Here is a 144179-nt window from a genome sequence, read left to right as displayed (position 1 = left end):
ATCCTGATAAATGTTTATTATTCATGCTAGAATTGTATTAACCGGAAAGTTAGTACATGCATGAATACATAGACAAACAGAGTGTCACTAGTTTGCCTCTACTTGGCTAGCTCGTTGAATCAATGATGGTTATGTTTCCTAACCATAGACATGAGTTTTCATTTAATTAATGGGATCACATCTATGGCGCCCCGAGACCGTTGCGCCAGGTGTCTTCCAGTTATTCGCTGTCTTTGTCGTGTCATTCCCTTGCGTGTTGCATCTTGTCATGTCATCATGTGCATTGCATCATCATGTTTTCAAAACTTGCATCCGTCCTGGTCGCCTCGTCCTCTCCGTTGTCCGTTCTGAGCCCAACCACACTTGCACGCGCCCGCGGCATGTCCGAAATATTATTTTATAAGTGGGCGAAAAAAATTCTCGGATTAGGTTGAAAGTTGGCGTGTGGTCTTATTATAGTGTAGATAGACCGCCTATCAAGTTTCATCGCATTCGGAGTTCGTTTGATAGCCCAACGGATAACTATATCGACATTATAGTTGGTCAAACGTCGGACGGTTTCGGTCTCCGGAAACAGTCACCAGGTCTCTCTCTCTTCTCAGCCCAAAGCTTTCTGCACAGTTCGCTGTCAACCACCAGACCCAGAAACCCTCTCTGCACAGTGCATCGACCCTCCTCGCGCGCGCGTCCGATAGCTGTCCCGGACCCGACCCGGACTATCGCTACCGTTGGGTCCGGATCATCCCCAAACATCCCTTAATCATCATCGGTTTCTCTTTTGGACTCCCTAGCTATTTTATTCGCGACCATCTGATTACTATCGGAGAGACCTAACCACCCTAAGCTGATCTGACTTACTATTTATAGTCCACCCTTAGTCATTTTGGACAACCCTAAAAATTCTCCACCTTGTCCCATCCATCCCATTCCCCACGCCGCCGCCACTTTCCTTGTATTCAGCGTTGATCCAACCAGCAACCCCCACCTCTCCCTCTCAGATCGACCCCGCGCTCGATCCCGATTGGATCGAGAGCCTCCTCCTCCCTCTTCGATCCAGAGGTGTGGAGGTCCTCCTCGCTCTCCTGAAGCCCCTGCCTCCTGTCTCGTCCACCAGGAACAGTGCCACCCCTATCCTTCCCATGCTTCCTCTCATCTCGCTCATCCCTGACCGCAGGTGCTCCGCTCGCCATGGCCCCGAGCTCCGCCGCACCAAGTCCGTCCCCGCGTCGTCCTGCACCGGTGCCGTCCAAGCACGTTCTCCAACCTCCCTTGCTTTTCCCGCGTCACCGGAGATCGTGCCAAGTACAACAACGCCTCGTCCCTGCGTTGCAGTGAGCCGCCGCCTGCGTTGACCCGCTGCTGCTTGTCTTCATCGAGCTGGCCAAGCCCTAGGAACGCCATGGCTGCCCCTCTTCTCCTCACGGGTCCTGGACCCCTGCGCCCCGTCACCGGCGTCCGGCATCGCCATGGATTCGCGCCAAGGGTTCCTCACCTCCGCCCGGTTCCTCTCGCGCGTCGCCTTGCTTCCCCTGATTCAAACAAGGAGACGAGGGCCTTGCCGCACCCGTTGACCGCATCGCTTCTCTGCTTCCACTTCGCGCCCGTGGCCCACGCCTTCGCCTTGCCTTCATGGGTCGGCCCACTATAGCCTGCCCGTGGCCCAGACCTGCAAGGCCCAGCGCCTGCCTCTGCGTTGCCATCGCCATGGGCCGCCTGATCCACAAGCCTCTCCAGCGAACCGAGCCGAAGCCCAAGGGGTGAGCTGCTCCCCAGCGCCCTCTGTTGGCCCAAGAACAGTTTCGGCCGGATATTTTTTTTTTCTGCTATGAACGAATTTTGCTATTTACAGAAAAACTGCACATTTACAAATTACCCCTTGCTATTCATGCATTTAATAACTAATTAACCTTGCATCGGATTAAAACAATTTATATATGAATAATGCTTAAAATTGTGTCTAGTTTTATAATATGTCACTTTCATCTATGTTAGAAATTATTAAAATGCTGTTTGTGTAATTTTGTCCATATGCCATGCTAAAATGATTTATTTCATTGCTAAATAACCGTTACTCGGAATTTAATAAACTTTATATGTAAATGGGGTAGAAAAATGCCTAGTTTAACATGGTGTATTTGCTTTGCATGTTTAAAAACTCTAAAATTGTGTTTAGGGCAGATCAGTACCAAACCTAAAATATGCACATGAGGAGTTTCTGGACTTGTTGTTTTGTTGTTCCGGCCTCATTTAAACTTGCCTAGATAGATAGTTTCATTATGCTTCACCTCTTGCCATGCTAACAACATTTAATATTGTTGGGTACATAAACAAGTTTGAACTAAATAAGTCACGTGGTGGTTCATCAATATGCAACGGAGTTGCATATTCAGCTCCACTTAACTTGTACTGTTGTTTGTGCACATTACCATATCATGCCTCATTAAACCGGACATGCATCATACTTGTTTGCGCATCGTGCCATGCTTATGTGATGGTTGTTTACTATGTTTTTTGCTTCTTTCCGGGTTACTTCTCGCGTTAGCTTCGGTTTCGTTCCGGAGTTGTGAGGATCCGTACGACTACGTCCTTTTGTCTTCTTCATGGACTCGTTCTTCTTCCTTGCGGGATCTCAGGCAAGATGACCATACCCTCGAAATCACTTCTATCTTTGCTTCCTAGTTGCTCGCTCTTTTGCTATGCCAATGTCGCGATAGCTACCACTTGCTTTATCATGCCTCCCATATTGCCATGTCAAGCCTCTAACCCACCTTGTCCTAGCAAACCGTTGTTTGGCTATGTTATCACTTTGCTCAGCCCCTCTTATAGCATTGCTAGTTGCAGGTGAAGATTGGAGTTGTTCCATGTTGGAACATGGATTGTTGTTGGGATATCACGATATCTCTTATTATATTAATGCATGTATATACTTGGTAAAGGGTGGATGGCTCGGCCTTATGCCTAGTATTTTATTCCACTCTTGCCGCCCTAGTTTCCGTCATACCGGTGTTATGTTCCTTGATTTTGCATTCCTTACACGGCTTGGTTATAATGGGAACCCCTTGACAGTTCGCCTTGAATAAAACTCCTCCAGCAAGGCCCAACATTGGTTTTACCATTTGCCACCTAGCCTTTTCTTTCCCTTGGGTAGGCCCGCCCAAGGGTCATCTTTATTTAAACCCCCCCGGCCCAGTGCTCCTCTGAGTATTGGTCCAAACTAAGCGATGTCCGGAGCTACCAGGGGCAACTCTGGGCTGGCCTACCCGACGTCTGGCTCATCCGGTGTGCCCTGAGAACGAGATATGTGCAGCTCCTATCGGGATTTGTCGGAACATCTGGGTGGCTTTGCTGGTCTTGTAACCGGGACTCCAAGTCTGATCAGATCGTCTTGGGAGAAGGAATATCCTTCGTTGACCGTGAGAGCTTGTGATGTGCTAAGATGGGACACCCCTGCAGGGTTATGAACTTTTGAAAGCCGTGCCCCCGGATATGGGCAGATGGGAATTTGTTAATGTCCAGTTGTAGAGAACCTGAAACTTAACTTAATTAAAATGCATCAACCGCGTGTGTAACCATGATGGTCTTTTCTCGGCGGAGTCCGGGAAGTGAAAACGGTGTTGGAGTAATGCTTGACGTAGGTTGTTCTAGGATCACTTCTTGATCATAGTTGTTCGACCGTGCCTTTGCCTTCTCGTCTCGCTCTCTTTTGTGTATATGTTAGCCACCAAATATGCTAGTCGCTTGCTGCTGCTCCACCTCATACCTTTACCTTACCCATAAGCTTAAATAGTCTTGATCGCGAGGGCGTGAGATTGCTGAGTCCCCGTGACTCACAGATACTTCCAAAACCAGCTTGCAGGTGCCGTTGAACCGTGTAGGTGACGCAACCAAGCTCAAGGAGGAGCTAGATGAAGATCGAGTTTGTTATGTTGTTCTGTTTCCAGTTGATCAGTAGTGGAGCCCAGTTGGGACGGTCGGGGATCTGTGTAGTATTTGGGGTAGTCTTCTTTTATTTTGGTTCCGTAGTCGGACCTTGATTGTGTCTGGATGATGTAATGCTTTATTCATGTATTGTGTGAAGTGGCGATTGTAAGCCAACTATGTATCTCTTTCCCTTATGTATTACATGGGTTGTGTGAAGATTACCTCACTTGCAACATTGCTTACAATGCGGTTATGCCTCTAAGTCGTGCTTCGACACGTGGGAGATATAGCCGCATCGTGGGCGTTACAAGTTGGTAATCAGAGCCTTCCCCGACTTAGGAGCCCCCTGCATGATCAAATCGTTGGCGTTGTTGAGTCTAGAAATATGTTTTGAGTCTTATAAGAATATATATATATATATATATATATATCGAAGAGTAGGATTCTTTTTACTCCTCAGTCCCTTCGTCGCTCTGGTGAGGCATCCTGACGTAGAGTTGTCGTCACAATTTTATTGTCGCAATTCTGGAATACCTGAGCTTTTCGCCGACATCGAAAATCTCTTTTATGAAGTTGTTGGTGAGATAACCTCGATGCCACCCTGTACTGGGGCGGGAGTTCGGGAGTATTGCCATAACTCGTATAACGGATGCTTTTCAAAGGTTGAGGTAAATGATTTCCGAAGGTTTCTTGGTTATGTGTTGAAGGATGGATATACCTGGATGTAGGATTTGTTAGTTTTGGGTGAGATATTATGCTTCCCCTGTATCCCCAACACCTGATTGCATAACCGGAAAGTTTCAGGAGTTTATAAGTGGGAATTCAAGTAGTTCTTAGGATATCTTTCCGACAGATGTATGATATGAAATTGGGGTTCGACATCTAGTGGTCCGCCTATCCACGGTTGGTTTTACAGTGGTCTCGTTGTGTCTTAAAGAGTCCTTGGCTATGCGGACTCGGGGACACATCATATGTCATGTGCACTATCTTGTACATGATGGTGTTGTATGATTGAGCCCGTGTGGGCCCCACCACGAAAACTTCGGACGAAATCTCTATCATATGTTTGTTCCGGCTTATTCTGCAAGCCAATCCTTTGTTTTTGTTTGGAGTTGTGGTATTCGAGTTGCTTGAAAGTCAAATGTGGATTCCAAACCTTTCCTAAGTGGTGTTCTCATACCTCTATGTGAATACTAAGCCCTCTCGATCTTCAAGTTTGTCATTTCAATTCCTTTTCAACCGCTGTGTTTTCTCTTCAAGTGGATCCGATCATCTCAACATCCGCAAGACCAATTATCATTTCTTCTCAACGGTGCTCATTTTATATGTCCCAAGCTGCCTTTGTGTTTCCCGCCCTCCCACCCTTTTCCTTCAAGGATCTAGATTCCTTTATCAAGTATCTATCTTATGATTATGAAGTCTCTCCATTCTTTTCCGTCAATGCTCTTACCCGGTGATTCTCATGAAGATCCTAACGGAACCTCAAGTTCATCATTATTCATTCTCTTTCTTCTCCGGTGAACTCAATTCAAGCTTTTAGTGTTGATCATATTCCTTTCCTCGTTTCAAATGCCTTCTCATGCGGGTGCACCTCTTAATCATTCACCTCCCGCTATACATTTGTTCCGGAGTGCCGAAGATAGCTCAGAAGATTCATGTTTCCACTCTCTTTTCGTTCAAGCTCTTTCGAGGATGTTATCGCATTCAAACCATTTAATTCAACCGGTGCATTCTCCTTTTCAAGTAATCATTTCAACGGTGTATCTTTTGAGTGGGCCCTAACCCACAGGTGTTTTTCCAGGATCTTACCTGACACTTCTAATTTTACCGGAGTTATTCTCAAATTCATTTCAAAGTTGATGTAAGAATGATTTCTCATTATTCAAATGTCTTTCTACAAGATCTTTCAAATTCTTTTCATTGTTTGGCTCATCCTTTAAATTCATCATCCCGGAGTGCCTCAACAATTCTCAGAAGTGGTTCTCGTCATCATTCTCAACATTTGAAGACCGAAGAAGAGTTTTCCTCCATATCTTATCTGTTCTCTCAAGGATCCATGGCTCTAGATTCGTGTCATCCTCTCATTATTGTTTTTGATTGTGAGAATTCTTTTCACCCTTCAGGAGTAATTCTGGAGTATTTTTCAGTGTGATTATCCGGAGCCCATCATCTCAGAATTATTCATTCCAGCTTTCAGCTCTAGTTATCCAAATCTTACCGGTGCATCGTTCAAGTGATCTCTAATCAGTTTGTGATCCCTTCATTCACATGTATCTAGATTCTCTCAAGTATCTTCATTCATTTCATAATTCTTACCGGTGATACATCCCTTTACTTCGTTCATTTTCAATTCTTACGGTGTTTCGTTCAAGATTTCTCTTCCTCCTTTATCATATTTATTTATTCGTTGTTTCAATCCTACCGATGGTTCGTTGAAGACCTTTCCAAGTTGCGCAATATCTATCTTAAACTTTCTACGAGAATAAGTAGTATGGCAAATCCATTGCTTGTCATCATTTAAATTGGTGAAGGATAAGCATAATGTAATTCTTATTCTTGTTTCATCGAGTGTATTCAACTCCTTATTCCGGAGGTTCATAAAAAATTCTAGGTTTCAATTGTTTCATCTTTTCCTTTCCCGGAGTTCCAAGCTCTAACCATCACAAAGATCCATCTAATCATTGCAAGGCTTCACCTTGTGTTTTCATCTTATCTTTCCTCTCGTTTGATCATTCTTTTATTACCGGCATTTTTCATGGAGGCTCTACATGTTGGTTCATAAAGAATTTAATTCCTTCTCGAAGTGTTCATCAAGATTCTTTTCAGAGGAGCTCAAGCATTCTTCATCTTGATATCCGGAGTGCAATTCTTTCTACCGTATCATCGGATGTGGTATTATGCCATTCTTGATAATTTGAGTTCATGTTTCATGATTCACATGTTGTTAAGAATGAGGTATTTTAAATCCATCAATCTCTTCTTGGAGTTATCTTGGGTTATATTTCACCTAAAGCCTTCCCTAAGGATTGTTCTATTTATGGTGCTTATAAATGACCCAAGTTCTTCATTTATCCTCCCGGTGAGATAAGTTTTCTCGTCTCCTTGTTCATACCAATCCAATCTATTGTTTCCGTTAGTGGCAGAATTTCACCTCTTAGTTTTGAGATGTTCTCCATAAGCCCACTACAACCTTGTTTTTTCTTTGTTATCTTCGTTCGACCCTTCTCCTAAAGAGGATTTTTTTCCAAGCTCATTTGAGGTAGAAGATGTGGTTTTCTCCTCCGTTCTTTTGATTGCATTCCTACATTTGTTCCAGAGGCATTGTGATGTTTCTCACTTCTCCATCATCTCGAATGGTGTTCTTTCCTTTGCTTATCCATTTAACCGGAGTATTGCACCTCTCCGCTCAACTTCTTTTCATCTTATCAAGTTTCATATCACTTTTCAACCGGAGTGCTGCCCGAATTTGTTCTCCCTTATTCCTCCTTCCTAACGAAGTGCTCTCAACTTTGTTTATCTCCGTTGTATCCTTTTCTTGAAATGGCTTAACCTCTCAAGGTTCTTTGGTTTCACTCGTTTGTCAAATAAGCAACTTAGTTTTACCTCTTATCTTCCTCTTCTTTTCCCCTCCGGTGCCATTCTAGATCTCGGGACGAGATCCTCTCGTAGTGGTGGAGTGTTGTGACGCACCGAGACCGTTGTGCCAGGTGTCTTCCAGTTATTCGTTGTCTTTGCCGTGTCATTCGCTTGCGTGTTGCATTTTGTCATGTCATCATGTGCATTGCATCATCATGTTTTCAAAACTTGCATCCGTCCCGGTCGCCTCGTCCTCTCCGTTGACCGTTCTGAGCCCAACCACACTTGCACGCGCTCGCGGCATGTTCGAAATATTATTTTATAAGTGGCCGAAAATTGGTCTCGGATTGGGCTAAAAGTTGGCGTGTGGTCTTATCATAGTGTAGATAGACTGCCTATCAAGTTTCATCGCATTCGGAGTTCGTTTGATAGCCAAACGGATAACTATAGCGACATTATAGTCGGTGAAACGTCGGACGGTTTCGGTCTCCGGAAACAGTCGCCGGGTCTCCCTCTTCTTAGCCCAAAGGTTTCTGCACAGTCCGCTATCAACCGCCAGACCCCGAAACCCTCTCTGCATAGTGCATCGACCCTCCTCGCGCGCGCGTCCGATAGTTGTCCCGGACCCGACCCGGACTACCACTACCGTCGGGTCCAGATCATCCCCAAACATCCCTAAATCATCATCGCTTTCTCTTTTGGACTCCCTAGCTATTTTACTCGCGACCGTCTGATTACGATCGGAGAGACCTAACCGGCCTAAGCTGATCTGACTTACTATTTGTAGTCCACTCTTAGTCATTTTGGACAACCCTAAAAATTCTCCACCTTGTCCCATCCATCCCATTCCCCACGCCACTGCCACTTTCCTTGTATTCAGTGTCGATCCAACCAGCAACCCCCACCTCTCCCTCTCAGATCGACCCCGCGCTCGATACCGATTGGATCGAGAGCCTCAACCTCCCTCTTTGATCCAGAGGAGTGGAGATCCTCCTCGCTCTCCCGAAGCCCCTGCCTCCTCTCTCTTCCACCAGGAACAGTGCCGCCCCTCTCCTTCCCGTGCTTCCTCTCCTCTCGCCCGTCCCTGACCTCTCTCTTCCCCTTTGCAGGTGCTCTGCTCGCCATGGCCACGAGCTCCGCCGCACCAAGTCTGTCCCAGCGTCGTCCCTGCACCGGTGCCGTCCAAGCACGTTCTCCGGCCTCCCTCGCTTTTCTCGCGTCACCGGAGATAGCGCCAAGTATAGCGCCGCCTCGTCCCTGCGTTGCAGCGAGCCGCCGCCTGCGTTGACCCGCTGCTTCTCGTCTTCATCGAGCCGGCCAAGCCCCAGGAACGCCATGGCCGCCCCTCTTCTCCTCACGGGTCCTAGACCCCTGCGCCCCATCACCGGCGTCCAGCATCTCCATGGATTCGCGCCAAGGGTTCCTCACCTCCGCCCGGTTCCTCTCGCGCTGTCGCGCGTGCTTCTCCTGATTCGAACGAAGAGACGAGGGCCTCGCCGCACCCGTTGACCGCATCGCTTCCCTGCTTCCTCTTCGCGCTCGTGGCCCACGCCTTCGCCTTGCCTTCATGGGTCGGCCCACTGCAGCCTGCCCGCGGCCCAAACCTGCAAGGCCCAGCGCCCGCCTCTGCATTGCCATCGCCATGGGCCGCCAGATCCACAAGCCTCTCCAGCGAACCGGGCCGAAGCCCAAGGGGTGAGCTGCTCCCCAGCGCCTCTCTGTTGGCCCAAGAACAGATTCGGCCCGATATATATATTTTTCTGCTATGAACAAATTTTGCTATTTACAGAAAACTGCACATTTACAGATTACCTCTTGTTGTTCATGCATTTAATAACTAATTATCCGTGCATCGGATTAAAACAATTTATATATGAAAAATGCTTAAAATTGTGTCTAGTTTCATAATATGTCAGTTTCATCTATGTTTAAAATGTCTAAAATGCTGTTTGTGTAATTTTATCCATATGCCATGCTAAAATGATTTATTTCATAGCTAAATAACCGTTACTCGGAATTTAATAAAATTTATATGTAAATGGGGTAGAGAAATGCCTAGTTTAACATGGTGTATTTGCTTTGCATGTTTAACAACTCTAAAATTGTGTTTAGGGCAGATCAGTACCTATGCTAAAATATGCACATGAGGAGTTTCCGGACTTGTTATTTTGTTGTTCCGGCCTCATTTAAACTTGCCTAGATAGATAGTTTCATTATACTTCACCTCTTGCCATGCTAACAACATTTAATATTGTTGGGTACATAAACAAGTTCGAACTAAATAAGTCATGTGGTGTTTCGTCAATATGCAACGGAGTTGCATATTGAGCTCCACTTAACTTGTAGTGTTGTTTGTGCACTTTGCCATGCCATGCCTCATTAAACCGGACATGCATCATACTTGTTTGCGCATCGTGCCATGCTTATGTGAAGGTTGGTTACTATGTTGTTTGCTTCTTTTCCGGGTTACTTCTCGCGTTAGCTTCGGTTTGTCTTCTTCATGGACTCGTTCTTCTTCCTTGCGGGATCTCAGGCAAGATGACCATACCCTCGAAATCACTTCTATCTTTGCTTGCTTGTTGCTCGCTCTTTTGCTATGCCTATGTCGCGATACCTACCACTTGCTTTATCATGCCTCCCATATTACCATGTCAAGCCTCTAACCCACCTTGTCCTAGCAAACCGTTGTTTGGCTATGTTACCGCTTTGCTCAGCCCCTCTTATAGCGTTGCTAGTTGGAGGTGAAGATTGGAGTTGTTCCATGTTGGAACATGGATTGTTGTTAGGATATCACGATATCTCTTATTATATTAATGCATCTGTATACTTAATAAAGGGTGGAAGGATCGACCTTATGCCTGGTGTTTTGTTCCACTCTTGCCGCCCTAGTTTCCGTCATACCGGTGTTAAGTTCCTTGATTTTGCGTTCCTTACACGGTTGGGTTGTAATGGGAACCCCTTGACAGTTCGCCTTGAATAAAACTCCTCCATCAAGGCCCAACATTGGTTTTACCATTTCCCACCTAGCCTTTTCTTTCCCTTGGGTAGGTCTGCCCAAGGGTCATCTTTATTTAAACCCCCCGGGCCAGTGCTCCTCTGAGTGTTGGTCCAAACTGAGCGATGTCCGGAGCTACCAGGGGCAACTCTGGGCTGGCCTACCCGATGTCTGGCTCATCCGGTGTGCCTTGAGAACGAGATATGTGCAGCTCCTATCGGGATTTGTCGGCACATCTGGGTGGCTTTGCTAGTCTGGTTTTACCAATGTCGAAATGTCTTGTAACCGGGACTCCAAGTCTGATCGGATCGTCTTGGGAGAAGGAATATCCTTCGTTGACCGTGAGAGCTTGTGATGGGCTAAGTTGGGACACCCCTGCAGGGTTATGAACTTTGGAAATCCGTGCCCGTGGTTATGGGCAGATGGGAATTTGTTAATGTCCGGTTGTAGACAACCTGAAACTTAACTTAATTAAAATGCATCAACCGCGTGTGTAACCATGATGGTCTTTTCTCGGCGGAGTCCGGGAAGTGAAAACAGTGTTGGAGTAATGCTTGACGTAGGTTGTTCTAGGATCACTTCTTGATCATAGTTGTTCGACCGTGCCTTTGCCTTCTCGTCTCGCTCTCTTTTGTGTATATGTTAGCCACCAAATATGCTAGTCGCTTGCTGCTGCTCCACCTCATACCTTTACCTTACCCATAAGCTTAAATAGTCTTGATCGCGAGGGCGTGAGATTGCTGAGTCCCCGTGACTCACAGATACTTCCAAAACCAGCTTGCAGGTGCCGTTGAACCGTGCAGGTGACGCAACCAAGCTCAAGGAGGAGCTAGATGAAGATCAAGTTCGTTATGTTGTTCCGTTTCCAGTTGATCAGTAGTGGAGCCCAGTTGGGACGATCGGGGATCTGTGTAGCATTTGGGGTAGTCTTCTTTTATTTTGGTTCCGTAGTCGGACCTTGATTGTATCTGGATGATGTAATGCTTTATTCATGTATTGTGTGAAGTGGCGATTGTAAGCCAACTATGTATCTCTTTCCCTTATGTATTACATGGGTTGTGTGAAGATTACCTCACTTGCAACATTGCTTACAATGCGGTTATGCCTCTAAGTCGTGCTTTGACACGTGTGAGATATAGCCGCATCGTGGGTGTTACAACATCATTAGAGAATGATGTGATTGACTTGACCCATCCATTAGGTTAGCATGATGATCGTTTAGTTTGTTGCTATTGCGTTCTCCATAACTTATACATGTTCCTATGACTATTTGATCATGAAACTCCCGAATACCGGAGGAACACTTTGTCTGCTACCAAAGTCACAACGTAACTGGGTGATTATAAAGGTGCTCTATAGGTGTCTCCAATGGTGTTTGTTGAGTTGGCATAGAACAAGATTAGGATTTGTCACTCCGATTGTCGGAGAGGTATCTCTCGGCCCTCTCGGTAATGTACATCACTATAAGCCTTGCAAGCAATGTAGCTAATAAGTTAGTTATAGGATGTAGCTTTACGGAACGAGTAAAGAGACTTTCCGGTTACAAGATTGAACTAGGTACTGAGATACCGACGATCGAATCTCGGAGAAGTAACATACCGATGACAAAGAGAACAACGTATGTTGTTATGCGGTTTGGCCAATAAAGATCTTCGTAGAATATGTAGGAGCCAATATGAGGATCCAGGTTCCACTATTGGTTATTGACCGGAGACATGTCTCAGTCATGTCTACATAGTTCTCAAACCCGTAGGGTCCGCACGCTTAACGTTTGGTGACAATCGGTATTACGAGTTTATGTGTTTTGATGTACCGAAGATAGTTAGGAGTCCCGGATATGATCATGGACATTACGAGGAGTCTCGAAATGGCCTATAAATAAAGATCGATATATTGGACGGCTCTATTCGGACACCAGAAGTGTTCCGGTTAATTTCGGAGAAAACCAGAGTGCCGGAGGGGTTACCGGAACCCCTCGGGGAAGTATTGGGCCTTAGTGGGCCTTAGGGGAGAGAGAGGGCAGCAGCCCAGGAGGTGGCGCCTCCCAAGGGGAGTCCGAATAGGACTATGGGAGGGGCCGCGACCCCTCTTTCCCTCTCCCTCTCCCTCTCTTTCCTTCCCCCTTCCCCATTCCTAGTAGGACTAGGAAAGGATGAATCCAACTCCTAATAGGAGGAGGATTCCTCCTCTCCTTGGAAGCCACTAGGGCCGGTCGGCCTCCCCCTTGCTCCTTTATATACGGGGGCAGGGGGCACCCTAGAACACACAAGTTAGTTGTTCCAAGCCGTGTGCGGTGCCCCCCTCCACCATATTCCACCTAGGTCATATCGTTGCAGTGTTTAGACGAAGCCATGCGCTGGTAACTTCATCATCACCGTCATCGCGCCATCGTCCTGAGGAAGCTCTCCCTCGAAGCTCTACTGGATTGTGAGTTCGTGGGACATCACCGAGCCGAACGTGTGCAGATCGCGGAGTTGTCGTACATTCGGTACTAGGATCGGTTGATCACGAAGACGTATGACTACATCAACCGCGTTGTCATAACGCTTCCGCTTACGGTCTAGGAGGGTATGTGGAAAGCACTCTCCCCTCTCGTTGCTATGCATTACCATGATCTTGCGTGTGCGTAGGAATTTTTTTGAAATTACTACGTTTTCCAATAGTGGCATCAGAGCCGGGTTTATGCGTAGATGTTATATGCACGAGTAGAACACAAAGGAGTTGGGGGTGTGGGTATATACATATTGCTTTCCATCACTAGTTGATTCTTGATTTGGCGGTATTGTTGGATGAAGCAGCCCATACCGACATTACACGTACGCTTACGCGACACTGGTTGTACCGACGTGCTTCGCACACAGATGGCTGGTGGTTGTCAGTTTCTCCAACTTCAGTTGAATCGGATTCAATGAACAGGGTTCTTTCTGAAGATCAAAAATAAATCACTATACCGCGTTGTGGTTTTTGATGCATAGGTAAGAACGGTTCTTGCTAAGCCCGTAACATCCATGTAAAACTTGCAACAACAAATTAGAGGACGTCTAACTTGTTTTTGCAGGGCATGTTGTGATGTGATATGGTCAAGACATGATGCTAAATTTTATTGTATGAGATGATCATGTTTTGTAACGGTGTTATCGGCATCTGGCAGGAGCCATATGGTTGTGGCTTTATTGTATGAAATGTAATCGCCATGTAATTGCTTTACTTTATCACTAAGCGGTAGCGATAGTCGTAGAAGCAATAGTTGGCGAGATGACAACGATGCTACGATGGAGATCAAGGTGTCGTGCCGGTGATGACTGTGATCATGACGGTGATTTGAAGATGGAGATCAAAGGCACAAGATGATGATGGCCATATCATATCACTTATATTGATTGCATGTGATGTTTATCCTTTATGAATCTTATTTTGCATAGATCAACGGTAGCATTATAAGATGATCTCTCACTAAATTTCAAGATATAAGTGTTGTCCCTGAGTATCACTACAAAAAAATACACTTCCGTGATGATACGAGCTTGTCACAGTAGGTCGCTTTTTTGTCATGCATGTACATCCATGACGATTTTATGACAGAATCAAGATAGTCATACCTGTGCTGTCGTAGAAGTGTTCCATGACATTACCAAAATTATCATCACGGAAGTGTCCACTTCCATGAAGATAAATAGCGCGTCATAGAAGTGCTTTCGTCAAGGGTGACCGACACGTGGCATCCACCGTAACGGAACGACGTTAAGCTATCGGGTCGGATTTTGGATCCGATAACCCGTTAACAGCCCTAACCAATGGGAAATTTCCACGTGTAAAATTCGGATTGGCCAATATTTGGGCCAGATGTCGGCTCGTCAGTGGGCCAGATGTCGCCCGTCCATTGGAGGAGACATGCCTATGATACGTCGACATGTGGCTGGGCCCAACAGAAGCCGATATAGGTTAAAAAGGCTGGCCCAGTCAAAGGCCCGTAGAACTTAATCAGGTACTAGTGGACTAGCCCAATAACGACCTGCTTAATAAAGGCCCATTTATGGCCTGAAGCCAGATCTGGCTCGTTAATTGTTCGCCCAATATTTGGGCCCATTTACGGCCCGAAGCCAGATCTGGCCTGTTAATTGCTTGCCTAATATTTGGGCCCATTTGCGGCCCGAAGCCAGATCTGACCCGTTAATTGTTCGCCGAATATTTGGGCCCAACTATAGCCCAGTTACTTTCGGCCTGTTAGAGGCCTGATGTAGACATGGGCCCATTTCAGCCCGGTGTGACTTTTGGCCTGGGAATGGCCCGTGCTGCCCATGGGCCATATATGGTCCGATAGGACATCGGGCCCACTAACAGCCCGTGCTAAAGGTGGCAACAGTTAAGCCCAACGTGAGTTTGGGCCTGTTAAAGGCCTGTCGCGTAATTCGGCCCGTTGATGCCTATGCTAAGCTTTCGGCCTCTTAATGCCCCATGATATCAGTGGGCCAACTAAGTCCTGAGATATGTTTCGGCCTGGTAACGGCCCATGAGCTAACTGGGCCCAAAACGACCCGGTCTACATTTCGGCCTACTGAAGGCCCAAAACGGCCTAGTGAAAATTGAGGCCCGACATGCATTTTGGCCTGCTAAAGGCCCATGGTTTCATCTCGGCCGTAACAGGCCACTACAATATTCAGCCTGTTAATGGACCGACGCTACCTGGGCCAAACTAAGCGCTGGGTCGACAAAAGGCCCAACTAAAATATAGGCCGGTGTAAGTTTGGGCCTGGCGCAATGTGTGAAGGCCCCAATCATTTGGGCCCAAGAAAGACGCAGGCCGGCCCAATTGTGGCCCGCCACAAACCTTGCTCGTTAGAGTCGAATGTTTCGGTCCGGTCGGCTACATGTGATTTTTTTCAGATAGCGAATGATGGCAATAACCAGTAGGAATTAAGAACAAACCTACTCTATACAATAAAGAAATTACGGCATAGTAACTAAGAATAAACCTACACTATACAATAAAGGATTTAAGGTATATTACATCTAGTGGGCATCGAAGTTCGCCACCAGTGATCATAAAGCGCAACGAAGAAGCATATTACAAAAGCTGGGCACCATTGCAGCGTACCAAAATAATACTGAATCGAGACCACTTCCAAGACAGTTCAAGAAAGGTTAGCCTTGCGGGGGCACTACTACGCAAGCTGCTGAGCAAGGCTGTGAGACCGACCTAGCATGTCGGTCATAGCTTCCAGGTGTAGCTGTTTAGCGATGAGGTTCTCATTGTGTTCTCCGCGACCTTCCATAGAGATAGGACTTTAAGTTGAAGTTGAGTTGTAGAATGCCTTTCTGCTAGAACTTGGGACTGAAGAAGTCGAACTGATTCAGACAATGAATTCTATGCGCTTGTCTGACTGTTAGTCTCAAGTAACTTGAACACTACATCAAGACAAGACTTTGGGGTTGTCTCGCTATCTTCAAGATGTTTTGCCTTCTTTGCTGCAATATATGCTGGGTTTATCTCACAGCCTTCAGCAGACTTGTCCATGCCATCAGGCATATCACCCTGAAACAAAGCAGAGAGATGACAGGTTTTGCACATGTATAAACAAAGATGATAACTGTTCTTTCAATTCTATCCAATTTCAAATTAGAAAATAAAGAGTAAGTTCAAAATATCAATAGCATGATTTGGCATTGTTCATAATGTGGGGAGCTTCACGACACTACTGGATTACCATGTCAACATAACAAGCATAGATGAAGGGCAAAGAAAATCATTGTATCTATTTTGGATAATGTGCATGGCATGTTGTTTATATCATCAGCCACATCAGTAAGATAAAACAGGAGATGACAAGGTGCAAACGTGGGCTGCTTCACCACACACTGGATTATAGATCCACAAAAACAAGCATACATATAGGGAATATTAAGTAATGTGCATGGTATGAATAAGGAATTTGGTTTTACAAGTAAAACTTAGAACTTACGGTTCTTACGAACATGCATTTTGGTAGAAATAGCAAACTAAACAGGAGTAAACGAGAGGGAGTATGAGAAAATTAAACAACAGTTGAGGATAAAGGCTTTAGAAGGACTGACTTACATTAACAGTTAACACCGGCTTTATAATGCCCTTCTCCATGTCAAGGGAAGGATAACTCAAGAATTTCAGCACAGAATCTTCTTCATAAGCATTGCCTGTACTCTATATTTTGTAGAGAGTAATTATAGATATGATAATACTGGAAGGGATAGAGGATAATGAAGATAAGATGCAGATTGATGCTACATAATCAACTACCAATCCCTGGAAGTACAAGCGTTACAGGACAAAATGTGCTGACAAGAGCAATGGGCTACACTTCTGCACTGGCATTGTCTGTGTATTCTACTTGTTGGTAAGATTAAATATAGATCTGATATTTTTTAGTAAATGGTGGGCGAGGGAGATAAGATGCAGAATGCTACAAAATGAACCAATCCCTCTTTCCATAATACAAGAGTGTTTTGAACATTGGTGTACTATACAAAACGTTCTTATATTATGGGACGGAGGGAGTAGCTGTTAATGTAAGTACAATGATAGACCACGTTCAGTCCTTACAAGAGGACTATAGAGCTAAACCTCTTCAAAAGCATTGGGTTGATTCTAAATTTATGTAAGAGTCCATATAGATCTTATAATGTCCACCAAATGGACGATTACGAGGCTAACATGTGCAGTGATGCTACATAATCAAACAACTATGAAAGTAAGTATGGTCATACAGGGCAAGAGGTACTCACAAGAGCAATGCAGTGTGCAGTATAGTTGTGAGATTCTGCGGTCCCTTGAGAACGAATGTTCTTCTGCTAACAGTTTTCGTACAAGTGAGACATTAAGGAAAATGCAGAAATGTAGTCCAAATTGTGATGTGATATCATAGACAGTACCTTATGCTGCAGCCAAGACCAATGTGTAACAAGATTATTCCAGTCACCGTCGGATAAATGTAGCACCAGAGACTTTATAGAAATTTCGTTCAGAGGCTTTCCATCAAAGTGCGCTTGCCTCAGCTAGGAACGATACTTCATCAACGAGTGCTTGAAAAGCACAACCAACCCTTCCTCATCATCACAATCAAGTTTGCTCCTCGCCTATTTAAAAGAATGAAATCTTGTGTCTTCTGTCAGCAGAAACATATGCAGTAATGACCATGAATAACATTAGTAAATTACTTACGCGTAAGTTGCGGAGGAAGACTGGAAATTGTTCTGTGTCTGTGGTATAATATTTCCATGAAGGAAAGATGCACACAAAGTTCCTGACAACAACATAAGCTTCGTCTTCTAAACTAGGAAGAAATGGAATAGGGGTCCTATTTGCTGCAATTGGGGCTCTCTCTGGTTCGAAAAGGGATTTGGCAACTGGATTTGGTGTACTCTTCGCTGGAATGGGGGTTCTGCGGTGTACAACTGGTGCTATGTCAACTGGCATAATCATACTTTTTGCTGCAGTTGGGGTCTGCTAAGTTGGGGCATCAGAAATGACCAGTGTAGTAGGGCTAGAGTCTGCGAGAGTTGGGGTATTTTGTGGGTCAGGTGATATTGCAACTACACCTAATGGGCTATTTGATTTATCAGGTGCCACTACCTTTTCCAAATACTTTGCTTGTGCTCCTCCACGATCAGCAATCGCCCTCTTCCTTTTGAACGTCTGATACACAAGAACAACATTTGAATGGATAAATATGGTATGATGACAGATGGAATATGTACTGAAAATGGATAGGCAGGGCGTATTCACATACACAATGTGTAATCTAAGCTAATGGAAGTTCAACAAAGTAGAAGCAATGCAAAGCATCAGTTGCAATATATGTGCAAGCAATGTAACCTTGGAAAGTTAGAGTAAGTACCTTGATGGGTGAATAAGATAGGGCATCTTCCTATGACTCCTCCACTAGGGAGCTACATTGACTTAGGTCTCCCTCTAGCTCAGAATCACTGTTAGGAACATATTCTAAGCATGAATCTGTAGGTTGAGAGCGTTTGCATTGCATTGCATCCAAACTTGATTTCAGTCTCTTAATGCCAAGTTTGACAACAATGGCATTATTCTGCTTTATTCTTTTCATGTGCGCAAGCTCATAATCATTATGATGCTATTCAGAATCTGAGATTCATGAAAACATAAAAAGTAGGCAGATTATCTATGGAATGCATTGCGGATTCAACTCGGAGAGTGTCTCCCTATAAACCCCTGCATATGCAAAGTTCACCTCCCCAACCGTGCTGACCAGACCACACACAGAAATACAAATCCCTTAAGTCTCTATAATAGGCAGGCACACATTTCAAAACTGAAGTAGGAACATTAGAATCATATGAAATTCGTATTTGAACAAATAAACTAAGCAATTATGAGTGGCGTAATGTTTAGCTTCAAGGGTGGAGTGTTGGTAGTGCGACACAAAGCAAGTAGGCAGATTGTATTCCATGTAAAAGATCGAAACCTATGTAAAAGCTAGAAATGACACTTTCATTCTATACCATGCTGTGTTCGTTACCCGCACATGATGGAAGAGATCACATAGAGATATACTCTTCATTCATGTCTATGGTTCCAGTATTTAGAAACAGGGCGGTCCACCCTAAAAGAATATTGACAACAAATATGACAAGGCAAGCATAGATGTAGTGAATAAATCATTTACTTGTGAGCTTACTAGGACAAGTATGCAGAATTGTAACTGCAGTAAGAGACCGTCCAAAATCTGAACGAAGAAGTTTGTCTAGCACTTATTGTTTGCAACTAATCGACGTAAATAATTGGATATTATATCGAATGAGTAAGAAAGACAAGTAAAATTTTCAACAAACCTGGCTTGCAGTAGTACTCTGGGTCAATGTCACTACGACCAACAATCCAAAATGACTAGTTTCTGTTCCAAGGGCCGGAATTTTAAAAACCCTGTGAACTTTAGAGTTACTAAAGATTACCGAAATACATGTGAACCATTAAGTGTAGGTAGCACTGAGCGCACAACAAACCCTAATGACAGTCCTGCCTAATGTGTAATGAATCAATTAGAAAATGGGTGATGAGGAGTGGCTCCTGAGTGTTCAGGACGTATCTCAGGATAAATCGGGTTGGCTTGGTGGGTGTTGCACACCTGAGCCCTGAACGGACTGGGAAGGTAGGCACGGCGACGCACCTAGGCAGCGGAGACGCTGTTGGGCGAGCGGCTCCTGGCCTCCTGTTAGTCCGGTGTCTCCTCCTAGAGTCATGCCGTCTGGAGATGGCAAGTCGCCGGCGTGGCAGGCGGCTGGGGGTGAGTAGAGATCGGAAGCGTGTAGCAGAACAGAGGGGAATAGGGGCCTAGGACGACCCAAAATCCCAGGGTGGGCCGGCCCACCATGGGCACCCTGTAGAGATACACACCCGAGCGGCGAACATGCATTTTCGAAACTAATTTAGTAACATTTAGCTGACCAATTGAACAACTCTGTTTTGATTATATCAGATTCCTATTTGAACAACTAAGCTTGTTTAGCTTGATGGGTGGAGCAGTGTTATTATGACACGAAGCACGTATTCTGATCGTATAGTGATCATAAAAGGGGGAAACTCTAAGCATATTTTTTTTAGCAAAAGAGGGTTTCCCCTCCGATTTCTATTAATGAAACCACCACGGAACCAACATGACCAATTAAACCCTAAGCATGATTAATTAAACCGTATTATGGCGGTGCCATGGAAGATTTGAAGCTGCAAACCGGAGAAATGATATTTAGCATCCATTGGTTGCTTCGAACAAAGAACTAAATTCTAAGAGCTGAAAAGAAAGTAGAGTAACCAAGTTAAGATCTATTTTCTGGTTGAGATCAAAAAGTTGAGGAGATATGAAGTACCACCTCTGTTGCGGCGCCGTGTAGGCATCGGGGTTGCGATGGCTGTCGGTGGCGTTGAAGCAGATCTGCGACGGTAGATAAGTGCATTGGGGGATAAGTCCCGTTGAAGTGGAAGAGAAGGTCGTGTGAGCGGCCTCGGCAAAGAGGACGACAGCGCCGATGAAGCGAGAGGACACGATGCAAGGCTATTGGTCCGTCGCAGTGGATGAGAAACATCCATCTCTAGCAGTGGACGACGCAGTCTTGGTAGGTGCTCCGGCATGGTGCAGGACGATGGCGATGGATGTGGTGGAGGACGGCGGCGGTGGATGGGGTGGCGGGTGGAGGCTGGTGTGGGGATTGCACTACTAGGAAAAGGGCTATAGATTATATGGACACTAATGGCGCACCAGACATGTGATGCGCCACTACTATATATCAGTGGCGCACCATGTGTGGGTGCGCCACTACTAACATTTGTTTATTTTTCCAAAAATACTAATGGCGCACCAGGGAACAGTGCGCCATTACTAGTTTAGTTAGTAATGGCGCACCACTCACCACGTGCACCATGTCGGTGTCAAAACCGGCGGATCTCGGGTAGGGGGTCCCGAACTGTGCGTCTAGGCCAGATGGTAACAAGAGACAAGGGACACGAAGTTTTACCCAGGTCGGGCCCTCTTGATGGAGGTAAAACCCTATGTCCTGCTTGATTAATATTGATGATATGGGTGTTACAAGAGTAGATCTACCACGAGATCAGAGAGGCTAAACCCTAGAAGCTACCCTATGGTATGATTGTATGTTGTGATTGTTGTCCTACGGACTAAAATCCTTCGGTTTATATAGACACCGGAGAGGATTAGGGTTACACAAGGTCGGTTACAAAGGAGGAAATATCCATACACATATTGCCTAGCTTGCCTTCCATGCCAAGTAGTGTCCCATCCAGACACGAGACGAAGTCTTCAATCTTGTATCTTCATAGTCTAACAGTCCGGCCAATGGAGATAGTCCGGCTATCCGGAGACCCCCTAATCCAGGACTCCCACAGTAGCCCCTGAACCAGGCTTCAATGATGACAAGTCCGGCGCACAGTTGTCTTCGGCATTGCAAGGCGGGTTCCTTCTCCGAATACATCACAGAAGAATTTGAATACGAGGATAGTGTCCGACCCTGCAAAATAAGTTCCACATTCCACCGTAGAGAGAATAATGTTTTCGCAGATCTAATCCGCTAGCTTGTTTTGGCAACATGACGTTATGTCATGGCCCGGTGATTATTCGAACCATTTCTCTTAACCAGCCCTGCACATAACGCGAGGCAGTTTTTTGACACGTCTCATCAAAGCAGAGATCGTGTCCCCTTATTACGGGATTCTCATCAATACGGGCGTGGGTAACCCAACCGCGCCATTAATTATGATGCTCGGGGGATAAGCAAGTTTTACCAGGCAAGTGGGGACGCTTAGTTTTGTCCGCCCATATAAAGGGATAAGGATTCAGCTTTCTATCCATGCCTTCTTCCTCCTCTGCTCATCCGCTCCCGCACACTCAAGCTCTAGCGCCCAAGTCTTCACTTCCATCTCAACCTTCTCCAACCATGTCCAGAGCGGGAGGCAAGTGGATGGTCTCCTCCGTCACAGAGGGAGACATCAAGAAACTGAGGAGAGCGGGATACCTGCCCGACGACATCACGCACCGGCTCCCAGATGAGGGGCAACTCGTCCCCACCCCCAGGCCCCATGAGAGGGTTGTATTCCTCACCCATTTCTTCCCCGCACTGGGATTCCCACTCCATCCCTTTGTCTGGGGGCTCATGTTCTATTACAGCCTGGATTTCCATGACCTAGCCCCAAACTTCATCCTCAACATCTCGGCCTTTATCGTCGTGTGCGAGGCCTTTCTCCGCGTCAAGCCCCACTTCGGCCTATGGCTGAAGACCATCAACGTCAAGCCGAAGGTGGTGGGCGGCCGCCAAGCAGAGTGCGGAGGCGCCAAGGTGGGCAAGATGCCCAACATAACATGGCTCGAGGGCTACTTTGTGGAAACCATAAAGGGGTGGCAATCGGGGTGGTTCTAGATCACCGAGCCGCGCGACCCCGCATGGGTAGCGGCCCCCGAGTTCCGATCTGGCACCCCCATGCGGCTCACCTCCAGGAAGGAGAAGGGCATGTCCTGGGGTAATTCAAAAGAGCTGACCGGACTCCAGTCATGTATTGAAAACATGGTGGACAAGAAGCTCAAGCTCGTCAACATAGTCCAGGTTATGCTCATCCGTCGGATACTCCCGTGCCAACAACAGGAGTTCACCTTGTGGGAGTTCAATCCGGCGCAGCACCGAACTCTGAACAGGCTCTTCGACACGACTCACGAAGATGCCTCGAGGGTGCTGTTCAAGAGCGCTGAGGTCCCTCCCCCCATTACTGAGGATCGCGGATTCAGCACGAAGCGCCAAGCCAACGCGGTAAGTTGTTTTACCTTTCACATGATACTTATTTTTATATAGATCGACTCTATGCGGGATCTAAACTTCCGTAATTTTGACAGGACTGGCAGAAGATGGCCGGACAGATCGACTGTCCGGCTCCCTTGCCCGAAGGCCCCGCAGACGCTCTTCTGATGAAGATGCTGACTCCGGCCCCCTATAAGGTGCCGGAGAAGACCAAGAAGGCCAAGGGAGCTCGAAAGAGTTCCCGACGCCAGGCGTCGTCGGACTCACCGTCCGATGATTCTGCGGCGCACTCTTCCCCCGAAGACGAGGAAGAGGAAGAAGAGGCTCCCCCACCGATTGGGGGAGACAAGAAAAGGAAGGCCGCCCCAACTGGGGATGCCGGAGGGTCCAAGAAGGGAAGGACTCTCCTTCCGGACAGCTCAACCACCGCCGACGAAAGTCAAGACGAGTGGTTTCCCAGGGCCAAGCCCCAGGGGAGATCGTAAGTATTCAGATACCAAAGTAACCCATAGGATTCCTTTGTCACATTGCTTTCCCTAATCGCCGAACACAATTACGCAGGCCGCCCTGAGCCAATATCGAGGTATCATTGGACGGCTCCCTGGGTTCGTCAGACATGGATAGCGATCCAGTCCCGACTGCCACCTCCCCTCATCCCGCCGACGATGCCGAGGTGTTGTCCCAAGAGGCACCGGATCGAGGGGAGACAGTCCCGGAGGTGCCTCAAGGCGACCTTCCGGACTCCGGGAGCAGAGGGGACGGGGCCCCTGAGAACTCCGAGTTCGGTCCTCAACGGAACACCGCGCCGGACCCTCCAGCGGTTCCGGGCTCGGGCAGGCTGTCTCCTTCTAAGAGGGGTGAGACGCCTGTGCCGGTGACCTCTGTCCATCCAGAGGCGCCGGACAATATGTTGGAAGCGCTTCATGAGTGCGGTGATCCAGAAGGTTCAGTCCGCCAAGAGCGGATTGACTGAAGCCTGTACTAGCCTTCTAACAGGCTTTGAGGTAAGTGTTTTAATATGTAGTAGAAATATTACCGCATAGACAGTAGCCCCTGATGCTTTGTTCGGTGTTCACAAAGAAAAGCCGAACAGAGGATCAAATAATATCGCGGGAGTCTAATATAAGTATGTCAATATGCATATGCAGGCTTCGCTGCTGGCGTCCGTCGCACTAACTGCGGAGGTCGCCGTACTGAAGGAGGCCCTCGAGGGGTCCCGGAAAGAGCTCAGCCTTGCTAAGAGGCAGCTCGAGGAGAACAAGGGTAAGTAATACGCCGTCTATAAATGAGAAAAAGGATGCGATTGCTAAATGACAGGATCATTGTATGTTTGCCAGAGGCCACGACCGAGGTGGCGACCCTGAAGCAAGCGCTGTCCCAGGCCGAAGAGAAGGCGGCCAAGGAGCGCACCGAGCGAGAGAGGCACGAGGCTCGGGTTGGCGAGGTGCAGCAAGAGCTCCAGGCTCTCGTGTCGAAGCACGAGGCGTTGGAGCTTGACTTGAAGACGCGAGAGTCTGAGCTTGCCGCGGCCTGTGAGAGCACAAAGGGTGCCATGGCCGAGGCCCAGAAGGCCCTTCAGGAGATCGACACGACGAAGAAGATAGCGGCAGGTAAGGCTTTCTATATGCAAAGCAAGCATGTGAAAGTAAATTATCGATTACTTACCCCGCAGTGTGTCCGATGCCGCACAGTTTTACCAGGCCGAGGACGGGAGCTCGACTGAGAAGCTGTTCTGGTCTCAGTATGCTGAGGCCGAACATTCGGTGCCAATGAGCGACCAGCGGAAGCAGATGGCCGAGCTACATAAGGCGGCCGATCAGGCCATGAAGGGCTTCATAGTCCGGTTGTGGCCTGGCGATGCCCTTCCGAACAGCTTCTTTGGCCTGGTGAGGCGGCTTGTGGATGCATGTCCATGGCTAGAGGTCTTCAAGTGAGCCGTCTGCATTGCAGGTGCACGCCGGGCCTTCGCCCGTGTAAAAACGCAGTGGGTCAAGCTAGACACCGTGAAGCTGATCAAGGAGGGGCCGCCGGAGGGCAAGGAGCACCGCCACCCCGAGATGTACTACGAGGGTGTTCTGCCGGGCGCCCGTCTTATCGCGGATGAGTGTTCACAAATTGTAATATTTGAATGAGACTTGCTCGTTTTATCCTGTATGTATGAAAACTTGTATCGTATTCGCTATGCAACGCCTCTGTTAATTTAAAATATTACCTTCTGTTTGGCTATTTATCCAGTCTGAGAGATGGCTAGTCCTCGGCTTCTACCCCCATGCCACGAGTGCTGGGGTGTTCAGCATAAACCTGAGCACTCTTGTTCCCATGTTTGGGTCCTTCGAGGGAGGTGCTTAGCACAACGAACAAGGCAACCAGACTAATAATGCTTTATCACTCGCACTTAGCCATAGAATTCTATAATTTTAAATTTCGGCGAAGCCCCTGGTATTCGGAAGGCCGAATTAGGGGCGCGATACACGCCTATAAGCCGGACGGAGCCGGCCCCTCGTCCTAAGTGACATAAGTATTTAGGGACTCGAAAAACCACGCCGAATAGCGACCAGTCTCTCGCCTTATCATGACAGTCAGTTTTAGCTTTCTCTACTGAGGTGCTCAGCCCGGCGGAACCGGCGCACAATCGAAGTAGTTCTCCTAGCGCTACCTTAGCCGATAGAGGGGAACGTAAGGTACCAAAACATAGGAGCCAGGAAAACCCAACATTTCACCAAAGACATGATTCAGAGCTGATGCATATAATGCTATAAGTTCGGGGTGCCGCACTTGTGAAAGTGTTCGGACTTTTCACACCATATTGTGGGTATGTAAGCCCCTGGTGCATTGGCCGTACCAGAGTGTACGGTTGCAAGGCGTCATTAATGAACATATAGATATATATATATAATAAAAATGCAATAATAGTCGTAATGTCATGCATTGTATATTAAAAAATTGCATTAAAGTAGAGTGATACAGATAGTGCAATAAGCAAAAGCATAGGACTATGTCCCTTCCAAGGGCGAGCTGAGGAATTATATGAAATCTGTAATCCACCTGGGAATTCCGTAGTTGTCTGCCTCCTTGGTTGCTGTATCATGTGTTTGGCAATAGAGCTGCCGGACAGTGTTTGCAGAGATTAAAGTCCTGAAAGAAAAAGAAGAATAATCAAACGGGAAGCCCCTGGTGCGGTTTAGGCCGCGTTTTGGGGCGTGCCGCAGTTGTGCCCCCCTCCCCACCTGTGCCCATGGTATTTTTAATGCGTAATTATGTACGAACGGCCCGAATAACACCGTTGGGCTAGGATTGGGGTGGCCGCTGTATTGCTACATGAGCTCAGATCGCATCAGGCGGTCTGTTTGCCGATTGCCCCGAGCGCGCTTGAAGGTGTCCGGTCTTTGAAACGCCGAACTGGTAGATTGCCTTGAGAGGCTGCTTTGCGCTTCTGCTGCAAGGGCCGCGGTGTGCTCCTCTGTTCGGAGAGAGCGCTCTGTGTTTCCATTGATTGTAATAACTCCGCGGGGTCTTGGCATCTTGAGCTTGAGGATGCATAATGTGGTACCGCATTGAATCTAGCAAATGCCGTTCGTCCGAGCAGCGTGTGATAACCACTACGGAACGGGACTATATCAAAGATTAACTCTTCGCTTCGGAAGTTATCCGGGGATCCGAAGACCACTTCCAGTGTAATTGAGCCTGTGTAGTGGGCCTCTACGCCTGGAATGACGCCCTTGAAGGTCGTTTTGGTGGGTTTGATCCTTGAGGGGTCTATACCCATTTTGCGCACTGTGTCCTGATAAAGCAGGTTCAGGCTGCTGCCACCGTCCATAAGGACTCGAGTGAGGTGAAATCCGTCAATGATTGGGTCTAGGACCAGTGCGGCGAATCCGCCATGACGGATACTAGTGGGGTGGTGCCTGCGATCGAAGGTGATCGGACAGGAGGACCAAGGGTTGAACTTTGGGGCGACTGGCTCCAACGCGTATACGTCCCTGAGCACACGCTTCCGCTCCCTCTTGGGGATGTGGGTTGCGTATATCATGTTCACCATCCGCACTTGCGGGGGAAACCTCTTCTGTCCTCCATTGTGCGGCTGCCGGGGTTCTTCCTCGTCATCGCTATGCGGCCCCTTGTCCTTGTTTTCGGCAATTAACTTGCCGGCCTGCTTGAACACCCAACAATCCCTGTTGGTGTGATTGGTTGGCTTGTCTGGGGTGCCGTGTATTTGACACGAGCGATCGAGTATATGGTCCAAGCTGGACGGACCCGGCGTACTTTGTTTGAATGGCTTTTTCCGCTGACCGGGTTTAGAGCCTTTGAATCCGGCATTGACTACCGTATCCTCAGTACTTTCACCATTAATGTGGCGCTTATGCTTGTTGCGACGTGACCTGCTATTGCCGTCCTTGGTATCTGAGGTACCATGGTTCTTTGATATGTTATTACTGCGAGCCAACCAACTGTCTTCTCCTGCACAAAAGCGGGTCATGAGCATCGTGAGAGCTGCCATAGATTTCGGCTTTTCCTGACCAAGGTGCCGAGCTAGCCACTCGTATCGGATGTTGCGCTTGAAAGCCGCTAAGGCCTCCGCATCCGGACAGTCGACGATTTGATTTTTCTTTGTAAGGAACCAAGTCCAGAATTGCTTGGCCGACTCTTCTGGCTGCTGAATTATGTGGCTCAAGTCATCGGTGTGTGGTGGTCGCACATAAGTGCCCTGAAAGTTGTCGAGGAATGTGGCCTCCAGATCTTCCCAACAGCTAATGGAGTCTGCTGGCAAGCTATTGAGCCAATGCCGCGCTGGTCCTTTGAGTTTTAGTGGGAGGTACTTGATGGCATGTAAGTCATCACCGCGGGCCATGTGGATGTGGAGGAGGAAGTCCTCAATCCGTATTGCGGGATTTGTTGTGTCGTCGTATGATTCATTGTTTACAGGTTTGAAACCTTCTGGGAATTGATGTTCCATTACTTTGTCTGTGAAGCATAAGGGGTGTGCGGCGCCTCTGTATTGGGCTATATCGCGACGCAGCTCGATTGGGTCCTGCCCGCTTTGTTCGGCCCTGCCGGATTTGCTTTTGCTGTATCCGGCGTGACGTTTATCGTCTCGTAGAGTGGTGCGCCCTCGTGATCCATAGATCGATCTTGAATGCTTTGCTTTTTCCTCCAATATGTCTCCCAGGTCTGGCGTATCTCCCCATGCCTTTTTATTTGGATGGCATTTGGGTGGAGGCTGAGCTTTTGGCTGGAATTCCTCTCTATCGCGGCCACGAGGTGGCCGATCAGCCGTATCATACGCTTCTTCCTCCAGTCGGGGTAGTAACCTGCGCCTTGGATAACTCTTGGAGGGACGCTCGAGTTTATATTCCTCGGCCGTGAGGACTTCAGTCCATTTGTCAGCTAGCAGATCTTGATCAGCTTGAAGCTGCTGCTGCTTTTTCTTCAGGCTATTTGCCGTGGCCATAATCCTGTGCTTGAAGCGCTCTTGTTCGACGGGATCCTCTGGTACGGCGAATTCATCATCGCTGAGGCTTGCCTCATCTTCGGAGGAGGGCATGTAATTGTCATCCTCCTCCTCTCCGCCAGCCGCTCTCTCAGGACAGCTGGCTGCTTCATTCTCCTGCTCTAAATCTTGCTGGAGGCGATTGTTGTTGTCTTCGGCGCTATCCGGAGTGTTATTATCTCCTGTGTCGGTATCACCACTTTTGCTTTGGCGGGACTTAGAGCGGCGCCGCTGACGTCAGCGCTTGGGTTGCTTCTTGGAGGGGTCATCCTCCGCTATCTCGTCGCCATTGCCTTCATTGGGTGTATCCACCATGTATATGGCATACGACGAGGTGGCTGTCCAATGCCCTATAGGTGCTGGTTCATGTTCGTCTCCTACATCGTCGTCCATACCGTCGATGTCTTCGGAGTCGAAGTCGAGCATGTCGGTTAAATCATCGACAGTGGCTACAAAGTGAGTGGTGGGTGGGCGTCGAATTTCTTCGTCGTCCGCATCCCAATCCTGTTGGCCATAATCCGGCCAGGGCTCTCCTGACAAAGAGAGAGACCTTAGTGAATTTAGAATGTCGGCAAGGGGCGAGTGCTGAAAGATATCTGCGGTGGTGGATTCCATGATCGGCGCCCAATCGGATTCGATTGGCGGGGGCGTGGGCGGTTCGGAGTCAGAAAAAGAGTCTGGCACCTTGGAGTCACGGGCTACGCAGAGGATTATGCAGGTGTTCGGCTCGTTCGCCGTTGAGACTGCAGCCCCTGAGGCGGTGTCTAACCATCCATCCTCGATTGGCGCAGTTGGCTCCGAACTAAGGGTTGGAGTTGATGCGGGCGCGGCTTCTGGGGTACTGTTCGGCGGCAGAGCTAGGTCATACCCATCGTGACAGTGAGGCGCGCCCAGCTGTGGCTCGAATTCGTCGAAGATCAAGTCTCCACAGATATCGGCCGTGTAGTTCAAACTTCCGAATCTGACCTGATGGCCAGGGGCATAACTTTCAATTTGCTCCAGATGGCCAAGCGAATTAGCCCGCAGTGCAAAGCCGCCGAATACGAAGATCTGTTCGGGGAGAAAAGTCTCACCCTGGACCGCATCGCTATCAATGATAGTAGGAGCCATCAAGCCTAATGGCGATGACACAAAGGAACTCTCAATGAAAGCACCAATGTCGATGTCAAAACCGGCGGATCTTGGGTAGGGGGTCCCGAACTGTGCGTCTAGGCCGGATGGTAACAGGAGACAAGGGACACAAAGTTTTACCCAGGTTCGGGCCCTCTTGATGGAGGTAAAACCCTACGTCCTGCTTGATTAATATTGATAATATGGGTGTTACAAGAGTAGATCTACCACGAGATCAGAGAGGCTAAACCCTAGAAGCTAGCCTATGGTATGATTGTATGTTGTGATTGTTGTCCTACAGACTAAAACCCTTCGGTTTATATAGACACCGGAGAGGGTTAGGGTTGCACAAGGTCGGTTACAAAGGAGGAGATATCCATACACGTATTGCATAGCTTGCCTTCCACGCCAAGTAGAGTCCCATCCGGACATGAGACGAAGTCTTCAATCTTGTATCTTCATAGTCTAACAGTCCGGCCAATGGAGATAGTCCGGCTATCCGGAGACCCCCTAATCCAGGACTCCCACACACCACTACTATCATTTTTTTTGCAAAACTACTAATGGCGCACCACCAACTGGTGCGCCATTAGTAACCAGGGTTACTAATGTCGCATTTGTAGGTGGTGCGCCATTAGTAACCTGGGACCAGCTATATATTTTGGACAGCCACCTACACACTCACTTTCCCCACTTCATTCTCTCCACGTCCTCCTCCAAGATTGTCTCGGCTGCCTCCTCCTCCTCACCTCATTTGCACCATAGATTCATCCAATTAAGTGGTTAAATTACCTTTTTTTGATTGGTAAGTAAGGGGAAAGCTTTCTTTATGTTGTAGATCTACTTTTTTCTCCCTCCAACAACGTGCACATGCACTTTTTATGGCCTAGCTAGATCTATGTATGTTTGTGGTGTTGCATATGTTTATGGTGTTGCATATATGTTTGTGTTTGCAGTTACCGGTATTTGAAATGCGATAGTTGCCAATATTTTGCCGGAATGTTGTTTCATTTCCGTTTCAGCGAGAATTGTGGCACTATGCATTCTTTTTGGTCCTATTTTTAGGGAAAGTCATGCCAAATTTTTTCTTGGTTCTAAAATATCGTTTTGCTATACCCCACAGGTGACCATGGTCTGCATGATGACCGAAGGTATCATGAATAGGTTTTTCAGCTCCGCAAAAGCCGAGATGCTTCAGAAGAACGAGACGGAGATAAGATGTCCGTGTCGAAGATGCAAGCTGAAGAGCCTTATTGCGGACCCGGATTTCGGGCAGGTGCGGGACCACCTGCTCTTGCATGGTTTCATGGATGGAAATCAGTGGCAAGGTGATGAAGATGACTATGAAGTCGTCCATGGGGGCCGGGCAAGAAATGAGGAAGGGCAGCAAGACAACCACCGCGGCGAGGGCAGGCGAGAAGACAAAGAATCTCCAGGACATGATCACGACGGTGATGTTGTACACAGTCATCATGTAGAAGATGCCAGACATGATGATGAGGAAGATGAAGATGCCGGAGCAGACGACGATGGACCATCAATGGACTGGGTGTAGGACCCTCATTTTCAAGAGCTGCTTCTCAAGCAGATAGATAACGCAAGAGCTCCCGCCCGAGAGAAAGCCAAGCTGGATCAACTAGAGATAGACGTGGTTACTCCATTGTATGAAGGATGCAGGCCCGAGGATACCCGCTTGAAAGTAACGCTCATGGCTCTGGAGATGAAGGTAAAAATCAAAATGACCGACGCATGCTTCGACGAGAACATGTCATTCTGGCACGAACGTCTTCCCAAGGGGAACAAGTGCCCGACTAGTTTCGAGGAGGCGAAGAAAATCATGTGTCCTCTGGATTTACCGCACGTGAAATACCATATGTGCATGAACAACTGCATCATTTATCGGGACGAGCATGCGGAGTCTACCATATGTCCGGTGTGCAGCGTCACTCGATACAAGAAGAGGAAGAAAGCTCCTCGAAAAGTGGTGTGGTACTTTCGGATCACTCCTCGTCTACAGCGGTATTTCACGGACCCTAATCTAGCAAAGCCCCTGCATTGGCACACAGATAGGGAGGAGAAGAAGCGAGAAGATGACGGAAATGATCCGGAGATAAATAAAAAGAGAAGATGTTGAGTCGCCCTAAGGATGCGAGCCAGTGGCAAGCGTTGAACTTCGAACATCTAGAATTTTGGGGTGATCCAAGGAACATCGTGCTGGGCGCGAGAACCGATGGAGTCAATCCGTTTGGCAGCCAGAGAAACACACATAGCACCTGGCCTGTGTTTGTGTGGATGTACAACCTTCCCCCTGGTTATGCATGAAGAGGAAGTACATTCACATGAGTATGCTAATTGAAGGGCCGAAACAACCAGGGAACGACATCAATCTGTATCTGGGGCTGCTGAAAGAGGAGCTAGACATTCTGTGGAAAATGCCAGCCAATACGTGGGACACAGCAGAGAAAGAATATTTTCCTATGAGAGCCGCACTGCTCACGACGGTGCACGACTATCTCAGTTACGGATATCTCGCGGGGCAGGTGGTCCACGGATTTTCTGGATGTGTCTGGTGCATGGATGACACAACGTATCGCCAGCTAGATAGAGATCCCGGGTCTTCGAAAACCGTGTTCATGGGACATCGAAGGTGGCTTCGTGACGATGACCCATGGAGAAAACACAAGGATCTATTCGATGGTGAAACCGAACCCCGAAGACGCCCGCGTACGAGGAGCGGCGAGGAAATAGACGAGCTGTTTAAAAATTGGAAAGATTGCCCACTGCCGGGTGAGAAGAAAAAGGCGCCAGAGCCGGGAAAGAAGCGAAAGGCGCCAGAGCCGCTGCTGAATGTATGGAAAACGAGATCTGTTTTCTGGGACTTGCTGTACTGGAAGATCCACCGTGTGCCTCACAGCCTTGATGTCATGCATGAAGAACGTGTGCGAGAGTCTGCTTGGTACCCTGCTCAACATGCCGAGAGGACCAAAGATGGGCCGAAAGCAAGGGCAGACTTGAAATCAATGGGCATCAGGGAGGAGCTTCACGCTAATGATGATGATGATGATGATAATGATGAGGCAAAGCAGGACACGGAAAGTCGTCGCAAAGGCAAAAAGGCCAAGAAGACCGGAAATGACTACCCTCCCACGTGCTTCTCTCTAAGTCAGGAGGAGATTGAGCAGTTTTTCACCTGCCTCGTAGGAGTAAAACTTTCTTATGGTTAAGCAGGGAAGATAAGCAGATACCGAGACCCAGCGAAGCAGAAGTTCAGTGGGATGAAGTCTCACGACTGTCACGTGCTGATGACGCAGATACTTCCAGTTGCAATCCGTGGGATCATGGACGCGCACGTCCGTGAAACGCTATTTGGCCTATGCAACTTTTTCGACGTCATCTCTCAGAAGTCGGTTGGCGTGAGGCAACTCAGAAGGCTACAGGAAGAGATCGTGGTGATACTATGTGAGCATGAGATGTACTTCCCGCCCGCATCCTTCGACGTTATGGTGCATCTGCTGGTCCATATTGTGGAGGATATCATCCAACTCGGGTCGACGTTCCTGCACAGGATGATGTCGTTCGAAAGGATCAATGGTGTCATCAAAGGATACGTTCGCAACATGTCACGTCCAGAGGGAAGCATAGCTAGGGGCTTTCTGACCGAAGAGTGCATCTCCTACCGCATGAATTATCTAGGCATCGAGAACCCCATTGGTCTGCCTGTCAACAGGCACCTCGGCAGGCTCGCTGGATGGGGTCACCGCGAGGGTCGCCACGAAATGCATGTCGACTTCGAGGATCGACTCGCCGACTTTGAAAGAGCAAACCTATTCGTGCTACAACACATAGACGTGGTCGATCCTTGGGTGGTAGAGCACAAAACCTTTATTGAGAAGACGTACAATGACCGAGGCCAACAGAGGACGGACAAAGATATAATCAAAGAGCACAACTCATGTTTCACGCGTTGGTTCAAGAAGAAGCTTCTGTCGTACCCTTTATATGAGGATTCTTGCATGAAAGAAAAACTCATATTCGCCTTGTCATAGGGCACCGAGCACAACCTGATGACCTATGAGGCATACGATATCAACGGCTACACATTCTACACCGAGGACAAGGACATGATGCACGATGGTTATCAGAACTCCGGGGTAACGATGGAATCCTACACCGGTAACGACAAGGACAGATACTACGGAAGGATCGAGGAGATCTGGGAGCTGAGCTACGCTGGAGAGAAGGTCCCGATGTGCCGTGTTAGATGGGCCAAGAGTGTCCTAAAAGAAGACTGGTATTTCACCACCATGGTTATACTCGAAGCCAAATCCAAGACCGCGGGCGCAAACGTCACCGCGAAAAATGAGCCATGGGTACTGGCTTCCCAAGTGGACCAATGCTTCTTCATTACTAACCCGTCAAAGCCCAGTCGTGTTGTAGTGAGGAGAGGAAAAAGGAAGATCATCTGGATGGATGGAGTCGCTAATGAGCAAGACTTCGACAACTACGGCGACCCGAAGATGGAACATGATGACGACAATGAAGTGCCATACACCACAAGAAGAAGCAGGACCACACTACCTAAAGGACGTCCGTTCCACAGAAGAACTCCATTTGCGAAAAAGAAGGGCAAGAAGATTGGGAACAGATAGCTAGCTAAGATCGATTGTATTTAAATTGTAGCCTTCATTTCTCGATTGTATTTCGACATATTGAAATGATATTTCTTTTGTTCTAGTGTCCTCATGAAAATTTATTTATGTTTATTATGGTATTGAATTTCTAATTCACAAAAAGTATTGAATTTGGTAATATTTTTTGAACTCATGAATATTTTTAAATTTAATTCATGGGCACTTTTTGAATTCATGAATATTTTTTCAAATTTGATGATATTTTTTCATATTCAATATGAAAAAACATTGAATATTCATGAGGACACTCGATCTCGACCCCCCTCCATCTCGATCGCTATCCCCCCTCGCCAGATCCCCCTCGCCGCCGAGCACCCCCCGCACCCTCCACCACCGCCGACGACCCCCCGCACCCTCCCCCGCTCCACTGCCGCCGACGACCCCCCGCACCCTCCCCCGCTCCCACCGCCGCGGACGACCCCCCGCACCCTCCCCGCTCCACCGCCGCCGACGACCACTTTTTGAATGCATGAATATTTTTTCAAATTTTGATGATATTTTCTCATATTCATAAATGTTTTACCAACTCACAAATGAATGCAACTAAAAATCCAAAAAAATATGGATGGTATTTTTAAATAACAAATTTGACGATATTTTCAAATAACAAATTTGATGATGTCTTCAATTAAAAATAAAAAACAAATTTGATGATATCTTCTGTTCTAGTCCTCATGAAAATAACAAATTTGATAAAAAACAAATTATTAGATGCAACAAAAAATAAAGGAAAAAGTTACTAATGGCGCACCAGAGGAGGGTGCGCCATTGCTATCAGAAAAAAAAAGTTACTAATGGCGCACCAGAGAAGGGTGCGCCATTGCTATCAGAAAAAAACTTACTAATGGCGCACCAGTTGGTGGTGCGCCATTGCTATCAATGTTTTTATGGCGCACCCCTGGATGGTGCGCCATTACTATCCTTCCCCCTTGTGTGTGTTGTCCATCTCGCGTTCGTCCTTCTCTCTCCCAATCTCACATCTCTCCGACCCACTGCCCGACCCACCGCGCCGCCGCCCCTACTTCGCCGCCGCCCGTCCTCCTCCTCCCATAAGCCCCCCTCCTCCTCCGCCTGTAAGCCCCCTCCCCCTGGCCTCCGCGCAGTTCACCGTCCCGGATCTCCGACTTCATCGCCTCCCGCGGTGGCAACATCCACAGTGTCGACGTCTTCGTCCCCGACGACGCCCCCGTCTTCTACGCTCGCAGGTACCCCATCTAACTCACCCCCGCCTCCATGTCCCACCTCTCCCTCTCTGCTCCTCCCTCCTTGCCTTCTCCCTCTCTGCTCGATCCCCTCTTCTCTGTCTCCACCTTATGTTCTTGCCTGTGAGGTGTTTGATTGAATGCCAATTCAAACGATTGATGCAGCCGCGTCCACCGGAGCACCACAACCGTGTCTGCGACCTCGACTCTGCTCCGCCGCCGTCTACGACCTCGTCTGCGACCGCGTCCATCGAGGTGAGTTCTAGCCTGAAACTCTCAATGCTCAAGTCTGGAAGCATCATGGATTCATTCTTCTTCAGACCTTGTTTGTTTCTTTCTGCTTGAATGAATGGAGTACAATACAAGTTCAGAAACAAGGGACATTTTTTGCAATTATGAACTCTCAATGCTCAAGTTTGGAAGTGTTTACAAATTCAAAGAGTTCACATTACTACTGGTCAAATACTCTAGTGTATTTACTGTAAATCTAGTCTGAAACTAGTAGAGCTCTTGGTGATTTGAAAATTCAATTTAAATAAAAATTTGGTACATGAATACTCATCATGTATGAAAGATGTTGCTACTGGATGAGCACAAGAACTACTCAATAGATTAAGTTGTAGCTTCTAGCTTAAGTGAGTAGCCAGTACTGTAGTGAGTAGCTTAACTAGTTTAAGTACTGCCAATTAGTAGTACTGCTAGTGAGTAGATGAACTCCATTTAACTAGCTTAATTGAGTTTCAGTTGTGTAGTGAAGTTCTTCTATTTTGTATGATGTGGTTCACGCTTAAATTGTCGTGCTATGTAGTCTGTTGGATCATCTATGTACTATGTATGATGTGGCATGTGGTGTGGTCGATGCTGAGATGTGAACTCTATGTACTATGTATGTTGTGGCATGTGGTGTGGTCCGAGTGATCAGGTTTCAAATGATTCTACTGTAATATTGTGGGGTTCTACACCTGGAACACTTCAGGAATTTTACTTCATAACTGGGGTATTTTGATGATATTGGGGGGTTTTGTCTCCGACCATCGTGTCGTGATGATATTGTGGGGTGTTGTGGGGTTGCAGCTGGGCGGGGGAGGGGTAATGATTTTGCAATTACCCCGAGAGACCCTTGAGTTTGCCGGAATGTCGATTAACTTCCGTTCCAGCAAATTCGGGTACTTCATATGTCCTATTTTCAGCAAAGGTCATGCTAAAATTTTCCGTGAACTTTAGCATGACTTTGCTAAAAATAGGACATATGGGGTACTTGCGACTAATGCATGGGCCGGGGTATCTTAGTACTTAATTAGGATCAACTGCCCCTTTATTCTAAATGATGAAAGCTTAGGCTTTTAGGGTGCCTCGGCGTCGACAAACCCTAAATGATAAAAGCTTAGCTTTTAGGATGCCTATGTGTCGACAGACCCTAAATGATGAGACCATGATCTTGTTCCTTGACAATAACCAACTTTTTGACCAAACTTTTTTCCTATTTAGAGCGAAACATGGCCCACAACGATGAGGCCAGCGGTTCGGGCAAGCAATTCTGGGAGCTGTCCCAGGAGATGGAGGAAGAACCTCACCACTATGAGGACGCCACGGAAGACACCGATCCTGACTACACAACCCTTAGTGGCGTCGGGGATGACACCACTGATGGTGTCGTCGAGGATGCCACCACTGATGATGGCAGCGCACGCACAGATGGCAGCCAATCGAAGAGGCAATGGAAGGACCGGCGCCCGAACGTGCTCCGCACCGTCAAGGAGGAATTTACTAAAGTGAACTCCGACGGGCATCCAACGGCGCCCAAAGAATTAGTCAAGGGGAACTCGCTTCAGCTCGGGTGCATTCTCCGGAGCACCGTCTCGATCAACAACGAGAACCTAAGGCATAAGGACCGAGGGAATTTGCGTAGCCTCCTCTTCACAAAGCTGCACGAACGATACAAGTTCCGCGTTGACTTTGCAAAAACACGCCTCCCAGGGAATAAATTAAACAGTGCCGCCCTCACGACGATGAGCACGACCCTGTCTACTTGGAGAAGCGTGGTGAAGAGAATGATTGAAAAAGGTGATAGTTATGAGAAGATCAAGGCGAAAAATCCTTCGATTAGCGAAGATGACTACAAGGAGTTCAAGATCAAGTGCGAGAGCAGCGCAACCTCCGAATCAAGTCAGTGGGGAAAAATAAATGCGGGAGTTGAACTTAGGGGAACACAAACTCGGTCCTGGCGGTTACAGAGTGGCGGAGCCTATATGGGACAAGGAGGACGCGGAGCGTGCCGAGCAAGGCCTACTGCCCCGCTTCGAGAAATATCGTGACAAGCAGACCAGGAACTATGTCAGGGCCCGGTACAAGGAGGACCTGGTAACAAAGGAGCTTACCACGGATCCAAAGACCAGGGCGCTTGAGCATGTTCTGGTAAGGAATACACCCCCGCGTAATTAGCTCCATATGGTTGCATTCTAATTAATAAAGCCAAATTTCTAAATGGTTGAAATTCCTTCCGCAGGAGACTGAAAGCAGTAGTGCGGGGTAGTCTCAGAGCACCCCTTGGGACAGCACTCTAAATAGGGTGTTGAACATAATGAAAAATAGGGATAAGCTCAGTAAGCCATCGTCAGCTAGTCATGTGGCCGACAAAGGCTTGTCCACAAAATGGTCATCATACTATAACGCTGGTGGGCAAAAGGAGAGAAAGACCAGATCAGAAAGCCAGTCGCGCGAGGTTCAAGAACTCAAGGCACAAGTGGCGTGGATTCCGGAGATTGTCCAAGAACAAGTGCAACAACAACTGGGATCGACGCTCACCGCCATTATGCCTACCTTGATTCAGGGGCTGACGACGTGGATTGCGGGCGCCCAACAGGGGCCGCTCCCGGTTCCCAGCTTCACGGCCAGCAACTCGCACAATGCGCAGGCGGCGCCATTGGTGTCTCCGGTGGAGTCGGTATTGTTGTCTCCGACGCCGGCACAGGCATTGGAGCTTAATGCACCCGGGTGTACGCCGGCCGGCACCTCGGCAACAAGCGGCCCCTCCGTCAGTTGCACGCCCGCCGTTGGCGGTGCCTCGACATCAGCCGAGCTCGACGCCATCACAGTAACTAATTAAGCCTCTCGGCTGATGACTTCATCTCCTTGCCTTTGACTGGTCATCCCTGACGCCCTACATGTTTTCGCAGGGCACCGCCGACGTTCCATGCACTCTCCTGCACTTCGTGGGCGTCGCGTTGATCGATGTCGCCAAGGGCAGAATCGTTCAACCGGGCAACCCCGTGTTCCATGGTAATCCGATGCCACCCACCGTGTATAGGGTTGAACTGGTTCGGGTGCTACCAGGCTGCGATGAGTTGTTACCTCTGATTCGACCCGCTGGGGCAGACGAAGATGATGTGATGACCCTCAGCGTCTGCGTAAGCTGGCCCCTGCTTTGGCCGAAGAGCCAAATTCGTTTGGAGGCGGGGGACACCAGCCCGCAGACAACACACCTAGTCGTGCCAGCACCAAGCCATGGCAAGACTGCCGCAATGCTACCGGACATGCCGGACATCCATATGGCACAGGATCTGAACATGCATATGGCACAGGATCCGGACGACGACGACAACGACGATGGTACATTTACCAACATTGATAAGTACTTTGCCGAACATGGGTAGGGTGACGAATTCTTCGGGCCTCCTTCTCAAGAACCCAACCCTGAAAAAGACGACCGCGATCATGCTGGTACTGTGGAGAAACCAAATTGCAACAGGCGTCGTCTTCAGCTGCCACCTTCACCAAGCCTCATATAGCCCCGGTGCCAAATATTATCAGCCCCAACACACTCAAGAAGGCGGTCTATGAGCAGAACTCGATCCCATTACAGAAGAAGAAGAAGGGACGGAAAAGAAAGAATAACAAGGGTGCCAGACAGCCGGCACTGAGTATGATCCGTGCTCAGGACGGTCCACCTTCACCTAAGGATATCTCGAGGAGGGTGCATGTGGCGGGTAGGCCGATGCTACCGACTAATCTGCTCAATGCTGCAACCGGTGCTATGCGGAGTCTGCATGACAGTGTTCTTTCTTTGGAGAAGCGGCGTCTCTCCGAGAATGATGTGGCATACCCAGTTTTTGTGGCCAAGGTGCCAGAGGGCAAGGGCATTGTGGATAACGCCATCGGGGGTACGATCGTCCTATGGTTTGATGACATCTTCGCTATGCTTAACCTTCATCCACTGCACTACACCTTCGTTCGGCTATCTTCGCTGAGTATGGAGATGCGGATCATTAGAGACAAGACCCCGGACATCATGATAGTCGACCCCTTCTACATGCGTGCCAACATCTTGGGCAGCACTGGGGACCAGCAAGTCACGAGTTCTTACCTCGAAGGCATCATTCTGGCAAACCCATATAAGGATAACTTCTTCGTGCCTTGGTTTCCGGAGTAAGTCATCCCCTCACCGCCCCGTAACATATGATTTCTTAGATTTCGACCATTCTTTTTTTCCTAACATTCCGTGTTTTGCGCAGTGACACACATTGCACACTCATCCTCTTAAGCCCGAAGTATTCCATGGCCACGTATTTCGACTCGGACCGTCAGTTCTTGATGATGTTCTCCCCGGCTACGCCAGATCTGGAAGCATCTTCATCAGGCCAGTTCGTAGGTATGGCACGCACGTGTTCGCCCACACTATGACGTTGCCCTGCGTCAAGCAGCCGCCTGGCGGTATTAAGGATGCCTACTACGCCCTCCATCACATGCGGGCGATCGTACGGGACCATAATCACCTTCTGCTACCAAATAATCTCAAAGATTGGGCCGCAAGCTTGTCGGCAATCCAGGATGCGGACATCAGACAAGAATTCTTTCGCATCTAGTCGGAGTATGCGGAAATCATCCATCAAGATGTCCTTCGTACCTCGGGGCAGTTCTACCTCAGATATCAACCGTCCAACAGTGAGATAGACACAACGCTACAAATGCAGGCTGACAACGCCCGTGATTTCATGACCATCACGAGAGACGGCGGCTTCATCCATGCTCCAGTCCCTGAGTCGAGTCGAAAGTAGTGATGCTCATGTTGTAATTAAACTTTAATGAACTTATATGTCTCTTAGGTTTGGACATTAGTTCAACTTAGATGTAACCGATGCTATTTATTAGTAGGACCATGAATCGTGCTATTAATGTCTTGCTTTTCCCTTCCGATCCTTTTGTTGCATACTTATATATTGCTTATGTATTGTCTATGAATTGCTAATAACATTTTGTTTGGCTAGTGCATAGAGATGCCGTCGTATGTCGTGTACATGGGTAAGGTTCCCGGAGTCTACGACGACTGCGAGGAGTGTCGGAGACAGGTTCACCGTTTTAGTGGTAAAAGTTACAAAGGGTACACCACTAGGGCGGAGGCAGAATCTAGATACGCGCGCTATCTAGCGGGAGAGAGGAGGGAGCGGAGGAGGAACCGGATGAAAACCAGTTTCACTGTGTTGATGCTCATCGTGATGACCGCAGCTCTCTTCTATGTGATGGTAGTTTAGATGATCGATATCGACTTGTAATGTGAATACAAACTCGCTACTCGCGGTCTCGAGACTTGTAATGTTCTATCTTTGTTTGGTCTTTTGAATTCGGAGACTAATATGATGAATTGTATTTGGAGACTAATCTTCTATTGTATTCGATGAATGTGTTGTTGCTGTGTGGTGCTATCTATATTCTGTCTAGTAATATATTATGTAACCTGTGCAAATATCAGAAAAGAAAAAAAATCCCTAATATACATACTAGTGGCGCACCACCAACTAGAGCGCCATTAGTAAGCCAGAGCACACTAATGGCGCATCATCAACCAGTGCGCCATTAGTAAGCCAGAGCACATGGGGAAATATGGCCCCTGGGAGGCATACTAATGGCGCGCCATGGGACATACTAATGGCACACCACGTAGTGCGCCATTAGTAAAAAATACTAATGGCGTGATGCTTGTGGCGCACCTGTAGTGCGCCATTAGTAGGCAAAACAGGTGCGCCACTAGTAGGCCTTTTCCTAGTAGTGTGGGGTGTTGTAGCACGGACAGTGTATGAATGGGAAAATGGAGGGAGAGGTACGGGGAACCCTGTTTTTGGGACGGGCCTGTCTGAAATATGGGAAAGTTACGAACTTAGCTCCCATTTAAAATTTGGGCATCTCGTCGGTTGGGGATAGGACGGTAATCTCGCATCTCGCCAATATTTACCCAGAGCGATTTCGGGTGAGGAGAGGGTGGTTGGCGCCCATGGTTGGCGCCCATGGTGTATGAACGGGGCTGACAGGTAGGGCGGTTGTGTCACGTCTGAGTGAAGTTACAAACCTGCCCCTATTGAAAATATTTGCCTACATCGATTTCGGCCGAGTCGAGTTTGTTTTGCCGCCTACCATGTATGAATGGGGAATGGAGGGAGAAACAGAGGTCTTTCAGACGAGCTTTAATCAAATGAGTGTTGCCGCCCATGTTTGACGCCCACCGTGTCGGAATGGGCTCAGAGGCGGTCGTGTCACGTCTAATTGAAGTTACTAACCTACCCCTATTTAGAGCAGTGGAAATCGGGCCGATGGATTGTCTGTGTAATGGGTAGACAGTAATTTCCATCTCCCAAACACTTGGCTTCGGGCAGCCGATGTGGGAGTGGACATTTTGCTGCTTCTTTCGAATTTTGGGACAATAAGCATCCACGTTTACCCTCGCAACTAAATTCAAATCCATTTTGTATTCCTATATGAATATTTATATATCATTCTATGTGTTTTTATATATCTTCAAAAGGACGACAAAGATGTATTCCACTGTCATATATGAATATGGTTTACAAATGCCGATACTCAAATTCAAAAACTAGAATCCAGTTTAAGGTGAATTCGAGTATTTGGAACACTTCATGTCCAACTCAAATGTCACGCGCAACATAATTAATGTGTAATCCCATTTAGATATGTACACAAGCGATGTATCAAGATTCAAATACCGAGTAAATCAACCAAGAATTTACAGAACTAACAGACATATAAACAATTATAGAGTATATGGATCAATAATAGCAACTAACATACATAAGTCAGGCCGGTGTACTTTTTTTGGCTACAACAGCATCCTTTTTTAGCCAGCATCTTGGCCCTTTCCGATTCGTGCCACTTATGGTGCATCTATACTACTACTATTGTTGAATGCACATTCAGCCCGATTGGCATATTTGTAGGTCTGGCACATCAATCCAAATGAAATGTCTCCGAGTCTTATCAATTAATACAGACTTGTGCTCAAATAAAATTATAAACCAAAAAAAAACAATTATTACTTGATCTCTAAAACAAATGGTTTGATTGATTACATGAACAGACAACACAAAGGTTATTCAACTATGGAAAGAACATTTCACCTATGATTTACCAAGTAGGAATTTAATTTCCTTTTTTCCTTCAGGACCTTAACAATCTGGTCAGCCTCAGTTTGCTTCGTTTTGAAATCCACTAAATATTTAATGGTTGTCTTGAGTACTGCTTGTGATTGTGTTGTTTGCTTCCTCAACATGTCAACTTCATCTCTAAGTGTATCTCTTTCTACCACTAGTTTAGCCTCTAGAGCATCAGCAATTGGCAATTCATAATGCATGATTGGGCTGGTGCCACTGCTGTGGGATGATGCAACGTCCATGGGGACCTTGCTCTTTGATCTTGGGCTAACCTGCTTTGCCATTAAAGTTCCGATTGCATTCAGAAAAGTTGAAGTTAGCAAAACATCTCAACTGGGAGTTATAACAGCAAACTAGTTAAACAAACAAGAAAAGTAGTTATTAACATCATTGTAACCCTTTTTTGCAGCAGCAAAGTAGTTAAACAAACAAGTAGATATTTAAGTTAAGGCAAACAGGTAATTCTTAATAGTAAGTGTCAAACACATAGATATTTATGTAATCAGTAGCAAACTAAATTAAGGCAAGCAACGTAATCGAACAATTTTGCAATAAGTGGCTAACTAAAATTTCGAGAAGCAGGTAACTGAACTTACGCTAGTTCTTTTTACAGGCACGCTGCAACTTCTTTTTCGCTTACAAGGTTGTACTAAGGAGTCCATGGCATCAATTGCTTGGATACGCAGTCCCAATACTTCTTTCTTCCCACGCTGCATGGGTAAGTCGAATGGTTAATCTGGTAAGATGGTGCGTCCTTTATATGTTATATGAGGACATGTAGTCAGACTAGTTGTAGCCAAACACATCACACTGGCTTTTACTGTTTATTTCATGCGATTACTTTTGGCATATCGAGATCTAAGCAATCTACAATAGGATGAAAAGACTGGCATCCTTCACATTATTGGCGAACTCAGTTCATAGAAACAAGCAATTCAACCATTCTGTGGGTAAATCAAAAGTGCCACTGGAATATTTTTCACTATCCAATCATACACGCAAAAAGGGGTGATGCCACCATAGGGGCTGGTATGGGCGGCCGCCTCAGGTGGCTCGAAAGAGTGCACCTAGTTTGAGTCGTCCAGGTTGGCCCACGCTAGTTTTGTTCGTCCCAACGCACGAGCGGGCAACGTAAAAAATGAAGAAAAATGTTTCAATTTGGATGGGCCAATAACATAAGTGCAAGGCAGGCCCTATAGCAGGCTCGCGGCCCAAACTGGCGCCTCCCATATCGATCGACAGCAGGAAAAATCCCAATTCATTTTCTCCAGCCTCCAGTCTGGTTCGCTCCTAACCTAGCCGCCGCTGGACAGACCGACACAACACTTCCTCGCGCCCTCGTTGGAGGGCGGTCGCCGGGCTTCAAGCGAACGGAAGGACAAGAAGATGAAGATCCAACCCTGGGTGTAGCCTGTGTGGGAGGCAGCGGCGGCAGCACGGGCATGGCTTCGGGCTTGCGCAAACGGACAGTCGCAGCTTGCAAGAGTAGCATGCGCAACGAGCACGTACATCACATCCCTGACTATATCTAATTCAAATCTTCAATTTCTGGCCAATAGTTAAACCTGACGGTGTTCTAAAACTGCTTGTATGTAGGGAATCTATGAGAAAATGAAACCAATTTCTACTTATTTTATAACTCCCCCAATCAATATTGAACTGACTGAATCTGATGTATCTAATCAAGTTTTCGGTGAAAACATACAAGCTCATGTTGTTCTTGAGCCTGAAGTGTCGAATGAACAGACTGCTAATGAAGGATTTGATGCAAACATTTTACATGCTCCTGGTGATGAACATATAGTGTCTAATGAGGGATCTAATGCAAGCATTTTGCAAGCTCATTGAAGGATTTAGTGTCTAATGATGGTCTACTATGTTGAGAGAGACAGAGATTTGCGGGCATTGATGACAAGCAAATTATAGTGCATTTTCATAGCTTGAGGAAACATCGAGGCCATCTACCAGAAAGTCCCCGTATCATGACAACATAGCATAAATAATTTTCTAATCTGTTGTTTGAAACTATTGGCATACTTGTGCAGGATAGATATATTGATATGCAGTCTGCGCACTGGTTATACGAGCAATTACACTTCGATATTTTCAGCCATAGAACGGATAATTCAAGCAGGTACACACCATGTCTGTAGTCCTTGTACACCATGTTGCATTTTGTGTTTTTTGGTGCTTGCATCATTTAGTGTTTATAATCTGAAATACTTTGGATCATTAGCTGGTTTTCAAAGTGCATGTAGCTTCACATTTCTCAAGTTATGTTGATTTCCGAAGTGCAAGTGCCTTCGTATTTTTTAAGTTATATGTTTGCCCCTGGTAACTTGAATTCGTGGATCAGCCACTACACACAAATCATACACGAATGCCAGTACGAATTAAATGAAATGCAGGGACTTACGCTAGCTCTTTGTACAGGCTCACTTCAGCTCTGCTTGCGCTTGGGATGTTCCATGTACAAGTCCATGTTACCACTTGCTTGGATGTGCAGGCCTTGTGCTCCTTGCATCCCCCTCTGCATTTTTGACACGGCGAATGGTTGATCAAATAAGAGGAATCGACCTTGATGTTGTATCGAAGGACAGATACTTACAAGGTTATACAAGTGTGCAGGATGTGTACCAGATCCCGTAGCGCTGTCATGCTTCACTAAAAAATGGATTTGCTTGTTTCAAATGATATCTCCAGAAGAAATAAGAGTTAAAGTGAGAGTTGCATAGGCGTGTAACCTAAGAGAGCAGTGAAAGGATATCCAAACATCGTCGGAACAGTGCACAAGGGAGTGATGTGTCGATACCTAGTTCGGGCTGGTGTTTGGGAATGCTCGCCTAGCTAGAGTGCGGGTCACTTCAGAGCCGTTGAGGGTGATGCGCTGTCGTTGGCTGGGCGCGCATGGATACAAATCTTGAGTGGCAGCGGAGCGCTACGATGCGGTGGATGAGACCGTTGGTGAAGCCCCAACATCCTCGGGGGGCGGAGGTGCGATGATGTGCTCGGTGAAGTAGCCCCGGTGAGCTGGGAGATGGCGTCGGGGAAGCGCACCTGATGCAGTGGAACTCGGTGTATGTGAGGCACGTCGGTTGCGGCGGCCGACGTTGTCGGTGGACCACCCGGTGTGGTGGACGAGGGCGTAGATGAGGTAGCTCCGGTGCGGTGGTGAAGCGCGACCATCGTCTTCGTCATCGTCGTCCGGCACAGAGGTGGGGAACGGTGGGGAAAGAGACAAGATGAGGGGCGATTCGAGGGTTGGCGGCGAATTAGGGATTTGAGCAAAATCTGGGCGCGGAAGGGGACGGTGGAGAAGAGAGATTTTGCAGGGCTGGAATTGGGTCCGCCAGAAATTTCAATCCGAAACATGGAAGCGCGAACTTATATTGTCGTCGTCCTTTTTTTGGGGGGAGGGGGGCTGGGTGGTTGGGTGCTACGCGTCCGTCCGACACACGCGACCACCCCGACAGGACTATGCTTTGGTGCCTTAAGGCACCTGCCTTTGTGTCCATGACATGTGGGCCCAATAGGTGGCTGGCCCACATGTCAGTGACCCAAAGGCAGTTGCCTTTAAGGCACCGAAGCAGCGTCCACCCCGACACGACGCTGGTCTTCCTGGTGCGCCTACATTTGACAACGCAAACGAATCTTCTTTCATTTGCAAACGAATCTGTATGTATTACCATGCACGTGTTTTCCTTGCAATAATTAGTCATTCGAAACAAGATACTCCATCCGTTCACTTTTGTAAGTCATTTCAGACAACTTAAAATGAACTGTTTTGCACATTGTCTGAAATGTCTTCAAGGTCTTATAAAAGTGAACAGAGGGAGTACTATAAATTAATTAATGAGGAGTTATTTGAAAAAAATCAAAACGGTACCCACGCTAACGTGGATTAGAGTGTGTGTCACATAAATAGTTATTTGAATTAGAGTGTGTGTCACATGGTTAGTTATTTGAATTAGAGTGTGTGTCACGTAGCGATCTCCAATTCTAACGTGGATTTCGCATTTCACTGTATCCACGCTACTTTTTTAATACAAATTCATATGTATATGATGAACACCATGGTAGTGAGAAAACTTTTGGATGGATTCAAACATATGACCTTAAAAATAGCACAACAAACTGAGTTAATGTCAACTTTTCGAAACTTAGTATGGCACAAATTCAAAATAATTACCCGTATGCCTGGTCCTTGGTTCAAATCTTATAATGTACACCGAATTGAAACATCAATATTAAGTCTCGTACTATGTACATTCAAATGTTGTTTTTAGCCACCCCCACCCCCTGCACAAACGGTACATACTTCCTGTATCGGTCAATCTTCCTCTCCTAACCACCTTAGGAAGCTATCGGTTTCCAACACACGTTCATTCTTTCTCTCCATGTTTTGATCTCTAAGTCTCTCAACTACACAACCCCTTTTTCCACTCTGTTACCAAATGTATTTACCTCACACACCCACCATTGCACCCCATGCCGAGCTCTCTCTCTCCCCCCTCTCCCTCTCACCCTCTCGCGCTAAATACATGCATTGCCTATCTAGCCCCCCAACCTCTCGTGCGCACGCACACACGTTGTATATCTAGGTCACTCCCTCGAGACTATCTCAGTCGTTCTTCCACACGGCGGGCCACACTCGCTCAATCTCGCTCTCTTTATCCGAGTCTCGTTTAACCTCATTTTCTTTCACACACAAATGATATATCTCCCTGTTCGGGCCTCGACTGACACACTCTATACTATCTCATGCAGATTATCTATCTAGGTCAGTCCATCCAAGCCGCCGCCACTCTTTCGACCTCATGGTGGGCCATGCTCACCAATCTCTCTCTCTCTCTCTCCATATGTCTCATTGACCTCGCTCTTTGTCGGACAAAAATGATATATCGCCATGTTTGAGCCCAGTTCGACCTATTCACATTGTATACTCTCTCACGCACATCGTCTATCTAGGTCACTCTCTCCAACCCGTCTCACTCTTTCGATCGCACGGCAACCCTATGTGATCGGTTGACCTTGCTTCCTCCCATGCACAAAATATATCAGCACGTCTGTGACTGGATCACCTCTCAAGCTCTATCTTACGGCCCTCACCCTTGCCAAAAAGCTCAATCAGACAATATCTCTTCAGAGTAGATATATTTGTTCAATGAATGTCGGACCACACTCACTTTCTCTATCTATCTATATGTCTCTCGAATTGACCTCGCTTTCTCACACCGTATCTTCCACGGGTTGAAGCTACTACCTCTCCATCCCTCGCAAAGCCGGAGCTATTTACATTGCGAGGGGCACTCCAACCTTGGATTAATTTGTGTAGGCATTTATTTGGGTCGGTTTAGATTATATTTTCATAGCATTTGGCCCACAACTACTCCAAACACCGTTGCAACCCACGCAACTCCCCTAGTTGATTTCCCTCTAGATCGGTCATCACTCTCTCGCACGTCCTTTCTCGCCTTCAACGTTACACCATGGTATTATTGAAAAAACTATGTTGTTCTCTTTAATTATTATAAATAAGCTACAAAACTACACACCAGTAGTCCACTTGGAATGGAACAAATTTTGACCCACAAATTAAAGTGCTACAAACTACACACCGAGGGGCCCACATGTCATGAAACAAATTTGGACCCATATACAAATTAAAAAATAAAGGACGAGGATCGAATTTGCGACCGGGCCTTCAAGCCGCGCGTCAATAGGCAACATACGTAGAATAGCAATGTTGGTTGTACCCCCTTTGTTCACGTAATGTTTTTATATTACCACAACCTAATTAATGGATAATATGTAATATTATTTTGAGTACTATTCGCCTTCACTTACTGGTGGGTTCCATGTGTGCTCTCTCTCTCCTCCCCTTCTGCGTTTAGAAGCACGGGCAAACAGGAAGAACTCACGGGCGATGTTGCCATTGACCATATCTAGACGCGTTCACAAGTCACGGCCCCAGTTTCACGTCTTAGCAGCACTAGTCGGTGTGTACGTGCAATGCATGTAAATTTGGAAGTATATTAAGTGCATGCGGACATTAACTACTAGGAAATTATTTGCGTGTTGTCATCTGATTAGCACTATTTTTGGCATGAAATTAACTGCACGCTAAACATGTTGAGCGCTCGACATTGAAGCAGTCTAGGTCGTTGGATGACAAGGAATACATGTGGCTTGTTGACATTTTGCATTTAATTTGATACGGCTCTAGGAGAACATTCAATCGATCAAACCATACATTTTGTTCAGTCTGACTCCGACATTAAATTATACGATGATCGATATAAAATAAACGGAAATGATAAATGTTCAGATTTTAAGCATGGCAATCCGAACGTTTTTCATGGCAAATTTAGATTACGCGGCGACGGCGGGGGCGTCTCGCGGTGGGAAGTGGCTCCTTTGCCGTGCTCTGTGTGTCGTCGGGCCACTGACCGACGGCGACGGTGGCGTCTTGCGCCGTTGTTGGCGTACTCCTGGACGTTGGCCTATCTTCAAGGAAGGCCAAAATGTTCTGGACTTCGGAGCGAGTCAACTGGCGGGAGAAGGCGACTAGCGTTGGTGCAAGGAAGCGGTCGATGGCGGCCATCCATGCCGCTGAGGGGGGCACTGGCACCCGCGTGGGGACAGGCGCTGTCAACGGCGCGGCGGAGACATTCGTGTGCATGGGCACCGACACGGGCGCGCACGTCAGTGCATGTGCAGGCGCATGTGCTGGCAGGTGCACGGGCAACGGCACGGGCATGCACGTCAGTGCATGCGCTGGCAGGTGCACGGGCGCGTGAAAGTCGGCGGGGACCTCATGGAACCTTGTGGGATCAAGCTCGGCGACAATTTGTGGCTCCGAGCCCATCAATGCCACAGGGATGGGCACTGGCGCAGTCGGGGCGACCGGAGCCGGAACGGGAGCGGGGACAAGCGCGCCGTCTTCCCGCAAAGCCAGTTCAAGCTCGTCCCAAAGCGCCTTATGTTCTTGAGACTCCGGCTGGGTGTCTTCCTCAGGAAACTGGAACACTAAGGGTAGACCATCGTGATGCGGCATGGCATACATTTAGGTCAAGCTAGTTAGAGGTAGACGATAGGAGAATTGGAGAGGAAGAGAGAGGATTGTAGCAATACCGGGTAGTGCGGGGTTGATTTTAAACTTCAGCGCCGGCGACATTAAAAGTGGGAGCAGTTGGGACAACGGTGGGAGGAGGAGCCTGGTCAAAGGGCTCGCTTCCCGGTGAGCCTGCACAGCGGTCTGCTCGCACGCCTCCCTGACAGCCGGCGAAGCGGTCTGCTCGCACACGTCCCGTCGACTCACGCACTTGCTTGGATGGCACCTGCCAATGAGAAGCTGGGACTCTTGCCGGCACGTAAACACCAACGGTTTCAATAGTGAAAGTGTTCGCCTTAACGTGACAGGTCTTTGTTCCAAAATACCTTGGATCTTCATTTGTGGAACTTGTCATAAGCAGCTTGTCTCAAATTGAAGAAAAAACTTACGAAGTAATATTTGTGCCATATCACGTGACCATGTTTAGTTTCAAGAATTTATGCTCACTTTTGGATTTTCTGAAATTTAAGATCCAGGATTCGAAACAATATCATAACCTGTATCATGCAATAAATTTTCAAGCCGTACATCTGTCATGTTGTATTTCTTAAGAAAGGATTTGGTCAAACATTTTTCTTAGTTAGACTTCAGACAAGTTATATATGCAGAGTAAAAGGATAATCCCTCCGTACCAGTGCATTGCCTGATATATTAACTCAAGTACTAGGCACGAACAAAAGGGCTCAATTCTGTGCTCATCCTGGTGTAGTAGTAGTAGTACCAGGCAATGCAGTTGATGGGTGACCTTGACGAGCGGCAACCGAGGGAATTGAACCGTGCTCGGTACGGTAGGTAACGTTGTCTAGTTACTAAAGCATCCCTCTGTTATTCATCGGTAGTCATTATGGACGGAGGACATGAGGGGAATTTTCTATGGCTAGAATTCTGGCCGCCAGATATTTCAACTTGAAACGCTGAGGCTCGACTGGTTGGGATTTCCTAATGTGCGTACCACGCACGTGACCAAAGGACCCGAGCCTGGTTTTTTTAGGATCAACATGGGCCAAGGTCTGGCTGGTATGCCGTTGGGTCCTACCATTCAAGAATACGAAAGGAACCTTTTAAATTTCCGAACAAATCTATGTGTATTACAATACCCGTATTTTCCTTGCAAATACTAATCTCAACGTGGTAATTGATTTATGACGAGTTGTTGAATTAGAGTGAGTTTGTGATATAGTGATCTCAACGTGGATTTCACATTTCATGGTATCCCTAGTAAGTTTTCCAATGCAAATTCAAATTTAAAAGATGAACAATATGGAGGTGAGAAAACTTTGTATGTATCAAGCATATGACCACACACACACACAGAGACACACACGCACGAACACAACAACAATCCAATAAGTATAGTCCCTCTATTTTTCCAAACCATGCATGTATGACATGAATTCAAAAATACTCCTTCTATTCCTAAATATTAGTCTTTTAGAGAGTTCAATAAGTGACTACATGTGGAGCAAAATGAGTGAATCTAGACTCTAATATTTCTATATACATCTATATGTGCCAGTCCATTTGAAGCCTCTGAAAAGACTAATATTTAGGAATGAAGGGAGTAAAATGTAAGACATCCATGGTCCTCAGTTCAATATTTAAAATGAACATTAAGCTGAAACATGAATATTAAGTCTAGTACTACAGTACATGCAAATGTTGTGTTTAGGCGGAGCTATGATTGTCGGGGGTCAACCCCTCGACCTTAGATAAAATTGTGGAGCTCTGTTTAGGGTTGTTTAGATTATATTTGTCCCCACCCTCCCAACCACCGATTGGTTGTGCACCCCCACCCCTCCTCCCCGGGAGAATATCATGTGCCCCCATACCTTAGATGCTATATGCCGATACAAATTGCTTGGAGCTTGTAGATCTGAGATATAGCAGCTCAGATGATGTGTCTTAATATTTTTGCAGGAAACCTTGATGAGTTTGAAATTGCACACAATTTGTACAAAAACTACTTAGATGCCCTTTGATCCCATATCCAATGACCTCGAAGCTCGTATCACCGTAGCATGTAAGATGAAGGAGGACATCATATTCTCCTGTATGTAAGAATATCATGTGCTACCATACCCTAGATGCTTTGGTGATACAGGCTCTTCGGAGGCATTGGATTTGTGACCCAACACCTCCTCTGTGGTTTGAATGGTTTTTTTTAGAAAAGCCCCAAAAGAGTCCGGCCACTGCTTACAAGCACAATGACTGCTCAGATGCCATTGCATCTCAGAGCAAACGACCTCCAAGATGGTATCACCATAGCATCCAAGCTGTGATAACACCTTATGTATTCTCGCACGGGAGAGTATGAGGTTCTCCCGCACCATAGATTCTATGGTGATACGAGTTCACTGAGATCTAACGGCCCACAGTAGGAGGTTTGAATGATTTTGCAATATACGACTGATAGAGTTTGGGAAATGTGCAGAAAGTACAAGTACTACGCATGTGCCATCTGATCACTGAGCATATGACCTAGATGCTCATATCACCGCAGCCGGTAATTAAGCTACCGGGAGTGTCGGTGTCAAAACTGGTGGATCTCGGATAGGGGGTCCCGAACTGTGCGTCTAGGCGGATGATAACAGGAGGCAGGGGCCACAATGTTTTACCCAGGTTCGGGCCCTCTTGATGGAGGTAAAACCCTACGTCCTGCATGATTAATATTGATGATGTGGGTAGTACAAGAGTAGATCTACCGCGAGATAAGAGAGGCTAAACCCTAGAAGCTAGCCTATGGTATGATTGTTGTTCCTCCTACGTACTAAAACCCTCCGGTTTATATAGACACCGGAGAGGGCTAGGGTTACACAGAGTCGGTTTCAATGGTAGGAGATCTACATATCCGTATCGCCAAGCTTGCCTTCCACGCCAAGGAAAGTCCCTTCCGGACACGGGACGAAGTCTTCAATCTCGTATCTTCATAGTCCAGGAGTCCGGCCGCGGTATAGTCCGGCTATCCGAACACCCCCTAATCCAAGACTCCCTCAGTAGCCCCTGAACCAGGCTTCAATGAAGACGAGTCCGGCGCGCAGATTGTCTTCGGCATTGCAAGGCGGGTTCCTCCTCCAACTACTTCATAGAAGATTTTGAACAAAAAGGTAGTGTCCGGCACTGCAAAATAAGTTTCCACATATTGCCATAGAGAGAATAATATTTACACAAATCTAATCTGCTGACGTATTCCGTAGCGTGACATCACACCACGGCCAAGTCTTTATTCGAATCGTTTTACTGTTCTACCTCGGCGCGTTTAGCGAGGCGGTTTCCTTGGCACGCCTTGTCAAAGCAGAGATCGTGTCCCCTTATTCTGGGATTCTCATCAATACAGGCGTGGGTAACCCAACCGCGCCATTGATTACGGCGCTTGGGAGGTAAGCGAGTTTTACCAAGCTGATGGGGACGCATAGTCGCGTCCACCCATATAAGGGGATAAGGATCCACCTTTTCATCCACGCCTTCTTCCTCCTTTGCCTATCCATTTGCACGCGCTCGAGCTCCAGCGCCCAAGTGCGCACACCCCACCTCAACCTTCTCCAGCCATGTTCGGAGTGGGAGGCAAGTGGATGGTCTCCTCCGTTACGGAGGGACACATCAAAAAACTGAGGAAGGCCGGATACTTGTCTAACGACATTGCACACCGGCTTCCCGAAGAGGGGCAGCTCATCCCCACCCGTAGGCCCCATGAGAGGGTGGTGTTCCTCCCCCATTTCCTCCGCGGACTAGGCTTCCCTCTCCACCCATTTGTCCGGGGGATCATGTTCTACTATGGCCTGGATTTCCATGATCTGGCCCCGAACTTTGTCCTCAACATCTCGGCGTTTATCGTCGTGTGCGAGGCTCTCTTCCGCATCCGCCCCCATTTCGGCCTATGGCTCAATACTTTCAATGTCAAGCCGAAGGTGGTGCACGGCACCCAAGCGGAGTGCGGAGGCGCCATGGTGGGCAAGATGCCCAACGTCCTATGGCTCGAGAGTGTAACACCCCGGATATGATTTACCTAATATGTAATCCAACTCTTGCCGTTTCCGGCGTTAAGTTATTTTATTTTCTCGGGTTCGGGTTTTTGTCTGCGTGTGTTGTTGTTGTTGTCTGGCATCTCATATCATGTCATCATGTGCATTGCATTTGCATAAGTGTTCGTCTCATGCATCCGAGCATTTTCCCCGTTGTCCGTTTTGCATTCTGGCGCTTCGTTCTCCTCCGGTGGTCATTTCTACCTTTCTTTCGTGTGTGGGGATTAAACATTTCCGGATTGGACCGATACTTGCCAAGCGGCCTTGGTTTACTACCAGTAGACCGCCTATCAAGTTTTGTACCTTTTGGACTTCATTTGATGCTCCAACGGTTAACCGAGGGACTGAAAAGGCCTCGTGTGTGTTGCAGCCCAACACCCCTCCAATTTGGCCCAAAACCCACCTAAACCCTCTCCATCATCTAGAGCGTTCGATCACGATCGCGTGGCCGAAAACCGCACCTCATTTGGACTCTCCTAGCTCCTCCTATGCCTATAAATAGCCCCCCTCCGAAATTCACGTCTCCTTCCCCGAAACCCTAATTTTTCCCCGCTCCTCGCCGCACCGGACACGTCTGGCCCGGCCGGACAGCATCCGCCGCCGCCTTCGGCCAACCGGGGCGCGCCACGTGGCAGCGGCGCCCCACATCTCCGCCACTCCCGCTGAGGCCCGCGAGGGCCCAAGGCAGGCCCTCCGCCGCTCTCGCCCGGGCCAGAGGCCCTGACTGCCCCGCCGCCGTCTTCCTCGGGGACGGCCGCCGCCGCCCGCGCGCCGCCTCTCCGCCGGCGGAGCCCCGCCGTGCCGCACGGCCCGGCGACCGCCGCCCGATCCGCCGTCGACGGCCGCCGGCACCCCGCCGCGCCCGGCGACCGCAGCCACCTCCCTCACCGGCCGGCCTCGTCCCCCTCCTCTTCCGCGGCAAGTTCTCCGGTGAGGTCGTCAAGTCCGGCCGGCAATCCTCGAAAAACATGCAGCTATAGGAACCCTAGATCCTGATCCAGATTTGAAATCGGGTTGACTTTCTCGTCCCTAACCCTAATTATTTTGCATACTTTGACCTGCTATATCCCCTCATCCGTAGATCCGTTTTGGGCATGTAGCATATCAAAATGTTCGTCTTAGAGAGCTCATCATTTCATCTCATTGCATCATTTTCATTTGAGTTCATCTTGATGCCAGAAATGCTGTTGGAAGAGTGCTATTTGAGATAATTGTTTGATCTGCTGCTCCAAATAGCTATTTGTCATTTTTGCCATGATTAATGTGTGCATGATATGCCCATGAGCTCTACATGTGTTTTGTCATATGCTTTGCCATCTTTCCAGAGGTGCCATAAATTTATTTTTGTGATGTTTGTGGTGACCTGCACAAGCTTGCCAAGTGGAGCATTCGTTAATGCTGATTTCAGGGACTTAGCAATTCCACTAAGTCCTTGAGCTGTTCTTATCAATATGCCATATGTTCATGTTGTTTCCTAGTGATCCGTGCCTCTTTTGAGTTTGATCAGTAAGGATGATTTGTTAATCTTGTAGTGCTCTATCAATCCATGTCTTTGTTTGCAATTATGGAGCACCCTATCTTGAGTCAATCGAGCTCTACTTTTGCTATTTCGTGAATCTGGGCAGATTGTCTACTTGTTAGCGATTTTGCCGAGGATGTTGTAGTTGATCCGTGCATGCTATGTTGTTGTTCTTGCCATGTCTAGCTTGTATAATGTGTATTCTTGCTGGGTGTATGCTTAGATTGTCATGACATGCTCTGTAGTGAGTGTATCGAGCTCGTAAACATGCCTACTTGATATCTGATTTGCATGCTCCAGTTTTTCACTAAGTCTGAGATCTGATTATGTTTTTGCCATGTTCACATGCTTGCAATTGTATTTTCTGATCCCTTTTGGCTCAAGGTCACTAAGGGACTTTTGTTAAGCTCTTTGAGTAGCTCCATGCCATGCTTTACTTTGCCATGTTAAGTTCCCGTAGCATCTGGTTTACATGCTCCAAAGTGTGCTACCTGATCTGAAATTCCAGGCAAGTGTTAATTTCACGAAGTCTGAAATCTGTTTACCAATTGCACTTTTGCCATGCTTGTTTGAACTTGTTAATGGATCAATTGGCCGTAGCTCAGTGTTCATATTTTGTTAAGCTTTATGAATGGATCCCTGCCATGTATTTTTTTGCCATGTTTGAGTGTTGTAGCATGTTCGTCTTGTTGCATTTATATGGCTACTTGCTGTTTATCGCAGACCGGTGCCATTTTTGAATTGCTTGCCATTTCCAAACCGTGTCTCCGATTCCGGTGTTCTTTATATCGATTTCAACCGAAATCACCTCACCTTTCCAGTGGCACACTAGGATTTCCAAGTTGAGGCCAGGTTCATTCATTCCTTGTCAAATCTTGCATATGCATCACATATCGCATCTCGCATAGCATACCATGTTTGCATCATGTTGCTTGAGTTTGTGCACGTGGTTGATTGAGTTCCTTTTGCTTGTTTGTCTTGTTTGGGTAGAGCCTGGAGACGAGTTCGCTAACGAGAAGCCCGTTGAGTTTGCTTTCGAGGATCCAGTCAACTCTGACAACTTTGCAGGCAAGATGATCATACCCTCAAAATCACTTCTATCTTTGCTTTGCTAGATGCTCTCTCTTTTGCTATGCCTATGCTACGATGCCTACCACTTGCTTATCATGCCTCCCAAATTGCCATGTCAAACCTCTAACCCACCATGTCCTAGCAAACCGTTGATTGGCTATGTTACCGCTTTGCTCAACTCCTCTTATAGCGTTGCTAGTTGCAGGTGAAGATTGGAGATCGTTCCTTGTTGGAACATTATTTACTTGTTGGGATATCACTATATTATCTTGTTATCTCAATGCATCTATATACTTGGTAAAGGTTGGAAGGCTCGGCCTCTTGCGTAGTGTTTTGTTCCACTCTTGCCGCCCTAGTTTCCGTCATATCAGTGTTATGTTCCCGGATTTTGTGTTCCTTACGCGGTTGGGTGATAATGGGAACCCCTTGACAGTTCGCCTTGAATAAAGTTTTTCCAGCAATGCCCAACCTTGGTTTTACCATTTGCCACCTAGCCTCTTTTTCCCTTGGGTTTCCGGAGCCCGAGGGTCATCTTATTTAACCCCCCCGGGCCAGTGCTCCTCTGAGTGTTGGTCCGAACCGGGCAGCCTGCGGGGCCACCTCGGGGAAACTCGAGGGTTGGTTTTACTCGTAGCTTGACCTATCTGAGTGTGCCCTGAGAACGAGATATGTGCAGCTCCTATTGGGATTTGTCGGCACATTCGGGCGGTGTTGCTGGATTTGTTTTAACTTGTCGTAGTGTCTTGTAGAACCGGGATACCGAGTCTGATCGGAATGTCTCGCGAGAAGGTATATCCTTCGTTGACCGTGAGAGCTTGTCATGGGCTAAGTTGGGACTCCCCTGCAGGGATTTGAACTTTCAAAAGCCGTGCCCGCGGTTATGGGCAGATGGTAATTTGTTAATATCCGGTTGTAGATAACTTGAACCTTAACTTAATTAAAATGAGTCAACTGTGTGAGTTACCGTGATGGTCTCTTCTCGGCGAAGTCCGGGAAGTGAACACGGTGTTGGAGTAATTCTTGCCGCAGGTTGTTCTCTAGTTATGCGTTCGCACTTTGCCTTCTCTTCTCGCTCTCATTTGCGAATAGGTTAGCCACCATATCTTGGTAGTCGCTTGCTCCAGCTCCACATATTTTTACCTTGCCTTACCTATAAGCTTAAATAGTCTTGATCACGAGGGTGCGAGATTGCTTCCAAACCAGATGCAGGGCCTGATGACTCTGTTCCAGATGACGCGCTTGAGCTCAAGTGGGAGTTCGACGAGGACTCACGCCGTTACTATGTGTCTTTCCCTGATGATCAGTAGTGGTGCCCAGTTGGGGCGATCGGGACCGTGTCGCATGTTGGGTTGGTCTTTTATTTTGGCACCGTAGTCGGGCCATGAGTGATTGGATGATGTAATGCTATTTATGTACTTTGTTTGACGTGGCGAGTGTAAGCCAACTATGAACCTCCCCCTTTTATTATTTATATTAAATGGGATGTTGTGAAGATTGCCTAACTTGCGACATTGCTTTCAATGCGGTTATGCCTCTAAGTCGTGCTTCGACACGTAGGAGATATAGCCGCATTGAGGGCGTTACAGAGGGCTCCTTCGTGGAATCGCTAAAGGGGTGGCAGTCGGGGTGGTTTTACATCACCGAGTCACGCGACACTGAATGGGTCGCAGCCCTCGAGTTCCGATCCGGACCCCCTACGCGGCTCGCCTCCTGGAAAGAGACGGGCCTGTCGTGGGGTAAAAAAGGAGAGCTGACCGGACTCCAAACATGCATCCAAACCCTGGTGGACAAGAAGCTCAAACTTGTCAACATAGTCCAGGTTATGCTCATCCGCCGGATCCTCCCATGTCAACAACGAGCTTTCAACCTGTGGGAGTTCGACCCGGCGCGGCACCGAACTCTGAGCAGGCTCTTCGACACGACGTACGAAGATGCCTGGAAGGTGCTTTTGAAGGGCGCCGAGGCCCCCGCATCCGCTATCGAGGATCGTGGATTCAGCATGCAGCGTCACGCTCGTGTGGTAAGCTGTTTTTACCTTTTATAGGGTATTAGGTTTTCATAGTTTGACTCCATGCAGGATCTAAGCTCCCTTACCTTTGACAGGATTGGCAGGAGATGCCCGGACAGATCAACTGTCCGGCTCCTTTGCCTAAAGGCCCAGCGGACGCTCGCTTGGCGAAGCTGCTGTTTCCGGCACCCTACGTGGTGCCGGAGAAGAAGGCCAAGAAGAAGGCCACCGGGAATCGAAAGAGTGCCCGGCGCCAGGAGGTGTCGGATTCATCATCCGACGACTCCAAGGCGCACTCCTCCCATGAAGACGAGGAGGATGAAGAAGAGACCTCTCCCCCTCCAGCGGGGGGAGGGAAGAAAAGGAAGGCCGCCCCAACTGGGGAGGCCGAAGGGTCCAAGAGGGGGAAGACCCCTCCTCCGGACTACTCCACCAACGCCGATGACGGCGAAGAGGAGTGGCCGCACAGGGCCAAGCCCCTGGCGAGATCATAAGTATCCGGATACCAGAGTGATTCGTAGTATTCCCCCATTGCACAACTTTTCCTTACGTCGAACATGTCTATGCAGTCCGCCCAAGGCCAGGCTCGACGATTCGTCGATAGGCTCCCTGGATTCGTTGGATGTGAATTCGCTTCCGGCGGCTATCTCCCCCAACCTACGGACGATGCTGAGGTGGTGTCCCAACAGGTTCCAAGCCAGGAGGAGGTGGTCCTGGAAGCGCCGCAAGGTGACCTCCCGGACTCCAGGCGTGAAGGGGATAGAACCCCCAAGGGCTCTAAGTCCGGCTTTGAGCCGGACACCACGCCGGAACCTTCAACGGTTCCGAACTCCGGTAGGAAGCCTCCTTCGAAGAGGAGCAAGCCTACCGAGCTGGTGACCTCCGTCCAACAGGAGGCACCGGACAATTTGCTGGAGGTGCTTAACGGCGCCTCCATCGACGAGGAGCACCGCACTATTATGAGTGCGGTGATCCAGAAGGTTCAGTCCGCCAAGAGCGGACTGACCGAAGCCTGTGCCAGCCTTCTAACAGGCTTTGAGGTAAGTAAGGAATATGTAAAAATATTACCGCATAGACAGTAGCCCCTGATGCTCTGTTCGGCGTTCGGAAAGAAAAGCCAAATAGAGGATCTAATAACATTCGCAGGAGTTTAACAAAAGTAAGTCAATACGCGTATGCAGGCTTCACTGCTAGCATCCGCCGCACTGACAGCGGAGGTGGGCACGCTGAAGCAGAACCTCGAGCGGTTCGAGCAAAAGCTCAGCCTAGCCAAGCAGCAGCTCGAGGAGAAGGAAGGTAAGAAATACCTTATTGAAATATGTGAAATTTGCAATTTCAAAAATTGACAGGATTAACGCGGCTATTGTAGGGGCCACAACTGAGGTGGCGACCCTTAAGCAAGCGCTGTCCGAGGCCGAGAAGAGGGCAGCCATGGAGCGCACCGAGCGGGAGAAGCATGAGACGCAGGTTGGTGAGGTGCGGCAAGAGCTCCAGGCTCGCATGAAAAAACATGAGAGTTTGGAGCTTGACTTGAAGACGCGAGAGTCTGAGCTCGTGGCGGCCATTGAAGATGCCTAGTCTGCCAAGGTCGAAGCCCAGAAGGCCCTCCAGGAGGTTGAGGAAATAAAAAAGATAGCGGCGGGTAAGGCATTCTTTATGCAAAGCAAGCACGTAAAAGTGAATTACTTGTTACTTACCCGAATCCGTAGCTCTGCAGGAGAATTCGCAGACTTGCCCCGTAGCGTGTCGGATGCCGCCACCTTCTACCGAGCCGAGGAGGGAAGCTCCATGGAGAACGTGTTCTGGTCTCAGTATGATGAGGCCGAACACCCGGTGCCCTTAAGCGACCAGCTGAAACAGCTGGTCGAGCTCCATAAGGTGGCCGAATAGGCCATGAAGGGCCTCATAGTCCGGCTGTGGCCTGGAGAGGCCATGCCTGGGAGCTACTTTGGGCTGGTGAGGCGGCTGGTGGAGGCCTGTCCAAGGCTCGAAGTCATCAAGCGCTCCGTATGCATCGAGGGTGCCCGTAGGGCGCTTGCCCGTGCGAAGGTTCACTGGGGCAAGCTGGATGCTGAGAAGCTTGTGAAGGACGGGCCACTGCCGGGCAAGGAGCATCGCAAGCCCGAGATGTATTATGAGGGCATTCTGAAGGGTGCCCGCCTTGTGGCGGATGAATGTTCCATGGATGTAATTTTTTAGTAAACTCGCTCGTTTTGTCCTGTGCGCTGAAAACTTGTTCATGTGCGCTAGGTAATGCTTTTTGAATTTAAAATATTACCTTCTATCCGGCCGTTTATCAAATTTGAGAGATGGCGAGTCGTCGGCTTCTGCCCCCATGGCATGAGTGCTGGGGTGTTCGGGATAAACATGAGCGCTCTTTTCCCATTCTTGGGTCCTTCGAGGGAGGCGCTCAACACAACGAACAAGGCAATTGGACTATAATGCTTGAACACTCTCACTTAGCCATAGAATTCTATAATTTTAAATTTCGGCGAAGCCCCTAGTGTTCGGAAGACCGAGTTCGGGGCGCTATCCACGCCTAGGCCGGACAAAGCCGACTCCTCGCTCTAAGCGGTATAAGTCTTTAGGGACTCGAAAACCTCTCGAACAGTGACCAGCTCTCGCCTCATCATGACGGTTAGTTTTGGCTTTCTCTACTGAGGTGCTTAGCCCAGCTCAACTGGGGCACAATCGCAGTAGTTCTCCTGGTGCTACCTTAGCCGATATAACGGAACGTAAGGTACCAAAACATAGGAGCCGGGAAAACCCAACTATTGACCCAAGACATGATTCGGAGCCGATGCATATAAATCTATAAGTTCGAGGTGCCGCACTTGTGAAAGTGTTCAGACTTCTCACACTGTATTGTGGGGTACTTAAGCCCCTGGCGTATTGGCCGTACCAAAGTGTACGGGTGCAACATGTCATTAATGAACATATATTTGTAAAAAAGAGTAATGCAATAATAGACGGAAGCTATGCATTGTTTATTTAAAAAGGCTACGATCAAAGCAGGACGATACAAATAGTGCGATAAGAAAAAGATGGGACTATCAAATATGTCCTTTCTAGGGGCGAGCTGCGGAATGTTATGCGAAACAGGTATATTGCTCGTTATAGAGACCACCTTAGAGTTCCATAGTGCGGCATAGCTTTCTGCTCCCCTGGTTGTTGTATCGTTTGTGCGGCAATTGTACTACCGGACAGGCCTTCCGAAGAGTGGAGTCCTGAAAGTAAGAGAAAATGAAAAGGTCGGCAGCCCCTAGTGCGGTTTAAGCCGTGTTTCGGGCGTGCCGTGATTGTGCCCCTCCCCTTTTGCCCATGGTATTTCCAGAGCATAGTTATGTACGCGCAACACTGGTTTCGCAAGTTCGCGAAGGCTGGGGTTGGGGCCGCATTGCTACGCTTGCTCGGAACGTGCCCGGCGGTCTTGTTGTAGGTTACTCCGGGCGCGCTTGACAGTGTCTAGACGTTTAATGGCCGGACTGGAGAATTGCCTTGAGAGGCTGCTTTGTACTTCGGCTGCGATAGCCGCCATATGCTCCTCCGTTCGGAGATAGCGTTCGGTGTTTCCATTGACCATGATGACTCCTCGAGGGCCTGGCATTTTGAGCTTGAGGTATGCGTAGTGCGGCACCGCATTGAACTTGGCAAATGCGGTTCGCCCGAGCAATGCGTGATAGCCACTGCGGAACGGAACTATGTCGAAGATTAACTCCTCGCTTCGGAAATTATCCGGAGATCCGAAGACCACTTCAAGTGTAACTGAGCCTGTACAGTTGGCCTCTACACCTGGTATGACGCCTTTAAAAGTCGTTTATTGGGTTTAATCCTCGAGGGATCGATGCCCATTTTCCGCACTGTATCCTGGTAAAGCAGGTTCAGGCTGCTGCCGCCGTTCATAAGGACTCTAGTGAGGTAAAATCCGTCAATAATTGGGTCTAGAACCAATGCGGCGAATCCGCCATGACGGGTGCTAGTGGGGTGGTGCCTTCGATCAAAAGTGATCGGGCAGGAAGACCATGGGTTGAACTTTGGGGCGACTAGCTCCATCGCGTATACGTCCCTTAGCGCACGCTTCCGCTCCCTCTTGGGGACGTGGGTTGCGTATATCATGTTCACCGTCCGCACTTGTGGGGGAAAACCTTTCTGTCCACTGTTGTTTGGCGGCCGGGGCTCCTCCTCATTATCGCTATGCAGCCCCTTGTCTCTGCTTTCAGCATTTAACTTGCCTGCCTGCTTGAACACCCAACAATCCCTGTTGGTGCGATTGGCTGATTTTTCGGGGGTGCCATGTATCTAGCATGAGCGGTCGAGTATTCGGTCCAAACTGGACGGGCCCGGAGTATTACTTTTGAATGCCTTTTTCCGCTGACCGGGTTTAGAGCCTCTGAATACGACATTAACTGCTGTATCCTCATCATTGTAGCCGTTAGTGCGGCGCTTTTGCTTGTTGCGACGCGACCTGCCACTGCTGTCCTTGGTATCTGAATTACCAGGGCTCTTGGTCATGTTATTGCTGCGAGCTAGCCAGCTGTCTTCTCCCGCGCAAAAGCGGGTCATAAGTGTCATGAGGGCTGCCATAGATTTCGGCTTTTCCTGTCTTAGGTGCCGTGCAAGCCACTCGTCGCGAATGTTATGCTTGAAGGATGCTAGGGCCTCTGCGTCTGGACAGTCAACGAATTGATTTTTCTTGGTTAGGAACCGTGTCCAGAATTGTCTGGCCGATTCTTCTGGCTGCTGAATTATGTGGCTAAGGTCATCGGCGTCTGGTGGTCGCACATAAGTGCCCTGGTAATTGTCAAGGAATGCGGCTTCCAGGTCCTCCCAACAACCAATTGATTCTGCTGGCAAGCTGTTAAGCCAATGCCGAGCTGGTCCTTTAAGCTTGAGTGGGAGGTACTTGATGGCGTGTAGGTCATCACCGCGGGCCATGTGGATATGAAGGAGATAGTCCTCGATCCATACCGCAGGATCTGTTGTGCCATCATATGATTAGATGTTCACGGGTTTGAAACCCTCAGGGATTTGATGATCCATTACTTCATCTGTGAAGCATAGTGGGTGTGCGGCGCCTCTGTATTGGGCTATATCACGACGCAGCTCAAAACGAGCTTTGTCTACAGTGTTCGGCCCGGCTGGATTGACTATATCCGGAGTGACGATTACCGTCTCATGCCGTGGGGTGCCCACGCGATCCGTAGATCGATCTTGTTTGCCTTGCCTTGTCCTCCAATATACCTCGCAGGTCTGGCGCATTTTCCCGTGCCTTGGTATTTTTTGAGCGGTGCCGGGGTGCGGCTTGAGTGGAGGGCCAAGAGGCCTCTCTGTCACGGCCACGGGGTGGCCGGTCGGCCGCATCATGCGCTGGTGATGTAGGTTTAGGTGCTTCCTCCTCTAATCGGGGTAGCAGCCTGCGCTTTGGGTAGCTCTTGGAGGGGCGTTCGAGTTCATACTCTTCGGCCGCAAGGACCTCAGCCATCTGTCGGCTAGCAAATCTTGATCAGCTCTAAGCTGTTGCTGTTTTTTCTTGAGGCTGCTCGCCGTGGCCATAAGCCTGCGTTTGAAACGCTCTTATTCGACGGGATCCTCCGGCACGACAAATTCATCATCATCGAGGCTTGCCTCGTCTTCGGAGGGAGGCATATAATTATCGTCCTCGACCTCTCTGTCTGCCGCTCTCTCATGAGGGCTGGCATCTCCATCCTCCTATGATGAATCTTGCTGGAGGTGGTTGTCTTCGGCACTGTCTGGGGTGTTATTATCTCCCGTGCCGGAATCACCGTTTTGCTTTGGCAGGATTTAGAGCGGTGCCGCTGACGCCGGCACTTAGGCTGCTTCTTGGAGGGGTCATTTTCGCTGTTCCATCGCCATTGCCTTCTTTTGGGGTGTCCACCATGTATATATCATACAACGAGGTGGCTTTCCAGTGCCCTATAGGCACTGGTTCTTGATCGTCTCCTGCATCGGCGTCCATACCGTCGATGTCTTCGGATTCGAAGTCGAGCATGCCGGTTAAATCGTCGACAGTGGCTACGAAGTGGGTGGTGGGTGGGCTTTGAATTTCTTCATTATCCGCATCCCAACCTTGTTGACCATAGTCCGGCCCGGGCTCTCCTAATAAAGAGAGAGACTTTAGTGAATTCAGAATATCGCCGAAGGGCGAGTGACGAAAGATGTCCGCGGTGGTGAACTCCATGATCGACGCCCAATCAGGTTCGATCGGTAGGGGCACGGAGGGGTCGGAGTCTGGAGAGGAGTCCGGCTCCTTGGAGTCACGGGCTTCGCAGAGAATAGGGCTGGTGTTCGGCTCGATCGCCGCAGAGATTGCAGCCCCCGAGGCGGTGTCCAACCACCCATCCTCGCTTGGCGCAGTTGGCTCCGAATTAAGGGTCAGAGCTGATGCGAGTGCGGCCTCCAGGGCACTGTTCGGCGGCAGAGCTAGATCATGCCCATCTTGACAGTGCGGCGCGCTTGGCTGCGGCTCGAATCCATCGAAGATCAAGTCTCCGCGGAGGTCCGCTGTGTAGTTTAAACTTCCAAATCTGACCTGACGGCCAGGGGCGTAGCTTTCGATCTGCTCCAGATGGCCAAGCGAATTGGCCCGCAATGCAAAGCCGCCGAATACGAAGATCTGTCTGGGGAGAAAAGTCTCACCCTGGATCGCATCATCGTTGATGATCGGAGGAGCCATAGGGCCTAAAAGTGACGACACAGAGGAACTCTCAATGAAAGCACCAATGTCGGTGTCAAAACCGGCGGATCTCGGGTAGGGGGTCCCGAACTGTGCGTCTAGGCGGATGGTAACAGGAGGCAGGGGACACAATGTTTTACCCAGGTTCGGGCCCTCTTGATGGAGGTAAAACCCTACGTCCTGCTTGATTAATATTGATGATATGGGTAGTATAAGAGTAGATCTACCACAAGATCAGAGAGGCTAAACCCTAGAAGCTATCCTATGGTATTATTATTGTTCCTCCTACGAACTAAAACCCTCCGGTTTATATAGACACTGGAGAGGGCTAGGGTTACACAGAGTCGGTTACAATGGTAGGAGATCTACATATCCGTATCGCCAAGCTTGCCTTCCACGCCAAGGAAAGTCCCTTCCGGACACGGGACGAAGTCTTCAATCTTGTATCTTCATAGTCCAGGAGTTCGGCCGAACGTATAGTCCAGCTATCCGGACACCCCCTAATCCAGGACTTCCTTAGGGAGCACCCAATATGAGCACCGGGGAGCCGTTGGATCGAAGATGCAGTGGCACACATGAGGCCTGAATGTTTTATTTGCAAAAAAACCTTTGGAGAGTTTGGAAATTGCGCATAATTACAAAGACTACTCCCAAGCCATTGGATCTCACTTCCAACGGTGTAAAAACTCGTATCACCATAGTATCTAAGCTGCAGGGTGGATGTGATATTCTATGCCGCTGTCATTTTTGTTTGTAAACTTGCAAAAAATGTGTAACTTGTGTCGTTGCTTGTCTAACCGCGCAAAGTGTTTGTTCAAAAAAACCATCCTACACTGAAATATCGAAACAACACACGGGGGTCCCACTTGTCATAAATTAAATTTGGACCTAAAACTAACAAATCTGAAAGACGAGATTCAAACTAGCAACCTGGACTACAAAGCGTAAGTCGATAGCCTCAAAAAACGAACGGTTGCAAGCTTTGTCCCATAACTTGATTTTATACAGTACTTGCGTTGAGTAGAGTAGAGGTAGTGCCTCGTCAACACATGCATGACCGTTGTCTCGCTTACTGGTGGGTCCCAGATCTGCGATCTCAATCTCTCTAGCTTGCTGTGGTGTTATTACAAATAAAAAAAAGCGGGCACACACGAAGAGCGGCGCTAGATTTCCGTGGTGTTATTACAACTAAAAAAAGCTTGGAAAATAGAAGAATCGCCTAGAACAAGAGACATTGTGGCTGGTCGAGATGGAGCTAACCACATCTATCATTTGTGCCATGTTTGCATGATGAAGCTCTGTGGCTAGTGGGGTGTTTTCGACCGACTGGCTTGGTCCTGAAGTCAAACCATAGGAACTACGTCTGATACAGTATATTTTTACACGCACATTTTTCCTTCGTGTCGAGACGTGGCACACCCTACCGTGTGGTTTCGGGGTCCTCCTGGGTCGTGCACGCATATATTCTTCCTGGCGTGGGACGCCCTACCGCATGTTTTCTGGGTCCTCCTCGGTCGTAGCACCGAAGCAAGTAAATGAGTCATCAAATCACGAAAGACCACCTTTCCCGCCGAGTACGTCAGTGAAGCACGGTGGCTAGGTAGTTGGGCTAGTTTGACCGATTAGCTAGGCTGCCGCCACATTTGTTTTTTCACCCCTTTTTTTATCTACTTGCCGGTAGGTAAATTTAAATATCCACCGCGGCATTGCTATGGTGTTTGGGTGCGGCAGGATTTCTAATTTTTTGATTAACGGGAGCAGGCGCAGCAGGATTTTTAATTTTTTGATTGACGGGAGCAGGCGCGGCAGCAATTAGTCACGATGACTCTGCCTATAAAAACCCACTGCTTCCTGATGTGAGAACTTGTCGACTGGTGTTTTACCGTGGTGAAAACCAAAAGATTCCCCGCTCCATCCGCCTTCCCGTAGATTGCATTGCCTTTCAGCCGTTTCGCCCCCTTTGCTTCCTCTCCCCATTGCTTCTACCTAGTGCCATGGCGGCGCAGCAGATCATGGAGTCCGAGGTGAGGCGCTTGACACTGGCTCTCGTCGACCGGGAGCGGGCTCTGCGGGCGGTTGCACCCTGCATCACCAACGTCGTGCGCCTTGACAAGCAGAGGGACTTCGGTGGTGTTTAGGCGCCCTCTGCATGGGCATGTCCATCTCTCGGCGCAACATGACCGTTGGATCAAACTCAGATGGTGCAGATCAATCACTTTAGCACAAAGCGTGTGGGTTTGTTTGGTTGCATTCTCATCTCAATATAGTTGTTTCCTCTTCGTGTATTTTTGTTAACCTACTAGTGTGGACTCATGCACCCTTCATGCACTCTGTCAAACACCCAAAAGTGGGGCACGAAGGGAACTTTTGCTCCCATCCCGTGCACTCTGTCAACTACTCATACACCCTGCCAAACACTATTCGTGCTTCATATGGTTCATGTTTCATGGAGTACTGTAGCACCGTACTCTCCGTGCACTGTGGAACTAGTTCTGTTAACATTGATCTCACCGTTCATTCTCGACCGGACAGTCGAAAAAGTGGTACTATGTTACATATAGGAGTAGTTGACATGCGCACAACATCATTTGTTATCGTCACATCTTACTACACTAGCAACAAGATTGTGCAGTACAGACGTATGAACCACTGCACATGCCTAGTAGTAGGAGCACTGTGTATGTTCAAGTGGCTGCCGTGTTTCGCACTCCTCCGTCGTAAGAGTGGAAACGCTTGCTGTAATCATTTTTTTCTTCAGAAAAACAGTGGACATGCTCTATCGTTCGGATCCTTCTCCAACCATGCACTAAATTACTCACTTTCGCCGACGTGTGGGACAGCCAGCACCTAGGTCCACCAGCCATGCACTAAATTACTCCGTAGTAGAGTGATGGTAGACTACCTCGATCGAACCGCCGGAGTAATGCCTAATGAGCCGTCAAATCACAAAACCCCCTCCATTCCAGCAGTAAGTTGGACGGACGAAGCAACCATCATTTCACTCTTCTCTCTCAGCTTCCTCTCTTGAAGAAAACCCCCACTCACTTCGCTTCTCCCTCATCTCGTTCCTCCTTTCACTCTTCTCTTTCAGCTTCCTCTCTTGGATGGACGCCGGAGCACCGGCCGATGGCTCTAGCCAAAACCGTCGAGGCTCATGGTACGAAGAAGCACAAGCACCCCGCCGAGACTACCGCAGACAAGCTCAAAGCCATCGCCCTGTCCAAGCCCCCCTCTCCGGGATCCCTCATTAAGCAACTCCAGGTAATGTCTCTTGTTGACGATCTTTTTCTCGATCTTGATCGTGTTTTTTCATCTAACACGCAGTACTAGTACTGGTAGTACAACTTTCTGGGTGATCTTGCATGTGATTTTCGTGTGCCAAATGACGGTTCTAAATTCCTCTTTTGACCAAAACATGCGAGAGGTTGACACTGATTTCTTATAGATTACTTTCAACTACTCCCTCTGTCCCAAATTTCTTGTCTTAGATTTGTCTAGATACGGGTGTATCTAATACTAAAATGTGACTTGATACATCCGTATCTAGAAAAATCTAAGACAAGAATTTTGGGATGGAGGGAGAACTTTATGAACATCAATGCTACCTTTTAAGAGGGTATATTTGCCTCAGTAACTTGTGTTATGGATATTGCATGTAATCCCTCTGCTCTCATGCCTTTGAAGACATGTTCTAGTGTCTTTGTTCACTCATTTCTGTGCGTATATGTAGTCATATATGGAGTATAATATCGAAAATCATCTTAAATTTCTGAACGGAAGTAGTAATAAAATATGGTTTCTGTTTGAATTAGAACCAGGTCCGCGGTGGAGATGAAGTTCTCAAAGTCATACCGTGTGTCGTGGTTTTTTCACGGCAGATGTCCTAGAGAAAGGACTTAGTCATGGAGCCATCGCGATGGTTTAGCTTGAAGGGGTTAAAGCGGACACAAGGATGCCAGAGAGTTTATACTAGTTCGGCCCCTTCGATGAAGGTAAAAGCCTACGTCTAGTTGTGATGGAATTGATGGGGTTTCGATGACTAGGGAGCAAACAAGCTTCGCCTATGTCTCGACTTGTTGTCTATTGTCCTTGAACCGCCGCCGGGTCGTCCCCTTATATACACGGGTGACTCCCGTCGGCTTACGGAGTCCCAATACCGGCTCATAGATGTGTCCGGTTTGGTCTCTACTTATTCCTACCTTCAATACAAGTTAATTACTAACGCCGGTTTACGGCTACAGGCCTTGAACCGACCATGGGCCTTGAGCCCTCCTCTGTCTTCTTGGGCTTTAACATACTTAACTACTGACAAAGTAACCCGGCCCAGATAGGCCGGTTTACGCCCAGTAGTAATATCCCCAACATTAGGCCCCAGATTGATTTGAACGGGTTCATGTCAATCCTTTAACAAAAGCTTCATCTTCAAAATCTTCTCGTAAATTGGTAAACCGCCATGATGTCATTTTCTCTAATTGTTGTAAACCAGAGTGACGTCACCTGTCATAACGAAGCTATCCATTATGCTTCTTTGTTTAATAGATCGGCGAAAATCGAGGCGACAGCTTCGTTTCGTGGCTCCTTGATTGTCGTGCCTAACACATGTAATTTCGCCTTATAAATAGGACCGAAGGGTCATTTCCTTTCTCCTTCCGTGCCTTCTTCGTCTTCCTCGCGTCGCCAGCCTCGGAGCTCCACCGCCGCCGTCGACCTCTGCCTCAACCTTGGCCGCTGCATCAACCTGAGTGCACCAGAGCATCGCGGCAACCTTCCACATCTTCCTCAGCTCCGGTAAATCTTCCATCCTTCCCCCTACAGATCTGACCTAGGGTTTCGCAGTTCTTCAGTGTTCATCGCCTGCCTCTTGCTCATACGGTAGATCTTTAGATGGCTCTGCAGATCTTTATTCTGTGGTAGCTGTTTATCCTTCGCCTTCGCTTGCACATCTCAAAACCATAGATCTGTATGTATGTCTTGTTCATAGATTCGGTACTGCTCCGTTTGGACCTCTGAATATTTATCTTTTTTCTGAACTTGCTTCAGATCCATCGCTGTAAAGAAATCTTACGAAACTTGTTTCTGTAAACTTACTCCTCTGCTTCAATGTTTAAAGCCGGCGGTTTAACCTTGTAGGAAAAAATTGCCAAACCGGTTTATACCATTAGTCCCCTTGTTGAACCGCCAGATGTTGTTGCTTCATAAAACTCCGGTTCAGATATATCTGTCTCCGGTTTAACATTGCACATACCAATATACCTTGATCCAATGTATTTTTGAACCGAGATCTTCTACCTTGTAGATTCCATCATGGCCAAGCAAGTATATGAATGCAATTGGGTTCCTTCTCGCGTCACAGAGGCTCAGCTGGACGATCTAGTCTTGATCGGCGCTTTAGGCAGCAAAGATACCATTCATTGGAGGGCTCCTGGCAAAGAATGCCCTCCCACTCCTCAAGAAGGAGAAGTTGTTGTTTTTGTAGATCACTTAGCTCGGGGCTTTAAACCACCCGGTTCTAAATTTTACCAAGATGTTTTGGCCGATTTCCAACTCCATCCACAAGATACTGGCCCCAATTCTGTTACAAATATGTGTCACTTCCAAGTTCTCTGTGAAGCATTCTTTCAAGAGGAACCCACAGTGGAATTGTTCCGAGACCTTTTCCATCTAAACCGCCGTACTGAGATTACTGACGACTCCAATACAGAGTTGGATGGCGTGGTGATCCAGAAAAGGAAAGAAGTCACATACCCTCATGCCAAACTGCACAGCCACCCCAAAGAGTGGAATCAAACATGGTTCTACTGCAAAGATACTTCCCCTGCTGGTGATAATCCCTTGCCCGGCTTTCGTCCGGAGCGGCTCTGCAATACACACCCTTTTCCACAAAGATTGACTGCCTAGGAGAGAAGCAAATATGCTCCTCAACTGTCGAAGCTTAGAGCCTTTATGGCCAACGGTTTAACAGGGGTTGATCTCGCTCGCTGCAGGATACCATGGAGCATACTGCCCCTTAGTCAGCGCTCCGGTTTGATGTGTGAATATACCGGCAGTGTTGATGACCCACTGCGACATTCCAGAATCTAGCTCACCGATGAAGAAATCACAGAAGCTGTGAATAAGATGCTGAATGAACCGGAACATATCTGTGCTAAAAACGGCCTGCTTCCCTTCTGTGCCACCAACAAACCGCCAGCTGTAAGACCTTGATTTTTCCTTTTGCTGAATCTATTGTTGATATATCTGGTCATCGTTTAATATCAGTATCTGTGTAATCAGGGCAATGATCCGTTTTGGAGCAAGAAGTTGCCGCAGGAGAAACCGGAAAAACCAGACAAACCGGAACGAGCAACCCGGCAAAAGACTAAAGTTGTAAAGAAGACTGCCCACAGGAAAAGAACTACTGCATCTTCTAATCCGGCCCCTGATGATGATGTGGATAATCCGGACCTTGAGGTAGATCTTGACTCACTTGGCTTATTTTTCATGCGTCTTATTGATGATGATATTTGTCAGGATGATGCCGAAGCCAGCCACGCTGATGCTGCAGAGGTAATTAATCTCTCTTCCGATTCAGAACCTTTGCCTTCGCTAAAAATCCGTCAGGAAAACCGGAAAGTTAAATTTTCTCATCCTCTTGCTTATTTGGATCCCAAATTTATTATGAAGACCCAACAGCACGAGGCTCGTCGCACAACCCGGCACAGCGGCCAGGTAGTTACCTCTGCCGGTTTACCGAATAGTCCGGTTCGGAAACGCCGTTCAGAGGTCTCTAATTTGCTTGTCAGTGATTGTCCTAAAGCGGGCTGCTTTTGCCAACCTCTTAATCCATCTGACTCCGATTACCAGGTTACTTCCCACTCATCCTCTGGCGAGTCATCGGCTACTCAGCTGCCACCGCTCAAAACAGTGCTTGGGTAAGCTATACTTATTATGATACTTACAGTACATTGCCTTAGAACATATGCTGTATTTGATTTTGTTATTCTTTCCAGGGCCAAACCTAGACCAAGCAAGAAGGCCCGCCTGGACAAAGCGGCCGAAGAAGATGCCGATCTTGAAGCGGCTATTCCTGAGGATATACCCAACGATCCACCGCAGCAAGACGACGATCTTATTGCTGAAGAGAGACCTACTGATGCCTCAGGTCCTGTCAATCAGCCCACAGGCTCCATCCGGATTGAGAGATCCACCGGTCCAGCAAAACCTACTGACAAGCCAATAGCTCCAGTGCAAACCGGTGATAATCAGGAGGATGAGGTTGTCATTACTAGCACTGGCCATACCGAGCCAAGCAATCCTGTTGCTTTGTCCAAACATTCTGCCAAGGAATAATTTGCTGCCTTTGGTAAAGGCAAGTGGAATGCTGATCTGGCAACTTATGCTGCTCTGAACGCCCAAGATATCCATTCCGGCTACCTGAACCGGCTGTATGCCAGCCGTGACTATGAAGCCAGTCTGATTAATATGATGAAGGATAAATACGAGGTAACTCCCATACGCTCTTTCTTGCTTGTACGCTTCAATATTCACTGACTCTCCTTAGCCCCCAAGGGCCGGTTTGTAATCTTTTTTCAAACCGGAACTTACTAACATGAATCTTAATACTTTGAACTTTTGCCGATGTAGCCCCCAAGGGCCAGTTCAACTTAGCGTAGTTAAACCGGTACTTTAAGTAATTGAGATTGCCGCATCAGAATATACATACGAGCAAATAGCCATTAGCCCCCAAGTGCCAAGTTGAATACTTGTATTGATCTTCGGACTTTGCAAGCAATTGAAAGATGAAGATCGAATATGCATTAGCCCCCAAGTGCTAAGTGCATAACTTGTTATGTGATTGGTACTTGAATCCTTATACCGATTTGTTGAAGCATATATCTGTATGCATGCAGGCGGAGCTGAAGACGAAAGAAAACCAAGTCACCGATCTCCAAGAAAACCTGCAAACCCAACAAGCTGAAACCTCCAAAGCAAAAGCGGAATTGGCCAGCGCTTTAAGCGCCATGGAACAGCTTAAGGAGAGCTTCAAGAAGAAGCGGGCGGACTGGGCCACTGAAAAGTCCGCTTTGATCAAACGAGCAGAGGATGCCGAGGCTGCACTTAAACCAGTAGCGGATGAACTGACCAGCATAAAGCAGCACGTGCATGCCATGACTACTGCTATCTTTGGTAAGCCAGTTTGCCTTCTGAATTGGCTCTGCCTTCTTACAAAGTCGCCGGTTTATTAACCCTTTATGGTATTTCAGGGACACGCATTGGTCACTTGGGATCAGATGTGCGGAAGAAACTGAAGGCCGCCTATACATTGGTTGAACAATTGTATACTGGTGCCCAGCGGATCATCTGTACTGCATCTCATAACAAACCGGCGCCCACTTTGATTCAAGATACTCTGATGAAACTGTCAGTGCTTCTTGCCCGGGTTGAAGAGCTGAAGAAATCTGCTGCTCGAACTGGTGCAATCAATGCCTTAATCCGGGCAAAAGCCTGGGTGCCGGATTTTGATCCTATTGAAGCGGCTCAGGGCTATCCCAGCTTGAAGGAAGATGGGTCAGAATTTGGTGAAGCGGATCTGTGACCAATAAACCGGGAGGTACGTCCGCTAGCCTGTCAATTGGCTGAAGAAGCAGACTTGTCTAATTATCAAGCCCAATATGACAGTCAGAACAAGCGAATAGCCGCACCAATCCATGAATCGGAAAATTTGATCCCTCCAATCCGTAAGCATACTTACGCTCCCGATATTGACCCGTCATTGCTAATCCATGATGAAGCTGTTTTTCAAGCATTAATGGGAATCGACTGGACAACTGTGGATTTCCAGCCACTGGGTAGAGAAACGGAGGCTGAAGCGGCGCAGGATGACCCACAACCATCAGGTCGGGCTGGTGACCAAGCTTGAACCGGAAGCCGGTTTTAAAACTGCCTCTCCTTTGCGAACAACAATTATATTATTATGGGAACCATGTTGCCTTGTAATAGGCTAGCTGATACTTTTGATGTTGATATGCCTTCGTGCATAATTTGTTCTTCCTGTGGTGATGAACTTTCCAAAGCACCTTCTGCAATAAAAAAACTCTTCAAGTGCCACCGCGGTTGTACCGTCCGGCAGAATATGATGTCTGCATATATGAAGTCAAAACATCCAAAAAAAATTCTTAAGTATATGACCAAATGTTTGTGATACATAATACCTGCCCTCGTTGAACATAAAGTTGGCTTGGCCAATCTTGAAGCGGAGTTTTGCAAACCCACACTGTTGGAGGAGATAACAGCTCCTGTACATATATGACGCTGGTTTACCAGGTAAACCGTGCCGGGTTATAATAAACACCATGTTACTCCATAAGAGGATGTTAACAACAAGGATCAAACCGGGCAAATAGTCTCCAGATTGACATGAATTGTGTTCCGTCAATTGATTGGTTAAAAAACTTTGTCGGTTTAAAAAACGCAATAAAAAACAAAAAAACCCGTTCAAAGAAAAGTGTAAATCAAGTGCAATGACAAAACTGTTGCAAAAAAAGGTTTTATTTGAGCTGATCAGATGGTGTTACCATGGCCGAACACGACCAAGCTCCCGTTAGGTGTAACTATGGTTCTAGTCAGCCAGGTCCCCAAATGAAACCGTGGCATTTATGCAGATCAAGTGGCATGGTCATGGTTCGGGTTCGACCAAGCCCCCAAGTGATTCTGTGGCCTTAGGCCGATCAAGAGGCATGACTGGTTCAGACATGACCAAGTCCCCAAATGATCTGGTGGCTCTCGCCTATCAAGAGGCATGGTATTGGTTCGGACACGACCAAACACCCAAGTGATATGATGCTTTTAAAAAGCGAACTCAAGGGGTAAACCGGAGGCCGCTTTAGAGCAACTCCGTGTAACCTCACATGATGTAAAAGAACAGATACCCCGCTTTAGCTGAGGTTCCGGTTTATTATATTTAATCATACTATATACATTGTCATAATATGTACACAAGTATAGCCAATGGCTCAGGTATACTAAGGTCGAAGATGAGCTATGTTCCATGGCCTGTTGGTCTCCTCCTCTGATGTGTGTGAGTCTTTATGCTCTCGAATATCGATCATATAGTACGACCCGTTGTGCAGATTCTTGCTGACCACGAAAGGCCCCTCCCAAGGTGGGGATAGCTTATGCATATCAGTCTGATCTTGGATGAGCCGAAGCACCAAATCTCCTTCCTGAAAGGTTCTGGTTCTGACTAGGCGACTGTGATAACGACGAAGATCCTGCTGGTAAATCGCCGATCGGGTGGCTGCGATGTCACGCTCTTCATCCAACCGGTCCAAAGCATCTTGTCGTGCTGTCTCGTTGTCCGCTTCAATGTAAGCCGTCACACGAGGTGAATCATGACGGATATCACTGGGGAGAACCGCCTCCGCACCATAAACCATGAAGAACGGTGTATATCCTGTTGATCTGTTGGGTGTTGTATTGATGCTCCATAACACAGATGGTAATTCTTCTACCCAACAACCCGGCGTTCTCTGCAAAGGAACCATGAGCCGGGGCTTGATGCCTCTAAAGATCTCTTGATTAGCTCTTTCTGCTTGACCATTGGACTGTGGATGTGCCACTGATGAAACGTCGAGACGGATGTGCTCCCGTTTGCAGAACTCCTTCATAGCACCTTTGGACAAATTGGTACCATTATCTGTGATAATACTATGCGGAAAGCCAAACCGGAAAATCACCTTTTTGATGAACTGGACCGCCGTGGCTGCATCACACTTGCTAACAGGTTCTGCCTCCACCCACTTTGTAAACTTGTCAACCGCCACTAGGAGGTGGGTCTTCTTATCTTTGGACCTTTTGAAAGGCCCAACCATATCCAGCCCCCAAGTCGCAAAGGGCCAAGTAATTGGAATCATTCTCAATTCTTGAGCCGTTACATGAGCACGTCTTGAAAACCTTTGGCAACCATCACATCGTCTGACCAGATGTTCCGCATCAACATGAGCAGTTAACCAATAGAAGCCATGGCGAAACGCTTTAGCCACCAGAGACTTTGAACCGGCATGGTGACCACAATCTCCTTCGTGGATCTCATGCAAAATTTCACGGCCTTCTTCAGGAGACACGCAGCGTTGAAAAGCTCCTGATACACTGCAATGATGCAACTCGCCGTTGATGATAGCCATGGACTTGGATCGCCGAATTATTTGCCGGGCCAGAATCTCATCCTCTAGCAACTCGCCCCGGTTCTTGTACGCCAGATAAGGAAGCGTCCAATCCGGAGTAACATGAAGAGCTGCCACCAATTGAGCCTCTGGATCAGGAATAGCCAAATCCTCTTCACCAGGGATCTTGATCGACGGGTTGTGCAGCACATCCAGAAAAACATTGGGCGGGACCGGTTTGCGCTGAGAGCCCAGCCGGCTTAAAGCGTCCGCCGCTTCATTTTTCCGCCGGTCCACATGGTCCACCTAATAGCCTTTGAAATAACCTGCAACAGTATCCACCTCCCGACGATATGCTGCCATGAGTGGGTCCTTGGAGTCCCAAGTGCCAGACACTCGCTGAGCCACAAGGTCCGAGTCACCGAAGCACTTAACTCGACTTAGATTCATCTCCTTAGCCATCCAGAGACCATGGAGAAAGGCTTCATACTCGGTTGCATTGTTAGTACAAGGGAACATTACGCAGAGAACATAACAAAACTTATCACCTCATGGGGAAGTTAATACGACTCCAGCCCCCGAGCCTTCCAACTCCCTGGATCCGTCAAAATGGATGGTCCAATACGTGTGATCCGACTTTTCTTCAGGTGCTTGCATTTCCATCCAATCATTGATGAAATAAACAAGTGCTTGAGACTTAACCGCTGTCCGAGGCACATACTTCAAACCGTACGGCCCCAGCTCTAAGGCCCACTTTGCAATCCAGCCAGTTGCTTCCCGGTTCTGGATGATATCTCCCAAAGGAGCAGAACTGACCACCGTAATTGGGTGCCCTTGGAAATACTGTTTAAGCTTCCGGCTTGCCATAAAAACTCCATACACCAGCTTCTGCCAATGCGGATACCTTTGCTTGGACTCGATTAGCACCTCGCTGATATAATAGACCGGTCATTGAACCGGATGCTCCTTGCCTGCCTCCTTTCGCTCCACCACAATAGCCACGCTGACCGCCCGAGCATTGGCAGCAACATATAGCTGCAATGGCTCCTTGTCAATGGGAGCGGAGAGCACCGGCGGATTGGCCAATTGTCGCTTTAAGTCCTCAAACGCTTCATCAGCGGCGGAACTCCAGGCAAACTAATCCATATTTTTCAACATCTGATACAAAGGGATTGCCTTCTCACCAAGACGACTGATAAACCGGCTTAATGCTGCAATCCGGCCGGCCAGCCGTTGAACATCATTGATACACTTTGGCTTAGCCAGGGAGGTGATGGCCGTGATCTTCTCCGGATTAGCCTCAATTCCCCTGTTGGACACCAGAAAACCCAATAGCTTGCCCGCCGGTACACCAAAGACACACTTGTCCGGAATAAGCATCATCTTGTATGTCCTCAGGTTATCAAAGGTTTCCTTCAAATCAGCAATCAAAGTCTCCTTCTCCCTAGACTTAACCATGATATCATCCACATAAGCATGTACATTACGGCCGATTTGCTTGTGAAGACAATTTTGTACACACCGTTGATAAGTTGCCTGGGCACTCTTGAGCCCGAAGGGCATAGACACATAGCAGAAGGCTCCAAAGGGAGTTATAAATGCTGTCTTCTCCTGGTCCTTAACTGCCATTTTGATCTGATGATAGCCAGAATACGCATCCAAAAAACTTAAACGCTCACAACCCGCCGTAGCATCAATAATTTGATCAATACGGGGGAGGGCAAAAGGATCTGCTGGACAAGCCTTATTAAGATCTGTATAATCCACACACATGCGCCAGGTGCCGTTTTTCTTGAGGACCAGCACCGGATTGGCAAGCCACTCAGGGTGAAAAACTTCAACAATAAAGCCAGTTGCTAAGAGCCTGGCTACCTCTTCTCCAATCGCCTTGCGTCTTTCTTCGTTAAACCGGCGGAGGAACTGTTTCACCGGTTTATACTTAGGATCCACATTAAGTGTGTGCTTAGCGAGTTGCCTCGGTACACCTGGCATGTCAGAGGGCTTCCATGAAAAATGTCCCGATTCTCATGGATGAACTCGATGAGCGCCCTTTCATATTTCGGATCCAAGTTGGCACTGATGCTGAACTGCTTGGACGAATCGCCAGATACGAAGTCAACAAGCTTAGTTTCTGGTGCCGATTTGAACTTCAGGGCCGGATCATGCTCCGTGGCACAAACCGACTCTGCATAAGCCGCATCTCCTTCCTCGCATTCCAAAGTGATTTTGCGGCTTCCGTGAACCGTTATTGTCCCCTTGTGACCCGGCATCTTGAGCTACAAATATACATAACAGGGCCGAGCCATAAACTTGGCGTAGGCCGGTCGCCCAAATAGGGCATGATATGGACTTTGGATTTTCACCACTTCAAACGTCAATGTCTCCAACCTGGAATCATGATCATCCCCAAAGGACACTTCCAGAGCTATCTTACCAACGGGATATGCTGATCTGCCAGGCACTACCCGTGGAATACTGTATTAGACGGTTTGAGATTCTTATCTGTTAGTCCCATACGACGAAAGGTCTCATAGTACAGGATGTTAATGCTGCTCCCTCCATCCATGAGCACCTTGGTGAACTTGTAACCTCCCACCTGAGGCACCACCACCAGAGCCAACTGACCCAGATTATCGACCTGGGGAGGGTGATCTTCTTTGCTCCATATGATTGGCTGTTCAGACCAACATAGATAACGGGGTATGGCCGGTTCAACAGAGTTGACCGCCCGCCTCTGAATCTTCTGGTCTCGCTTGTCCAAGCTAGTGGTGAAGACATGGTACTGCCCACTACTCAACTTCTTTGGGTTGCTCTGGTAACCTAACTATTGCTGCTGTTGGTTGTAACTACCCTGGTTGTTCTGACTATTTTGACCATTATGTCCGCCCGGATTACCATTGAATCCTGAATCGGAACTTCCTCCACCGTAACCCGGCCCGGATCTTGAGCCACCAGCAGATTCGTGATCATACCGGAAATTATTAGAATTCTTGAACTCCTGCATAATAAAGCAATCCTTCCAAAGGTGGTTTGCTGGCGCCTCCTTCGTCCCATGTCTTGGACAGGGCTGGCTTAGCAGATAGTTTACGCGGTTTGGGTTAGGGTTGGGCACCCCATTACGATTTTTCGGTCTACCCTTGCGTTGCTGGCCATTGTCCTGTGCGTTGGTATCAGCCACAAATTCCATGTTACCATCCGCTTTACGCTTGCCTCCACCACCATTGCCTGCCTAGTGATGCTTCTAACCTTTGGAGCTGTTGTTCTTCTTCCCTTTCCCTGTCTTATCATCATCAGATTCGGGATCCTTGGTACTATCAGAATCAGCATATTTCACCAAAGCGGCCATGAGGGTCCCCATGTCGGTGCAATGACGCTTCATCCGTCCCAACTTCAGCTTCAGGGGCCCAAACCGGCAATTGCCTTCTAGGGTTAATACTGCGGTGTCAGTATTGATGCGGTCTGAGGAGTGCAACACTTGTGAAACCCGGTGCACCCAATGAGTCGTTGATTCTCCTTCCTCCTGGACGCATGCAGCTAAGTCCACTATCGACATAGGCTGTTTACAGGTATCCTTGAAATTGTTGATAAACCGGGCTCATAATTGGGCCCATGAACAGATAGAATTAGCCGGCAAGCTTTTTAACCAAGTACGGGCCGTTCCTTCAAGCATCATGGTGAAGTATTTTGCACACGCTGCGTCATCCACATCAAGCATCTCCATGGCCATCTCATAGCTCTCCACCCATGTCTCTAGAGGTTGATCCGCCGTGTAATTCGGTACCTTGCGCGGGCCTTTGAAATCCTTGGGCAGGCGCACTTTGCGTAAAGCGGTGATAAGGCAAGGCACCCCCAAAGAACTAGAAGTAACACCAAGTTCAGTCAAGGTGGTCGGACGAACCGGCGTGAGCTGCCGAGCCTGATGCTGTGTGGCTAACTCGGCCTCCCTGCGCGCACGGGCCTGGTCCACCACTTCCTGAGCGTTATCAGCACCACCCGCCGGGTTGTTGTCACGGGGTGCCCACGTCGTTCATTACTCGACACTCCTGGTTCATCCATATGTCTGCTATAACTCCGGCTTGGACGGGGGGTCAAGTGGATCCGGTCGCAGCTGTACGAGTTTGCTTCCTGTTGGGCCAAAGCTGTCCTCAGAAGTTCCTTAACCCGTCGCGTCTCTACTGCCTGCGGCGAGTCACCTTCAATTGGAATGGCCTCCAGCCGTGCAGCAGCGGCAACAAGATTGTCCATTAGGTTGGAATAGTGACCCGGAGGTGTTAAAGCAGCCTGAGGTATAACGGTGTTTTGACGAGGCGGGTCCATCTGACGAGGCTGAACCGGTGCACCGGTCCCAGGGGCTTCTGCCCGGTTTCCCTCCAGCGGATTGCTGGCTCATGGTCCTGGAGTGTTGAAAAGGTCTCTGGCCTCGAAAACCAGAGGTAAGCGGGATCGGTGCTTCCTCCTCATGACTTCAAGCGACGCGCTCTTGTCCAACATAAGCATGTAGGCCTGTGCATCTAAAGCGGCCCGCTCTATGGCCATCCTGGTGTCCTCAGCCGCCAGATCCGCCTTGGCCTGGGTGATCTATTCCTTTACCTTTGCAATCTCCGCGTTGTGAACCTCCTGATCCGGCGGATTAACTTCCGCCATAAGCACAGCCAACGCATCAAATAGTTCTGATAAAACCTGAGCCGGCGGGCGCACAGGGCCTCCTGCCCCGGCAGCCGTCGCCGCTGCTAAACCGGAGACCGTTGCTGCAGCTATCGAAGAATGAAGCACTGCTTGTGTTCCGGCCATGAATATTCCAACCCGGTTGGGCAGATCAGAAGGGTCCGGAATACTGTCGCCGTCGGAACCACTCCCAATCCGGCCATCTTGTAGCTGATAAAGAAATTCGGTTTCTCCGGTCGAAGATTCATCACCGGAACAAACGACGGTCGCACCGCGAAATTCCGATCCATCCTCATAACTCCCTCCATGGATGACTCCCACGAAGGCACGCTTCATGGCCGGTTTAACCCGGGCGGATCGCGCACGCTCAGCCGTCTCGACGAGGTCGGTGTAGATGTCCGGCTCAGGGCCCAGTTCACCGATCTTGCCAATGAAAACGTGAATGCTACCAAAGGGGACCCAGTACCCGTACTCAATTGAGCCGGCCTCGGGGCCCCAGCCTACGTCGTCGATGTAGAGCTTTCGGCGACGATTCTTAGTCATCCGGCCTACAACGTAGCCCTCGAGTCCTTCAAAGCGGCCCTCCAAGAACCGGAAACCATTCGTGCGATGGCCCCACAGTGGGTGCCAACTGTCATGGTTTTGTCACGGCAGATGTCCTAGAGATAGGACTTAGTCGTGGAGCCATCGCGACGGGTTAGCTTGAAGGGGTTAAAGCGGACACAAGGACGCCAGAGAGTTTATACTAGTTCGGCCCCTTCGATGAAGGTAAAAGCCTACATCTAGTTGTGATGGAATTGATGGGGTTTCGATGACTAGGGAGCATACAAGCTTCGCCTATGTCTCGAGTTGTTGTCTGTTGTCCTTAAACCGCCGCCGGGTCGTCCCCTTATATACACGGGTGACTCCCGTCGGCTTACGGTGTCCCAATACCGGCTCATAGATGTGTCCGGTTTGGTCTCTACTTATTCCTACCTTCAATACAAGTTAATTACTAACACCGGTTTACGGCTACAGGCCTTGAACCGACCATGGGCCTTGAGCCCTCCTCTGTCTTCTTGGGCTTTAACATACTTAACTACTGACAAAGTAACCCGGCCCAGATAGTCCGGTTTACGCCCAGTAGTAATATCCCCAACACCGTGTGAACTGGAAGACCTGATGATGAGTTCTACTGCTAAACTATCCAGCTGATGTGTCCTTGTCGCCACGTGTCCTGAACTAGTGTTTTCCTGTAGCATTGTTGTCAGGCGTGTTCTCGAGGCTATACTTGACCACAACAATTTCCTGGTTGTGCCTTCGATTACGAAGGGTGTGGTTCTTGTAAAGCTTCCCAACAAATCTGATGTGGCCTATCTTCATCATCATGTTTATGAGTGGAAAGACCACTCTGTTAGGTTCTCCAAGGTTGACAAGATGGTGATGGTGCATGTAGACATCTCACCTGAAGTCCATGGCCTAGTCAATTATGCGGGGTTCATCCCGTAGGTCGGTGGCAAGAAATAGTCTGCACAGTTTAGTTAGTGCAACTTTGCCTATCTGTAGTAAGTACTATTGTTCAGTACTTGATTCGTGTTTGTGAACCCTGTATTTTTTATTAGTACTGCCGCTTTTGGTGTGTGGTCAATCCTAAGAACGGTCTATGTTAATGTCTGTCCACTCAATTCAGTCTGTATATTTTGAAGTATCCAGATCATATTTTTTGTGAGGACGGTTTATCAATTATGGTTACTAAGGGAGTCCTGGATTAGGGGGTCTCCGGATAGCCTGACTATGACCTTTGGCCAGACTGTTGCACTATGAAGATACAAAATTGAAGACTTCGTCCCGTGTCCAGATGGGACTCTACTTGGCGTGGAAGGCAAGCTCGGCAATACGGATATGTATATCTCCTCCTTTGTAACCGACCTTGTGTAACCCTAGCCCCCTCCGTTGTCTATATAAACCGGAGGGTTTTAGTCCGTAGGACAACACACAACCATACCATAGGCTAGCTTCTAGGGTTTAGCCTCTCTAATCTCGTGGTAGATCTAATCTTGTACTACCCATATCATCAATATTAATCAAGCAGGACATAGGGTTTTACCTCCATCAAGAGGGCCCGAACCTGGGTAAAACATCGTGTCCCCTGCCTCCTGTTACCCGAGATCCGCCGGTTTTGACACCGACATTTGTGCTTTCATTGAGAGTTCCTCTGTGTCGTCGCCAGAAAGAAGGATGTCTCGTATCGTCTTTAAAGATGGTACTACTGTTGGGGGAGCTTTGGCTGTCGGCCATACTCTCCGGCTAGGCGGGTTCAACATGACCGCCTGTTCGGCCGCTGCACCAACAGCGACTTCTCGGGTCATCGAAAACAGCTTGCACGTCAAATCGGCACTCGCCGAATAGATGGATCCAATGGAGCTCGCCTCCTTAAACGAGCTCTTGGACCGCATCGCCGCCTTGGGAGTCGCTATGGACTATGATCGGATTTGGCTTAAACCCGATCAAAGGGAGATTAACTCTCCACCGGTCACCCATCGTATTGCAGTGGTGGAGGAACAATGCGGAGACCTCTCCTCTATCCTGAGCACCAACTATGTCCGAATTCCCGAGCTCTCCGAGACGGACGCCCATTCGCGGGAGGACAACATCCAATGCCTGAACATAGAGTCAGGCACCGGACCAGGATTAGCGGGTAACACCCCGGAACCGGAACTTCCAAAATTGGAAACTCCTCGGCCCCTGGATCCCAGATCAGATAGGGGTTCGGATTCAATTCCACCACCCACCCAAACACAAGCGATCTTTCCCATATCAGGCAAGAGCCCCAGGAAACAGTACATCATTATTGGGCCAGATTCCTCCTTGCGATGAACAAGGTTAAGGACTATCGCGAGGAAGACGCAATCTTATTTTTCTGCAATAATTGCACGGACAAGGGAATCCTTAACGCCATAAACTGCCTTGAGATAACACGCTTCGCTGACTTGGCGTCCATTGTACGAAAGTACTGTGCGATGGAAAGTGCCTGGAAAACTGAAACAAACTTTTGGGATAATCTTGCCCTAAACACAAGCCTAGTCCGAAATAAAAGGGTGCATTATCACAATACACCCGGGTTAACTACCAAAAAGCAAAAACCATCTAAAGGGCAAGGAACCGTACTGGAGGGATGGCTCAACGGACCCTGCAAAATTCATAGCACAGCAGATATAATACCAACGCACAACCTTAGAGCATGTTGGGTACTCCGGCAGGTGGCCAAAAGTGGTGAGGACCTTCTTATCCCAAATACCATAGAGCACTATCCAGTGGATAACAATACGGTGTTAACAGTGTTCGAGACCTTTGCGTCAAATAATAGGCGCAAGCGAACACCCGCAGCATGGCCGAAATCTGCCACGTAGCAGCAACAAATCCGTGGAGTGACACGGCTATTACCTTCAATGCCAGTGATGAACCTAAATTCCGAACAGCCCGAGCACCAGCCGCACTGGTCCTCAGTCCAATCATGGACGGCTTTCGACTCACCAAAGTACTCATGGACGGCGGCAGCGGACTAAACCTCATCTATGAGGAAACTCTTCAAAAGATGGAAATAGACTGGAACCGCATCTAGCAAAGTAGCACAACCTTTAGAGGAATTATCCACAGTCGGGAAGCACGCTGTGCTGGGAAAATCACACTAGATGTGGTATTCGGCCCGCCGGACAATTATAGGTCCGAAGAAATTACATTCCAAGTGGCCCCGTTCAGCAGTGGCCATCACGCTCTTTTAGGACGGGAGGCGTTCACAATCTTCCAAGACGTGCCCCATTACGGGTACATGAAGCTTAAAATGCCCGGGCCCAACGGAATCATCACTTTCACCAGTGATCCGGACACAGCACTCCGCGCCAAAAAAAAAACAGCCGCATTGGCCCTCGAGGCATTATCCGAAGCCCTCTCCGCCGAGGAATTAACCATACTACGCTCCATAGTGGACAGGGATGATGTGACACTCGACAAGAGATCCAAGTCCACCTCTTTTAAACTAGCGAATGAAATAGTCAAATTCCAAGTCCACCCAACGGACCCTAAAAAAACAGTCTCCATCGGGGCACAATTAAACCCCGCTGTGGACGCCGCACTACGAGAGTTCCTGCGCGAGAATTGGGACATATTCGCCTGGCATCCCTCAGACATGCCAGGAATCCCATGCAGGCTGGCCGAGCATAGCCTCAATATCCTAAAGGGATTCAAGCCGGTCAAGCAAGCTCTTCGGCATTTCTCCGAACCTAAGAGACAGGCCATGGGAGAAGAACTAGCCAAGTTATTGGAGGCCGGATTCATCAGAGAAATAAAACATCCGGACTGGCTGGCAAACTTGGTGATGGTATCAAAGAAGGCAAAATCCTGGCTCCTTTGCGTCGATTTCAAAGACCTCAAATCATCGACGCTACCGCAGGACACGAGTCATTGTGTTTCCTCGACGCATACTCCGGTTACCACCAAATCAAGATGGCGGAGTCCGACCAAGCCGCAACGGCATTCATCACACCATACGGTCCCTTTTGTTTCAACACAATGCCTTTTGGGCTCAAAAACGCCGGCACAACATATCAGCGCATGATTCAGGCATGTCTGGAGAAACAAATTGGCAAAACAGTAGAGGCATACATAGACGATGTGGTTGTCAAAACCAAACACGTCGACTCTTGGATAGATGACTTGAGGCTCACATTCGACAACCTCCGAACATATGACATCAAGCTCAACCCGGAAAAATGCGTTTTTGGCATACCAGCCGGAAAGCTCCTGGGATTCATTTTCTGTAGTAGAGGTATTGAAGCTAATCCGGCAAAAATCCGAGCTTTGTCACAGTTGGCTACCCCAACAGACCTCAAACAAATCCAGAAGTTAACTGGATGCATGGCGGCTCTAAGCCTCTTTATCTCCCACTTAGGAGAAAAGGCTTTGCCCCTTTATAGCCTCCTTCGGTGCAACAAACACTTCGAGTGGACGGACGCGGCCACAGCCGGACTGGAAGAAATAAAGGCCATTTTGGCAACCAACCCGATCCTGGCCGCGCCAAATATCGGCGAACCAATGCTGTTGTACATTGCGGCAACTCATCAAGTTGTAAGCGTGGTGCTCGTTGTCGAATGGGAAGCGGACGGACACAAATTCCCTCTTCAAAAGCTGGTATACTATGTATCCACTGTCCTTACTCCATGCAAATCATGGTACTCGCATTACCAAAAGATAGCATATGCGGTATTCATGGCATCGCGGAAACTGCGACACTACTTTCAAGAGTGTTCGATAACAGTAGCCTCGGAAGTGCCACTGGATGATATTATAAACAACCGTGATGCTACGGGCCGGATTGCCAAATGGGCCATTGAGCTCCTCCCATTCGACATAACATACAAACCTCGCGGAGCCATTAAATCGCAAGTACTGGCCGACTTCGTCGCCGAATGGACGGAGGCCGAACTCCCTAAAGAGTATGGCGCATACTCCAATTGGATCATGCACTTCGACGGTTCTAAAATGCTGGCCGGTCTAGGGGCTGGCATCGTCCTGACGTCCCCAACCGGAGATACCGTTCGGTACATACTGCAAATATTGTATACAGACTCCAACAACGCAGCCGAATACGTAGCTCTGTTGCATGGTCTTCGGATGGCAGTCTCCATGGGCATTCAACGCCTGGAGGTGCATGGGGATTCAAACCTCGCAATATCCCAAATAAACGGAGACTTTGATGCCAAGGATTTGAAAATGGCGGCCTATCGAAACGCCGTCCTAAAAATGTCAGCTCGGTTCGAGGGGCTCGAATTTCACCATGTGGCTCGGGAAAACAATCAGGCGGCGGATATCATCGCCCGCATCGGTGCAAAACGCGATGCGGTCCCCCCCAACATATTTTTGCAAAGGCTGTTCAAGCCATCCGTAGTATGGGAAGGGGACACCGGTAACAACAGTCCGGACCCGGCCAAAATACCCGATACCGAACTCTCTGACATAATCGGAGGCTCCGCCACTGAAATAACACCTTCAGCCCATGAAATAATGGCCATTATTGCCCCGTGGACAGAACCATTCCTGGCCTACCTAATTAGACAGGAACTTCCGGAGGACCAAAATGAGGCACGCTGCATAGTGCGGCGATCCAAGGCCTACAGGGTCCATGAGGGAGAATTGTACAAAAAAAGTACGACTGGAGTCCTTCAAAGGTGCATCTCCGAAGAGGAAGGGCCGAATCTTTTGGCAGAAATTCACGCCGGACTCGGCGGTCATCACACTGCAGCCCGGGCTCTTGTAAGCAAGGCCTTCCGCACAGGATTCTATTGGCCAACTGCCCGGGCAAATGCACATGACTTGGTCCAACGTGGCGCCGGTTGCTAGCTCTTTGCAAATGAAAGCCACATGCCACCCACTGCCCTCCAAACAATCCCCATTACATGGCCCTTCGTAGTCTGGGGGCTTTACATGGTCGGACCCCTTAAAGGGGGAACCCACAAGAAAAAATACTTTTTGCTCATGGTGGATAAATTCACCAAATGGATAGAGCCAAACCAGTTAAAACAACCGAATCCGGACCTGTGATAGATTTCATATCTGGGGTTGTACACCGTTATGGAGTCCCCCACAACATCATCACTGATAATGGCACGAACTTCACGGCCGACGAGGTAAAACTCTGGTGTAGCAAAATGGGCATCAAGCTCGATTATGCCTCAGTCTATCACCCACAAACCAACGGTCATGTTGAGCGAGAAAACGGTCTTATAATGAGCGGCATTAAACCTAGATTAGTGCGTTCCTTAACAGAGTCTAACACGCACTTGGTAGAGGAGCTCGACTCCGTGCTCTAGGGGCTGCGGACCACGCCGAATCGTAGTACTGGATATACACCCTTCTTTATGGTGTACAGCACAGAGGCAGTCCTGCCCTGTGACATAATTCATGACTCACCTAGAGTGCGCATGTATGAAGAAAGAGAAGCCTCGCTCGATCGGCAGGACAATCTGGACACCTTGGAGGAGGATCGCGACGTAGCCAAAGCCCGTTCCGCATTTTATCAGCAACAGGCTCGCAGATACCAAAGCAGAGAAGTACGAGCCAAAACTTATAACATTGGTGAACTAGTTCTACGCCTGCCGGATAAGAAAAAGAACAAGCTCGAGCCCAAATGGGAAGGTCCCTTCATTATTGACCAAGTTCTGACCGGTGGAGCGTACCGACTACGGGATCCATCGACTAGTCGACTCGAGCCGAATCCATGGAACGCGGCCAGGCTCCGAAGATTCTACGCCTAGCACCGGACTCTATGTTAGTCCCCTACCTTTGTCCATTTTTCACAAATACATTATCTGTCTTGTTTTCCTTTCATTCATTCTTTCTTTCTTTTCTTCTTTCTCTAGGCCTTCAAGGGTCACCTTGTGCCTTGTTTGCACATTACAGATGCGCTAGCCGCATTCTTCATACCAGGGGGATTCTTTCAGAGAAGCTTAAACTATTTATCCGGGCTTCATGCCCAACACATGTGTTATACTTTCGCATGTACCTTTTTTCACCATTATATGCATCGATATGACTTATGTTTTCGCCAAGCTGGGTTGCCTGGCTCTTGTATTTATGCCCTACGTTCCCGTTAATTCGGCTAGGGCATAAGGGGAGCACCTTTGCGATTGTTACTGTCGGGTTAGCCGGATGTGTACCTCAGACTGGGTGAAGCCGAAAGCTAGCGTTCTTAAGGGAATGTTCGGTCGGTGAACAAGAGATGACTTTTATTTTTCATATATGCCCCTAGATGTTTTTCCTGCTTTTCCTATCGCAGTCCGGACATGCACTTTAGGGCATGCTTGCTCAGGGAAAGGAACCCTTAACGGAACTATTCTCCCTGGAAGATGTTTCTTACTACCCATGTAATATAATATAAATAGTTGGGCACTTCTCTGATAAAGCACTAATGACCCCTACGCCTAGTCTCCACGCATACCCCGGTTCTTATATAACGGAGCGGGTATTCGGATACACTCCGGACTATTGGGCCCGGAGGCTGAAGCAAAAAGGTCCGCAATGACAAATGATCTACAATCCGGCTAGAAGGCATTATACATGTCACTTCAATTACATAGTCATGCAGACTGACTAAATTCTTCTTCTATACCATCCAACAGGCGGTCTAGCTTACAATCCTCTTGGGAATACTTTGCGGCTAATTCTACTTACCCATAAACTAAGCTAACGGGGATCTCTTTCCCGTCGGGCCCCACAGGTCCGACCTCGTCCATGTGATTTGGGTCTGCTTTGGTATACCGCGTCTTCACCATGGCCCAGGCTTCTCTGGCACCCTGTCGTAGGCTGATATTTTCCATAATCGGAAGCGCCGCCACGCCCCTTTGAGCAACATCCTGCATCACCTGCCGAACTTGTTCGTGCAAATGTGATAGCTCGGACAGAAGATCACCCGCAGACCCGGGCATTTCCTCCGCGGGACGACCCGTCAGCATACCTACAGACATAACGCTGTTAGTCGGCTTCTTCGATGAATAGCTTTAAAGGATTCATTCAAGCACTTACTAAAAATGCTGCATCGAAGCCTCTTATTCTCCTTCTCGGAGTCTACAAGCTGGCCCCGAACGTCTTTTTGTTCCACGTTCAGCTTTATATTGGCATCTTGGAGATTGTTTTTCTCCCACCTAACCTCAGTCAACACGCGTTTTCCAGCTTCTAGCTGCCGCATAACATGTTGGTCCCCCGGATTTTCTCCGGATTCATCTGCAAAATCTATTGTTAGATCTGCAGCCACGCCGCACACTATATGGTAACCATCATTCTTTAAAATGTTACCAGCGGGAGGTTTTTTCTGTTACTGCAATGCGGCAATAGCGGCCCGCAATTGGGTCTTGCATTCCTCCAGCTCCTGGGACAGCCTAGTATTCTTCTCTATAAGAACCTGCACAATAAAGATGATCCTTAAATCAGTTCTGCTAACTATTTAAAGTCTCAGGGGCTACTGATACATATAAATCATCAGGTTCACTCACCCGTACATCCTCTACATACTGATCCATGGCTCTAGCTAGACCATCTTGAGCGGCATAGAGCTACGTGAGGGAGTCCTAGATTAGGGGGTCTCCGGACAGGCAGACTATATCCATTGGCTGGACTCTTGGACTATGAAGATACAAGATTGAAGACTTCGTCCCATGTCCGGATGGGCCTCTACTTGGCATGGAAGGCAAACTAGGCAATACGGATATGTGTATCTCCTCCTTTGTAACCGACCTTGTGTAACCCTAACCCTCTTCGGTGTCTATATAAACCGGAGGGTTTTAGTCCATAGGACAACATACAGTAATCCATAGGCTAGCTTCTAGGGTTTAGCCTCTCTGATCTCGTGGTAGATCTACTCTTGTACTACCCATATCATCAATATTAATCAAGCAGGACGTAGGGTTTTACCTCCATCAAGAGGGCCCGAACCTGGGTAAAACATCATGTCCCCTGCCTCCTGTTACCATCCGCCTTAGACGCACAGTTTGGGACCCCTACCCGAGATCCGCTGGTTTTGACACCGACATTGGTGCTTTCATTGAGAGTTCCACTGTGTCGTCGCCTTTAGGCTTGATGGCTCCTACTATCATCGATGGCGATGCAGTCCACGGTGAGACTTCTCTCCCCGGACAAATCTTTGTGTTGGGCGGCTTTGCACTGCGGGCCAATTTGCTTGGCCATCTGGACCAGATTGAAAGTTACGCCCCTGGCCACCAGGTCAGGTTTGGAAGCTTAAACTACACGGCCGAATCTTTGTGTTCGGCGGCTTTGCACTGCGGGCCAATTTGCTTGGCCATCTGGACAAATCTTTGTGTTCGGCGGCTTTGCACTGCGGGCCAATTTGCTCTACCACGGTGAGACTTTTCTCCCCGGACAAATCTTTGTGTTCGGCGGCTTTGCACTGCGGGCCAATTTGCTTGGCCATCTGGACCAGATTGAAAGTTACGCCCCTGGCCACCAGGTCAGGTTTGGAAGCTTAAACTACACGGCCGATATCCGCGGAGACTTGATCTTCGACGGATTCGAGCCTCTGCCTTGTGCGTCACGCGGTCACGATGAGTATGATTTAGCTCTACCATCAGACAGTGTTAAGGCGATTGCACCGGCAGCCGCTCCGACCTTCAATTCGGAGCCAGTTGCGCCTTCCGCGGACGGGTGGATGGACCCCGCCACGGAGGCCTTACCCTCAGCAGCGATCGAGCCAAACATCGACCTTACCTTGCACGAGAGCCGTGTTGTAAAACTGCCGGATCCCTCTCCGGCCACGGACTCCGAACCGCCTGCGCCCGTTCCTATCGAATCTGGTTGGGCGCCGATCATCGATTTTACCTCTGCGGATATCTTTCAGCACTGGCCATTCAGCGATATACTGAATTCATTAAGGTCTCACTCCTTGTCAGGAGGATCCTGGCTGAACTATGTCCGGCAGGACTGTGATGCAGACGACGAAGAAATTCGCGGCCCACCCACCACCCACTTAGTAGCCACTATCGATGACTTAACCGACATGCTTGACTTCGACTCCGAAGATATCGACGGTATGGACGACGATGCGGGAGACGAAGAGGAACCACTGCCCACAGGGCACTAGACAGCCACCTCATCATACGATATATACATGGTGGATACACCCAAAGAAGACAATGGCAACGAGACAGCGGAGGATGACCCCTCCAAGAAGCAACCCAAGCGCCAACGTCGGCGGCGCCGCTCTAAGTGCCGCCAAAGCAAAAGTGATGATACCGGCATAGGAGGTAATAACACTCCGGATAGTGCCGAAGACAACAACAACCCCCTCCAGCAAGATCTAAAGCAGGAGGATGGAGGAGCCAGCCCTCCTGAGAGAGCGGCAGATGGAGGGGCGGCGGATGATAATTACATGCCCCCTCCGAAGATGGGGCAAGCCTCGGCGATGACGAATTCGCCGTGCCAGAGGATCCTGTCGAACAAGAGCGCTTCAAGCGTTGGCTTCTGGCCACGGCAAATAGCCTGAAGAAAAAGCAGCAGCAGCTTCAAGCTGATCAAGATCTGCTAGCTGACAGATGGACTGAAGTCCTCGCGGCCGAGGAATATAAACTCGAGCGCCCCTCCAAGAGTTATCCAAAATGCAGGTTGCTACCTCGACTGGAGGAAGAAGCATATGACGCAGCTGATCGGCCACCTCGTGGCCATGATAGAGAGGCATTCCAGCCAAAAGCTCAGCCTGCACCCCGACGCCATTCAAATAAAAAAGCATGGGGAAACATGCCAGACCTGCGAGACGTATTGGAGGACAATGCAAAACTCGCAAGATCAATCTACGGATCACGAGGGCGCGCCACTATGCGAGACGATAAACGTCATGCCGGATACAGTAAAAGTAAATCTGGCCGGGCCGAACACAGCGGGCAAGACCCATTCGAGCCGTGTCGCGATATAGCCAATACAGGGGCGCCGCACACCCCTTATGCTTCATAGACAAAGTAATGGATCATCAAATCCCAGAAGGTTTCAAACCTATAAACATCGAATCATACGACGGCACAACAGATCCTGCGGTATGGATCGAGGATTTCCTCCTCCACATCCACATGGCCCGCGATGATGACTTACACGCCATCAAATACCTACCACTAAAGGTCAAAGGACCAGCACGGCATTGGCTTAACAACTTGCCAGAAGATTCCATTAGATGTTGGGAAGATCTGGAAGCCGCATTCCTCGACAACTTTCAGGGCACTTATGTGCGACCACCAGACGCCGATGACTTGAGCCACATAATTCAGCAGCCAAAAGAATCGGCCAGGCAATGCTGGACTCGGTTCCTGACAAAGAAAAATCAAATCGTCGACTGTCCGGATGCAGAGGCCCTAGCAGCTTTCAAACATAACATTCGTGACGAGTGGCTAGCCCAGCACCTTGGTCAGGAAAAGTCGAAGTTTATGGCAGCCCTCACGACACTCATGACCCGCTTTTATGCGGGAGAAGACAGCTGGCTGGCTCACAACAACAACATGTCAAAGAACCATGGTACTTCGGATACCAAGGATGGCAATAGCATGTCATGTCGCAACAAACATAAGCGCCGCATTAACACCGATAATACTGAGGACAAGGCAGTCAATGCCGGATTCAAAGGGTCTAAACCCGGTCAGCGGAAAAAACCATTCAAACAAAGTACGCCAGGCCCATCTAGTTTGGACCGTATACTTGATCACTCGTGTCAAATACATGGCACCCTAGACAAGCCAGCCAATCACACCAACAGGGATTGTTGGGAGTTCAAGCAGGCCGGCAGGTTAATTGCCGAAAACAAGGATAAGGGGCTGCATAGCAATGACGAGGAGGAGCCCCGGCAGCCACACACCGGAGGATAGAAGAGGTTTCCCCCACAAGTGCGGACGGTGAACACGATATACGCAACCCACATCCCCAAGAGGGAGCGGAAGCGCGCGCTCAGGGACGTATATGCGTTGGAGCTAGTCGCCCCAAAGTTCAACCCATGGTCCTCATATCCGATCACTTTCGATCGCAGGGACCACCCCACTAGTATCTGTCATGGCGGATTCGCCGCACTGGTTCTAGACCCAATCATTGATAGATTTCACCTCACTCGAGTCCTTATGGATGGCGGCAGCAGCCTGAACCTGCTTTATCATGACACAGTGTGCAAAATGGGTATAGACCCCTTAAGGAACAAACCCACAAAAACGACCTTTAAAGGTGTTACTCCAGGGGTAGAGGCCCATTGCACAGGCTCAATTACACTGGAAGTGGTCTTCGGATCCCCGGATAACTTCCAAAGCGAAGAGTTAATCTTCGCTATAGTCCCGTTCCGCAGTGGTTATCATGCACTGCTCGGGCGAACCGCATTTGCGAAATTGAATGCGGTACCGAATTATGCATACCTAAAGCTCAACATTCCAGGACCTCATGGGGTTATTACAGTCAATCGAAACACAGAGCGCTCTCTCCGAACCGAGGAACACACTGTAGCCCTCGCAGCAGAAGCGCAAAGCAGCCTCTCAAGGCAATCCACCAGTTCGGCATTTCAAGACCCGGACACCCTCAAGCACGCTCGGAGTAATCGGCAACTAGACCACCTAGCACGATCTGAGCTCGCGTAGCAATGCGGCCCCCACCCCAGTCCCAGCCAAGAGGTGAAACTCGTGCCACGTGTACATAATTACGCATTAAAATACCATGGGCACAGGTGGGGAGGGGGCACAACTGCGGCACGTCCCAAGACGCGGCTTAAACCGCACTAGGGGCTTCCTGCTTCGTTATTTTTCTCTTTTTCAGGACCTTAATCTCTGGAAACCCTGTCCGGCAGGATGATTGCCGAACACATGATGCAGCAACCAAGGAGGCAGAAAGCTACATCACAGAAAGGAATTCCCAGGTGGATTACGATAATGAGTGAAATATTTGCTTTAATACTATTCCTTAGCTTGCCCTTGGATGGGACATAATCCTACTTTTTGCTTATCGCACTATCTGTATCATTTGCTTCAACGCACCTTTTTGAATAAACAATGCATAACATTACGACCATTACTGCATTCTTGTTATATATATATATATGTCTTCATTAATGACGCCTTGCAACCGTACACTTTGGTACGACCAATACACCAGGGGCTTACGTACCCCACAATATGGTGTGAAAAGTCCGAACACTTTCACAAGTGCGGCACCCCGAACTTATAGCATTATATGCATCAGCTCCGAATCATGTCTTTGGTCAAATGTTGGGTTTTCCCGGCTCCTATGTTTTGGTACCTTACGTTCCGCTCTATCGGCTAAGGTAGCGTTAGGAGAACTACTGCGATTGTGCCCCGGTTCTGCTGGGCTTAGCACCTCAGTAGAGAAAACTAAAACTGACTGTCATGATAAGGCGAGATATCGGTCGCTGTTCGGCGAGGTTTATAGTCTCTAAAGACTTATGCCGCTTAGAGCGAGGGGCCGGCCCTGTCCGGCTTAAAGGTGTGTATCGCGCCCCAAATTCGGCCTTCCAAATACTAGGGGCTTCGCCGAAATTTAAAATTATAGAATTCTATGGCTAAGTGAGAGTGATAAAGCATTATTAGTCTGGTTGCCTTGTTCGTTGTGCTAAGCGCCTCCCTCGAAGGACCCAAAAATGGGAACAAGAGTGCTCAGGTTTATCCCGAACACCCCAGCAATCGTGGCATGGGGGCAGAAGCCGAGGACTAGCCATCTCTTAGATTGGATAAACAGCCAAACAGAAGGTAATATTTTAAATTCAAATAAGCGTTGCATAGCGCATATGAACAAGCTTTCATAAATACAGGATCACACGAGCATGTTTCACTCAAATATTAAATCTTTCGTGCACACGTCCGCTATGAGACGGGCACCCGGCAGAACACCCTCGTAGTACATCTCGGGGTGGCGATAATCCTTGCCCTCCAGCGGCCCTTCCTTGATCAGCTTCATGGCGTCTAGCTTGACCCATTGCAACTTCGCATGGGTGAAAGCCCGACGTGCACCTTCAATGCAGACGGATCGCTTGACGACCTCCAACCGCGGGCAGGCATCCACAAGCCGCCTCACCAGGCCGAAGTAGCTATTCGGAAGGGTGTCGCCAGGCTTTAGCTAGTCGCTCACAGACACTGGGTGTTCGGTCCCTGTATACTGGGCCCTGAACAACTTCTCTGTTGAGCTTCCATCCTCGGCCCAGTAAAACTTCACGGCATCCCACACGCTGAGGGGCAAATATGCGAATGGTCCTGGAGAGCTCCGAATTCGGGTAAGTAATCGGTAATTTACTTTTACATGCTTGCTTTGCATATAGAATGCCTTACCCGCCGCTATCTTCTTCATTGCATCGATCTCCTGGAGGGCCTTTTGGGCTTTGGCCTTGGCACTTTTTGCGCTCTCGAGGGCCGCGGCAAGCTCAGACTCTCGCGTCTTCGAGTCAAGCTCCAATGCCCTGTGCTTCGTCACAAGAGCCTGGAGCTCTTGCTGCACCTCGCCCACCCGAGCCTCTTGCCTTTCTCGCTCGGTGCGCTCCTTGGCCGCTTTATCTTCGGTCTCGGACAACGCTTGCTTTAGGGTCGCCACTTCATCCGTGGCCCCTGGCAAATTTATGATGATCCTGTCATTTTGCAATCGCATTCTTTTTATACATCTCCATAGAATAGGTACTACTTACCTTTGTTCTCCTCGAGCTGCCTCTTGGCAAGGCCGAGCTCGTCCTGGGACCCTTTAAGGTCCTGCTTCAGTACGGCGACCTCCGCAGTCAGTGCGGCGGATGCCAGCAGCGAAGCCTGCATATTGTTTCATCCTCTGTTCGGCTTTTCTTTGTGAACACCGAACAGAGCATCAGGGGCTACTGTCTATGCGGTAATATTTCTCCTATATTTTAAACACTTACCTCAAAGCCTGTTAGAAGGCTGGCACAGGCTTTAGTCAATCCGCTCTTGGCGGACTGAACCTTCTGGATCACCGCACTCATAACAGTGCGGTGCTCCTCGTCGATGGAAGCGTTGCGAAGCCCTTCCAGCAGATTGTCCGGTGCCTCTAGATGAACAAAGGTCACCAATACAGGCTCTTGCCCCTCTTAGAAGGAGGCCACCTGCCCGAGTCCGGAACCACTTGAGGTCCTGGCGCGGTGTTCGGCTGAGGGCCGAACTCGGAGCCCTCAGGGGCCTTGTCCCCTATGCTCCCAGAGTTCGGGAGGCCGCCTTGAGGCACCTCCAGGACTGTCTCCCCTTGACCTGGTGCCTCCTGAGACAGCACCTCGGCGAAGTCCGCAGGATGAGGGAAGGTCGCGGTCGGAACTGGATCACTATCCATATCCGACGAGCCCAGGGAGGCGTCTGATGATACGTCGATACAGGCTCGGGGTGGCCTGCATAATCATATTCGGCGTTAGGTGAAGTAGTGCGACAAAGGAATGCTATGAGTTACTCTGGTATCCGAATACTTACAACTTCCCTAGGGGCTTGGCCCTGGGCATCCACTCGTCATCACCGTCGGCGGCAGTGGTAGAGCTGTCCGGAGGGAGATTCCTTCCCTTCTTGGACCCTTCGGCCTCCCAGTTGGGGCGGCCTTCCTTTTCTTGTCTCCCCCGTCTGGAGGGGGAGCATCTTCTTCTGCCTCCTCGTCTTCGGGGGAGGATTGCGCCGTAGAGTCTTCGGACGGTGAGTCCGATGACGCCTGGCGTCGGGAATTCTTTCGGGTTCCCTTGGCCTTCTTGGTCTTCTGTGGCACTGTATAAGGAGCCGAAGTCGGCATCTTCGCCAGAAGAGCGTCTGCTGGGCCTTCGGGAAAAGGAGCCGGACAGTCGATCTGTCCGGCCGTCTCCTGCCAGTCCTGTCAAAGGTACGGGAGTTTAGACCCCACATGGAGTCAAGCTATTAAAAACAAGTATCCTGTAAGAGGTAAAGCAGCTTACCGCGCTGGCTTGGTGCTTCGTGCTGAATCTGCGATCCTCAGTAGTAGGAGGGGGGACCTCAGCGCTCTTGAATAGCACCCTCTAGGCATCTTCGTGAGTTGTGTCGAAGAGCCTGTTCAAAGTTCGGTGCTGCGTCGGGTCGAACTCCCACAAGTTGAAGGCCCGTTGTTGGCACGGGAGGATCCGGCGGTTGAGCATGACCTGGACTACGTTGACGAGCTTGAGCTTCTTGTTCACCATGTTTTGAATACATGTTCGGAGTCCGGTTAGCTCTCCCGAACTACCCCAGGACAGGCCCTTCTCTTGCCATGAGGTGAGCTGTGTGGGGAAGCCAGATCGGAACTCGGGGGCCGCTACCCATTTGGGGTCACGCGGCTCGATGATGTAGAACCACCCCGATTGCGACCCCTTTATGGTCTCCATGAAGGAGCCCTCGAGCCATGTGACGTTGGGCATCTTGCCCACCATGGCGCCTCCGCACTCCGCATGTGTCACACCCTGCATTTTGTAACTCTTCATTTTGCAATAATAAAGCATGAAAATTTGGACCAACAAAAACTTTTGCATTTATTTGGCTTTTAATTTTGAAGTTGGTTTTCTCTCTGTGATTTTCATGTGCTCTGCAAAGTCAACAACTTCACCTCCTATACTTCATCTCCTTGCCCCAAACTTCTGCCCAATGATCATGCCATGTGTATAGTACAATATAGTATTTTCTTACAAAAATAATTTGGCCAAAAAGTATTTTCTAAAATTAGACTTCCAAAAACCCTTGAATTGAGATTTGCACTGCAAGTACTTAATTAAGGCCAGCAAAAATATTTCCAAAAGTATTTTTGGCTCCTATTAGATATAGGATACCCATAAACCCCAAAAATATAATTTTAAAAGTTATTTTCCTATTTTATTTAAAGGCTTTTTCTTAAGGCCAGAAATGGTCTTTAATAGGGAAAAATTATTTTATTGATTCAAAAATATTTGACAAAAATCAGGGAAACTCAGTGGACATATATTTCCCATATATAAGAGTTTCAACATATGGTCATGATCAAAATATTGGACAAAACCTCCCAAAACCATTTCTGCCCATTTCAAGGATTTGAAATATTTCTACAGGAAATATTTTCATACAAATCCAAGAAAAATCCAGCAAGTCACAAATGCATGTTGTGATCACCTTGCAAAGCCTCAAGTCAATTAAAGTCATTTTGGTTCACCAAAATGCCCCAAAACTCTCTCTGAACAGAACCAAATTTGAGCAAGTTTGTACTACCAACTTTCTCTCTTTAACCCCAATTTTTTTGAGATTGATCACATGGCCAAATGAGGCCACTACACCAAGTAGTGCATCAAGGAGAAGTGTTATGCTCAACTAGATCTACACAAGTCCATTTCTGCACATTTCTAGGGTTTACAAAAGTTGCATTGGCAACTTTGCCCAAATAAGCTCCAAATTTGTGGAAGGCCCTAATTATATGTGTCATTTCACCCTGTGGAGTATCATGGCAATTGGAAATCATTTGCTTGCCAAAACCCTTATCAAACACCTTCTGCCATTTTACAAAAACCACTGTTTTGACCCCTTCCACTATTCTTCATGAGCTCAACTTTTTACCAGAGCTTAATCTAGTCACCTTATACCTCCAGTAGCAATGGCAAGTCCTCAGATCAATTACTTGGGAGTGAAACCCTCACTTTCTCTCTCTGGACAGCCCCATTTCCACTCTTCTCGTTCCTCTCTCTTCACCACTGGCCATCCAAAGCATCCAAGGCCAAGATCCCTTCCCTAGCACCCCCCAAACACTACTGGACATGCAAGGGCACGCCCACAAGCATAGAAAATGGCTTGGCATGCCATTTAGGCACTCTGGAGCATGCTACAGTGCGCTCCCGCACTGTAGCCGCCCCCTTCCAACCGCCTCCGGCCACCTCGGGCATCCCCCGCGCGCCTGCCGATGCGCCTCGGTGTCTGCAGCACGCTGTGCGGTCTGCCCCTTCCTCTCTCCTCCTCCCCGCGCCTCCGCGCTAGCAAACAGAGGCCGCCCGAGCGCGCCAATGGAGCGGCTCACACGCGCGCGTCTCTAACCTCTCCCCGCTCTATCCCTTAGCTCCCCTCGGTGTAGTCCACGCCCAGGAACACCCCAGACACGGCGCTAGCTCCTCCCGAGCCCTGCAGCGACGAGCGTGAGCTCGCCGGTGCACGGGTCTACTGGACGTCACCGTTCTCCTATTTAAAGGCCTACCCGAGCCCTTCTCTCCTCACCACTCGCTCTCTGCGCCACCAAACCCTCCCCTTGCAACCCCAGTTCCTCTCCAGAGCCGCCCGAGCTCGAGATCGAGCTCGAGCTCCACCGCTTCGGCTCCCCGGAGTCCGCGAGGTACAGGCCTCCCCCGCTCCTCCTCTGCCCCGATTTGAAACCGCCTCCTCCCACTGATCATTTCCCCTCTCTTCCCCGCCTCGTTTGCAGCCGGAGTCGACCGGAACGACCACCACCCGAAGCCTCTCCGCCGCGAGACCTCGTCGCCGGCAAGCCAGGCAACTCCGGTGACGTCCGCCACCTCCACCCGAACGGCGACACGACGCTGAGCCCAGCCGTGCCCTCGCCCGACCTCGCCGTGCCCTCCATCATCGCCGGTGAGCCCGCCAGCCGCCCGGACTCGGGGTTAGGGATGACAGGCGGGCCCCTCCTGTCAGCCTCTCCCCTCCATCGCCCCCCTCTCTCTCGTTGACGCCTGGGCCCCGCCCGTCAGGTTTAAACCTAGCGCGCGAGCGTGCACCAGTGCGCTGGGCCGCCTCTCTGGCTGGGCCTGCTGCGCTGCAGCTGTTCTGGCCCAGCAGGCACAGTGCTCCTTCCCCTTTTTCTTTTTCTGGATACTTGCAAAAATTCCACAGTATTAAATATTAATCCAAATGCAACAATTCCAGTTCCTAAAATCTTGTAAAAATCCCACCAATTTAATGGTGCAACTTTCATTCAAATCCAACAACCTTTTCTTCACTGTAAATATTTAAATGTGATTTTAAGCATTTAAATATACCTTTGTAAATCCATTTCTCCTATTCTGCTACTCCAAATCCAAAACTAGGAATTTTCCCCTTCTTAGTTTTCAACCTAGTATTTAACAAAAATAAGTTGACATTTTTCTGAGCACTTTGGTTTTTCTGTTTTATTACTGCCTTATTTTCTCGTTATTATTTTGTGATGATAGATTGCGTCGCTGACGAAGGAGTTGGACCAGAAGACTTTGAAGACCCAGAAGACTTTGTTGAGCCAGGCAAGCAGCCCTTTGACCATGTCTATGAAACCCTTTTTATGCATTTCATATATCACCTTATTATTGTTGCATCGGAATCATGATGAGAGGGTAGCCACTTTGGTGGGTTGCCTTCATTTCCTCCTTGTTGATACTTGCATTGTGCATGACCCTAGCTCCTTATGAGGGTTATGCCGGTGGGAATAGATAGGATGCTAAGTAGTGCTACACAAAAGGGACGGGTATATGCATGGTGATGGAGACAAAGTATTTTCAAGGACTTTTCGAAAACCCCCACCGGGTGCCACTTATGCCCGGGGGAGATGATGAGTTGGGTAACCACTTGATGACGAAGTGGTGTACCGAGGCAAGTGTGTGTGTTGTTTTTTAAAACGGATTGGTTAAAGTTGCGACCGTTATTCCAACCTTACATGCGCAACCACTCTACCCTTGTATGGGAAAGGGCATTATTAATTACCTAGACCGATACTAGCTTGGTGCCCGCATTACTAGTGACGGGGAGAGTTGGTGCTCTCTCTCGGGACGGGGTCGTGCCAGGTAGGGCGGCCATGACTGTCTTCACAGGACACCGTACACACCGTTGGTACCCCGTGCTTGTGGTATGTGATGAAAATGGGAGCGAGGCTCCACAATTTTAAGATGTGAAATGTTGGGCACGGGGGTTACTGCCAATCGAGTGGACTCTATGTTAGTGTCTTCTAGGGAAAGATAGTGATCGGGTGCTTACCCCGGGTACTTGAGGTACCGCGGGTCGTCGATGACACGGATGTTCCCCGGATCTTGTGGGTAAAGTGTGCAACCTCTGCAGAGTGTAAAACTATTCGAATAGCCGTGTCCACGGTCAAGGACAGTTGGGTAACCGCTCTTGGTCTACGTCCACATGTTACAAACCAGTGTGTGTGATTGGATAAGTGGGAAGAACTACTTGGGTTAAGTCAAGGACTTGACATGATAGAGTTGGGTTGGTGCCCGCTCTATTTATGTTGATATCTGTAACCTGTCCTCATGGTTACTTGAATTCTCCTGATGCATGTCTTATGAGTGGTCGAACTTGCCATTGCACTCAAAACTAGCTTTCCGCAAAAATTTACCTATATCATGCATTGTTGTATCTTGAACCAAAACATGGGTTGCTTGCGAGTACATTCAAAGTACTCATTGGCTTGCCACTGGTTATTTAATTGGCCAGGCATGGAAGAACAGGAGTTCGAAGAAGAATTCTGTGGAGACGAACATGCGAACTAGGACGCTTCCCAGTCAGAATGCATGTAGGGTTAAGGCAGATGGCATGGGTTCTATTTATTGACGAAGATTTCCGCTGCTTATGTTTCATTTGATGTTCAGCCCTTAAGGCTTTATCTATATAAGACTTGACCATAATGGTCATAATTTGTGTAAGACAATATGTATGGATGTAAGACTCTTGTTATTTAGCTTCTGTGTGTTCAGTGAGCATTGATCTCTGGGATCACTGTACACGTGCATTCGGTGATCACGACTTATGAGTCGGGGTCCCCACAGCCTGGCGGCCGCTCACTACCTTCGGCTTGACATTGAAACTCTTCAGCCATAAGCCGAAGTGGGCCTTGATGCGGAGGAAGGGCTCGCACACGACGATAAATGCCGAGATGTTGAGGATGAAGTTCGGGGCCAGATCGTGGAAATCTAGGCCGTAGTAGAATATGAGCCCCCGGCGAATGGGTGGAGAGGGAATCCCAGTCCGCAGAGGAAATGGGTAAGGAACACAACCCTCTCATGGGGCCTAGGGGTGGGGATGAGCTGCCCCTCGTCAGGGAGCCGGTGCGCGATGTCGTCGGGCAGGTATCCGGATCTCCTTAGCTTCTTGATGTATCCCTCCGTGACGGAGGAGACCATCCACCTGCCTCCCGCTCCGGACATGGTTGGAGAAGGTCGAGGTGGGAAATGCGAACTTGGGCGCTGGAGCAATGTCGAAGACAATACTGTGCGCCGGACTCATCCTCATTGAAAGCCTGGTTCAGGGGCTACTGAGGGAGTCCTGGATTAGGGGGTCTCCGGACAGCCAGACTATATCCATTGGCTGGACTGTTGGACTATGAAGATACAAGATTGAAGACTTTGTCCCGTGTCCGGATGGGACTCTACTTGGCGTGGAAGGCAAGCTAGGCAATACGGATATGTGTATCTCCTCCTTTATAACCGACCTTGTGTAACCCTAACCCTCTCCGGTGTCTATATAAATCGGAGGGTTTTAGTCCGTAGGACAACATACAATCATACCATAGGCTAGCTTCTAGGGTTTAGCCTCTCTGATCTCGTGGTAGATCTACTCTTGTACTACCCATATCATCAATATTAATCAAGCTGGACGTAGGGTTTTACCTCCATCAAGAGGGCCCGAACCTGCATAAAACATCGTGTCCCCTGCCTCATGTTACCATCCGCCTTAGACACACAGTTCGGGACCCCCTACCCGAGATCCGCCGGTTTTGACACCGACAGTACGCCTCTCCAGAATTGAAGGCATCAAACGCCTCTGGTGAGAAACAAGTGTCATGGAGTACGGCCCGGCCACACCTATGATTCATGGCGCTTTCCACTTCTGAGTTTGTAGCGGATAACGTATCCGCATCCTCTGTAGGGGGATTATCCGGCGCCTGCCCCATATCGGCTTCTGCCTCCGTTTCCAGTCCTGGTGCCCGACTGGTGGAAGCGTGATCGGCAACATCGCCGGACATATTCCGGCGAGTGTTTTTTCTGTTAAATAAACACGGGCGCCTTTACATTTCGAGAAAGACGACAACCACGGAGCAGGGTTTGTTGTACCTTTGCGCCGGCGTCTCCGTCCTGACCGCCTTCCTTTTTGGCCTACCCGACCTCGGTGCCTCCTGTTGGCGCGTTCTGCGGGGCGTCCGGAATGCCTTCCCTGTAAAAAAAGGCCATGTGAATATGGTGGGTGAAGTGTCTAAAAGGGAACCGTACTTTTTTGAGTTGGGACTTTTCGGTTTTTCTTACGTGCGATGTAGGGAGTAGCCGGGATAGTCGGCTGTAATGGCCACCATGGCATCGTCGCAGCTTAACTGATAGAACTGTCAGTTTATCAGCTCCACGTAGATAACCGGATCTTCTTCGAGTCCGGAGTCGAGGGCCCGGTCAGGGTCCTCCGGTTGTGGAGAGGGGCTGCTGACCTCCTTTATGGCTTTTCGCAGTTCCTGCCGCAAATTGGCAAGGTGAATACTTACAACGAAAAATGCGGGAAAATGGAAGTAAGGGGATATAGCTTACCCAGCTTGGAGGATTGTACATGGAGAATCCATCCCGTGGCTTGATGCGGGTGAACTCCTCCTCCTCTCCCTTGAACAGTTCGGACAGAATTTTGGCTAATGCGGCAGCATCGCCCGGACCCTTATGCCGGTAGCGGGTGGCGTCATCCTCCCCGTTGAAACACCACAAGGGGTGCCCACGGTATTGAAGTGGTTGCACTCCCGGCATTATGCAAATCGACATAACTTCGGTTATTGTCAATCCTGACTGAGCTAGTGCCTTAATCTGGTTCATCAGATAGAGGACTTCTCTGTCATCTTCCACCCGGGGGCTCCGTGGGGGCCAACTTCGGCGCTTCTTCAGAGGAGCATTGTTGAACTCAAGAAGACCCCGCCAAATAGGATCCGAAAGGGGAACGTCCTCCATATAAAACTATTCTAAAGGCTAGTCTTTGGACGGCTTCTTCGGGGTACCGGACAGATATCCGGTATCGGCGATGCGCCATACTTCGGCTCCGCCCACTTGATAAAGTGGTTCCCTCTGTGTGCGAGGGACGAGGCAAATTAGCCTTTTCCACAGCTCGAAGTGAGCCTCGCAGCCCAGGAACAACTCGCAGAGAGCAACATAGCCGGCGATGTGTAGAATGGAGGCAGGGGTGAGATTGTGTAATTGGAGGCCGTAGAACTCCAAGAGCCCGCGGAGGAACGGATGAATAGGAAATCCGAGTCCCCTTAGTAAGTAAGGAACAAGGCAAACCCGTTCCCCCATGGAGGGACAGGGAAAGTTCTCCGCTTGCTCCCCGCCATTGTAGGTGGCGGTCCTGGCTCGAACGGGCACCATATACACCGGAGGGAGAAATCCCTTGGTCTACAGTTCGACTAATCGACTGTGTGGGACTAAACACCTCTCCCAATCACCAAGCTTAGGGCTACGAGGGCGGGAGGAGGAGCTACAGAGGTCGGCCATGCTAGAATGGATCTTTCCGAAACACGCTCTGATGGATTCTCGCTGAGTGGAGGATGGCGTGGATCGGATCTAAGAATCCCAATCCCTTTAATAGACAATTTATTTACCTGGCTAGGGGGGCGAATGTAAAAATGCCCTAGCGCCTCGTATTCGTTCGACGTATGAGGGGTATCCCTTATTGGGCGCAGAAGCCAATAGGATCAACATTTATGGGGCCGTATACTACTTACAAACACTTGGAAATTGGAGAAGAACCCGCCTTGCAAAGCCGAAGACAATACTGCGCGCCGGACTCATCGTCATTGAAGCCTGGTTCAGGGGCTACTGAGGGAGTCCTGGATTAGGGGGTCTCCGGACAGCCAGACTATGTCCTTTGGCCGGACTGTAGGACTATGAAGATACAAGATTGCATACTTCGTCCCGTGTCCGGATGGGACTCTACTTGGCGTGGAATGCAAGCTAGGCAATACGGATATGTATATCTCCTCCTTTGTAACCGACCTTGTGTAACCCTAGCCCCCTCCGGTGTCTATATAATCCGGAGGGTTTTAGTCCGTAGGACAACACACAATCATACCATAGGCTAGCTTCTAGGGTTTAACCTCTCTGATCTCGTTGTAGATCTACTCTTGTACTACCCATATCATCCATATTAATCAAGCAGGACGTAGGGTTTTACCCCCATCAAGAGGGCCCGAACCTAGGTAAAACATCGTGTCCCCTGCCTCCTGTTACCATCCGCCTTAGACGCATAGTTCGGGACCCCTTACCCAAGATCCACCGGTTTTGACACCGACAGTTACACTCCAATATCTGTATGCATTGCAGTGTTTATTGCACCCACCAGGATTTCCAATCCCATGGATGTTCGGTCCATACGATTTGTCACGACCTTTGGACTGTCCTGCTTGTTGGAGTAGGCGGGGCCCCTGCATGCCACGCATAGTTGGACAATTAATCTTCTATTTAGTATTTCAACATAGTGATTTCCTGGTAAGGATTCACTCGTGTCACATCAAGTAAATCTTATTGATTTACTGTCTAAATCTTATTGATTTAATGTCATGTTTTCTTTCGTTTCCTGCAATTTTACGATGCAGGTTTTGCCATGTGACATTCATCACGGAATAAACCGTTTGGTTTGCTCTACGATGGCTATTTTTGCAGGTTTCACTTCTTATGTCGTGTCAGTAACGAAGGCACTGTCCATCACTTATATTACTGGAAAAAATTGGATCAGTCTATTGTCTGAGTACAAGATGAATCCCTATGATGAACTGCAGTTTGGTTTAACAAAAACGCCACAATTAGTCTTTCTCGCGTTTAAAAGAAATGTAGAAAAAAACTGGATCACGATCACAGATCCTAGTCAAGTTAGAAAGCTGATCATAGCAGACCAAACACGATCACCACTGTCTCGCACAGATCGAGCACCGGCAGTTGCTCTAGCACTTATAGCGGAAGCAGATCAGTCTGATCCAGCTGAGGATTGGGCACTGACTGCGTCAGCGGATCAGTCTGATCTACCGGAGGATCGGGCATCGACACCGGCACCAGCTCTACAAGGAGCACCATCTCCGGCAGCAGCAGCGGCTTCGGCACCTGGACCAACACTTGCACTTGCATCTGCTCTGGCCCGTGCAGTTGCACCGACAATAGACTGGGCTGCAGTTCGCACTTCATATACCAAAGTCCTTACAAAAAACGACATGTCCCCCTTCTTGGTAAGCATTGGCCGCCCAAGTGCTTCGTTCTTTTTTCTTTCCATGTTGTTTCACATGATTCACTGTGTTGATCTAACTGTTTGGGTATGTCTTCTTGTTTGCAAACAGAGAATTCCTAGAGCAACGAGGGAGTCATTCAACAATCCGGGTGACCGGGCCAAGTTTCTCTTACCATGCACAGCCTTGGTGTGAATGAACCTGCTCAATATACAGTAAGTACAAAGGATGGTCGCATGATGATTGATGCTAAAGGATGGTCAAGGTTCAAATCGAAATCATATCTTGCGGTAGGGGATGATGTCAAAATCGAACTTTCTTAGCAAGGAGAGCTGGTCCAAATCAACTTTGAAATTCTTCAGTAGCAGCACGCAACTGTCGAACTGATCTATCCTCCGAGAGATTTTGATGTAATAATCTGGCATGGTCAAACACATGTCCTATGTGTATAAGTAGTACGACAGTATTATTTATCACATGGTATATCGTTGATAGAATTGCAACTCTGATTGCTGGTTAGGAACTGTCGTTCGATTTCATTCCAACAGCTGTCGTGCTTTATTCAATTTTGTGTATTCTCCTTGCGACAGCATCTAAAACCAGCCCCGTACCGATCGCCTGCAATATGAAAAGCGCTGAGGTAGAACACGTGGGCCCCCAAACATGCAGGGTCGGCCTACGGCCCAAAGTCCAGAACCGTGAGCCTACTTAAGTATTATATTCTCAGCTAAACCCCCATAATGCCTGTGCGTTGCAGAGGGAGTATATTTCTCGGCAAGGTGAGCCTGTGATATAAAAGATTTGTATATTTCTTTACAAAGGGAGCATCTCTCTGTCAAAAATATATATTTATGTGTTACTAGTTACTCCTGTCTTTCTGCTTCCTTTCGCTGATATGTGGGGCAACGGGGTCCACGTGCCATATGCACAAATTAGAGTGCACAACTCCACGGTGGACACACCTCGGTCATAGCGCCGCAGTAATGCCCAATGAGCCGTCAAATAACAACCCCCCCCCCCTTCCAGCTTTAGTAGTAAGATGGACGGATGAAGCGGCAATATTTCACTAGGCCTGAATCCCCTTCTCCCTTGTCTGCTTGTTCGGAGAAAACCCCGTCTCGGCGATTGCATAGGGTTTTCTCATAGAAAACCAGGTACAAATTCTTCATCCATCCCAAATAAATCCAAGTCCCTTGGTCGCAGGTAATGCTAGGATGGCAGCCGCCGCCGTTGATGCATTTTTCTTCCTACTGAATCTAGTGTGTTTCATTTAAAGTGCCCAAAGTGCGAGTACCCTACAGGTTTCTGCGCCCTCGGCGAGATGCCACACTTGTTCCTTCTCATCCTAACACAGCATTTTGAAATGCGCACAGTATGTTCCTAGAATCCTCTTTTCTATCCGGGAGGGTGGGATTTTTTTGAACATGCTGTGTTCTCATATTATTTTTCCTGCAGTGTACTATTTGCTCTACCAGAACACATGTACTCAAGATGCTCGGCCTTTGCATAACTGAATACACTAGTTTAATGGTCACAGTGAAGACAAGCCATGGATATAAGTTCCGAGTTGGGTTCATGAACCTAGAAGATCGCTGCTTTTTTTATGGCCGAACTTGGATAAACTTTCTCAAGTGTTACGGACTGAAAGTTGGCGCACGAATGTTGATGTAAATAGCAGAACCTGGTCTCATCTTCACTGCGATCTTCCACCCTGACGTCGTTCCAATTGTTCATCCATGTTAGTTTTGTATTTGGTTCTTGCTTGTTGCCTCGATTACTTCTTAATCCACCTATTCTGTCTAACTAATCACAATTTAACTTTAGAAGTAGCAACGAATCTCTCACGAAGATGCTACTTCTAACTAATATTTTCTTATAATTGGTGGCACGTGTAGGTTTTTTCAGAGTTAAGCAATCTGCTCGTTTGTTACTCTGTAATAACTCGGCTGTTACTAATGGCACTGAAGTTGACTAGATCGACGTCCACAAGTTCCTACACTTTATTGATCGTCTTGAGCTCCTTGTGGGGCGTTTCAATGGTGGAAGGCCATGTGGGATATGTGTGCCACTGCTGCACTCGATGAACAGGTCCAATTGTGTCGAGAAACTTATGGTACGAGCTGTTTTCTATTATATATGTTCTTCATAAACTATTGTTTGTACATAGTTTTACAGCTGTGATCTTCTTGAAACAGGAACTGCCGAGTTCTATTGTTCCTATACAAATGCCCGACCATGGTCGGGTCAGACTTGCGCTTGGTCACAACATGATGTTTATGTCGACCTACTCAATTCCCCTTGGAGGTGAAAAGATACTTATTCATGGGTGGTCTCAAATAATGAAGGCTCGTCCATCTTGGAGAATAGGACAGAAGATTATGTTCATGCTTTTCCATGGCTCTAAGGCAAATATCCTTTTTATTGACCACGTTGCGAGATGAAGCCGCTTTCAGAAGGTTTTGGATGCACGGGGTGGCGCCTGGGCCTTGTCCTGGGGCTTGGCGGCCTCACCCTTGGTTAACTGTAGGAAAAGTAGCATTGTTCGAGGCGTGCTTTGTACGGTTAAACCTGTATAAGTACTCATACAGCTTTCAGCTTTGGTTGTTAAGTGCCTCTCCTGGTTTCAGTTAAGGTTGTTAAATACTCATGCTGCTTTTACAGTCTGTCGTGTTTCTTCAGTCCTATCTTCCTCCAGCCGCCAAAACCAAACCAGCACCGGCAGGGCCGCCGGCTTCTGCCTCCCACGGCTGGCTGCACCTCAGCGCACGCATCGCCGCCCCACCGTCTCCTAAATCGTTAACGCCGACGTCCTCCGCACGCTTTGGTGCACTGGTAGCGGCGCCGCCCTCTCGCGTTGTCAACATGGTCAAAAAACAACAGGAATCGGCAGAAGTACGTGGAGAGGATGACAGTAGGGGCCCACCACGTCAGTGTATGGAAAAATAAAATGCTTCCTCCTAGTGTTTTCCTGACATCTGGGACCCACGACATTGTGAGCGTATGTACTCAATAGACAAGAGAACATCACATGATCGGCTGACACCTGGGACGTAGCTACTCGAGCAGTAATTTTTTTGTTTGGTATTGTTGAGACGGAGGAGGGTTTGAACTGGGTTGTGGCCCGTCTAGCCCAAGCTTATATTTTATGTTCACCATGTGACCAGCCAGCTATTTTTTCTTTGTGGAAATGAGCCCAGTTTATTTTTTCTGAAGAATACCCAATCCAGGCCTACTTATTTTTCTATGCCCTGATGGGCTGCAACTCTTTCAAGACGCCTGCAAATCTTGAAAGTAATATGAAATGGGTTGTAAATATAAAAACAGATGACAAATTGGCAATTACTTTATAATTTCTAAATTTTTTCACATCTGGCTCGAGTATAAAAGAGGGAGTGGTCTGACTTGTGGGCCTGTTTACTTGATGCGTATGCAAGATTTTTTTAGTTATTATATACGTCAACAAACGATTCTAGCAGACGTAACCATTGGATGTCAATCCAACGACCGTCTTGTTTCTTCAATCTCTGATCTTCTTGCTCCAGCCGCCAAAGCAGCGCCGGCGGGACCGCCTACTCCCGCCTCCCGTGGCCGGCTGTGTTGCCGCGCAGGCCTCAGCACCCCCTACTACTCCCACCGTTGGCCGGGGCATCCCTCTACTCACCCACACCCCCAGTTATTCTGCGGCGACGGCAGCCTCACACCGCAGCCGAACCGGTGAACCCACATACTCCTCTCCGCGCGGGCTTCCACTGTCGCGTCTTCCCCGGCTCCGCGTCATCCCCTTCCTAGGCCTCGCCGTGGTTCTCTCGGTGCGGCGTGGTAAATGTGGTCAACAACCAACTTCCATCGGAATTGTACTGTACGTGGAGAGGCTGACAGCTGGGTCCACGACAGCCACAAGGAAGTGCCTCCTTATTATGCGGAATATAATTATTCCTCCACCTGATAGCAGTGACCCACCGGCAGGCCACCAGTATTTCGTGGAAAAAACCATTTCCCCTGACTGCTGGGACCCACAGGACGGGCCACCATATTTCGCGAAAAAAACGTTCCCCCCGCTGTCAGCTCGGACCCAACGGAAGTGCCTCCTTATTACGCACAAAAAAATGAATACCCCCTGCTAGCTGGGACCCACCTTGGTGGGAGCCTGACTTGGGGGCCTACTAAGTTGACTGGGATGGAGGCCTTTGTCAACTTACTCAATATATGAACGATTCTAGCTCAAGTGACCGTACGATGTCCATCCAACGGCCGTAGTGCTTCTTCAACCTCTGGTCTTCTTGCTCCAGCCGCCCAAAGAAGCGTCGGTCGTGCCGCCTACTCCTGCCGCCCGTGGCCGGCTGTGATGCCGCGGAGGCCTCACCGCCCCCTACTACTCCCACTGCTGGCCAGGCCATCCCTCTACGCACCCACACCCCCTGTTATTTTGTGGCGATGGCAACCTCACACCGCAGCCGAACGAGTGAACCCTCATACTCCTCTACGTGTGGGCATCCACTGCCGCGTCTTCGCCGGCTCCGCATCATCCCCTTCCAAGGCCTCGCCGTCATCCACCGCCCTGGTGCTCTCAGCATGGCGTGGTAAACGTGGTCAAGGAATGGCTTCCATCGGATGTGGACTGTACGTGGAGAGGCTGACAACTGGGTCCACGGCCGCAGCAAGGAAGTGACTCCTTATTATGCGCAAAATAATTATTCTTCCACCTGACAGCGGGGACCCACCGGACGGCCACCGTATTTCATGAAAAAAACATTTCCCCCTGAATGCTGGGACCCACTAGCTACATCTTCGCACGCAAGGAAGTGCCTTCGAAAAAAAATGATTCGCCCCCTGACTGCTGGGACCCACCAGCTACATCTTCGCACGCAAGGAAGTGCGTCCGAAAAAACGATTCCCCCCTGACTGCTGGGACCCACCAGCTACATCTTCGCACCCAAGGAGGTGCGTCCGGGAAAAAAAAATGATTCCCCCCTTACTGCTGGGACCCAGCAGCTACACCTTCACAGGCAAGGAAGTGCTTGGCAGTCGGGACCCACCTGGTCGAAGCGTACGTAGCGTTGTCATTCTGGTCGCGAACGTGGATGTACATATATACGAGTCGATGTAGAGGCACGCACGTGTCGTAGTAGAGGCGTGTAGGTGTCGTAGTAGAGGCGCATACATAGCATGTACACGTACATACAGCGGCCAGGGTGCAAGAAAGAAAATACGGCCATGTACATACATACGGGCAGGGTCTCGAACGCCTACTCGCGCATATGTGTGGCCAAGGCTCGTGTACATGGCTGGGTTGGAACGGAGAAACATCGTCGTCGTCGTGTTCATGGGGAGGCAATGGAATGCGTCGTGTTCATGGGGAGGCAACGGAATGTGTCGTGTTCATGGGGAGGCAACATAATGCATTGTGTTCATCGGGAGGCAATGGAACGCGTGGGAGCCAACCGGCTGGGTCGGAACGGAATGCATGGTTGTGTTCATCGGGAGGGCTTGGACGGAACAGGCGATGGAAATGAGGCCTAGAGTACCGCAAAATGGAGGAAACGGCCTTGTGTTCGACCGGCCACGTTCGAAACGGGATCCTGTTCATCGGGAGGGGTCTGGCGTACCGCAAAACAACGCTTGAAGAACTCTAGCATGCTTTCCTCTACACTTTTTTCATAATATGAATCTATTTTCCATGTGTATTCATTAATGGTATTTGGGTCACCGAACCCAATGCCATAGCGTCCACCTTTTTCATTTCATAAATCTTCATCCTGCATAATACCAGAGAAAAGAATATAGTGAGGATAATTACAGGTAATGATTGATCAAAATGATCACTACAGCTAGCTTGAGACTTAAATTACAGAAAGAAATCACTTACAGACAATAGCTACTGACGATAGATTTGTCGAGTGCGTCTTGATTGTATAGCTGAAATAGTTCTGAATACTCAACGATCACAGCTTTCTCATGGTAGTAATGATCCTTCTTGACATTCACCTTGAGGGACTCTCGATTGGAAATCTTGGTAATGTCCATGTACCACTGATGCAATTCATACATTCTCGTTGGGAGCTTATTGACCTCGTCTGGCTCGACCAAAGGTTGGCCCCGGACATATTTCCGTTTTATTTCCTCTTCTCTAGTTGGAGACATGGGCTCGATATCGAGGAGTTGTCCAACAGTGATCCCGATCGTTTCAGCCTGCGCAATTTGCTCCTCGGTTATTACCACATCGCCCATCCCGAGAACGTTAACGGTCTGCCCACAATAATATTGGGCACGCCTACTCTCATGTGTTGTTGGCACAACAAGCGGGAGGATTGATTGCGCCGCCTGTTCTACCAGCTGGGGAACGGTTTTACCGCTCCTTTTGCCAGCTGATTTGCTCGAGCTCAAGCTCGCCTCTTTCTGTAGATGTGCTCGATTTAACTTCTTGATGTGGCACTCATAGTCTGTGTCAACAGGCTTGGGAGCTGGTGGTCTAGCCATACGAATGAAGTGGTCAATCTTTTCCACAGGCACTTTCTCCCTTGGCGGCGGTTGCGGTTTCGGTGCAAAATGGGCTTCCACCTCGGCCTTCGATATGGCTACGTTTTCCTCCTCGGACTTGTCATAAGGCCTCTGCGGAAGAGGCGCGAGGCTTGGACCATATTGAAATCGCTTGCCTCCGCCTGTACCTCCAGTACTACCTCGACTTGTACCGCTACACACCATAGCTGAGGCGGCTCTCTTCCGTGATTGCTGAGGCAGCGAAGACGGATGACGTGGCTGAGTTGGAGGAGGAGGAGTGTCCTGAAGCTGTACCGGACTTGGAGGAGGAGTGGCCTGACGCTTTACCGGACTTGGAGGAGGAGGAGTGGCCTGAAGCTGTGCCGGACTTGGAGGAGGAGTGGCCTAACACGTTGGTGGACTTGGAGGAGCGGGAGTCTGCTGACTCGGTGGCGGACTTCGACGAGGAGTCGGATGACGCGGTGTCGGTGGCCTTCGAAAGATGATGCAATCCTTTCTCCATAGGTTGATACGATGGTTGGCCTCTCCCAGTGTGTGCTCATTGTCACCTCCAGGAATGTCAAGCTCTAGCCCCGAATATTGGTCCACCACCTCATCAACCAAGACACGAGCATAGCCCGCTGGAATCGGGTTGCAATGGAAGGTTGCCTCGGGGGGATTTGTAAAAGCAAGGGCGTCCGCCACCTTCATGGATATGTTATTCATTTTGAAGTGTAGCTCACAGTTAGTGTTCTCCATGATGTCATCCACTGGGTAGCTATCCAGCAATGCGTCGCCCGGGGCAGAACCCATGCTGCTTCTCGGCATGGATGGGACGGTGCTATCCAATGGTGGATCATCCGCTAGCTGCTGAGACCCCCTTTGCTGGCTAAGTGAGTCGATCTGCTCCTTCTGCCGCTGGAATTTGACTGCCAAGTCCGTGTGCGCTGATTCTAGGCCTTGAAGGCGTTCATAGTCTAGCTTCATATGCTCCTCCTCCATCTTCCTCTTCTTCTCCTCCGTAATCTTCTTTCTCGCACGGGTTTTGTAGTCAGCGTTCCAGTCCGAAAACTCCTCATACCACGGAATAGCGCCCATGCCTCGTGTTCTACCCGGGTGTTCAGGATTTCCCAGGGCACGCGTAAGCTCATCGTTCTCTCTGTTGGGATCGAACACCCCCGATCGAGCCTCTTCTATTGCAACAAGTAGCTTATCTTTGGCTCCGTCCAGACATGCCTTCTTCGAAACTTTGCCTGTCTTCGGGTCCAACTCCCCCCATTTCACATAGAACCAAGTCCTGCACCTGGGGGGCCAGCTCAATGTTTCTGGAGTGACACCTGCATCCAGCATCTCTTTCTCAGACTTATCCCACTTAGGCATTCCCACTGCATAGCCACCTGGCCCCAGCATATGGAACTTATCTTTTTTTGCGGCATTGGCCTTGTTTATTCTCGACCGTTCCTTAGATAATTCTGAATCCTTGAATTTCACGAAATCATCCCAATGAGCATCAAGTGTTGGTTGTCAACAAGACCGCCAGTTTCAAGAAAAAGGGTAGAGGGAAGAAGGGGAACTTCAAGAAGAACAGCAAGCCACTTGCTGCTCAAGTGAATAAACCCAAGTCTGGAACTATGCCTGAGACTGAGTGCTTCTACTGCAAAGGAACTGGTCACTGGAAGCGGAACTGCCCCAAGTATTTGGCGGAGAAGAAGGATGGTGAAGTGAAAGGTATATTTGATATACATGTTATTGATGTGTACCTCACTAATGCTCGCAGTTGTGCCTGGGTATTTGATACTGGTTCAGTTGCTAACATTTGCAACTTGAAACAGGGGCTACAGATTAAGCGAAGATTGGCTAAGGACAAGGTGACGATGTGCGTGGGAAATGGTTCCAAAGACGATGTGATCGCCGTTGGCACGCTACATCCACATCTACCTTCGGGATTAGTTTAGACCTAAATAATTGTTGTTTGGTGCCAGCGTTGAGCATGAACATTATATCTGGATCTTGTTTGATGCAATATGATTATTCATTTAAATCAGAGAATAATGGTTGTTCAATTTATATGAGTAATATCTTTTAGGGTTTTTTATTTCTGTGCCCCTGGTTCCTTAGCTCTACTCATTCATCCCCACTCTGTTAACTTTTGCTCACTTTTCCCCACTCCCCTGCCAGAAACCCTCATAATTGGTTATAACGGACGTTCCTGTCGGGTCAATTGCTTTGACAGTTAGCTGACGAGTGGGGCCGCATATACATGGGCGCTCGCAAGACCGCGGTCATGGGGTAGCATGTGTCCATGGACATGCCCGAAACGTCCCATCATATAAAGAGGGTAACCACCTCCATCGCCCCTACCATTTTCCCCGAAATCCCCTCGCTGCCGCATCATCTTCCTCTCCCCCACCGGCGTCGTCTTGCTCTCCTGCACTGCCTCCACCGCACCGTCTCGCTCTCCCCCACCGCATCCTCTTCCTCACCTTCATCACCTCTATCTGTCAGATGGCTGACGCTCGTGGCGAAACTGGCGCAGCGGCCGGAGATGTGGTGGAGCTGCAGGGTCAGGGCACGGTGACCGCGGATGTCAGCGGCGTCCACGGCGGTGCGAGGAAACTCGCAACCGCCGCGGATGTGGCGGGCTCCGCCTGATGACTGCAGAAGGTGACAGCATTGAGTGGCGCAGTCCATCCCGATGCCCCCGTTGCGCCGCCTGCCGTGGAGGAGCAGGTATTTGCACTTGCTTAGATTGTAGAGTAAGTTTGATTGTGATTCATACAGTAGTTCAGATGGTTAGAGTAGTTGGTTCAACGGATGGGCCGGGCTTTTTTATATGTGTTGGGGGTTTTGGACTAGGGTTTGTTGGATAAATTCATTGTAAAAATGCTAGCTAGATGTTGTGAACTATGATTTTAGGTGCTGCAATGATTAGGGTTTTTAGATTTGGATAAATTCGTTGCAAAAATGCTAGATGTTGTGAACAGATTGGTTTTTTTAATTCTTTGATGCTTATTAGATTTTTTTAGTGTTCACAGATTGGGTTTTTTAATGTACTCAAGTTATTTGAAAGTTATATTAGCTCTGTTGTTCACAATATGTAGTTATATTAGCTCTATTGTTCAATGTGTGTGCATGACAATGGAAATTGGAAATAGGATCATAGTATATTAGCCCTATGATCAAGTGTGCATATCTAAATTTCAATATGTAGTTATATTAGCTTTTTGTTCAATGTGTGTGCATGACAATGGAAAATGCAAATAGGATCATAGTATATTAGCCCTATGGTCAATGTGTCATATGTGCATATCTAAATTTTCAATTGGCTTATGTATTTACTAGTGATGGATGTAATTGTATATTCAGGAGGATGATGGTAGGGGGAAGAGGAGGAAGATAGACTATACTTTCGAAGACCCATACGATCCAGCGTATGGTGACGACGAAGAGTATGAGGTAAGCCTACTTGAAATTTAGATTGTTCATTTACTTCGTTTGACATGGTGTATTCCCATGAATCTATAATGTACAAATGTAATTCATTCATGTGTGTAGTATGTCTCTGGGGAAGATGTGGATGTGGACTGCGGCAACTTCGCCTCCTTCAAAGAGAAGGAAAAGGAGAAGATCAGGATCAAGGGCGTGGATTACTACTAAAAGAGCAAGACCAAAACTTGGTGATGCCCCTACTGCACCACCAAGCCAAAGCCAATGTCCGGCCGCTTTGTTCACCTTCTAGCTCATGCAGAAGATGTGGCCATCCACGGCGAGGACTACAAGATTGTGGGGCAGCATGCTTCCCTAGCCAAAGTCATGTCTCCCCTTCCTTGATGTTATGATGTTATGATGTGTTTTAAGTACTTTAGGTTGTTTGCTGAACTATGTGGTGAACTATGTTTGTGAACAGGATGTGGGTTACCTTTTGGTGGTTGGATGAATTTTATATGCATGTGGCTATCTATGTTGGGTATTTTTGTGTTGTTAAATTTATCTGCTATGATTTGTTTCAGTGTTTTGAAAGTTCAGGTGCTGCAATTATCACATATGCTGCAAATATGCTGCAATCCATCATTTGATCAAGGGTTCCCTTTTATCAAATATTCCAATAACAGAGCAAAAAACAACATTTTAATGAAGATGTATTATCAACTATCTATGTTTGTGTAGGAGATCCTGTGTGCAAAATTTGAGGTGATTTAGAGGAGGTCAAAGAAATTTGAATTTGAGAAATGTGCTCCAAATAAGCTCCTAGGCTAGGGTAAACAGCCCATTTGTAATCAAGTTTTTTTGGACGTACTCTAAATGAGCCAAATGTTTTTTATTAACACCTATTGAATTAATCTTCATATTTTTTGAAATCTTGTAGGTGATAGCTCATATGTGTGAAGGTTTTCTCATGAAAATGACCATAGGACAAGTTTATGATTTTTGGTTGGTAACATGTCACATAAGACAACATTAATATAAAAACTATAGGCCATGTTTTGAAATATGAAAATGGAAAACTAACTTCAGATCCTTCTAATTCATTTTAAAATAAAGGTTTAGTGATTTTTTTAATTTTTCAAAAACAGAAGGTAACACCACCTCCTCTCCTTGAACTCTATGAAATCATGTAGGTGGTAGCTCATATGTGTGAAGGTTTTGTCATGAAAATGACCATAGACCAAGTTTAGTATTTTTGGTTGGTAACATGACACATAAGACAACATTGTGCGCAAGTTTTATATATTTTTTTGATTTTTTTAAATTAATGGCGCTCATTTGACCTCGATCATGCCAGCTAGGGTTTTTTCATGAAAATGACCATAGACCAAGTTTAGTATCTTTCCTCATTAGTGTGTCTTATAAAACGACGAACGACGAAGGTTTCATATTTTTCGATTATTTTTTAATTAGTTATGCTCAGTCAAAGCCTTCAAAACCCCGTTGACCAGCTCAAAACCCCTCTAAACCCCGCGGGGTTTCGCCTAACCCTAGCTCCCAAAGTCAGCCGTCCGATCATACCCTCACGCCAAGCGACATCCCTCAGATTTGGCCTTCTAGAAGGAACTAGGTGGGCTGGCTGTGTGCAGGCTCCGCGCCGTTGGATCACAAGGACGGCTCTGCATTCTTGGATCGTGGGGCAATCCGTGAGAGGCGATCCTATTCGTTGTGCTCGGCTGCTCGCCCTCCACAGACTTTGTAAAAAATAAACGTTATTGGGCCCAAAAGGAAACCAAACTCTGGTTGGGCTGTCGAATTCCGTCGCTTTTGTGCATCATTTGCTTTCTTTTTTGTGAACGTGCTAGATCCGTATTTTTGCATCTTTTTTGCATCGTTTGCTCTGCTTTGTGTGAATGTGCTGGCTTTTTTTTTGCATCGTTTGAAATCAACTGACATTGCATAGCAAATGACCTAACGGCCAAATTCATTTTATAATGCAAATGGCCACAAACTATACAAAAATTGTCTCTTTATGTTCATATAATATATATGACCACGGATTCCCACGCATGTGATACGTCTCCAACGTATCTATAATTTTTGATTGCTCCATGCTATGTTATCTACTGTTTTGGGCAATATTGGGCTTTATTATCCACTTTTATATTATTTCTGGGACTAACCTATTAACCGGAGGCCCAGCCCAGAATTGTTGTTTTTTTGCCTATTTCAGTGTTTCGAAGAAAAGGAATATCAAACGGAGTCAAAACGGAACGAAATCAACTGGAGAAGATATTTTTGGAAGGAAAGCTACTGGATGGACTTGGACCCCACGTCAGGAGCCAAGGGAGGTGCTCACGAGGGTGGGGGGCACCCCCCCTAGGGCTCGCCCCCTGCCTCGTGGGGCCCCTGAAGCTCCACCGATGTACTTCATGCACCCATATATACTCACGTACCCTAAAACTTCCAGAACATAGCATGATAGATCGGGAGTTCCGCCGCCAGAAGCCTCCGTAGCCACCGAAAATCAATCTAGACCCGTTCTGGCACCCTGCCGGAGGGGGCAATCCTTCCCCGGTGGCCATCTTTGTCATCCCGGTGCTCTCCATGACGAGGAGGGAGTAGTTCTCCCTCGGGGCTGAGGGTATGTACCAGTAGCTATGTTGGATATCTCTCTCTCTCTCTCTCGTGTTCTTGAGGTGGTACGATCTTGATGTATCGCGAGCTTTGCTATTATAGTTGGCTCCTATGACGTTTTCTCCCCCCTCTACTCTCTTGTAATGAATTGAGTTTCCCCTTTGAAATTATATTATCAGATTGAGTCTTTAAAGATTTGAGAACACTTGATGTATGTCTTGTCGTGGATATCTGTGGTGACAATGGGATATCACGTGATTCACATGATGTATGTTTTGGTGATCAACTTGCGGGTTCCTCCCATGAACCTATGCACAGGGGTTGGTACATGTTTTCGTCGTGATTCTCCGGTAGAAACTTTGGGGCACTCTTTGAGGTCCTATGTGTTGGTTGAATAGATGAATCTGAGATTGTGTGATGCATATCGTATAATCATACCCACGGATACTTGAGGTGACAGTGGATTATCTATGTGACATTAGGGTTTTGGTTGATTTGTGTCTTAAGGTGTTCTTCTAGTACGAACTCTAGGGCTGTTTGTGACACTTATAGGAACAGCCCAACGGATTGATTGGAAAGAATAACTTTGAGGTGGTTTCATACCCTACCATAATCTCTTCGTTTGTTCTCCGCTATTAGTGACTTTGGAGTGACTCTTTGTTGCTAGTTGAGGGATAGTTATGTGATCCAATTATGTTAGTATTGTTGAGGGAACTTACACTAGTGAAAGTATGAACCCTAGGCCTTATTTCCTATCATTGCAATACCGTTTACGATCACTTTTATAATTCGTTACCTTTCTGTTTTTATAATTTCAGATTACAAATACCTTTATCTACTATCCATATACCACTTGTAGCACCATCTCTTCGCCGAACTAGTGCACCTATACAATTTACCATTGTATTGGGTGTGTTGGGGACACAAGAGACTCTTTGTTATTTGGTTGCAGGGTTTCTTGAGATAGAATTATCTTCATCCTACGCCTCCTACGGATTGATAAACCTTAGGTCATCCACTTGATGGAAATTTTCTACTTTCCTACAAACCTCTGCACTTGGAGGCCCAACAACGTCTACAAGAAGAAGGTTGTGAAGTAGGCATCAAGCTCTTTTCTGGCGCCGTTGCCGGGGAGGTGAGTGCTTGAAGGTATATCTTTAGATCTTGCAATCGAGTCTTTTAGTTTCTTGTTTTATCACTAGTTTAGTCTATAAAAGAAAACTACAAAAACAAATGGAATTGAGTTTGTCTCATACGCTTCATCTTTTTAAAATCTTTCGTGAGTATGATGGAAAGGATAATTGTGCTCAAGTGCTAGAAGAAGAAATTTATAAAATGTTTGGCACTAAATATTTGAAGGATGAGCATGATTGCAATGTTGTTAGTACAAATTCTTTGAATATCTATGATACTAATGATGATTGCACTAGTTATGATGAAAATGTCTCCTATAAACATGTCATTTTTTGTCGAGTATATTGGGTTTGTAAGTACACACCAAATAGGGAAGATAGATATTGCAAGAGGCATAAGTACTTAGAAACTGAATTTTTGCAAGAAAGTCTTGATGATTGTGCTGAAAAATTCAATATTTTTCGCGCCCCTTGTGAACTTTGCAATGAACATGGTAATTTAAATCTCCAATGCAAATTGTTTCATGACCGAATCGTATCCAAAAATTGTGATAATTTGATATCCCTTGAGCATCATAAAGAGCATAGTCTTCTTTTGGAGTATGAGGAAATGAGACGTATAACTGAGGGTATTCCAAAGTTTAATCTTGATAGATTTCTTGATTTTGATCTGGAGAAAATTTATATGTATTGTGCGGTGAATTGTATTGAAAATCCTTATATTGCCAATTACATAAAGGAAAGAAAACAAATAGAAGATGAAGATAATACTAATGAAAGGGAAGAAACTTCCCAATATCCTACTATTATTTATTATGATGAATCAGGTAACGAGGAGGAGCCTCCTATTCAACCAATCTCATTAATAAGGAGCTCCAAAAAGACGATTGAACCCACACATGATGTGTTGAAGAAGAAGAAAAAAAAGGAAGAGAGGTAAAAAGATATCTCTCCCAAATAATGTTGCTCCTATTACTATTGTGCCTCATGAAAATATAATTATGGAAGATACACTAGTGCAGAACCGGGTAATAGCACTGGTTCGTAAGGCCCTTTACTGCCGGTTTGGTACCGGCGCTAAAGTGTAGGCACTAAAGCCCCCCCGTTTAGTACCGGTTCAGCACGAACCGGTGCTAAAGGCCAACCACGTGGCACGAGCCAGCTTCGGGGGCAGGGAGCCCTTTAGTACCGGTTGGTGTCACCAACCGGTATTAAAAGGTTGGGGGGTTTGGGTTTATGATTTCTTTTTCATTTCATTTTGTGTTTTCCATTTAATTCTTTTTTGTTTGCTGGTATTTTACGATACTACATATTGTACACGTTATGCATATATATATATACATATATCATCGAATGTCTCACAACCACCATTAATTAATTCACACATATATACACACACATGTGTATATATATATATAGGACTCATTTTTTGTACTCTTGGAGTATGTACTCCCATCTTCAATATACCTCGTATATGCATTGATTATACCCCTTATCATTCTCAATATACTTCATTAAATATTCTAAGATACCTCAATACATGTTTTGTTGAAAAAAAATATCATTTACTACCTACTTTTTGCAATATACCTTTTTCACGTACAAACAAATCAGTATATACGTAAACCTTTGAAAATATGAGGCACACATGATGTTTTTTCTTTAAATCCATTTTAGGGTATCTCGTAATTATTAATGAAGTATATTCATCTATGTGGTATATGAGGAGCGAGAGTACGTACTCCCAGGAGTACACAACCATTTTCCTATATATATATATATATATATATATATATATTTATATATACAATTTCTCCTAATTGGTGCCTTCGGAGCACGATAACAATTGGAAGTGGTTCATGGGGGCGGTAGCGGGTAATAGTATTCTCCTTTGGGATCTATGACCTGGTCGAGCAAAAATCCCACTATTTCCTCTTGAATTGCTTCTATGCGGTCCTCTGTTAGGAGCTTCTCCTGCACCTCTTTGAACTGTTAAGAAGGAGATCAATATGCATGTGTATTAGTTGTGTGATTAGATATCGATAATGGTGTAAAAATTGTGAATAGTGTTCTGACAAACGTAGCCACTCCTGTCTTTGAGATTTGCTCCTTTCGGACGCCATCATGCGAATGTTCTCGCAAACGTAGTATGCACAAAGATTATTCCCCAGCGCCTGCTTCATGGCCTTTACGAGAATGGAATTTGATCAGATAATAATTAATCAATCATGATAATTAAAGAGATGGCAGCTAGCTAGTACTACTTAATTACTTACCTGGGGTCGATACCATTTCAGATTTTGTTTTCATGGGCTTGGAGTGACCCTGATGAACTTTGCCCAAACCCTGCCTGCCGACAAAGAAAATGAATAAATGGGTTATTAAATAGTTGTTATCAAGAAATGACGAACTAATTAAATAGGCCGAGATATAGTTAATAATGATTGAAATTACCTGTTGACTATCCCCTTCACGATGGTGTAGTCACTTGCTTTCTTAAGTAGTGAGTCTAGTACTTCAACTGTTCCTTCATCAACTTTAATGATTAACAAGATCCAGTGAAATCTACATGCACACACGTTTGCATGTCTTAATTAAGCGGGCATATGTAAGCAAAAACATGCATGTAGCTAGCTAGTAGGCAAAAACAGAATTTGTAGTACAAGACAGTGTGACTCACTCAAAGTTGTAAGGAAGTAGTATATCTTCATTGTATTTGACGCCCTTGAAGCACTCTAGCATGCTTTCCTCTACACTTTTTTCGTAATATGAATCTATTTTCCATGTGTATTCATTAATGGTATTTGGGTCAACGAACCAATGCCATAGCGTCCACCTTTTTTCATTTCATAAATCTTCATCCTGCATAATACCACAGAAAATAATATAGTGAGGATAATTACAGGTAATGATTGATCAAAATGATCACTACAGCTAGCTTGAGACTTAAATCACAGAAAGAAATCACTTACAGACAATAGCAACTGACGATAGATTTGTTGAGTGCGTCTTGATTGTATAGCTGAAATAGTTCTGAATACTCAACGGTCACAGCTTTCTCATGGTAGTAATGATCCTTCTTGACATTCACCATGAGGGACTCTCGATTGGAAATCTTGGTAATGTCCATGTACCATTGATGCAATTCATACATTCTCGTTGGGAGCTTATTGACCTCGTCTGGCTCGACCAAAGGTTGACCCCAGACATATTTCCGTTTTATTTCCTCTTCTCTAGTCAGAGACATGGGCTCGATATCGAGGAGTTGTCCAATAGTGATCCCGATCGTTTTAGCCTGCGCAATATGCTCCTCGGTTGTTACCACATCGCCCACCCCGGGAACGTTAACGGTTTGCCCACAATAATATTGGGAGCGCCTACTCTCATGTGTTGTTGGCACAACAAGCGGGGGGATTGATTGCGCCGCCTGTTCTCCCAGCTGGGTAACAGTTTTACCGCTCCTTTTGCCAGCTGATTTGCTCGAGCTCAAGGTCGCCTCTTTCTGTAGATGTGCTCGATTTAACTTCTTGATGTGGCGCTCATAGTCTGTGTCAATAGGCTTGGGAGCTGGTGGTCTAGCCATACGAATGAAGTTGTCAATCTTTTCCATAGGCACTTTCTCCCTTGGCGGAGGTTGCAGTTTTGGTGCAAAATGGGCTTCCACCTCGGCCTTCGATATGGCTACGTTTTCCTCCTCGGACTTGTCGTAAGGCCTCTGCGGAAGAGGCGCGAGGCTTGGACCATATTGAAATCGCTTTCCTCTGCCTATACCTCTAGTACTACCTCGACTTGTACCGCTACACACAATAGACGAGGCAGCTCTCTTCCATGATTGCTGAGGCGGCGAAGACGGCTGACGTTGCTGAGTTGGAGGAGGAGGAGTGTCCTAAAGCTGTGCCGGACTTGGAGGAGGAGTGGCCTCAAGCTGTGCCGGACATGGAGGAGGAGTGGCCTGACGCTTTGCCGGACTTGGAGGAGGAGGAGTGGCCTGAAGTTGTGCCGTACTTGGAGGAGGAGTGGCCTGACGCATTGGTGGACTTGGAGGAGCGGGAGTCTGCTGACTCGGTGGCGGACTTCGACGAGGAGTCGGATGACGCGGTGTCGGTGGCCTTCGAAAGATGATGCAATCCTTTCTCCATAGGATGATACGATGGTTGGCCTCTCCCAGTGTGTGCTCATCGTCACCTCCAGGAATTTCAAGCTCTAGCCCCGAATATTGGTCCACCACCTCATCAACCAAGACACGAGCATAGCCCGCTGGAATCGGGTTGCAATGGAAGGTTGCCTCGGGGGGATTTGTAAAAGCAAGGGCGTCCGCCACCTTCATGGATATGTTATTCATTTTGAAGTGTAGCTCACAGTTAGTGTTCTCCACTGGGTAGCTATCCAGCAATGCATTGCCCGGGGCGGAACCCACGCTGCTTCTCGGCATGGATGGGACGGTGCTATCCAATGGTGGATCATCTGCTAGCTGCTGAGACCCCCTTTGCTGGCTAAGTGAGTCGATCTGCTCCTGCTGCCGCTGGAATTTGACTGCCAAGTCCGCGTGCGCTGATTCTAGGCCTTGAAGGCGTTCATAGTCTAGCTTCCTCTGCTCCTCCTCCATCTTCCTCTTCTTCTCCTCCGCAATCTTCTTTCTCGCACGGGTTCTGTAGTCGGCGTTCCAGTCCGAAAACCCCTCATACCACGGAATAGCACCCATGCCTCGTGTTCGACCCGGGTGTTCAGGATTTCCCAGGGCACGCGTAAGCTCATCATTCTCTCTGTTGGGCTCGAACACCCCTGATCGAGCCTCTTCTATTGCAACAAGTAGCTTATCTTCGGCTCCGTCCAGACATGCCTTCTTCGAAACTTTGCCTGTCTTTGGGTCCAACTCCCCCCCATGCGCATAGAACCAAGTCCTGCACCTGGGGGCCAGCTCAATGTTTCTGGAGTGACACCTGCATCCAGCATCTCTTTCTCAGACTTATCCCACTTAGGCATTCCCACTGCATAGCCACCTGGCCCCAGCTTATGGTACTTATCTTTTTTTGCGGCATTGGCCTTGTTTATTCTCGACCGTTCCTTAGATAATTCCGAATCCTTGAATTTCATGAAATCATCCCAATGAGCACTTTGCTTCTCTAGTGTTCCCTCGAATACTGGAGTCTTCCTTCCTCCCTTGACGTACTTGGCCCATTCACGAATCTTGTGGTTCTTGAATGCAACCTCCATCTTCCTAAGAGCAGCATCCTTGACTTTCTCCACATCTGCATCTGTGAAATGATCTGGTAGGGTGAAATGCTCCATGAGCATTTCTCAAAGCAGAATTTTTGTCTGTCGTCGAAAAAAGTAACTCTTGGACGTGGCTTTGCTGGCTCTCTCCATTCCTGAAGGGAGATCGGGAGTTGGTCCTTCACAAGAACTCCGCACTGACGAATGAACTTGTCCGCAATCTTCTTAGGCGCTAATGGTTCGCCATTAGGTTTGATGGCCTCGATATTGCACTTTACGCCCTCCTTCAACTTTTTGTTCGGGCCTCATTTCCTGTTGCCTGAAGATTTGTTCGATCCGGATGGCTGAAAGAAGAAAGATCGATTCGTTAATATATCTTCAAGTCATTTAAAACATGTGATGATCACCAGATGCCTGCTTATATAAATATATATACCTCGCCGGTCTTCGTTGTTTCAAGATCAACATTTTCTTCGTCATGTTCATAGTTCATGACTTCATCAATTCGGTCGTCGCGATTGAATATCATATCACCCTCCTCGGTGTTGTTTAGATATTCGGAGCCGTCATAATCTTCTTCATTCTGATCATCATCTGGCCCGCGAGGATTGCGTATGATATTGAACAGGGCCTCTTCTCCCTCTCTGCCGGTATTGTCCGCCATAGGTTTTGTTTAATGTCAGGACCCCGATTCCAAGTCAGATTGATCTAGCATGTAACACCTCATATCGCATTGCGGCCTCACGCACGGTATTCCCACGGGTGTCGCCTTACTATGGCCCGGGACCGTTTGCGTCTTTTGGCTCACGTATATGATAGTGTCGCTAGCATCCATATGACAGAGAACCCGGGCCGACATGGCTAGTCGTGAACCCAATGCGGCACCAACCTATGGGGACAGGCATACATGTATCATTTCGAGCATGTCGGTCAGCAGCGTGTTAATCCGGGCTGTAGCACTGGGCTAACAGGACTCCGGGAACCCGGGCTGTAGCACGCTAGGCAGGACTCCGGATGTCACCGTGTGATATTTCCCCGAAGGGACAGACACAGGAACGAAGTGAAACACATGTCAGCCAGTCAAGTGTCCTGAGCAGTAGTGCTGGGCTAGCAGGACTCCGGTGAACCAGGCTGTAGCGGACTACTATGGCTCATGGAAGCATAAGACTACATTTCCCCATAAGAGAGGCTACCAAGGATAAACAACTAGGTTGTCGGATCCCACACATACCAAGCATTTCAATCATACACACAATATGCTCGATATGTGTAAATACAACATGGCATCACAACATAACTCTACGACTCAACTATTTATTCATTAGGCTCCGAAGAGCGAGATATTACAAACATGGGTCTCATGACCCAACATTCAGAGCATACAAGTCAAAGCACATGCGGAAGCTTAACATGTCTGAGTACAGACATCTACAAATGAAAAAGGCTGGGAAGCCTGACTATCTACAAGACCCTCCCAAGGGCACAAGATCGTAGTTGAGGTATCAAGCTAAACATCGAGGTCCATGTGGAACTACTAGCGAGACTGACATCTCTCTACAAAACATAAATTAAGCAAACGTGAGTACAAATGTACCCAGCAAGACTTACATCAGAACCAACTACATAACATCAGTATCAATAAGGGTTGGTGGAGTTTGACTGCTGCAAGCCATCTTTGACTCAGTGGCTAACCTGAACTACGACTGCAAGTAACTCTTTTAAGGTGGCGTACACGAGTCCACAAATTCACCATATCAATACACCACTATGGATCCGCTCCCGTCTCCCTACGAGAATGCCATCCATAGCACTCACGCTTATCTTGCGCATTTTAGAGTATCCACTTTCACTTGTCTATGAACTATGCAAGGGGTCCAAGTTTCCATATCCGAGGAATCTGGCTATTCGAATAGATAGTGATAACCCTGCAAGGGTGTACTTCTTCACACACGCTCTCGCCACTTATCGCCCTGTACACGTCATGTACCTCGGCAACCTTCAAGCGGAAGCCGGGCGAGGGAGTCAGCCACGACCTGACTAACCAACAAGTCTCTAGTCTAGGTTTATCGCCTATTCGGGTTCCATCCGCAAGGAGATCCGGTCCGGGGTGTCGCTCACGACCCCAAACGATGTGTGTAGGGTTCCCAAGCCCACCATCCGGGTGCCACTTGGTACACCGTGCCACTGTGCCTAGTCTGTCCCAAGCCTACCTGTATCGGGTGCCACTTGGTAGACTACTAACACTACCTACAAACACCAGAAACTAGTTGCAACTCCTGGACAGAGATCGAGTTGATTAATAAGCCGAGAGGGGCCGGGTTACTAGAAGCCAATGTGTGGTAGTAACTATTCATGGATCACAAACACAGGACTCAGTTCCTGAGGATGGCTGCAATGAGACAACCCACCATGTACTCCTACATGGCCTCTCACCGCTACCTTTACCAAATCGTGTTCACACACTTAGCTCTCAATGGTAGGACATGTTCACCACATTCCAATTCATTCCCGATGAATCAGACCGGACTCAACTCTAAGAAGTAGCAGGCATGACAACAAGCATGAATAAGTAGGCACATCAGGGCTCATACAATTCCTACTCATGCTAGTGGATTTCATCTATTTACTATGGCAATGACAGGTCATGCAGAGGAAATGGGTTCAGCTACCGCAGCATGTAACAGTTGAAACGGTGTTGTCCTAATGCAGTAAAAGGGAGCAGGAGCGAGAGAGTGGGATCATATCGGAATAGGGGGGTTTTGCTTGCCTGGCACTTCTGAGGATAGTATAGTTCTTCATCGGTGTCATCGATCACATCATCGGAACCACGTCTATCGAGAGGGGACAAACGCCGGCAACTGAGAAAGAACTCAGTCAACACATGACGATATGGAACAATATGATGCATACTATGACATGGCAATATGAATGTGTTTTGGGCTAATGCAAGCTAGAACATATTGAAATGAGTCCAGTTAAACCAAGGATTCAAATGCAAAACCCATTTTATGAAGTCATATTAGTGCATTAACTTGTTTCACCTAAACAGCAAGGTTAAAGTGTTCTAACATGCATGAAACTAACATAAATGGATACATTGGATTTTTCTGATAATTTTTCATATATAATTTGTCTTATTTGGAGTTATAGATAATTTTCTATGATTTTCAGAAGTTTTGGGCATTTTCTGGAATTTCCTGATTTATTTAAAATCCAGAAAGTCAATTACTGCGTCATTCTTGCGTCAGCAAGTCAACAACGCTGGCTGGAGTCAAACCTAACGTGTGGGGTCCACACGTCAGTGTCATAGAGTTAAACAAGTATATGTTTAGCCTAATTACAAGATTAGTGGGCACTAGGCCCATAGTAAGTGGAAGTGAGGTGGCTAATTAGGGGGGATTAGTGCTAACAACCGCGCCACGTCAGCTCTCGCCGGAGTTCCATCGGCGGCGACCAAAGCTACGGCGGAAGCTCGCCGGGGTTGCGCTATAGGCGGCGGGTGGACGCGCGAAGGCCACCAGAAGATAGCCCGCACACGCCCGCATCTAGCTGGCTGCTCGGGAGGCCGCGGGGTCGCCGGAAACGACGGCCACTACCATGGAGGCGGCGGCCAGAGTTCAGGCATCGACCGAGTCGACGCCTCAGAGCACGTTAGGAGCAGTGGTTGGGTGTTTTGAGCTCCTGGAGACGCGCTGAGCGCGTTGCTATGCTCGATCGTGAGGGGAAGAGCTCAGGAGCACGGGCCTGCCGGCCATGGCGGACGGCGGCACGGGAGCTCGTGGGGTACTGCGCTGCGACACGAGGACGGCGAAGGGAGAAGGGGGAAAAGGGACCAGGGCTCATGACGAGGTGAAGGGTGCGGACAGCGAGGCTGGGGATGACCCGGGTGGCGCGAATCGGCGCCGGTGATCTCGGTGGCCCGAGGTAGAAGACGGCAACGTCAAGGGAGTTGTAGTCCTTCCCAGCTCATGTGGCTCGGTGGAGTTGACGGGGACGGCGTGGCGGATCTCTGGAGCATGTTGGATGGGCGAGGGAGGGCCGGTGGCCGTGGCAACAACGAGCGGCACCGACGGCAGTGCTGAGTTCTCTTGGGGACGGGCGCTAGGGAGAGGGAGGCGTCCAGAGGAGAGAGGGGAGAGGGAGAGATGGCTCTGGGCATCTCCCTGGCGAGGGGAGAGGGATGGGGGCGCGCGGGACAGCGCGAAGCAGGAGGTGGCGTCGACGCGCGCGCGTCCAGCACGCAGCTGCTTCGGTCGGCGGGGGTTGAAGACCACTGGCAAGCTACTGGTGGGCTGGGCCAGCTAGCTGGGCCGGCCAGGTAAGTGGTTGGGCTTCCCTCTCTCTGTCTATCCTTTTCTATTTTCTTTATGTTTTGTTCTGTCTTTTGCCATTGTTTTCAAATTCAAAACAGAATTCAAACAGTGCCAATAAACCTTTGAATATTTTTATGTTTCTAACTGGATTGTTCCGGATGCACATAAAATATTTCAAAGTTATTTGAATATATATATTCTATATATTAAGAATATAGATCCAAATTCCAATACAATATGATTTAAATTCAATGTCCCAACTATTCCATAAAAATGTTCCAGAATTTTTGTTTGATGTATAGCTCTTTCGAAAATTACCAAAACTATTTTTAGGGCATTTTGGCTTCACTGAATGCATTTTCAGGGTTCTTACCCTTTTTTGTGTTTTGGTTCCTGTTTTCTATTTCTGACATTTGTTTTAATTTGGTTTTTGAACCAAACTAATTTTTCTGCTTCTGACAATTTTTGCAGGGAGTAAATGGATTATTCCAAAGCCCCTCAACAATTATCAGAATTATTGGACATATAGTTAATATATCACCTATATAAATCCATTGCAAATAATTATTGGATTAACTCAAATGCCCAAAATAAATATTTCTATGACTCCAAAAATATTGGTTTGAATTTTACCTCTTGCCAATATTTTTGTAGCTTTAACAGGAACATTTTCTTGGGTTTATTTGAAGCAATTTTTAATGTTGATCATTTTTTTGAAATGATTTCTGAGGCTTTCAGCTTTCCCCAATTCAACTTTCAAAAATTTAAACATGCAAGCAAGATGCAAACACTAGGCAGCACCAGAAGCTAGGGATGATATTCAAGTCGTGAGGTAAGAAGACAGAGGGACACAATCTAACACAATCTTCACGATCCAGATGTCTTTCTCGAGGATGTTGATTCATTGCATCACCTTGATCTCGACGTCTTGCTTTGAGAACTACATCCAACATGACAACGAGTAGAAAGGGAGAATTTAAGAAGAATCGACCTTCCTGAGGTTCGAGAAACTTAGGATCATCTTAATGATCACAAGATCAACTCATGGAATGAGACATAGTAACATCTCTAGAGCTAAGAGGCAAAACACACATCGAGAGAGATGGAAGGTAATAGATGACAAGGGTTCAAATTGGTAGGAAACAATTCCACGCTGGAGTAGGATGGAGCATGGTTTCAAAGTAGCGAGGAGGTAATTGCCACGATTCCATAATGGGACACCTTAGGGAAAGGTGACTCATAGAGCATTTCCCTTAAGTGGCAAAAAGAATTACTTTTGATACAAAGATCATTGAAATTCTTTATACCAGCCTCAGTCAATCACAAACGATCGTGTGAAGGAGCTCGAAGAAATGGCATACTCGAACTAGAATGAATGATGTGGACTACCTGGTTGAAGACAACGCAATGGACGATTTTGCTTGCGCGTGCTCTCAAGAACTTGAGCATTTCCATATTCATCAAGGTTCTACCAACATCCGTATCGAGGATCCTGGCAACACATCTTACTACCTTGACGAATAAATATGGACAATGCAGATGCATAGAAAGACAACCCTTTCTCAGATTTCACCTTAGCGAGGCCAAGGAAACGAAATCTGGATGATCGACCGAGAGACATTTAGCACTCCGCTTCTAATGTTCTCCTTGATGTACGGGTTACTACGGTCATGCTTAAAGCATCAACATAGCCATAAAGTAGTGGTCGGACTTTGGAATACAAAGGATCCATAAAGAACAACTTCTGGAGTAAATCCTACGAAATCCTTATGGGGAGGTGGCCAACTTCCCCAATCAAGATACTACAATAATACATCTTCCGGCTGGGTGTGTTGGCCACGACATCCACTTTACCGGTTACAGAGAGACCAATTTTATAGTTCTTGGAAAACGTTCCAACCATCATATCTGCCTGAGATTCAGATCTGGTTGGTGTCAGGATATTCCAGACTCATCAAGTCTAGAGAGAAAAATGAAAGTTTGCAACACAAGTCGACGAGATGACGTTGCAGGATTCTCAGGAAATGGACCACGGTGGTAAGCTCCAAAACATGAGCTGGTTCTGCTACAAACATGTGAACACGCTGTCCCAGACAAGCATGACCACGTAGTAGTCTTACAATGAAACACTACCGAGTTTAGGTGGGGAACCATCATTGCGGATAACGAAGTCCTTGATTAAGCTCGGGTTAGCTCTTAAAAAGGAACTTCTTCTGCTTGAACAAATCAATCAGTGGCTTGGTGTGCTAGGAACACATATGGAGTGGAGGTAATTAATCTACCAAACCATAGAATACTTCGCACATATGCATGACTGATTTGGGATGATTCCAAGGGAAACAAAACAATCCTTTCTCAAATTCATGGCGGCAACTTACACCTAATGCACGTGAACTTAGAGAAAGTCACTTCTTTCACCCAAACATATACCTCATGAGCTGAACACGAAGGCAATGATTGCAAAAGTTCCAACACTAGCTCAATGTTCAACATGAATCATGGAGGAGACAAGATGCTGCTATTGGGCTCAACAGCAACTCATCGGAATTTCCGTATCGCTAGAATTCCACCATTATGTGAACAATGTGATAGTATTGGTCAGACCAAAGGATGTAATGGTGTATGCTCGAGGAACAACCACGAGTAAGACAACATTATGAATATCGTTGGCTCTAACTTGATTTGACGATAGCCCACACTCAAATCAAGGTTTGGACAAGATGATAGATTCAACAACCGATCACGAGGAACAATCAATGAAGGTATCATCTCTCGTCAACACACACACAAGATAACCCCTTTGGAGTGAACTAAGTGGATTAAGCTTTTTTCTTCCAACTCTCCAAGTTGTTATTTAGCTTGACCAACTAGCTCAGGGGTATCCAACACAGATTCTTGGAGAAGGAGTGGTTTACAAGAAACCAACTTGATCACGAACTCAACATAGCGGTGAGGTGACAGCCTGGTAACACTTCCGAGAAGATATTCAGAAATTCACGAACCACCGATATGTTACTAAGCTCGAGAACAATCTTGCTTTGCGAGGCAAGACGATGTGACCAATAGAGCAAGGGTTTGACACAATCCTAACTCATTGATCGAATTGTGCACCAGAAATAAGGACAAGGTAGCACGATCAATCCTAGAATAGTGATTCGATACCCAACACACTAAGAATGATAATAATGTCCATAACTACCAAGCAACACAATTTCTAGGAGTATTGATTTCACACATCATGGTTGACTCGTCGGCATTCCGGTTACAACAACACGGAACCGAGGAATGAATAATGATGGAGAGAAGTATCACTGCGTCAAGAGTTCATAGGAGGCGGTGCAATTCTCATGACATTTTTGACCTAAAGATTGTAACACTCCAAGGTAGAACAAAGCAAAAGCTGGATTGGCATTTTGATCTATGAAATACAACTACTTTGACCCAATCCTAGATATGGATGAGGTACTGGAGTTTTGTTTCTCCTAGTCATGCTGAACCAGAACGGCTTGACGGACCACAAGAATAATAGCCATCGATGAACATGATTGCACACATACTCTTGACTATCGAATGATAGACAATGGTCGGAATACAGGTGAAGAGTAACAACTCAAGGAACATATAACATTTTGAGTTGTGGATGCATAGATTAGTATGTCGAACTAAGTCCAACAGGTTTCTTCCGGATAACCCATGCGGCGAGATAGAATTGGCAGAGTCACAATATAGAATGAAGAACTCATCAAGAGCACTCTGGTTGTGATCTTTTGGTTCAAAAGAACTTCTGCCATATTGGCTCATGGTATTGGAAGAACGATATACCACGGGCCTCGAGGACTATCACAAGGTTACTAATATCTTAAGGGAACTAGCAAATACTAACAACATGAAGTAGGGTGAATCTCGGGTTCAAAACCCAAGAGTAGAATGCCTACTACTAAGTGGCATCACGGGATGCTTTCGAGAATGGTGGCCAGATTCATCACACTTGGAACACAAAACATTGCCAGATTACTAGGTGACTCTCTGAGACACCTAGGGTCATAATAATAGCTCCAACATATATGTCGAGGCAGCAGAGTACCTCAACTCTCTGGCTAGTGTGCTTATTCTGACCAAAAGGACATCGGGAACGGAGGAAGGATTTACAAATGCATCAGATTATTTAGAAACCTGGAATGACTCGGACAGCATAACGCCTGTAAATGCTCAAAATGATTTGAGACATCCTGCAAAAATGGTGGCATAACCACTCAATATCACAATATCAAGGTTCTGAGGCCGGCTATGAACATATGGAGGTAGTAGGAACTGAACTTAGGCTTGAACTCAACAATCCTAGGCAACTACGGTTTAGTAACACATCATCCTGAGAGATAGAAGAGAAGCCTAGTTCTTAACCCCGTAGAAAAGATAAGATGACTCAGATCAGAAGGTCATGAGGATAAGGAGTTAAAAGAGCCTTACGTTCCCATCCACAATCAATTCCCTTATATAACTAAAGCATTTCTAGACACGACTTCGACCAGTTTGGCTTGGTAAACTTACAGGCAGCCAGGCTCTGATACCAAAGCTGTAAGGACCCCGATTCCAAGTCACATCGATCTAGCATGTAACACCTCATATCGCTTTGCGGCCTCACGCACGGTATTCCAACGGGTGTCACCTTACTATGGCCCGGGACCGTTTGCGTCTTTTGGCTCACATATATGATAGTGTCGCTAGCATCCATTTGACAGAGAACCCGGGCCGACATGGCTAGTCGTGAACCCAAAGCGGAACCAACCTATGGGGACAGGCATACATGTATCACATCGAGCATGTCGGTCAGCAGAGGAAAGGGGTTCAGCTACCGTAGCATGTAACAGTTGAAACGGTGTTGTCCTAATGTAGTAAAAGAGTGCAGGAGCGAGAGAGTGGGATCATATCGGAATGAACAAGGGGGGTTTTGTTTGCCTGGCACTTCTGAGGATAGTATAGTTCTTCATCGGTGTCATCGATCACATCGTTAGAACCACGTCTATCGAGAGGGGACAAACACCGGCAACTGAGAAAGAACTCAATCAACACACGACGATATGCAACAATATGATGCATGCTATGACATGGCAATATGAATGTGTTTTGGGCTAATGCAAGCTAGAACATATTGAAATGAGTCCAGTTGAACCAAGGATTCAAATGCAAACCCATTTTATGAAGTCATATTAGTGCATTAACTTGTTTCACCTAAACAGCAAGTTTAAAGTGTTCTAACATGCATGAAACTAGCATAAATGGATAGATTGGATTTTTATGATAATTTTTCATATATAATTTGTCTTATTTGGAGTTATAGATAATTTTCTATGATTTTTTGAAATTTTGGGAATTTTATGGAATTTCCTGATTTATCTAAAATCCAGAAAGTCAATTACTGCGTCATGCTTGCGTCAGCAAGTCAACAGCGCTGGCTGGAGTCAAACCTGACGTGTGGGGTCCACACGTCAGTGTCACAGAGTTAAACAAGTATATGTTTAGCCTAATTACAAGATTAGTGGGCACTGGGGCCCAAAGTCAGTGGAAGTGAGGTGGCTAATTAGGGGTGATTAGCGCTAACGACCGCGCCACGTCAGCTCTCGCCGGAGTTCCGTCGGCAGCGACCAAAGCTACGGCATAAGCTCGCCGGGGTTGCGCTATAGGCGGCGGGTGGACGCGTGAAGGCCACCAGAAGATAGCCCGCACACGCCCGCATCTAGCTGGCTGCTCGGGAGGCCGCGGGGTCGCCGGAAACGACGGCCACGACCATGGAGGCGGCGGCCAGGGTTCGGGCATCGACTGAGTCGACGCCTCAGAGCACGTTAGGAGCAGCGGTTGGGTGTTTTGAGCTCCTGGAGACGCGCTGAGCGCGTTGCTATGCTCGATCGTGAGGGGAAGAGCTCAGGAGCACGGGCCTGCCGGCCATGGCGGACGGCGGCGCGGGAGCTCGTGGGGTACTACGCTGCGACATGAGGACGGCGAGGGGAGAAGGGGGAAAAGGGACCAGGGCTCACGACGAGGTGAAGGGTGCGGACAGCGGGGCTGGGGACGACCCAGGTGGCGCGAATCGGCGCCGGCGATCTCGGTGGCCCGAGGTAGAAGACGGCAACGTCGAGGGAGTTGCAGTCCTTCCCAGCTCATGTGGCTCGGTGGAGTTGATGGGGACAGCGTGGCGGATCTCTGGAGCATGTTGGACGGGCGAGGGAGGGCCGGTGGCCGTGGCAACAACGAGCGGCGGCGACGGCAGTGCTCGGTTCTCTTGGGGACGGGCGCTAGGGAGAGGGAGACGTCCAGAGGAGTGAGGGGAGAGGGAGAGAGGGCTCTGGGAATCTCCCTGGCGAGGGGAGAGGGATGGGGGCGTGCGGGACAGCACGAAGCAGGAGGTGGCGTCGACGCGCGCGCGTCCAGCACGCAGCTGCTTCGGTCGGCGGGGGTTGAAGACGACTGGCAAGCTACTGGTGGGCTGGGCCAGCTAGCTGGGCCGGCCAGGTAAGTGGCTGGGCTTCTCTCTCTCTATCTGTCCTTTTCTATTTTCTTTCTGTTTTTTCTGTCTTTTGCCACAGTTCTCAAATTCAAAACAGAATTCAAACAGTGCCAATAAACCTTTGAATATTTTTATGTTGCTAACTGGATTGTTCCTGATGCACATAAAATCAGAGTTATTTGAATATATATATATTCTATATATTAAGAATATAAATCCAAATTCAAATACAATATGATTTAAATTCAATGTCCCAACTATTCCATAAAAATGTTCCAGAATTTTGGTTTGATGTATAGCTCTTTCCAAAATTACCAAAACTATTTTTAGGGCATTTTGGCTTCACTGAATGCATTTTCAGGGTTCTTGCCCTTTTTTGTGTTTTGGTTCCTGTTTTCTATTTCTGACATTTGTTTTAATTTGGTTTTTGAACCAAACTAATTTTTCTGCTTCTGACAATTTTTGCAGGGACTAAATGGATTATTCCAAAGCCCCTCAACAATTATCAGAATTATTGGACATATAGTTAATATATCACCTATATAAATCCAATGCAAATAATTATTGGATTAACTCAAATGCCCAAAATAAATATTTCTATGACTACAAAATTATTGGTTTGAATTTTACCTCTTGCCAATATTTTTATTGCTTTAACAGGAACATTTTCTTGGGTTTATTTGAAGAAATTTTTAATGTTGATCACTTTTTTGAAATGATTTCTGAGGCTTTCAGCTTTCCCCAATTCAACTTTCAGAAATTTAAACATTATGCAAGCAAGATGCAAACACTAGGCAGCACCAGAAGCTAGGGATGTGACATTTAACTAATCGAAAAGAAATATATTCAAATTCCAATGCATGGATGCAATCAATCAATAAAGCATAGTACATAATAAGCATCATCGAATATAATCTCGAATACGTCGTCTCGAATAATAGACATAATCTCGAATACATCGTCTCGAATAATATATATAATCTCGAATAAATCATCTCTAATATTATATATCGAATACATCACTAGCTAGCTAGCTAGCTAATAAAGATCGAATATTAGAGAGTAATCTAGGCGGTGGACAACCAAAGTGAAGGAACCATCACTGGATCATACCTTGGGTGATCTCCCCAAAGAACCTGCCAGGTATTGGAGAAGCTGACGTCCATAGCAGCCATGTAGCGATGGACATGCTCGTCCTCCTCCCTGACACGGCGACGTACCACCTCCGGCGGGGCCGGCTCCCTCCGCACAAAGTGGCACAGACGAATGCCACCAAAGAAGATGAGGGTCGACGACGGGACCCGGGGCCGGGCTCCTCACCTAGCATCGCGCCCCTGAAGGTGGCACCTCCCAGTGCCAGCCCGGTGGAGCCCAGTCCCGGACATGGGTCCTCTGAAGCAGGACGTCGTCGCGAATGGGTCAACGGCGAGGATGCGGGCCGGGCATCGTCGACAACAAATACTATATGCCGCAAAAGTAAAGTAACATTTTTTAAATGATGGATTGTGATTTCATATATGCAAATTCTAAATTTGATAACTAAAACTAACATTTCTAATATTTCTATAACTAAAACTAACATTTCTAATATTTCTATAACTAAAAAACATTTCTATATAACTAACATTTCTATATAGCTAACATTTCTAATATAACTAACATTTCTATATAACTAACATTTCTAATATTTCTATATAACTAACATTTCTATATAACTAACATTTCTATAACTAAAACTAACATTTCTATTAATTCTATAACTAAAAAACAGAAAGATTGCTAACAATTCTATAACAATGTGTGTGTGTGTGTGGTTGGTGGCCGGGGCAGGAGCTCACCGGCGAGGCGCGACGACGGTGGGCGGCGATGGGGACAGGGACGGAGACGGAGACGGCGATGGGGACGGGGCGGCGACGACAGGGACGGGGCGGCGATGATGGGGACGGGGACGGGCCGGGCGGGGAGGACGGAAGGATGGGGCGGGGCGCGGCGCGGCGACGGGGACGACTGGGACGGAGACGGCGACGGCGACCGACGGCGACGGGGACGGCAACGGATGGCGACGGCAACGGACGGCGACGGGGACGGACGGCGACGGGGACGGCAACGGACGGCGACGGGGGCGGCGACGAGGGGCGGCGGCGACGGGGCAGAGGAGAAAGAAGCAGGGAGAGATGAGAAACTGACAATATTTTGAAGTGTTTTCTTATACAGAACCCACCTTTAGTACCGGTTGGAGCCACCAACCGGTACTAAAGGTCTGTTTTGGCCAGGCGAAGCAGCGGAACTGCACCCCCTTTAGTACCGGGTCGTGGCGCCAACCGGTACTAAAGCCCCCCCCCCTTTAGTACCGGTTGGAGCCACGACCCGGTACTAAAGGGTGTGCGCTGCCAGGCGAGGGGCGCAAAAGTTTAGTCCCACCTCGCTAGCCGAGGGGCACTCGCACCTGCTTATAAGCCCCGCCGTTGCTGCTGTCTCGAGCTCCTCTCTTAAGCAGGCCTTCTGGGCCTACCTCTGTTGCGATGCCCTGTTGGGCCTACTGGGCTAGCGGTCCTGCATCTTGGCCCAACTAGAATTTAGGTTTCTAGCCGTATGCAGGCCGCTGTCGCCTAGTAGGTGGGCTTTTTTTCTTATTTTTTGCTTTATTTATTTTTGTTTTATTTATTTTTGAGTTGTTTTTTGTTGTATTTAGAGTTTCTTTGTGAATATTTTTGCTTTAGGTACAAAAAATTACAAAATTTATGTTAGTACCGGTAGTTTACAAATTTGAATAGTTTAAATTTTGAATTATTTGAAATTTGTTTGAATCACTAGTTTGTCAATAACTTAACTTTGAGAATAGGTTTTTCAGTGATTCTTTTTTCTTATGTTTAATATTAGTGTGTTTTATCATTATATTCAATTTGGTAATGCTTAGGTTATTTTAAAAATGAAATTCCTTTGTAACGGATGAGTTTTCGTCCGAAACCCTGATACTTCTAAACAGATTGTCCATTTTGTACACGAAGTGCATCCAGTTTTTGCGGTAACCCTCTCTACTTTTTTGCACATGCTATGTGGGTGAAATTATGATACCATGCCAACTTTCAACCTTTTCTGAGTTCATTTGAAATGCTTTTCAATATCAGGGTCATTTAGCTGAAAAAATCAGTAAATGTATGAAAGAATTTGCTTGCACATCAAATTTCTTTGCGTTTCAAATGCCAAAACACATAACTAGCTACCCTAACTATTACAGAGATTCCCTCCTGGGTGGGAAACACAGAAGAAAGTGATGATAGTGAAGCCGATCACATCCCAGATCTTCGGGTGTGAAACTTTTTCTTCGCGTGTGTCCCTTTACGCCGTAGCCATGGAAAATCTTCATCATTTAACTGGATGCTCGGGTCAATATTCACTGTGAATGGAGCAATTTCATCAAACTTTTCATAATCTCCTGACATGTCTGTCTTGTCATCCACTCCCACGATGTTTCTCTTCCCAGAAAGAACTATGTGCCGCTTTGGCTCATCGTACGATGCATTCGCTTACTTATCTTTTCTTTTTCTCGGCTTGGTAGACATGTCCTTCACATAGAAAACCTGTGCCACATCATTGGCTAGGATGAATGGTTCGTCTGTATACGCACGATTGTTGAGATCCACTATTGTCATTCCGTACTACGGGTCTTCCGTTACCCCGCCTCTTGTCATATTGACCCATTTGCACCGAAACAAAGGGACCTTCAAACCACGTCGATAGTCAAGTTCCCATATGTCCTGTATATAACCATAATATGTTTCCTTTCCCGTCTTGGTTTCTACATCAAAGCGGACACCACTATTTTGGTTGGTGCTCTTCTTATCTTTGGCGATCGTGTAAAATGTATTACTATTTATCTCGTACCCTCTGAAAGTCATTATATTCGAAGATGGTAACTGGGACAGCAAGTACAGGTCATCTTCAATAGAGGCGTCATGCATGGTACGTGTCTGCAACCAGCTGGCGAAACTCCTGGTTTGTTCACATGTAATCCAGTCATTAGACCGCTCTGGGTGTTTGGAGCATAGCAAATTCTTGTGTTCATCCATATACGGAGCCACCAAGGCGGAATTCTGTAGAACTGTGTAGTGTGCTTCAGTGCCTTTTCCATCCAGTCTGCCCTTATGCCGCGATTCAGGAACACCAATTGGCTTAAGGTCAGGAATAAAGTCAATACAAAACTCAATGACCTCCTCATTTTCATGGCCCATGGAGATGCTTCCTTCTGGCCTAGCACGGTTATGAACATATTTCTTTAAGACTCCCATGAACCTCTCAAAGGGAAACATATTGTGTAGAAATACAGGACCCAAAACGTTAATCTCTTCACATAGGTGAACTAGGACGTGCGTCATGATGTAGAACAAGGATGGTGGGAACACCAACTCGAAACTGGCAAGACATTGCACCAAATCATTCTCTAACCTTGGTATGATTTCTGGAACGATTACCTTCTGAGAGATTGCATTGAGGAATGCACATAGCTTCACAATGGCTAATCGAACATTTTCCGGTAGAAGCCCCCTCAATGCAACCGGAAGCAGTTGCGTCATAATCACGTGGCAGTCATGAGACTTTAAGTTCTGGAACTTTTTTCTCTGCCATGTTTATTATTCCCTTTATATTCGACGAGAAGCCAGACGGTACCTTAATACTGAGCAGGCATTCAAAGAAGATTTCCTTCTCTTCTTTGGTAAGAGCGTAGCTTGCATGACCCTGATGTATGCCGTCTTTTCCGTGCATACGTTGCTGGTCCTTCCGTGCCTCAGGTGTATCTTTTGTCTTCCCATGCACGCCCAAGAAGCCAAGCAGGGTCACATAAAGATTCTTCCTCACGTGCATCACGTAGATTGCCGAGCGGACCTCTAGGTCTTTCCAGTAGGGCAGGTCCCAAAATATAGATTTCTTCTTCCACATGGGTGCGCGTCCGTCAGCGTCATTTGGAACAGGTTGTCCACCAGGACCCTTTCCAAAGACCACCTTCAAATCCTTGACCATATCCTGTACATCAGCACCAGTACGGTGGTGAGGCTTCGTCCGGCGATCCGCCTCACCTTTGAAATGCTTGCCTTTCTTTCTTACGGGATGCCTGCTCGGAAGAAATTGATGATGTCCCAGGTACACATTCTTCTTACAATTAGCCAAATATATACTATCGGTATCATCCAAACATTGCGTGCATGCGCGGTATCCCTTGTTTGTCTGTCCTGAAAGGTTACTGAGAGCAAGCCAATCATTGATGGTCACGAACAGCAACACCTTTAGGTCAAATTCTTCCCCCATGTGCTCATCCCATGCACGTACACCTGTTCCATTCCAGAGTTGTAAGAGTTCTTCAACTAATGGCCTTAAGTACACATCAATGTCGTTGCCGGGTTGCTTAGGGCCTTGGATGAGCACTGGCATCATAATGAACTTCCGCTTCATGCACAACCAAGGAGGAAGGTTATACAAACATAGAGTCACAGGCCAAATGCTATGGTTGCTGCTCTGCTCCCCAAAAGGATTAATTCCATCTGCGCTTAGACCAAACCATACATTCCTTGCGTCATCTGCAAACTCCTTCCCGTACTTTCTTTCGATTTTTCTCCACTGCGACCCGTCAGCGGGTACTCTCAACTTTCCTTCTTTCTTACGATCTTCTCTGTGCCATCACATCGCCTTGGCATGCTCTTTGTTTTGGAACAAACATTTCAACCGTGGTATTATAGGAGCATACCACATCACCTTGGCAGGAATCTTCTTCCTAGGGCGCTCACCCTCGACAACACCAGGGTCATCGCGGCTGATCTTATAGCGCAATGCACCACATACTGGGCAAGCGTTCAAATCCTCGTACTCACCGCGGTAGAGGATGCAATCATTAGGGCATGCATGTATCTTCTGCAGTTCTAACCCTAGAGGGTAGACAACCTTCTTTGCTTCGTACGCACTCTCGGGTAATTCGTTGTCCTTTGGAAGCATATTCTTTATCATTACCAGCAACTTTCCAAATCCCTGGTCAGATACACCATTCTCTGCCTTCCATTGTAGCAATTCCAGTGTGGTGCCCAGCTTTTTCTTGTCACCTACGCAATTCGGGTACAACAATTTTTTGTGATCCTCTAACATGCACTGCAACTTCTTCTTCTCCAAACCACTTGTGCAGTTTCTCTTTGCATCAGCAATGGCCCGACCTAGATCATCAACGGGCTCATCCGATGCCTCTTCTTCAGCTTCTTCCCGCATTGCCGGCTCAACTTCTTCCCGCATTACCGGCTCAGCTTCTTCCCTCAATGTTGTATCATCGTATTCAGGGAACCCATGGCCAAGATAGCTGTCGTCGTCCTCTTCTTCATTGTCTTCCATCATAACCCCTATTTCTCCATGCTTGGTCCAAACATTACAGTGGGGCATGAAGCCGGACTCAAACAGGTGGACGCGAATGGTTCTTGACGTAGAGTAATTGTGACCATTCTTACAGCCAGCACATGGACAAGGCATAAAACCATCCGCCCGCTTGTTTGCCTCAGCCGCAAGCAGAAAAGTACGCACGCCATTAATGAACTCGGGAGAGCATCGGTCATCGTACATCCATTGCCGACTCATCTTCAATACACAGCACCGAAAACACCAAATTAATACAATACATAAAGTTCATACAAAATTTAAATGCAACAAACACATAACTCTCTAGCTAAAGAACTTAAATGCAACAACAAATGCAATCAAGATCGCAACTAAGGTAACAATTGATCCAACAGCATAATGATGCCAAGCCTCACTATGAATGGCATATTTTCTAATCTTTCTAATCTTCAAGCGCATTTTCTCCATCTTAATCCTGTGATCATCGACGACATCGGCAACATGCAACTCCAATTCCATCTTCTCCCCCTCAATTCTTTTCAATTTTTCCTACAAATCCTCGTTTTCTCTTTCAACTAAATTTAACCTCTCGACAATAGGGCCGGTTGGAATTTTCGGTTCAACTACCTCCTACATACAAATATCTATGTCAACTTGATGGGTATAATTTGTCATAAACACGAAATGCAATGAATAGTTTTAAAAGAGAATATACCACATCCGAATCATAACCCGGACGAGGGCCGACGGGGACGGATATCAAAACCATGGCACTATGTATAACAAACAACGTATGGGTAAGATAATTATACGAGTAACTATATATCCAAATCACACAAACACCAATTTTTTTATAAAACTTCATGAACAAGAGGCTCACCACAAGGTGGTGCCGGCGACGGGACGTTGCGAGCAATCGACGGTGGTAACGATGGAGATTTAGAAGGTACTAAGTAAACCACACCTACATATGCAAACTAAGTGTTATTTTTGACCTCAAATTGCATATAAATCAAATACTAGCACATATATATAATTCCTCCCAAATTACTAAACTCAAAAATCAATCACTATATAAAGCATTGCACGAGCTAATCTAGCAATTAGAGATGAAAGGACAAAGTTGCTAACCTTTGTGATCATTTGAATGGATGGGGGCCTTCAAATCTTGACAAATTTTGGGCAAAATGTGTGATGAGCTTGAGAGGAAGAGGGAAAAGAACAGAGAGGAGAGGGGAAATGGGAAGAACAGAGCGAGCTCGGGTGGACGAAGGGTCTATATAGGATGACCTTTAGTACCGGTTCGTGATACGACCCGGTACTAAAGGGGCTGGAGGGGCCCCGGACTGACAACATCCTGCCACCACTCACTTTAGTACCGGTTCGTGGCACGAACCGGTGCTAAAGGTTCGCCACAAACCAGTACTAATGAGAGCGGCCGGCTAGCCATTGGAACCGGCACTAATGCACACATTAGTGCCAGCTCAAATCCAAACCGGCACTAATGTGCTTCACGTTTG

General features: G+C 47.8%; 1 protein-coding gene across 1 annotated transcript; it reads left to right on the top strand.

The window, feature by feature from the left end:
- Positions 1–36779: 36779 nt before the first annotated feature.
- Positions 36780–116722, top strand: LOC147972263 (uncharacterized). The gene is made up of 3 exons (XM_087524278.1): positions 36780–37475; positions 116432–116521; positions 116621–116722. Exons 1-3 carry the CDS (start codon positions 36780–36782, stop codon positions 116720–116722), a joined length of 888 nt encoding a protein of 295 aa, XP_087380404.1.
- The last annotated feature ends 27457 nt before the right edge of the window (positions 116723–144179 follow it).

The sequence above is a fragment of the Triticum urartu genome, chromosome 5A (genome assembly GCF_056163025.1).
Source record: "Triticum urartu cultivar PI428250 chromosome 5A, HENAU_Tu73, whole genome shotgun sequence".
Taxonomy (NCBI): domain Eukaryota; kingdom Viridiplantae; phylum Streptophyta; class Magnoliopsida; order Poales; family Poaceae; genus Triticum; species Triticum urartu.
The sequence above is the reverse complement of the archived record's forward strand: the minus strand, read 5'-3'. Positions and strand labels throughout refer to the sequence as shown.

What these genes read in the sequence shown, in the direction of transcription:
- LOC147972263 (XM_087524278.1), top strand. Translation starts at nt 36,780, where the DNA reads ATGGCCCACAACGATGAGGCCAGCGGTTCGGGCAAGCAATTCTGGGAG. An exon ending in GGGGAAAAATAAATGCGGGA is followed by an intron (nt 37,476 to 116,431) that starts GTTGAACTTAGG and finishes TTGTATATTCAG; the next exon opens with GAGGATGATGGTAGGGGGAA. An exon ending in GTGACGACGAAGAGTATGAG is followed by an intron (nt 116,522 to 116,620) that starts GTAAGCCTACTT and finishes TCATGTGTGTAG; the next exon opens with TATGTCTCTGGGGAAGATGT.